A 144,179-nucleotide genomic window follows, 5' to 3' on the forward strand; every position below is an offset into this window, starting at 1 on the left:
GACTTATGAGGGCTGCTTTCAATAAAGATACAGAAAACCAATACAAATATTCATCTCCCCCACGCACCGTTTAAACATGCTCCACTGGGCTTGGAAGTCGCCCTAAGCCTGTGTCAGAAGAAGGGAGAGAGACACAGACGAGAATAAGGAAAGAGAGAGAGAGAGAGAGTTGAGAGGGGTCTGGACTGGTCTGGCGTTGTTTGACGTGCTTTTAAAAAAAAGTCTGTGTCCGAACTTGCAGAGTGAGTTCAGGTCGTGGAAATTGGCCAGATCAGTCAGATTGTGCAATAAGTCTCAATGCAAACGGAAAAAATCTCCAATTAACACCCAGCTAATCCAACGATATGCTGGAGAGAAAAGACAAGAGGAGTCAGGAAGCGGGGTCTGACGTTTGAGCTGTTGCAACAAGTTTCCTCCTGCCATGTTGGATAAGACGGAAAGTACAAGCAGAGGTGTGCGAGCCAAGAACAAGGGTAAGTCAGAGGACGAGGAAATGGAGTGGGTTCGGGGTGACATTTATTCTTGTTATGGATGTATGAGCAGCCCGTACAGACAGTGAAAGCCTCTTTGCAAAAAGGTCTATCTCTGGCACAAAGCGGGTAATTCAATCCTTAAAGTTTTGGCTGGACTGAGTAAACTTCCTGACACATCCTGAGTGGATTTATGAGGATGAATATGGCACAAGAGGCGTATGCTGTTGTATCAGCAAATCGGCCAGTCAACTTATTCGGTCCAACAGGTTTTAAAGCACACCATGGTACAGAAGTGGGGGGGGGGGTTTAATATACCAATAAACTGAACCTGCTACTCAGAGGAGCGCTGAGGTATACTGTCAGCACACGTGCAAACACCAGTCAAGCTTAAAGCGCTCTGGTTATAATATTTTACTTACCTTTAACTGCTCCAGGAAGTAAAAAAATAATTTCTCCCCTAATAAGGAACTATCGCTCTGAGAGAAACAATGTAATAAAACCGAGAACGGTCGTAAAACCCTGTTCATAAAATCGTAAAAGAGGGCAATCGAACCACTTGAGCCCCACAATCAAGGGAGGCCTGGGTGCCTGACTCCACCATGTTCCACGCTGACCCTGCAGTCAGTCCATCACTTCCATTTCAGAGCTCCATCTTTCAAATCTGGAGGGTGCTAAATGTGTGCCAGCCAAAGTGTTTCACCGAGCCTTTGTTACAGCCATATTAGCTGGTGTGGAGCCGGGCAACAAGGCCCTTCAGTCTCCACTCCACTGCCCCCGCTTCATTAAAACCATAAATCTAGATGTCCAAGGAGTGATAGCCTGAGAGTGTCTTCTGTCACCTGTATTAAAAGGAGCCAGTTGGCTCACCAGCTACTGTCGTTATATACGAGCTGAGCCTTTATTGTAACATCTATAATGGCGGCCAGCTCCTCTTTAGCTTTAGCTCCTCCAGAGTCAGACATGGCAGAAACACAACAACACAGTTCTTTGAATATTAGCTGTCAGAGAAACTTGTTAGCCTAAAATTTCAATTTCCTAAATTGCTTACGTGTAGTTCTAGCCAACAAAAATGAGCACCCAGCTCAAAATCAATATTATGCCAATATTTTTTTCATAAATTAAAGATACAACATTTAAACCTGAAAGTAATATTCCATTAGCATGCACTTAAACTCATGTTTCAGGCAGATTTGTGAATGCAAGTCCAAAATGTACTTTCATCCAAGTCTGATATTTGCCCTGTTTTGTTCTCCACCAACTCTTAGGGGAAATAGTTGCTAAATGCTGCTCTAGTTGCTAACTTTTCGCTCAGTTGTGCAGAGTTCCAATAAACTTGAGATACAGTATTTAAACCTACATTAACTGACATACAAGCTTATGAATTTGAGGTGTTAGCGAACAGCTAGCCAACAGCTGCTTCTCTATAGTCATGGCAGACACGTTGCAACATTAGCATACATCTCACGTCATTTTTTCAAACAAATTCAAAGAAAATGTTGTTCTGCAAGACCTCTATCTCTTTAGCTGCCAAATGCTAGTTGCTAACTTTGTCCTTCTGCTGTTTGGTGTTGACCAGGTAGCTCACAGTCACAGCTCATCAGGGCTTTTTAGCTATATTGTAAACAACGCTGCTTAAAATGGTGAAAACATTAAAGTTGTTTGCTGTCAAACCAAAACAAAGAGCTGAAAGAAGCTAAAAAGTTTAATTAGTTTTTAATATAAACTATTGATTGGAGCAGCTTTCTAAATAGTTAAGCTTCATTTTAAACTATTGCAACAATGTGGACAAATACACAAAAGCCAAATGTGGTTATTTTTTTTTATCTAAAGTGCCTTCTGTACCATCAAGCGGAGCCCTGGACGCCTTAGTGCAGCGCCAAGCCAACAATAGCATCGCTCTCCTGTCTCTGTCCTCCTGTTCCCTCGCCAGGCTATATTTACAGGCCTCAGGACAACCTGGCCGGCTGGCTGGCAGCTAATAGAAAATATGGTATGGGAAAATGACTGAAGCTCAACTAATCACACCACCAATATCCATCACTGGGCAGGAGGGAGTCGTGAGAGATAAAGGGGCACGGAGGAGGAGGAGGAGGAGGAGTGCAGGCAAAAAAATGAAAAGGAGAGCGGGATGTAACAAGGGAGGTAATGAAGAGTGAGGAGAGGAGAGGAGAGGAGAGGAGAGGAGGAATGAAAGAGAGTCCTAGCTGCAGACCCAGGGGATTCTGAACCGGGTGCAGCATCACGCCTGCGCTGATAGCTTTGTGATTGGGTGGTGTTGCTGATGAGAGTGATTCTCTGCCACAGTGGGTTACCCTCCGCCGTGATGCTGATGGCATTGTGATTGTGTGGTGTTGCAGCCAACTGTGTGGCCCTGCCACAGGCTGTGACCATTCATCCCTGAATCTCTGGGGAACTAGAAGGTGCTTCCTAATCCTCGCAGAGTTCCTCCCCGCCACATTTCTGTTGGATCCCAATTACAGGACTGGGTTTTACCCGCCTGGACACACTGGGTAGAACCTCGACCGACACCAGTACAGGATGAGTCCTGCAGGCTTTAAAAATGGAGCCCTGAGGGAAATAATCGGTCCCAGGAGTCGTATCTCTGTCACATGTTGTGTATCCACAAATGCAAAATACGAGAAAAATGTGACTGACAAAGTGGTCTCCGTGGCCAATGGCTATTAGTAAAAAAGGTCATTCATCTGAAGGGGTGTTTGGGGAATTGGGCCTCCAGGACGGCGAGAGTCTGGAAATAAGCAGGTGAGAGAACGGCGGACGTGTTATTTCGGGCAGCAGCTCTACTGGCCCTGCAGGTCCTCCAGCACCAACCCTTCAATTAACCAGACTGGAACACCTGGATCAGCAGGTGAGCCTATCTCGGGCTTGCTAATGGCCCCAATCAACCCATTACACACACTCACAAACACACACACACCTTCCCATTACCTCACTGTACATTCGCCTGTGCACAGAAGCCCTTTAGCTTTTAATATACACCTGTGTCCTCAGAGTGCTATCTAGGACACTACTCAGAACAAACACTTGTGAAGAAACCCTTACTTCTATGTTCTGTAAGCAGCATAATTACTGGAGTTGACAGGTGAAAGCCAGGGCTACAGTTTAGTCATGGTGGTAAAGATAGCTGCAGCAGAAGAAGAAGGAGGTGAGATCAGGCCACCGAAATGAGCTCAGGATTTCTCATTGGACCTGTCTGGTAGCTTTTTGGGGTTTGGTCAGATTTGAGGTGATCATACCTGCTCTTCAATTAAACACACGCAGGATGTGATCTGCCGCATAGCTGGGATTCTTTAAAACAACTAAAGTGTGAGTCATTTAGTAGGTATTAGTGTGGCCCGTTGTGTAAGTGCGGCAGTGCAAGTTGAGACCAGCCTCGTTTTTAAATTTTTACCATGAAGCCCCTCAGCGGCCCGCCCGCAGAGCGGCAGCCTCATTTAGGAGCATCCCCGCAGTGTTTCCTCACCTTGTGTTTGTCGAATTCCAGTACACGACGTGTCTTTTGGCCACGGCGGCTGAGATTATGTTAAAGAGGAAGATCGTGGCTTTCCAAGCCGGGAGAGCTCCCGGCGTCCGTACCGGGGAGCCCATCCTGTCCGCCGCGGGGCCCGGCCGCTGGAGAGGCTCTGGGAGTAGCGCGCGAGTCAGGTGAAGGGTGGAGACCTGGCGGAGGTCGGTGAACAGCTTTCCTCCAGCAGCTTCACCAGTTCATGAAGAAAACTCAAATGTTCACCTCAAGTGCTGCTGCAGCCTCGCGTGATGCATGAAGTGGTTTTAAAGTCGCTTAAAAAAATAAATAAATAAAAAAGCCAGGTGTTAAATCACAGGTTGCAGAGCTGAAGGTGAGTGAGGAGGTCTGTCCGCGGTCCGCATCGTGTTTTTTTTGGGGCGGAGATCTCCTCGATGAAAAGCTGCAGACTGAAGGTTTAAAGGTCAGAGTCTCCAGTGTACAGTAATAAGTGAGGATATCAGTAGAAACTGCCAGCTGGTTTGGCAGCAACAGGCTGCTGAGAGCACATGAAGGGCGGAGCCGCCGGGCTGAGGGGCGGTGCCGGGAGAAACTTTGGGCCAATCGGGCGACAAGGGTGTGGTGATGTGTGTGAGGCTGATGCGAAGAGTTAAACCCTTGTGAGGTGCGCCGACTGGTGTGGAGAGACAGTCCGTCACTGTCCCACTTCATCAGGACCCCTCTGTCCTCTGTAAGACTGATCTGGAGGTGATAGTCAGAGACAGACCCTGAGCAGCTTTCCTCTGCAGCAGCTGGGTGTGTTGCTCACTGGTGCACAGTATTCACTAAGATAGAAGTAGGCCTACAGATACCTGTGTAAAAAACGACCCCGGTAAAAGTAGTAAAGTACAGGCTCTGAAAGGTACACACAATATTAAAATATCCCTCTGAAGGTCATGCCTGTGCAAAACTAACTCATCACGTACTATTAAAGGAGCACTATTTTGTTTTGGGGAAGACATTTTAATCAGAAGAGAAAGATATTTATTGACTGTTCTGTTATGCCCGAACCAACTGAATAAACAAACGGACAACACAGTTTCATACTGTTTTACTTTGTTTATATGTGGTGGACCCTGCCACCTTTCTAGCTTCAAAAACTGTTGTGGGGCCTTAGTTTCTTCTGAGAACAGTTTATTTATTCAGTTATGGAAAATATGAACATTTATGAGTTTGTTTTATGACCTCTTTAATATTGTAAATATTGAAATTCTGAGTTTCTTCTCCAAAACTACATTTTGCCCCTTAACGTCTCTAAGGCTTTATAAAGGGTGCAGCTGTTTGTTTCCCTCCCCAGTACACACAGAGGTGGGAAAAGTACACAGAATCTTTACTCGCGTAAAAAATACTGTCTCAAAAAGACCCTGGTAAGAGCAGAAATACTGATCCAGCTTCCTTACTCATGTAAAAGTAAGAAAATACATTCTCTGAAATGTAGTATATAAGTGTATAAAGTATAAAGAAAGAGAAAGATCTTCATTGACTGTTTTTTTTAAATGCCTAAATAAACAAAATAAACAAACTCTATTTGTTTTTTGTGACTGAATAAACAAACCAACCTTAAAGGACAACACAAGTTAACACTGTTTGTTTATATTTGGCGGACCCTGCCACTTTTCTAGCTTCAGACAGTTTTCTGGGGACCTTTTTTTCCCCCTCAGAACAAATATTGAGTTAGAATAGTCCCCCTTTAACATGATTTAAACTTTAACGTGACTATTAAACTTAAAGCTAGAATCAGTAGGATTTGTCCGAGCATCATTATTTGACGAGTTAGGAATGAGACTCAAAAATCAACTCTTCTTACAAATAGCCCCTTTAAGACTAAAGTAACGAGCCCCTTTTGAAAATGCAAAGAGTAGATAGCACAAAGATTTGTGTTAAAATTTAGGAGGGAATGATAAAAAGTTTTCCAGAAAATAAATACTCCAGTGAAGTGGACTGAAGATACCTGAAATATCTACTGAAGCACAGTAACAAAGAGCTTGTACTTTGTTTCTTCCTGACTCTTGGTACACAACACGAGCAGTAATGTGGTGCTTCCATCTCTCCTGTACTTCCCTCCAGCCCCTGAACCTATCGTCACTGTAAAGCTCCAAGTAGGGCGACATTATGGTAAAACGAGACGTTCAGGTACCCAACACACAAGATAATCAAACTGTGGAGAGCAACGGCGTCCATAAGATTTAGTTCAGCTACACATTGCTACATGAGGTGTGTGTGTGTGTGTGTGTGTGTGTGTGTTGATAACTATTAATTCTCTGGTTGTTGTCAGCCGCCCCAGGGGAGGGTGTAGTGACAGTAATCACTACGCCTCCGCGGGCGAAAGCCACTGGTGGTCCTCTCTAATTATCTGATTCTCTAAGTGTGCGTCTGTTTGTGTGTGTGTGTGTGTGTGTGTGTGTGTGTATGTGTTGAGATTACTAACCCAGCACTATCAGTCATCCACACAAAGTTCCATTGATAGCTTTGTGTTATTAGCTGCTGCGACTGCACGCTTTTCTTTTTCTGCGGGACTCGCCCCCCCTCGCCCGCCTTCTCTCTATCTTTTTATCCAGCATGTGTGTGTTTGGTGTTGTACGAGCGCGTGTGGCACTAGGACTCATTAGCTCACTTCCTGGAGGTCCTGATCATTAATTTCCCATGATGCCTCAGTGCTCCTGTGTGGCTAATTTGTCCCTAGCGAGCAAGCGCTCCCTCAGCAAACGTGGAGCAGACCACGGAGGAGTAGCTCACTCTGCAGGGTCTCTCTCTCTCTCTCGTTCTGATTGATCTACAGGCCCAGACAGTCCCTAACAAATTTTGTAAGAGTGCCAGAGGTTAATAATACTTTGTGAAAATTCATTTTATTCTCCCTCTCTCACCCTGAAAAAACCTTTCCAACTTTCAATTTGGAATTGTCTGCAGAACATAACAGTTTAAGTATTCCGGGGCCCTGCAGCTAACTCTTTCTGTCTCAGACTATAAATTGACCAGTTTCCCCACTTGACTCGGATTAGATTGGAGAGAAAAGTGGTCTCATTTACCCCATGGGAGCGCCAATTGAAATCCACGGTTATGATGCACTAAATTAAGAGCCATGTTGATTGCAGGGCTGATGGATTTCCGCACGTACTAATGGCCGTTTTATCCGAATGGGCAGAAAAATAAAACTTCTCCTCACCCTCAAGCCCTCTCTCGCTCCGTCTTCCTCCCCTCTACTTTAATATTTGTTTCAGCTCCTGTGTGTCTGCTATTCATCATTATCAGCACTCTTTCCAGAATCTTCTCCCCTCTTTTCTCTTCAATCTCTATCCGTCATCCGTCCTAATCTTCCCTCTCATTGATCTTCTCATTACTGGTCAAATATGTTTTTCCCCCCCACACATCTCCTGGCACAGTTTATCTCAGCAAATATTTTCTGTTCTCCTATAGAGTCCAGACCAAAAACAATGTTTAGGTGTTATTTATGGCTTTAACACTCAAAAAACTCTAACGTGCTTTACCAGGAAGGACTGTGTGGTTGTTGACCGATCAGATTTGATTTGATCAGTAACATCAGAAAACGGCCCCAGATTTGATTAAAATATTCTTAAATGATGATTGGTGAGAAGTGTGTGACATCACATTTTTCTGTCTGAGCTCCTCCTACTTCAGATGGAAGAGTGCAGACAAAAACACAAATAACCCAAAACAGTGATGGAATGCATTTTCAAATTAAAGTATTTAATCGTCAATTGACAACTGATTCAGGCAATTTGAAAAATGCAGAGTATCAGAAAATCAACCAACCTGGACAAACCGGATGACTATAGATGTGTTTTATTTCACTTTTACTTGTACCTTTGATACTTAAAGCAACATTATGTGGAAATTGGCATGTTGTGCAATTGTGCAACACCAATGTCATAAAACACAAATCCCAGATCTGTAACAATTTGTCAGACATATATAGGTGCTGACTACCACCAAAACTCATTACGTCATAACAATGTTATGCTTGAAACTTGTATGTTGAAGTAAGCATGTATGTAACGCTGTGATCCTGCCCTCTCATTGAAGCTACTTAGTGCAAAAATAAGACAACAGAGACACAATTCACTCGATTACAAGACAATGAAACATCAACGTGATTTTGACACTGTTACTTTAAGGTTAAAATAAAGTTACATAACGTTGCTTTAACACAACATCTTTACTTTAACTCGAGTATGATGACTTTTCGGGTTCAACATTTCTTGTAAAATAAACCAAATCAGCTCCAGACTCTGGTCTTGAAAACCAACTCGTATCAAATTGAAGATAACTCATGAGTGTGTCGAATCCATGCCTGTGTTGAATATCTCCTCCTCCTCTGTGTAGCTGACAGCTTGAAATTATATCTGTCATTGCTCCAGGTGTGAAGTAGTTTTTTAGTGTCATTATTGAAAATTAAAGGGGCTCTGTGTAACGGTTTGTAGCAATTTACATGTATTAATCACTTTTTTAGTGGCCATATGTGAGCGGATGATGTGAAAAATGAGGCCTTCCCTGTCTCTCTCGGCCGCCTGTGGATGATTTGTTTAAGTTGTTTATAAGTGTGAGTATAAGCGTATATTTTCAGGGCTTATGAAATACAGGGTAATACATTTTAGAAGTGGTTGGCTGTTTCTTTTCCCAAGTGCATGCACAGATGCAAAAGGTGACGACGCTGAAGAAAAGGACAAATAAACAGCCTCAGAAAAACATCTCCCATAGATGTTCTCCTGCGTCGAGGTCTGGGGGATCGTGAAGGTCATATTTCATTAAACCATTCAGTGATCCTGACGCCCTGTAGCACGGCAGCATGTGGTTCACGTTTTGTCATCCATCTGTATAAGTTATTTTTCACTTTCCGGACATTTTGTAGACTCACACAGCCAGACCGCTGTGTCAGTGCTGGAGAGAGGTCTGTCTGCGCCTCTACTCATTCTGGTATACAGGGAGAACTCTCCTGCTTCTCTTCTTTAAACCGATCACAATCGTCTTGGGCGGCTCAAAGATACAATCACCACCGGTGCCCCTTGCAAAATAGCGTTGGGGAGAACTTGTTGTTGTTGGGGGGAACTGCCTGCTCGTTCAGGTTCGTGCTGTTAGCAATTACGTTAATGTTAGGGTGACTTGCTATTTTCAGCGTGCAGGCTGCGAGCTCGTAGGTTGTTGTTGTGTCCTATAGGAGAGGACGGAGAATGGCGCCCGATGACGCCTTCTACCTACGGTGAGTCAGACTGGACATTTTGCGTCAAATTATCACTAAAAATGTAATAACTTTTTTTCAGAACTGTAGGGGAAATATCCCTTTAAGTCGTCTTCAGTTTCATTTTCCTGCTCTTCCTCCTCTTTCGCACTCCTCCTCGCCATCCCTCCTCCTTCTTCTTATTCTTCTTCTTCTTCTCTCTCTATTGCTTTTGTACAGTAGTGTCAGTAGCCTCTTAATCCTGTTATCTCCACATATACAGGCTGACACCAAGCCACTCGCCAGAGCTGTAATCAACTACCCTACACACACACACACACACACACACGCACGCACACACACACACACACACACACACACACACACACACTCAGCATGAACACACTCCTCTCCTTATATCACTGTGTCTCTCTTGCTGTCACACACACACACACACACACACACACACACACACACAGAGTTGGACTGGCCCCATTCTCCGTCTTCTCTGTAATCCCGCTATTTTTGGTCTCTTACTATTTGGATCGGCCATATGCCTGCTCCTCTCACACACATCTCGGTCCGTCTATCACTCATCATTTGAGAACCGCTGCCTCCCCATAACATATCTGCTCTGCACCTGTCACTCCTCCCGCTCCTCCACTTTTTAAGCTGCCTCACGTCTTCTTCTTCTACTCTGTGCACACTCCCGCTCCTCCTTCAAGTCCCTCCTGTGACATCAACACACTCAATCAGCCTTTTTTTTAATGATCAGCCAGGATTATTTTTTCTTCTTTTTTTTTCTTCCTCTGAGGGTTTCTTGAACAAATGAACCCCCCCCCCCCCCCCCCCGCATGCTCTCAAGAGAAGCCTCTTCACAACTTTTCTCTGTTCCCTCATCTTTGTCATTTTGTACTTTGTGGAGCCGCTTTTCTTCCGCACGCCTACTGCACTTATTTGCAACAGTGCCAATTTTATGGGGTCATCACTTCACTCGTGTGTTTTTTCCATTCTCACCTTTTTCTTTTTCGTGCGAGTGCATTGTGTGCGGCTCTCGCCCCTTGTGTACCTCTGCTCTCTTCCTCCCCCTCTCTCGCTGCGTCTCAGTTCCGTAATTACAGCTCTGGACTCAAGCAGTGATGGTAAATGCTTTTCTATTCCCCTCTCTCCAGCATTCCCCCCCCGCCGAATCTCCATCTTTCTCCTGTTCTCACCAAGCAAATTATGTCTTGGTTACTATAGAGACATGTTTATTGAATGCTTTTCTGCTGCACCTTCTTACTTCCTCCCTTCGCCGTCCCTCCCCCTCTTTTTCCTCAGCCCAACCTGTGTTTACTCTTTTCTCACACCCCTGTGAACTGATGGTCACCTGCATCTTTTCCCCCCCAATTTAATTTCACTCTTTTGTTGTCTGAGGAGCCACTTCTTCTTTGGTGACTAATGGTCGCCATTTGTGAAGAAAAGATGAGAACTGAGTATGTCGGATAGATTTTCAATGCAGTAGTCGGGGCTCTTGTTGTTCCCATGTACTACATGTACGCAGATGAAGAAAAAGATGTCTCTTTTACGCCATGCGCTATCCATTACTATTGACCGTGTAAGTGGCCCCCACAGAATACAGCACTCTGAGATGCAAGCAATCTGATTGTGTCTCCTCACGATCACAGATACAGTGTCCAATCTGCTCGCCTTTCTCTCTCGATTGGCTCTTTTTTTTTTCTGTTTGTTCATCGCTCTTGCAAAAGCTGCTGAGCCTGATCTCCTTATGTTCCCTCTCTCTGTCTTTGATAAGTGTGGGAATCAAACTTAAATACTTTTTTTTGGTGCTGATGGAAATACATCCATTGCGTTAAGAATAGAAAACTGGAATGCAACCGAAGCTGGGATCGCATGCCTGCAAAATCTCTCTTCTTAGATTAATATTGATTGGGCAACTTATCCCCACTAAAAGTGAAACTACGTAGGTTTTGCTGGAGCGAGTGACAAGAACATCGATGATGACAAGTTAAGGGTAAAAGCTGAAAAGTAGTGGAACAGTAGCACCAGTATAGAAGAGGTGTTAAAGGAGAACTTCGGTCGATTTAAACATGCAGCTTCATTGCTCAAGCTACCCTTGACTTGCCAGTACCGAAGACGCGAACAAATTTGGTCCAGCCATTACAGAGCTCCGTGAACGGAGACGTAGCATTGAACGCTAACAGCATGGGGTCAGAACTTTAGACTGTGTTTTAAGCGTCTTAACATGCTCCACATCTCACACCAAAAGTTATGCAACATCAGCAGACACCTTAGCACACAGCACTGTAGCGTGTATGACTCAAACTGAATAAAAAAGTAGTTAAAACAATGTGTTTGTGCAAGGAGCTACTTACCTGTTTGTTGACATCGGCGTCTTCCGGTAGCTAGACTAAACTAGCTGATCCGTCGAGCATGCACTTACTCCCTCGCTGGCGGAGACGGAAACGTAATCCAGCATTTTCGTGTTTATGTTCATAATGTACATGTCCATGTTACAGCCTGTCATGAGCCATGAGCCTTACAATAGCCTGTTAAGCCTGTTAAGTGCACACTCGATGGATACGCTAGTTTGGTCTAGCTACCGGAACACACCTGTCAACAAACAGGTAAGTAGCTCCTTGCACAAACACACTGTTTTAACTACTTTTTTATTCATTTTGAGTCATACACGCTACAGTGCTGTGTGCTAAGGTGTCTGCTGATGTTGCATAACTTTTGGTGTGAGATGTGGAGCATGTTAAGACGCTTAAAACACAGTCTAAAGTTCTGACCCCATGCTGTTAGCGTTCAATGCTACGTCTCCGTTCACGGAGCTCTGTAATGGCTGGACCAAATTTGTTCGCGTCTTCGGTACTGGCAAGTCAAGGGTAGCTTGAGCAATGAAGCTGCATGTTTAAATCGACCGAAGTTCTCCTTTAAGTTGGTGAAGTGACTCAGGGCCTGTCCACATGTACACAGTATCCTTAAAACAAAGATTTACATTTTTTTACAATTTTATTTTATTTATTTTTTTACACAAATGCTGATTAAATCACTGAAAGCTAAACTTTTGGAAAAACTCATACCAGGTTGAAGATATTCAGGAACTCAGGTGTGTTGTACGGACAGAGATTATTCCTGAAACAGTGCCAAAACACTCCTTTTTAAAAGCCTGTTTCCAAATAAATACACCCGGTATGTGTCGACTAGGCCTCAGTGATCCATCTACAAACTCAAGACCACGAGATGTGGTGGAAAAGTCCAGATAGATCATTTCTGTCAAACCACAGTGTTACGAACATACAGTATGTATACACAAGTGAAATGGGCTACTGAAAATCTAAAAACTGTATAATTTACGTTGGGTTATCTGAAAAAATGTGTTGTCAGGAGGCTGATAAAAGCACTGGTTTCACAGGACGGTGATGAAACAGTTTCAGAGTGTTACACAGGGCTGCAGTCTTGTTTGTTTCGCGTTGTACAAGTTACACGGGAGGGCACGGCAGCACAAAGAGTGCTAGTGTGAACACTGCACGCATCGACTAACTGTGACTTAATACGGAAGGGACTTATAGATACAGTATGTACAGTATAGACATATATATATTTATATTTTTTTAACTAGAATGTGTAGTGGAAGATCATTATGCCCACTGTATTACGGTCTAAGTTTTAGTCGGGGTGGTGCTAACAATTCTTAGATCGTGATTCCGTCTCAAAAGAACTCTGTCTCCATGCAGAAAAGTCAATAATCATCTGGGAGGACTGGCCTGTACGTTCCTTTTGGCTGAACCAATCGGATAATACCGGACCTCCAGTCTACACTGGTCACATTTACAGTAAATTACTGGCTGCCAACTAACTTTTTCAATCATTTTTCTGGAAAAATTACTAGGAAATGAGAGCTGCAGTCTGTTACCTCACTGTAGGAATGCCATTATTCACCTGTAACTTTGCAGGTAATGACCGTAAGATTAGTGTAATTGAGCGGCATGCTCCTGTGGAGTAATGCCACTTGATTACTTCTTGAGATGTGGTGAGGTCGGATGAGTTTGATCAAAGGTAACAGAAGTACATTCATTTGGGTTTTAAAAGTACACTGTGAACTTTTAAAAGTTGGCTTTACTTTAAAAAAGAGACCGGAAACCGATTACAGCCAGACCGCCAAGTAAGGAAGACTGTTAAATTCAAGTTGTTCGAGCAAAAACATTTGAACAACTTAAAATGATGGGTGTACTGTACTTAATCGTTTTGAGGTAATGAGTTTCCCCGTTTTCCTCGATAATGGTTTTATAATTTCATTGTTGTCCCCTGAATCGAATTCAAAGTGGATTGTGAGGTTCCTAAGAGATTCCCGCACAGAAATGCTGTTATTGGCACTGTGACCCACGTATCATCTCAGCACTAGCATCACAAAGTTCCACAAATAATTCCCAGTCCTTGTCCTGTGCACTTCCCGCCCTCATCCTGACTCCGTTTTCCATATTGTTCTCCTCTCCTTCCTGTCCTCTCTCCCCCTCCCCCTCTCGCACCATTTGTGGATGATTAGTAGAGTCAGATGGAAGCAAGACGAGGACACGCGGCCCGCTCTGCATATTCATCTGTCCTTCTGTTACTTCTATTCACCGATCTGCTCGCCGCAGTCACTCTCTGCTCTCAGTCCGCCTTCCTCTGCGTCCTCTCTGTGTGCCAGCGCTCATCCTCTCCCCCCCGAACACCTCCACAATTTATCCTCCCCTCTCCCGCTCTGTCCCCTACTGTACTGCAACCCCCCCCCCCCTTCCATCCCAGATGGACTGAGTGAACCCTCTGTAGTAAAATTAACTTTGAGATGAACGATGCTATGGCTGTTTGCGCATGCAGTATGATATTCTGCCAAAAAATGCAGTGAAGGTTATGTCTTGATCTATTTACTGCCAAGACGGACACTTTTCGTGACTTACAGCGTCTCGATTTATGCTCCGGTGTCGGAAAGGGAAACGGTTCCTCCGTGTGCCTGAAAAGAGATTTCCATTTAAATGCAGCCAACGAGGAGGCAGCAGGGCAGACGAGCGGTTGAAACGACTGTCCCATTACAACACATCGAGGTTTGAACCCCTTCAAAGTGCCTTTGAGGAGGACACAAATCCCTCACCTGCTCAGTCATGTGGCTCTGACTGAGATAAAAGAATAAATGAATATCCCACTTTCTTTAGCAGCTGTGTGCTCTGACAAGAGAGGCCAACACATCCTAGTGCCTAACTGTCACTCCGGGTGTTTTTTTTTTTTTTTTGTATAAATGCTGGCTTTTGATATCAATATAGAAAAGCCCAAAAACGGTGGCAGTGACATCTTGATGTAAAATCATATCATTTAAGTGGATCAACGCTTGTAGGAGGATCAAAGCTGGCAGATACTGTACGAGAGTGTCATACAAACAACACTCCGGTTAGTTTTTTGCTCCTCGTTTCACCTCTATATGTTTTTCTTGCAGAGCTCGCCCAGCTTCCTTCGTTAGCATCCGTGTGTTTTCCAGTTTGTGGCTTTGCGTCTGTAATCTCTGACTGTCGCTATGTGTTTTTGTGGGCAGCGATCTGATGAGGATTTGGCAGTCATGCTTATGTGGTAGGAACTAAAAGCAAGTTAATTGTTCCCTTAGGAAACATTCAAGCAGGCCGGACCACTTAGAATTATGGGCTGAGAGTAAAAAATGCAGATTTTATTTTTTATTTTTTTACCCTGTCAATGACTTTTTCCCCATCAACGATTTTTTTCCTGTGAGTTATTACTGCGGAATCAGACACTGGCACTAGTGTGTGTGTCTGTGTGTGTGTGTGTCTGTGTGTGTGTGCGTGTCATTAAAACGCCTCTCTTCTTCTGTTCTTACATCACAATGTCTGAGAGGTTTACAATGAATACCTGCAAACATTTAATTAAAGGGGAAACACGCGCATGTTTTCCAATAATCCCACTTCACGCTCTGTAATTAACTCTACATACACATTTACTTAATTACACTTAGAGGAGACACGCTGCAAGAGAACAAACAAATATGCTCAGCCTACCTATAGCTGAGAGTACATAATTACCCTGATCAGATTTACCTCAAATGCACGAAAAAACTAAATGAACGAGAGCGTAAAGGTTGTGTTAACAGGTTTCCGTGACTCCCACATGGCTGCAGGTTTGTGACTTGAATTATTTATCGCTACTTGTTGTCTTATTGCTGGAGGATGCGGATTCGCAGACTGTATCTGTCTGCTGTCCCCTTCTTCCCCTGCTCAGAAGATGGTGAAAGTGATATCTCCTAATGATTGGCCTTTCATTCTCCCCTTGCCCCCACCTCTCCCCTCGCTGTCTTTCAGTAAATGAGGGAAAGTGATACGGTTCTCTCTAATGACCAGTGTGAATAATCACCATCTAAATAAAGGCTCTGTTTGGTGCTAGAAATCTCCGGGTCTGTCTCTCACTATCTTCTTCACCCTCTCTTTAACCCTCCGCTGGCCAATTAGCCACCGAGCATGTTTAGCAGGCTCGTCTCTCTGTTGACTTCACGCCTCTGAGGTTTTCGTATTATCACCACCAGGGCTGTGTGTCCTTACTTAACCTTTAACGCATCAAACAAAATATTCCAGCGCCGAGTATTATTGAAGCTTCTCTAGTCAAACCTGCTTTTGATCTTCTTTCTGCCCCAAATCTACCCAAACTGTGCAGTTCTGTGGTTTGATTTACAACCCAAACAGTCTGTGGTGTGGTGAAGTTGAGCGCGGCGTATTTTCCGGTGTTGGCAGGTCAGCGTGCCGCGATGCCACCGAAACAATTTAGAAGCATTATTGTACAACACTTGTTGTATGTACTTGTTGTGTTTTATAAAGATAAATACGTAAAAATGTGAAGGCATGGGTTCAAGAACTGGGGAATACGACCACATGATGAAGCACCTCATTAAGCATGGAGAGTACTTCAGGGTGGACAGCTGCTCCATGACCGAAAGGCCAATGTCTTCATCCGGATCAGCATCTTCTCCTCAGGAGGACACACGGCAACAGCCGACTTCAGGTAAGATAAATGGTAAGTGGGCTAAATGAACCACCTTTAGTTTGTTCACACTCGGATTTTATTTGACTGGAAAATCGCTTTGGGTAATGTGCTATAGGCTAGGCACGTTTTTTTCCACAGCTGTCCCGGAAATGCCCTATAAAGTATTTTATAGGGACTATGTGGAACTTGTGTGTTTTGCTGGAAGCTGGTTATTAATTGATTTTTCACGGTATCGGACACCATTTCCACCGTGTGTACACTAACATCCTGTGGACTGGACTTCGTCGCAAAGAAATCCACAACCCAGCATCATTAAATAATTTTAAGAGATCATCCAGCGACCAAGAGAGACAGGAATGGTTTTATATTTCGAGGTACGTTACAGTCCGCTCACATGTAGCCAATAAAGTGATTGTGATGTAAATTGTTACCAATTATTCCTTATTTCCTCAGCCCCTCAAACTGTCCTGGGGTAAATGTAAGCCATCCCAAAATCAAAAGGTTGTTGATTTACTTTGTTTTTCATCCATTGTTGCAATTATTACATAGAATGTGTACTCAATTCACTCACTTCAGAACATTTAATTACTGTAAACTTGTTGTGTTCTTACATTAAACTGTGTTTTCACTGTTAAATGCTGCTCCTTGTGCTGACAACACAGATTTGCTGACCACAACATATTAAGGAAAAATAGGGTGTGTCCTCCGTCAAAGGTGAGTTTACAGCGTCCGTCCAGACTGATGTTGTGTTTTCCGCAGTTCTCCCACTGAGTAGCGAGCCAATGACCACTGATAGTTCATTACATATCTATCTGTCCGTCCAAAACGCTTTCCTCTTCTGACGACAGGCCCTGGTCTAGCAACCGTACTGTATCAAATCAGGTTATCGGTGTCACTATAAGGGTGCTGGTATCGGGGCTAATATCGTAATTTTTAAATAGATACCCAGCCCTAATCACCGCCATGTATCATGGCCAGAGTGCGGTCTCTCTTTCATCATCGGCCTTCTTTATGGTCGAAGGCTTTTTTCTTTTTGGTCCCATGCTTTCCTCTATCTCAAAACCAGATGGTCCATTTTTTATGTGCTTGTCAGTTTTCACATCCCCAGTCCATTACAGCGGTTGGGTGTGTGCGTGTATGTGTACTTTCTCTCTCCGCAGATCAGAGAGGAGCTCAAATTGACATCCATTTCGGCTGCACGTTTAGCTTTTATATCCTCAGCCCAGAGTGAACGGTGAGAGGAACCGGAAGACATGAAAGAGTGGGAGAGTGCCGGGGAGATAAAAGAAAAGCACTAGAAAAACCCCGCTGTCTGTCCGCGCGTTTATTTTGTGCTTACTAAAGTTCTTCTTCTCGCACATTCTCTCTCCCTCTCTCTCTCTCCCTTCGTTGGGGTGAGGAGGAGCTGAGTTATTAAAACGCCAACCTTTCCAACAAGAGGCAATAAATCAAACTAAATATCCAGGGGAGAGAGAGGGAGGGAGAGAGACAGAGAAGGAGAGAGAGGGAACATGGAAATGAAAAATAGGGAATGGATAAAGTCTAGGAGGGGGATTTGATGAGCAGAAGGCTTGGGAAAGAGGGAGAGGAGACGCAATGAGAGAGCGGTATTATAAATTGATGTTGGGGATGAGAGGAGAAGAAAGTAGTGAAGGAAAATAATGAGAGTCTCATCCGGCCGGTCTGACGCCAGCCCCTTGCCTCATCCACTTTGATTATGGGCAGACAGGCCAGCCAATCAGGGTTAATTCACCATCCCTGCAAATCAGTCAGTCAGTGAGCGACTTGATTTCCAAGGCAACTGTAAATGTTTTCTTCGGTTTGTGGCAAATATGACTCGAAGAACTCTGAGACGGAACCCAAACAACTGATGACTGGATGGACGGATGCTACAATTTGAGTTGTGGAGTGTCAAGCCTTTTGCAGTGTGATGATGAAGAACAGATGATCACTGAGGAGACGGATGTGAGTGAAGGCTCTGCTCAGCCTGAAAAACTTTAAGTGGCAGATTATGTGTGAGAAGAAAGAGAAGAAACCACAATATGGACGTTGAGACTGCCACCCAGAGAAAATGTCAGACTGATGGTATGCAGTCTATGATATATAATAATCTTCATAGTAAGCTGGTTTACAGTTTTCGCAGTTTGGAGTGTAACTTTTTTTTTTTTCACAAGATCTTTTCTAAAGCTGTCTCATCACTCGCTGTGATTTTCAGTTGCGACTTCTTCCTTTAGCTCCTTTATATCCTTTAATCCAATGTAGGACAATGATGTCAATCAACAGCACAACTCAAAAATCAGGCATTGTTCAGCGTGCATGCTCACTTAGTTTGAGTGAACTTAAAGCAACTATGAGGAACTTTCAGTCAAATATGGCGCCCCCTGTGGACAAAAACTGTACAAGCGACCTTCTGGCTAACACGTGCATTTGTTATGGAAACAAGTGAAGGAAACATGCAACTTCTCATGTCTGCCAGGGAGGTTATGTTTTCACCAGTGAGCATTCAGTAGGATGGTTGGTTTGTCAGCGGGATTGCACAAAAACTACTGAATGGACTTTCAGGAAACTTAGACGAAAGATGGTTCTCTTCCCAGAATAGACCCACTTAACTTTTGTTGTGGTCCTAGGTAAAGGGACAGATCCCTGATTTTTTTTTCTAACTGTGTTTAACATTGCATTTACATTACATTTTTAAAATGTGCACTGCAGACAGAGTGTAGATCTACGCAAACATCTAAGCAAACAGAAACAATGCAGACAATAACATTAGTGTTAAATAAAATAAATGTTTGAGTTTAGCAATTTTGTGTCATGTTGTATGTTATCAGATGCAAAAAAAACAACAACATCATATTAGCATCAACATCGGCCACTGAAAAACCCATCAAAATCACTACCCTTTAAAGGAGTCATCACTCGGAAATCGCAATTTCTCTCGTTAAATCATGCTATTGGTGTTGGACCTCTGTTGAAACTTGCCTGAAAAGCTGGAGTTTGAAAGTGGCTTATTTTTTTCGCTTTGGCTCTTTTTCTGAACAGGGATAGTGCACAATAGTGCGTGTTCCTAAAGCACGAGATTTTGCTCCTGTGGTGACGTTACCACAGGAGGCTACTTGCATAAGCATCGGCTCACAGCCGTCCTCAGCCAGACTTTCTGAGTGAGCACGCCGAATCTGCTTATTTCTTTGTCATTTTCATGCCATACATCGTGACCGCCAGCATTAAAACTCAGGTCTTACATGTAAAACACGAGTGTGAAAAGAAGGAAAAAAAAAGAATTTACCATTCAGAGACATCCTGCTGTAAACATGTCTCTTCCACCGTCTCTGCCTCTTCACTCTCCCGTTCGGTTTCCGACTCTGGCTCGTACATAAATGCCTGAATTCCGTAAGGTTCGTCATTTAGTGTGTGCGCCATGACAGGGGGCTGTTTATGTTTTGGAGTCTGTGTGTGCATGCAGGCTCGCCCCCATTCCGGCTCTGTCCTTCCTGCGGCCAATCAACGCGCGCCTCATTACATATTAATACAATGCACATCCGGACCGGTCAAAACCTCGCGCATAATCTCGCGTGAGAAAGTTGCGGTATGAAAAAGTGTCAGAACAAGCTCTATATTTGATTTTTTTTAAAAAAAATTCTAATAAGTTTTAAGAATTGATCCAAAGGGATCCAAGAGGGACTGGATATGTAAAAAAACAGGTGATGACTCCTTTAAGATGACCACCAATTAACTATACTGTCACTTCATCTATAAGAAACAAGGAGATATACAGAGGAATAAAAGCACTGTATGCTGTCGACTACTGGACACACACACACACACACAAGTGCACCGCTGTCTCTGCTGATTGATACTGCTGCTGTGCCTTGGTTGCTCAATAAAGAAAAGTGCTAGCAAGCGAACGTTATCTACCTAGCTTGCGAACAAAGACACTCATTAGGGAAATATGCAACGAACAAAGACAAACAATAAGCGTTTAATCTAGCTGTAACGTTAGCTAGTGAATTAGCTAGATTTCATGGTAAAACTATTAAACACTGACCGACATTGAGAACATCCCTAGCTAACTTAAGTTACACTAGATTTGGCACAGCAATAAATATAATTCAATTCGCACACCAACAATCCCCTGCTGTTACAATAATATCTGATAACTTGTATGTGACTTTCACGTACCAGGTGTAACGTTAGCATCAGGCTCCTCTTCTGTAACGTGAAGTGATTCTACATTATGTTAGCTAATTTTAAACTTGCAACGCTGAGAGCTGCTGTCTAGCCGTGAAAATGACCATCAAGCTACTGTGTTCGTTGGTTGGTGACGTCAGGTATAGGTCACGGCCAAAATTGTATGAATGGAATTATTGGAGTTATTTACCCGGTATTTGCAAAACAAAATCACTTACGTTAAAGTTCGATCACAAAACTATATTGTTACGGATCTTTGCACATTTTTAAGTGATATACAGATATCCTGGAGCTTTCTAAGTGGGTATATGGCGTGTACCTGTGTATCACGTAGACTACCACTGGTATATGGCGTTCTAAGTGTAAGTTGATTAATGGATTTAGACTGACGGTTCATACAGCGGCTGGCAAAACAATCTCACAACAAGGTTCATTTAGTAGCTTTTCCGGAGCTCTCGATCCTATCACTGAAGCTTACTCAGTCGTCAAGGCAGCACATAAAGGACTTATTAAATATTAACTGATTAGTCGTTCTGCAAAAAAGAGTGTGACGATTTTCTGTTCTCCTGTGTTTTATATCAGTGTAAGTTGTGCATCTTTGGGGTTTGTCAGACTCTTGGTTACACAAAAGGAGCAATCTAAAGAGGTCGCTTCTGACCCTGAGGATTTTAGATCTGCATTTTCCACAATTTTCTGGCATTTTGTATACTAAAAAAATTTCTAAAAAGACAGATTTCTGCATAAAACAAATAATGGTTGACCACAGTATAGACGTGCCAGTTTATGATCCCGGAGGAGACACAGGACAGAGGGTGCAGTTTGAGCGTGACATTGAGGAGGCCTTCGAGGTTAAGTGGTTAAGGCCCTCTTAAGTGGCTGTTTTTTCCCCTCCGTCATCCCGCGCTCCCTCTCTCTGGCCTGTTCGTCTTTAAATGCCTAATTTGAGAAGAGAGACATCAATCATAAGTCAGACCCACAAGTACACACTGCGAATCACACACACACGCACAGTCATTATTCCTACCCACACGCTGTATATTACGTAGACGGACACTGTGTGTGTGTGTGTGTGTGTGTGTGAGTGTGCGAGCGTTTTTTAGGGATTCAGGAGACTTCCAGGGTAATCGAGAGATTCAGGGAGCGTGAAAGAGAGATGGAGCAATAAAGAGTAACACTCTTGTTCTCTCTCCTCCATCTCTTCCCCCACTGGACCATGAGATGGGCTGCATTTCACTACATGCATTCTAAAAAGAAAGCAATTATTATTTGGCAAGTCTGAGAGTAATTATGTAATTTTTTAACAAGCTTCCTCTAAGGGTTGTGTTTTGTATTTCCAAAGTGTTGGAGTTCTTTTCAGGGGGAAGAAGATCTGACTTTATAATGTGTGAAAATAGAACGGAGGAATTTCCCTGCTGGAAGCTAATTTAAGGCGCCGCTATAAAAGAAGAAACTGGTCGATCAAGAGCATGATAGACCCGGAAACTTCTGTCACGGGTCTCGTCTGAGGACGGTCAGAAGTTGCAAAGATGGACAGCTTTCAACCTCACAACTCGTTTTTCTGCCGACAATTTGAGCCTGGTGTATGAATATTGTGATTATTTGATCCTCTGAGATTCTGTCTTAAATTGGATTTTAGTCAAAAGGTACAAAGGTATCAATTTACAGTGAAAAAAAAGTCATTATGAAATGTTGTCTTTGTAACACTAGTGTTTGAAGTACAGAGCAATTAAAAATCAGAAGAACTTTCACTACCTTTTACACACCTTGGTTGGTTTACGAGCGCACTCTTTCACTCTCCCGCCTCGTGTTTGTTTCTGGGTCTGAGGCAATATTTGACCTGCGGAAATGGACTTGAAAGACAGTGGCATCATCCCGCTGCTGCGAGCGTGGAAAACAACTGTGAGCGCATAAAAAACAAGATGATGAATAATGGAAAAGCAAACAGAGATCATTTGGAGAAAACATTAGCCCGAGACTGCAGCTATTGTTTGCCGTGCTGCCAATTTCGGAGGCTGTGTTTTGTGCGTTTTTAAGATGCGAAAAAAATCACATGTTTTGATTCGGTTATTTCTGCCGCCGAAATCACAGCTTTTCATTTCACATTTCTCCTTGTGCGTCTCTCTTCAGCGCATCAATTTTTGGGCCCCTTCATGCTCGAGGATGTGAAGAGATTCGGCAAAGCACCGTATATTAATAAATGTTTTTTACATTAATGAATGGACTTAGCTCAGCGCTGTGCTCGGAGTGCTTCCACACACACACACACAGTCACACACCGCCGTGTCGCACACAGAAGGTAGCCGGCACTATACGCCGCTGCTAATTGAATCACGTATTACATTTCCTGGAGGATTAGTTTAGCCTGAGAGACCGCTGACTGCATTGGGGCTGTAAGACAGTTGGTGTTTGTGCGTCTGTGTGTTCATTGGGATGGAGAACCTATGTATCAATTATTCATCCTGTGTGCTGCTCAATCAGATACTCAGGAATCCATCTCTCCCTCTTTCTCACCTGCAGGGATTACAGGCGGTGCGGTGATAGGACACACTACGCTGGTTTCACGCCGAATTAGCATGCTGCTGTTGTTCTGGCCAGGAGGAATCTCAGGGTGCCACAATATGGTTATAGATGGAAGGGGTTGGTGCTGCTCGTGGCACAGGTTCTACCGGGGCGATCCGCTGTTGCAATACAAGGAATTTCTCAACCCCTATGACCCATGAGAGAGCGAGCATATGAATAATAAAAAACGAACTCCTGCACGGCGTTGCAAACTGCCGAGGACGTGCTGAACAATGGGCGAGCTTTGTTTTAGGGATCCACCCTTAACAATGTGGTTTCAGTTTTCGAGCAGGGTCTTGTTAAGTCAAGCCTGCAGATGGAAACGCTTTCTGAAATTCCTCCTTCGAGTGTCACTCAAACACATCTACCACACACTGAACCGAAAATACGTTATACCCGAATCTTTATAGGGACCAGACGAAGAGTCTCCAGCCAGGCTGGATCTGCAAGAGTGGAGCTACTTAAAGGCATCAATATGTAACATTTCCACATTAAAATGGCTCAAAACGGCCGGACCTTTATCATGCAGTTTGTTGAGCTGTGTAGGCTGCTTACATTATCTGAAAGGTCTCAGGCAACGTTCAAAACCCAGAGAAATCTGCCATTTTATTCAAGGTAATGTTGCTTCACTCAGTGGTATCATATCCCCTATAGTTGCTGTCACGTCTGGGGAAACACAAGATGTTATGCCAGAGAGTGGAGGAAGAAGTCTGTATCTATACGTCCACTGCCTTAGTTTATTCTGTTAGCATGCAAACATTAGATAAATTGAGGAACCTTGACCTACTGGTGGATCTAAGAAATGGGCAAAACAAATTGATTGGATTTTATCCTGTAGGGACCTTGAATATTTATAGCTGGTTATAGATGTCCTGGTGCTCCATCCAACAGTTATCAAGCTATTTCTTCTCTGAACCACCGCTGTCAGCTTCATGACGGCACTGGAGGAAAAGTCACATAATCACCAAAGTCATCTTCCGGGGATGACGAGCGGCTGTGCACAATCCCAACTTGATATATTTCAGTCTGGACCGAAGTGGCGGACCGACCGGCAGACTGACCGAGTCACAGCGCACACATATCTGAAAATTAAAGCCAGGAAAAATACCTCAAATGTTTGTGAAATTCCTCACCGTTTTCGTCTATTTGGCCGCCTCTGGTTGTGAATTAAATTCTGGTCGGTGCATTACCATGCTGCAGGTGTTCTGGGGTCACCTAGACATGACGGACAGGTAGGCACCAGCTTGTTAGTCGGCTCCAACTGTGAGCGCACCGCAAACAGACGGGAGTCGTCTCTGACCCTGCAGCAGGAAGCCCACACATCGCGCCTGCGTGGGTCAAAGGTCGGGGAGCGAGAGGTAAATGATAAATATTTACGCAAGGAGCCCTGACGAGTAGATGTGAGATCGCTGAACAACACTTTACAATATTAATGTTTGTATGGGCTTTGTAGACTGCTATTAGCCCAACGCTGCTGTTGGTTATGAAGGCAGCAGCTCACTCACGTCAGAAAAATACACTTCTGTGTCTCCCACGGCAATTCTTCCTCCAGAGACGATTTTCTGTAGTGTTGGAAACTTATAAGTCCCTCCTCCAGTCAAAAATGTGCTTTGCTAACAGCAACTTCACCTGAATGTTTCACGTTGAATGCTTCGCTGTTTAGAATGACGTATGTTCAGTTGAATGCTGTATGTTTTTCAGGTTTGTCTACTAAAGGGGGAAAGTTTCTCCGTGCTCACCTTCAATCTCAGCTCAAGCTGTTCACAATCAAAATTGATTTTGTGACTCCACGACTGATTTTGAAGAAACACGTGCGTGATGTGGAAACCCTGAAAGCCTCCAGTGCACAGACACCTAGAACTCAACCATTCATTGAAGCAGGAGACCGCTTGTGTTCAGCTAATGAATTTCAAAGAACTGAAATATTTGCATATTTATAGAAAATGGAATTTTAAACGAGGAGGAAGGAAAGAGATGTACCTTCAAGAACTTTTTAGAAAATCAAGCTTTTTTTTTGCAGAAATCATGTCGGACACACAATTGATTTGTCTTTAAAAAGTCTGGAGTGGATCTTAAAATATTTAAAAGTTTAATTGAAATGTTCCTGAGCATGAAAAAAGAATCCATACTCAGCATGTTGAAAACTGGGCATGAAACACAAAGGTTGAAAATACTAACTTGCCACGTTCTCAGTTGTTAAGATGTCGAGCTCTGTTGATGAAGATCTTTTTAGAGCAGTGTTTCTATGTTGACAACTGTTTGCAATGTGTGCTAACGCCTGATTAAGCCAAGAAGGTTGTGATAAGCTCCGCTGGCTTCTAGACTCTGGTGGCTTTGACCTTTGCCAGTGGGCAAGCAACACTCCAAGTGTTAGCAGTCACTTGATCGAAGAAGCCGAGTCATATCGCTCCCCTCCCCCCATTTTCTGTCATCTCTCTACTGTCGACTCTCTAATAAAGGCATGATATCCCCCCCAAATAAAAAACAAAAAACACAAGATTAGGCAATAAAAACATTACATTAATTGAAGAAAAACAGTTGTGTCAGTCAATTCTAATCCTATATCCATTTCAAAATTGTAAAGGACTTACACACACCAACAAGCAGTGTTGAAGCCGCCAGTTACCTCACACTGAAGTAGTGAGTGTATGTTCCTCTGTGTGCTCTTAGATTTGTCTTCTTTGCAGTAGAGAGTATTTCAGACTTCAAGGTATTACACGGACTTGCACCACCCATACTTATCATCTCTAATTACCCCTTGTATACCTGCCAAGGGCTCTAAGATCTCCATATGCTGGTGTCCTAACTATCTTAAAAACAAATAAAACATCAGTAGGTGGGAGGACCTTCTCTCACAAAGCCCCTCTTCTTTGGAAATCGTCTTCCCACCCATATTTGAAAGGCTTTTCACATCAGCCTTCAACCTCAGTTAGCTTGCTCTAAATACTACTATGTGGGCACACAAACGTATCTTTCTTCTTTATACAGAATATGTGTTTTCGTATATGTACTGTGCAACAAATGTTCTGTGTTTAATGCCTTTTTGTGTGTTCAGCAAACATTTTGCCACATGTGTGCTTATTTGTCGTTCTTATTACATGTACAGTCCTTTGACTTCAGTATCTGCTCTTGGCTCGGAGCTTCGGTGTCGTGTATTTGCTTAAGTGTGGCCATGTATTCTTCCTCAACCTGAGATTAGGGAGGTTTATCCATCACCATGGTCTCGCTGTGTGAGCACTGAGCTCTTTTGCACATGCACCACATAAAGATCAAGTCTGTGGTGGTGGTGGCTGCCTGATGAATGTGTTGCCTGAGCCTGCCTTCATAGTGGTCAGGATGAAAGAAAAGAGTGGGGGCTGGTCAAAAGCGGGATCAGTTGCAGTGGAGAGACAAGAGTAAAATAAAAAATGAGGAATCATTCCGTTCCTGTTATGGTTCAAATTAGTTTTTACTTTATGTAGTAAAAGGTGCAATATATAAGATTTGGCTACCTGTCAAATTGATACTCAAAACAAACAGCCTAGGAGGCAGCATCTCACCAAAATACCTAGCTGCTACCTGCAGCTAGTTAGCTCAGTTCACCTTGCGGCTATTGGTTCGGACTGGGAACTCAAGACCAGGTGAGTATTAGTGTCCACATGGCTAGCACAGGAGCTCTGGACATGGATGGGACTACACAATGCATCATATTGTCAAAACTGGGGTTTGTTCACACTGTTGATATTTCTTTGTTTATTTCTGATTTTTGAAGTAAAATTCTTGCATGAGGGTGGCTGTAGCTCGGGAGGTAGAGCTGGTCACCCAGTAATCGGAGTGTCGCTTGCTTGAATCCGCGGCTCCCCCGGTAACCTTGAGCAAAGTACCGAACCCCAAATCGCTCCTGGTGAGCAGCCTTTGCCATCAGTGTATGAATGTGTGTGCGAACCGGTGAATCTGACAAGTGTTGTAAAGGTTAGCAAACTGGAAAAAGCATTGTAGAAATGTAAGTCCACTTACACATTTACCACACAAACTACTTCACCTCTCCAAGCTGTGAAGTGAAAACTGAAACCCGCAGCTTCCTGGAACGTAGTAAATCTACATAAACATACTATATGAGCAGATAACAGGCTGAACTTGTTAAGTCATTTGAGATACCATTGTATCATCATTTGCATTGTGACTACACAGTGCGTATGGTATTACTTTGCTCCATGCTGCGTGCACGTATGCGAATGCCAAAAACAAGAACTGGCATGGGCCACCCTCAGCTCCATCCAAAAGTGTCCCTCATTATTCCCTCCATCCCTGTGGTCTCATGAGGGGAGAGCAGTGCATACGCCAACAGTGACAGGCTGATCTGCTCCCTCAGTTAGAGCAGGGGAATGAGGGACGAGCCAGAGGAGGACAGGAAGACGATAAAGAGGACAACAGTAGTGCTCGGAGCCTGTGTGTGTTTTGAAAAAAAAAAAAAAAAAAGCGACAGAAGAAGAAGAAGGGAGAAAGCAGGATAAGGAGAGGTAAGTAGTTTACAGTGCTGTGTGTACTGTATGTAGGAGGAGCGGCGAAGACTAGAGGAGGCATTGACCGGATTGGAGAGACAATAAAAATAGTGCTGACATGGTACAGTTAATGTGTGTGTGTGTTTGTCAGCACGTAACAGGGAAGTGGGGGTGGAGAAGAAACCCTTTCCCGGAGCACTGAAAAAAAAGAGAAGGAATGATGTGACAACAAAGAATAGAAATCAAAGTTGGAGGCAGGAGCAGAGACAGAGAGAGAGAGAGAGAGAGAGAGAGAGAGCGGGTCGCTTTGATTCCAGATGTTAAATTGCGCCTATTTAGTTAACTGCTGATGGGATCGATTGGGGAAAATTGAGAAGGCAAAAGGGGGGAAAGATGGAAATGGAGATGGAGATGGAGATGGAGGAAGGTGTGGGATGAGAAAGTGGCAGAGGAGGGATGGCGACGGCGGGGGCAGGCGGGGAAGAGGAAATATGGTTGCCATGCGAAAGCGAGAGCAGAGGAGAGAACGGAGGTAAGGAAGGTGGCAGAGAAAAAGAGGGATGGAGGGCTGCGATGATGGATGCGCTGCTCTCGTTTCGTGCCCCCTAACGAAGACTCTAATTAGTGTTTGTGTAATTCCACACTGTCTCCTCCGCCTGCTCATCTTAATTAACTACATTCATCTTCCCCTCCCTCCATCCATCCCTTTCTCTCGCCCTCCCTCCCTCTGCCCTCCTAAAATAACATACTGACTGTCTGAACCCCACCTGGACCAGACCTGCTTTTACTTACTCACTATCTCTCCCTCTCCCATCCCGACTCACACTCCCTTTTATCCCCCCCTTTTTCTCCCCATCCTTTATGCATTCTTCTGCCATCTGATGTCTCTCTCCCTCTGTTATCTTCCTGCCTCACCTTGAAAAAAAAAAAACATTTTTTCTCTCCCCCTGCTCTGTCTCTTTCGCAGCTGACTGTGTTAGCGCTTGGCCGGCGTAAAAGCCTTGCCCACCCCTGCGAGTCTCCAGAGCCTTGTATTGTGACGGCCCATTTAGTCATTCCGGCCATTAATTTCATCAATAGGCTCAAGAAGTAGCAGCCACACCACCAGAAAATGCGCGGCTACTCCAGGTTAATCGTACATTAAAAGCCGAGTGACACCCCGCGACCACCCCCAAAACAACGAGGCCAATAAATTCGACAGCAGCTCTAAACAAATTGAGGGCGACACGAGGCAGGAAAAAAAAAGGAGCCGCGCAAATGATTTTCGCTAAATCTGGCTGTACTTCCACTACATGAGGGCCAATTGGGTTTAGGGGACAGTTACACAAGTGTTTGAATGGCAGCCGGAGGAGGAGGTGGAGAGACGGAGGGAGCTGTGTGAAGTGCATTTTCAGATGGAGATGACAGGGCGGCCGATGACTGGTCGGTATTGTGTTATTGTAGCGAGCCGCGGATGGATCGGAGTACCTGCCATCATTTAGCCCCGCAGTCTGAAATGGCTTTCCTGCTTTCAGCCTTTTCAGCAGTCAGTCAGTGTGACAAAAGACTGCTGGGAGACGGAGCCTCTGTTTCACAGCACCCCATCTTCGCTCACGAACGCACGCACACACACATGGTGGTAAATATCCTGCACACATTGGTACCCTTGCACACAAACCCAATCAGAAGAACCGCAGTAGGAGGCCTTTAGCGTTTGCCGTTGCACAAATTGGGTGCCATTCAAAAAAAGAAATCAACAACAAAAGTTTGGATTTACGTCTTGTGTTCTATTTGTGTGTGTGTGTGTGTGTGTGTTAACATGTTTGTGTATATGGATGCTCCGGACACAGCAGTAAGCTACAGTTTGCTGAGAGCAGCAGAAATGGTTTCTCATCCTCTTTTGGTATGGACACCAAAGACCCACTTACACCCGTAAGGCACCATCACAACCCAGAATGCATTTCACCCTTTAAATTTACTGGCCCAGATAGCCATCATGCTGCCCGAATGGAGCAAAGATGCACACACACACACACACACACAAATGCACGACCTCCACCCACACACACACACAGGGCGACAGTGATAGCAATTACAACCCAATCGGTCCCACCTCCCGCTGGGGGTCAGAGGTTAATCTACCGGGGTGTCACCTGACAGCACTACCTCACAGCGGCCTGAGCGGAGGGAAGAGAGGGAGGCCCAGAGCAAGCGGCAAATAGAGATAGAGCAAGGAAGGAGGAAGCCGGGAGCATTAGGGTGACAGAGATAGCAGTGGAGACAGAAATAAGGGGATTGAGATAGAATGACAAAGAGGGAGCTACAGGCGAGAGAGAAAGAAAGCAAGAAGAGAGACGGCGAGCGGCAGAAATGCAGGAGCAGAGGACACCGACTGGCTACCAATGATGGTCCAAATGGGCAAAAATATCCCCCCGCTGTCCTTTCAACTTCCTGCACAGATATGATGTCACCACCAGGAGCTCTGAGGAGCCGCCCTAGAGGGAGGAAGGTGCCTTCAGGCATTGATCTCAGATCAGCTTAGCCACTGGAATACCTAACCTTTAACAATAAAAGGAAAATGCAAATCTGACCTTAGATGACAGTGTAAGTTAAACCTCTTCCCACTCTCCTAATCTCGGTGCCCACTGGGCTCGGCGTCACCTGTGCTGCTGCCGCCGCTGCTGTGGCTGATGAAATGTAGATGTTACAAAGAAACGGGTGGCAGCTGGCTTTTTCAACCTGCACCTGTTCCTTTTCCATGTGTGTCTGTCGGTGCATCCGTAGGGGGGGAGGGGACGTTCTCGTGTGTGTGCGTGCGTGCGTGTGTTAGTCTGTCCATGTGTGTGCGCATACCTGCTGTCTTCAGTGTTTCTGTGCTGTCTGCAGGAGCACACTCACAGGGGATAATATAGTACGGAGACTTGTGATATACGAGGCGTCAGGAACATTTGTCTAAATAGCCCCAAAGCCCTGTGACTCTTACACACATGCTTGCAGCGGTGCACATACGGACACTACACACACACATAAATGCACACATTGCTATGACTATCTACTTAATTGACCTAAACTTTTTTTTTTTTTTTTTTACATTCTTGTCAGCTCTGTAATTTGTACAAAATAAAATAAGAACCTGAATAAATGAGTAGAAGCACACCAAAGATTCTTCAAATACAGGTGCACTGCATAATTACGCAATTAACATCCTATTATGCCCTGTGGCAGGTACAGGATACGGAGCAGGCCCAGCTGACTTTGACTCAATAAAGAAGAAGCAAAAGATCTAATTGACTTCCTTCTGTGATTAAACATGTCTATCCTGGCGGGAGGGGCTAATATCCACATGACAGGTGGAGTCATTGATGGGTTTCACGGGTGTTGAGATGACGTGAACGAAATGTTCCGGACGGCACGGTCGACAAACGTCAACCCAGGGGAACACTTATCAAACCGCAGATAGCAACAATCTCATGTCCGCTACAGTTTCATGGTAAGAAACACATTTAATGTTTTATGTTACTACTACACACTCTTTTTACCTTATAGTTGGACACTTACGTTTGCAAATACTTAATTTAACCCTGTTGTCGTTGTTTTTCATAGATAATATTAAAGCTATAGCACGTAACATTTCCACATTAAAACATCTCAAGCCTTGACAAGAGATTGGACCGATGGTAACGTGATGACAAGTAACAGTGCTTTTCACTTGGTCGCTTATCGATGGCGTCATATCCACTAACTACTTAGACTCCCAGCCGTTGCAACTTCGCAGGAAACACAGAAAACACCATAGGTCAGATCATGAGGAAGGAAGCTGGCAAACTAGCGAGCTGCTCAACTGTTGGTTGATTGTTTATTTGTTTGTTTGTGTGTGCTCACATGTGATGGAGGACGATTATTCATCGCAGTGTGTGCCGCACATTCAGTCTCCAAAGCTGTGCTTTCAAAGCAGAAACGTTAACAAACTTTGTTTTATATGGCACATTTCTAGACAGTGTTACAAAGTGCTTTACATGAAAAGAAAAGCAAGAGACAGCAGGCATAGAACAGCAGATACATATTAAACAGCACAAGGATTATAACACATTGTAGGACGGTCAGGTTAAATATGCTACATGGCGAGAGGAAACTGATAAAACCCAGTCATTTAATCAAGAACACATAAGTGCTTCCTATTAAAAAAATGGTTTTAAGAGAAAATGTAAACGATGCTGACGATGTAGCCTACCTGATTTCAGCAGTACTTCAACAGTCTTGGGGTCTCTGACTGCAAAATGCCCGGTCACCTCTAGCCATAAGCCAGGGTTTTGGAACAACCGGCAAGAGCTGCGTCCGCCAATCTTAGAGAACGCCCCAGACACACAGGGGGTCAATAAATCTTTTATGTAATTTTGGGCGAGGCCATTTAAAGCTTTGAAAGGTGAACCAAATGACCCAAGAAGATTATGGGACACGAAGAGAGGTAAAATGAAGGTGGCATTTCCGAGATGGAGAGAGCTTCAAGAGCAGAGGGACTCAGAACCAGCGTGTTTTCTCCCGGACAGGTAACTGTCCTCTCTTCTCCGGTCCTGTGTAGTTCCTGGTGTCTCTGCGTTTGCTCCTCGTGTTCTCTGCCCTTGTCTGTGTTCCGTACGTTTTATCCTGGTTTGTCCTGTATTTAGTTTTTGTGTTCCTCTTTAGTCTTGTAGATTCTCCGCAACCTGTTTTGTCAGTGTTTTTGCCTTGATTTTGAGTTTTGTACGATGGCTCACATTATTAAAGCTCACTTTTTGTTTCTTTCTTGTCTCATCATCTTTTTTGCAAGACATATCCCTTTTCTTTATTGCTCTGACTGAGAGAGCCCTCGCGGCAGAAGTTACATGCTGAGCTTTCAAGTCATTAACAAACTGTCCAACCTAACTTATATACTTTATGTTGGAGTTTTTTTTTCACACTCATTTGTGTGTTTGTTGGCATCTATCACATTTTGTTTACATGGCGGAGTGGACTCTTTAGTTCTATTAAACAAATGTTATTAATGGCATTGTAGTGGCAAATTAAAAGTATGAACTATGAAATGATGTCAGTTATTTTTAGTGGGTGAGTAATTACCTCTGTGGGCAAATTAACTGCATGTACTGCTCATTAATTTAGTCATTTATTTCTTTTAGAAATTGCCGCCGTCTTTCATCTGTCCATTATTTTGTATTTAAGCACTTAAAATAAAGACTTGTGTTGTTTTCAAAAGGAAGTGTAAACTCAATTTTGCCAGTCAGAGTTTAAGTCGAGTGTGTTGAGTATGTTTATAGCCCAGCACGCCCACAGTTATTACTGCGGCCCTGCTTCTTCCTCATTTTCTTTCCCCTTCAGTCACTGTAAACTCATCTCCCCCTTCACTGATGCGCTCTGTCTGATTTATGTCAAGATCTTTCGTTAAAAGTAAGAGCAGAGTAAGCGAATGCAGGTCTTTGTCTGTAGTGGGATAGCGAGGAGGTTGGCAACTGTGCGTCATTCTTGGCGTGTGATGCTCGTCAGATATATCAGTGCTATTGTTTAAATGATCCACCTGTCAGGCTTATGATGATGATTCCCCTGCAGGGCTGCACAGCTGAATTAATTACGAAATATTTTCATTTATCCCCCCCAAAAATCTTGACGCTTTAACAGGAGGAAGTGGGAGTGTTGACTCATCACCCTGAGCGTGGATTTGTGTGCGCGAATGTCACAAAGTGTCTTCTTGCGCTGTCTAAACTTTTCCAAACAAACCGCTAATGTCATTTCCTCAGAAATCTATCGGCAGAGGTTCACTGCATTAAAAATAACGTCAGAAAATTTTGGGAACTCAGCAGAATCCCGGGTTTTTTTTTTGGACCAGCGCCGGTCTCCCCCTTCGTTGGGAATTTGGGATCATCCTCTCGCAGCTGCACTGACACTGACTTCTGATGTGGAAGTTAAATAAATAAAATCATTTCTCCATGGTAATTTTCGTCAAACCTGCCAAATGCAGCCTAAATATTTGACACGGAAGGAGAGAAGATCAGTGAGAAGTGAGATCAAAGGAGGGGGTGATGGTGGTGGTGCTGCATGCGTGTGAGAGTGTGTGTGCGTGTGTGTGCGTGTGAGCGCGAGTGTGTGCTGGGACGGGTGCAAGTAGTGACGAAACGTATTCTGCAGTGTGATATTTTCAACACCACCAAATTCCGCTCTATCTCCTCCACACATGGCGGTAATCTAAACTCAAAGCAACGAGAGTTTGTGTCAGAGTGTGTGTGTGTGTGTGTGTGTGTGCGCGTGTATGTGCGAGTCTCCAGCCACTAGCAACTATTCTTCATATTCCTGTCACCTACTCTTCTTCTCTCTCATCTCCTTCCTCTGTCTCCAGAAACAAACACAAACACACACACACCCACACACACACACACGCTCGCACACAAAACGATTGTATTTGTCTTTATCAGTCCCTCCATTTTCCTCGCCCCTCCTTGTGTTCGGTCTCCTTCGTTCAATATTTCATGCTGTTGAGAGCGTATCTATTCTGAGCTCTCTCTCTCTCTCTCTCTCCATGCACGCCCTCTCCTCCCTCTCTTCCTCCATCCCTGCCATATCCTTAAAAAAAACCCCTCTCTCTCTCTCTCCACACATCACTCTTGCTGTCCTCTCCCTCTTTCTGCACCTCCATAAATCTCTCCCTCTCCCCTAACTCTCTATATCTCATTGCACTCCTAATGTTCTGTGCCCCATCTAACTCTTTCTCCCAACTCCGACTTACATTCTCTTCCACCCTTTCATTTCCTTTTCCTCCTCCCTCCCTCCACCCTCCTCTCTCCTCTGTCTATCTCTCTCTCTCTCCTGCGTCCCCCCTCCGCTGGCTCACTTTGCGTGACTGCTCAAAAGTATCAGCTCCTCTTCTCCTTCCCTTAACCCCTCACTCCTTCTTTCTCCTCATTCCCCCTTGGATTCCCCCCCCCCCCCCCCCCCCCCCCCAACCAAAACACAGAGAAAGGCCTGTTCTCTCTTTTTGCACCTCTTTTTTGCATCCCCCCCCCACCCGCCTCCCTTGCCGCCTCGCCTCCACCCCCTCTTCGCCGTTTCTCCTGCTCCCATCCGTTCTTAGTGCCACCTCTCCTCCTCATCCTCCTTCATCCTCGCTCCGTCGTACTCGGCTCCATCTCCGTCTCCACCCCCCTCCACCCCTTCCCTTCCCTTCCCGCCACCACCACCACCACCAGTCCCCTCCTTGCTCTTAGCCCATACCAGTGTTGTTTTAGGCACAGCAGTGAAAGGTAAACAGAGAGATTGAAAATTCGTGTCAGTCAGTCGGGTGAGAGAGGGACAGGGAGGGAGGGAGAGCAGCAGAGGTGGTGAGGGAGCGCGAGGAGGCGGAGGGAGTGTCAGTACAATTTACTAACACAACAGTGAACAGCGAAGCAGGCCAAGACACAGCGAGCGGGGAGGCGGAGTGAGAAAAGAGACTCCCGGTTCAAGAATGCCATTGAAATGCAGCACACATACGAAGTGTACAAAATATATGAATTGTTTACTGTATATTCACATGATGCTCATGTACATACAACGGTCCTACCAGATTCATATGTGTGTTGTTTACTTCCCGGGGGCCCCTGAGAGGGATGTGAGTCCAACTGGGGCCTAATATCCAATTATCAGTGCAATGAGAAAGCTCCGATTAGATTTCGAGGTTGCAGAAAGGAGCACTTGACAGATGTGTTGCTGGCCAGCTCTGTGTTGGAAATGTCATAAGAGCCTCGGTGTCACCGCATGCAGTCAGCCCCGAGGTCGTTTCTCATAATAACCCCAATACAAAAGTAATCCAATAGCGCCGCAGCCCACGCCCGGAAAATCAAACCTGGGTGATTAGAATTGACAGGGGCGTTTGCCGAAAACAGAAAATGTCAGCGTCTGTTTCAAAGAAAATGCAAGAAAGTGAGAAATGTTTTATCTGAGAAAAAAAAAAGAAAAAAAAAAAGTGCAGAATTCCTGCTTCCGTCGGTGCTCGATTTCCAACTTTGTCTTCTCGCACCTGATTTACAGTTTCCTTTCAAATGTGGACGTGTGGTATATTTATAACCAACCTCCTGTGGCCTTCGTACAGTCAATCATCCATGCTCTATGGGCTGGGATTGAAAGGTTCACCTAAAGGGCATTTCCTCACTTAATTCTGGGGGAATGTGGCCGGGCAGAGAGTTGTGGTCTCATCTGAGGAGGCTTTGAGACGACTGTCAAAAACAATAAAAGATAAAGACATTTTTAAAAAACAACAGAAACAGCATGGTTGTTGTTCTGGATCATCCACAGAGCGCGCTGTACACAGTTTGTTATAGGTGTCATAACATATTACGACTCTCTAGCTTAATCTGGACCCTTGACCAGATTCTGTGACCTTCTTCGGAAAATGGAACTTACATCTTCGTGTCTTCACATAAATAATCTATGCAGAGCTGCAGAGTAACTTTTCACACTGGTTGCACTGGTGCATCTGACTTGATCATCAAAGTGCAATAACACATTTTTGTTTAATTTCTCAACACATTTTCCAAATGATTGTAAACGGGAATAAAGGTGCAAATACAGGTTTTTCTTCAATTGAGTTATGGAAGACAAGGAACTGGGACAATCTGAATTGCTTAAGAAATAATCTGCTACATCTCAGCTGCAGCGGTGCGACCAATGGAAATGTTTAGTTGCACTTTGAGGTCTCCAAGCTCGCAAGAGGCTTTAAAAAAGGGACAACAGGATATGGTTGAAAGCCCTTGAAAAAGCAGTTAAGTGAACTTTGATTTGACTTTTTTTATTTTTGTATCAGAGACATGTGTTCCCAAGGTCAGGAAGTAACCTTCTTGCTCATTTCTTATAAAGTTTCTCTGTTGATTCTGAAAAGTGAGGTTTCTTTTAAAGGAATCGTCAAATGGTGAAAGAATTCTGTATAAGCAGCATGTTGCAGTTTTATGAAGGTTATGTGTTGGCCTAATTTCTTTTAAATCGATGCATGATGTCCTGGACTTGTCGCCCAATCGCCAGAATAAACGTTGTTCAGTCTTTATGTAGCTACTTTACAGTCATTCAGATTTGATTCTCTACTTCCCTCTTGTCACAAAAAAAAAAAAGCCCCTTTGTTAGGGTTCGGAAAACATCGTGGTTTGGCTTTAAAGTAGCAACAAAACGACTGGTCTCCTTAAAAAAAGAAAAAAAAAAGAAAAAAAAAACATGGTCCGCTGTCCCGTGCAAAATAGCTTTGGTTGCCACAAAGGAGGATGGAAATCTCTTCACAGAGTTGAACTGCGGTCGCCCGCTTGGCAGCCTTGAGACTTGTGATCGTCTCATCTAACGCTCTTTTAATGTTGTGACCACCAAAAGTGAAATTCCAGTTTGGGGATTTTATTGGGATGACAGCAGACGTTTTAAGAGACACTAATCTAAGTCTCCGTGGACGCCACTAGTGCTTCATCATAAAATATGTATTTTTGTAGTTTTGGTGACCCATCCCTTAATGGCAGAAAAGAGGGAGCGTGAATGTTTTTGTAGGTAAGAGTATGCATGTACGCATATTGGCATGTATTTTTAACGATACCAGGTGTTCGACGGCGCTGCTGTGATACTACATGATGCGGCGTGGTGATAAACAGAGATACAACGAGGAGAGACTGAGGAGAGATGATGGACAGAGGAGCACAGAGACGAGGCAAAGGAGGAGTGCTCATTAAAAAGCTGCATGCCTGCTATAACGGAGAGCGAGATGGAGGGAGAGGCAGAGGCAGTGGAGACAGGTAGACCACGAGAGACAAAGCTAACAAAAGACGGAGGCAAAATAGCAGAGGCAGGAGCGCGGAGTGGAGAAAAGTTTGCATTTGAAATGGGGAGAGAAGGAGGTGAGGAGACGAGGAAGAAGAAAAAGAGGGAGAGAGGGAGGGATTGAATGGACAGCTCGTGAGAGGGCTTGAAGGACTGGAGAAGACAGAGGGATTCCCCGATGGCATCTCATCTCTCTCTCTTTCTTGCTCTCCTTCTCCCTATTTCCCTCCTTTTTTTGCCCCAATAAATCATCCTGACTTCTCCTTAACCAACTCATTCCCAGCAGGCGGCGAGAAAACTGTAACAATCTTTCTCTTATCTGGTATCTCTCTCTTTCTCTCGCTCCCTCCTCCTGTCTCTTCGCCTGTCTGGCCTGTTCCTCTGTCTCGCACAGACACACCTCAGACGCACAGCTTGTGGCGGCGGAGGCGAAGGAGGGGGGCAAATTACTGAACGTTTTACCTCGTCTCCGCAGGACAGAGCTACAGGAATATACATCACACCTGCACGACAAGGGCTGTATTATGACTTAATTGCTTTGGATCTGAAATGTAATTTATGCGGTTCACAATGAAAACTTAACACTTCAATCGGCAGAGTACATATCAGTGAAGTACATCAAGTTTTTTGTCACATTGCTGTGCTTCACTCAAGTTAGGTTTAGGCACAAAAAACACTTGGTTAGGCTGAGAAAAAAAAATCACTGTTTGGCTGTAGGGTTAGGGTTAGCAGTTTTGTCACCACAACCACACCACAGACACAGCTGGAAATGTCCCGACTTCATGTCAACAATATCCACTTCTGTCGCCACAAGCATGACTGGAAAGTCTTTGTACACAACAACAAAAAGCCTGTGAGATTTTTTTAATGGATTTTGGTTTATTGCCTGAAATAAGCTTGCATAAATGATACTTACCCATCTTGTTCAGCAAGATAATTTTCGCAGATGAACAGCACTGATTTTCAAACTGTAAATTAATAAAAGTGAATGAAAAGCTAATGTTAATAGACTACAGAGCTACTACTAGGACCACAAACTACCTTTCTACGTTAATTGTTTGTTATAGTTGACCGAACTTGATATATCATGTTTGTATTTGTGTTGCTTTCCATTCCCAGTTAAACGTTAACTTCTAACATTTGCTCCTGGCTGCTGAAGGTGTGCGAACGTGCTGCATCTATAAGAGGATTGTCGGCTTCATGGTGATACCTCTGTACTACACTGACTTACAGTGTCTGGGGATCCTCAGCCAGCATGTGTATGTGTGCGTGTGTGTGTGTGTAAGAATGTATTTTTAGGGGTTTTGTAATAAAAATGTAAAAGTGTGTGTGTGTGGCTAGGTATGACTGGGGGGGGGGGGGGGGGGGGGGGGGGGGGGGGCCTGAAATATAGACTGCAGATGGTGACTGCAGACGGATTCAGAGCTCTCTACTCCTACACCGGCAGTGGAGGTCGAATAGTTGACAAGAGGAAAGAGAGACAGAGAGAGAGAGGAGGAAGAGAGAGAGAGAGAGAGAGAGAGAGAGAGAGAGAGAGAGAGAGAGAGAGAAAAACTTGAGTCGCAGTGATGCCTGATGTGCTGCGACTCGGCCACAATATTGGAGGAATGCGCTTTTGTCGCTCGCAGGGGGGCGGAGCCAAAGAGTGCACGAGCGCTGCCTACCAAACAGAGAGAGGAGGGGGGAGAGAGAGAGGAGGAGGAGAGAGAGAGGGAGAGAGAGCGAGAGGAGGAGAGACGGGTGGGCAGGCTGCTCACCGTAAACGATGGTTGTCGGATAGAGTCCTGAAGACCTCATGAAACTGGCTGGTTGAATTGTTCGCAGCGATTACAGAGCTCCGCGTGCTTTGGAAGAAGAGGAAGAAGAAGAAGAGGAAGAAGAAGAGGAGGAGGAAACTGCAGCAGCACGCAGATAGTTTATAAAAGAAGAAGGGGACTTGGTTAATATTTTTTTTTTTTCCACGCCACAACTCTCGGACTGGACCATTTCATGCCCGGGGGAGGACCGACCTCCCGCTTGGACCCGACACCGGCCTCCCACACTCCTCTGGTGGGCTCAGAAGCAGCAGTTCCCGGTGAGAAGAGAGGACCGGGCGCAGCTGCTTAAGGACCCCCTCCTTGTTTTGAAGGATTTGCTGGGGAGGGGGAAAGGAAAAGGGGGTTGGCTGGTTATTGGTGGGTGGTGGGTTTACGAGTTTTATAACAGTTATTAACCAGAGTGTGTGAAAACCTTTTGTATGCATGCATGAAGCCTTTTTTTGTCTCCCCCCCCCCCCCCCCCCCCCCCCCCCCCCCTTCTCGTCTGTTAGGCATTTGCTGGGATGTATGAGTCGCGTTGTTTGGTGGGGTGAAGGGACCGAGAGAGTGGCCGGAGAGACCGAAGGGGGGAACCGGAGGCCGAGAGAGAGGAGCCGGGAGCATGGCTCTGGTAGCGCTGTCTCTCTGGGTGCTAACGAGTCTCACCTGGGCGGACGTGGTCCAGGTGTCAGCCAACAGGCATTCCGTTTACTGGAACAGCTCCAACATACAGTAAGACCCCCACTACTGCACTGTTCATCCGTGTGTATGTGTGTGTGTGTGTCTGTGTGTGATCTACCTGGTTAAAAGAAGAAAAAGGAAAAAAGGAAGGAAGGGAAATGTCCTGATTTGCTCTCCTCTTTGGCTTCACACCATCACTCTTTGCACCCATCACTGGTTTTATTGCTGTTCAGAGCTTTGCTTGATTGTGCCTCTGACGCTTCATCAGGGTTGTAGCAGCCACCCTTGCCTTATCCCGTTTTCTCTTCAAAGTGGGAAAGAAAGAAATCCCACACAAACTACCCAAACAGGCCAACATTTTTTTTTTGTCTCAAGCTATTTCTTTTTGTCATGCCTCTCAGACTGCTCTGTCAGACCCCCGCTGCGAAGTCAAGGTGGCTTCAAATCATCCTTTTTTCAACACCTCGGCCGGACATATTTAGTGCCCGTGTCTTTTTTTCCTCCACCTTTGGCCGTGCAGGGTCGAGGAGTGGAAATGGAGAAAAAGGAAGAGGCTCACGTGTGATTCTCTCCTCCTCTCCCCGTCATGTGGCTCTCCTCTCCTCTCAGTCTTTCTCTGTCTTCTCCTCTATCTGGTTCAATTAGGAGCACTTCTTCATCCTGACCCCATTGTGTTGCAGCAGTGTCACTATTCAATCTCTCCTTCCCACTCCCTCTCCAACTTGCTCTCTCCTTCTATCCCTCCCTAACCCCCTTTCTTGTTTACACTCAGTCCGTTGGCCTTTTTGTTATCCTCCTAATCCCTCGCTCCTCGCCCCTATCTCGATTCAAGAAGTGAAAAAAGGCTTCTTTTTCCCCCTGTCTTTCTCTCTCGCTCTTTTTCTTTTTTGAGAGCTGCCTTTCTGATACTGTCCTCGAGAGTCCATGGCTCTGCTGCTGGATCCTCAAGAATGTAGCGTCAGTCTGCAGCAGCACACTGTAGGCTCATCTCTACTCAAACAATTCACAGTAAAACCTTGCAAGTTGATGCTTTGCTAGCTGTGTTTCAGCAGGATCCTGATCTGAACATCCAAACCTCATCTGTTAAAATTCACAGTCGCTTCCCGTCCTGTCCAAATTATGCAGAGAAAGGTTCATAATGTGCAACCGAAAAACCAGATTTGAATGATTTGTCATCGAATAAGGGCAGATTTTGTTAAGTTGTTGTGTGATCGCACGCATTCGAATGTTCGTGCGAAATAATGCAATGATCGAGCCAAATTTTTAGGTGCACAACGGCGCATGTCACACACTAACACACACCTTCCCTTCCGCTCTCCATCTTGCAGTGAGTCCTGTCTGCGTGTAAGCTATATATCAGCAACCAGGCGTCGTCTCAAGACATCTCAGTTTGTGGTATTTACCTCCTCAGCAGAATTTACTGGGCTCCTAAGATGAGCGCCAGATACACAGCGACTCACATTTTATGACCGCGCTTATTAAAGACGTAAAACAATATGAAATCCCGGAAAAATACTCTGTTGTTTTTGCAGGCGGACGATCAATGATTCTGTCCGATGACGGTAACTCCAGGCCGATGATTTTAGTTTACAGCGAGGAATAAAACTGTGAGAGGCGAGTGGATTTATGCCTCAGTCACAACAGAATTACAATACATGAAGTACTGCGTAACGTAATAGGAGCAGAAGACATAAGGTTATTGTTCCTGGTAGACGGTATTAGTTTTCCTGAATGTGAGAAAATTGTTTACACGCTAATATTGCATGCACATTTGCTGCCATTGCAATTGGGACGATATTTTTCTGCAACACTCGGCGTGGCGAGGCCTCATTTTCAATTTCTGTACTTTTTTTTTCTTTCTCGCTGTGTCATAATTTGATAATAAATGCTAATGAAATTCCACCTTCGGTTATCATATCAGAGACAGAAGTTGATTTAGGTAAAAATGTGGATAAAGCGCTTAAAGGCATAAAGGGAAAAGAGAGTAGACGTGAACCCGGGACCTCGATGTAATCACCTGATGTCACAGGAGTAGTTTGTAGAGTAAGCTTGATGAAATGTATACTTAATTAGGTGATTTCGTAGACGCTTTTCTGCTTTTTTTTATTTAGACTGTTTGCTGTGAAGAAAAAAAAAAAAAAGAGGCTGCAGTGGATTTTTCTCACAAAGCAGTGGGAGGACTGAGGCAGTCTGGAGCAGCCTAACCTTTAACCCGACCGTCCAGGCCCTTAGTACTGCAGAGCCCTGCAGTCTCTCCTCTGCCTCGCCACACGTTCACTGCCAATACGGTTTTTATCCCAGCGGTGGAATATTCTTAGCCCCTGCAGTGTTAGTGTGTGTGTGTCTTTTATAAAAGACGGTGGTTAATTAAAGAACACTGCATCTCGATGGACCTGCCTCATCCCTGATCTTCCAATCTTCCTGCCCTCTCTTTCCCAGTGCACACATGAACAGTGACGAAGTGTGAGCAGTGAGTGGGGATAACTTTTTCAATTCAGCCTACTTATTGAATTAGGAGACAAAGGGGACACGGACAGTGGCACACAAAAGACAGATACACTGCGGGATAACCCCTCTAATCTACTCTTTCATACACTTCTGAGCCATTTTTCCAACCGCTCAGATCCCATTTCCTGCATTTATTTTAATCTCTGCACTCAACAACACAACATCCAGCATTTGTAGGGGTTGGCTGGCGTTTTCTCTAGCCGTTGGCAAATCGGCCTCTCTGGAGTTTCTCTAACTCGCACTGCTGTGTGGAGGTTTAGAAGGCCAATAATAAGCTGTAGTATAGCTGTCAGTTTGAGTGGTAAACACATTGTAAAGCCTCAGGACCCTGCAGTTTCTCAACCAGCTTCTGACCCCGAGCCACTCATCAACCACAGGAGACAGGCTGAGACTGTTACCAAGGATTAACTCCTTCTCACACATACACACACAGAGACACATGCACACACACACACACACACACACCCATGTGCTTACAACTGCACATGCTCACATCGATCTACGAAGATGTGCGTACACACAAACACACACTGACGTCCCTGCTGTGTACTTTTTTTAACTTTGGAAAAGATGGATCATTTCCTGCGTGTGCGTCTTGCACAAAGGCTGTCGCCACTGCCTCTCAGTCACTTGTCACTGATATCCCTCGGCATGGATGTGTGTATGACGGTGTGCGTTCTTGTGTGTGTGTGTGCGCGTGTTTGCCCCGTTACAGATGTCTCTGTTCATTGATGGGTGACGGAAACAAAAACAAATCCATCAGTCCGTTAAATCACACATTATCTTCCACCACCTGGCAATTAACCACCGCTGCGAGTGTGTGCGTGCGTGCATATACATGTGTATGTGTGTAATCTAATAAGGCGGCAGATAACTGGTTTGCATAATAGATATCTAGTGATATCTCTAAATTTATCTGTTGTATATTTCGGAAGCGATTAGGTTGGGAATAAATAAACATAAGCATTTCTACACAGCAGCTTTGCGTGTGTGTGTAGCAATGACACGGTCACCTCAACGCATGCCACTGGAACGTAGCCAGCTATCGCAAGCAGAATTTGCCTCTCATACAAATGCACATGCGTACGCGGGGTAATCGATGCCAAGTTGGAACTTGCTTTATATTCATCCAGCTCGTCAGAGTGTGCAGAGACACGTCACGCAGGGCGGGAGAGAAATAATGCAAGAATATGAGAAGAGAGGGAGGTAGAGAGAGAGAGAGAAATACTATGGGACTGGTTAGAGGAGAGAGGGCATCAGGAAGAATACCGATGGATTTTGTGCTGAATTATAATAGAGCAGGGGGAAGAGGGTCATCATAATAATGATAATAATGCTTGGCCAGTGCCCTGATCCACACGCTGAGTTCTCACAGTAGACGCCATAACACAGGCCCAGTGTGTGTGTGTGTGTGTGTGTGTGTGTGTGTGTGTGTGGATGAGAGAGGGAAACGCAGACACAGACGAGAGGATTAAGCAGGCCAATCAACCATCCCCTTGACAGCAACACAAACCTATCTGTCTCCCAGCCCCACTTAGGACAACAACATTTACATTTATGAATATGTGCACAAAGGAGAGTATTACTCACTCACTATCACAAGGCGCACGGCCCGCCTGTGTGTGTTTATGTGTGTGTGTGTGCCTACAACCCATCCATCATAGATGTTTGCGCCGCCGCTACATATTGTCAGCCACCACTGCGATGCGTGTTTGCGCACATGTAAAATCGAGCCTCACACACACACACACACACACACACACACACACACACACAGGCTCAGTGATCATCATAACAGTTATACAGACACACTGTTCATAAGTAACAAATAACAAGGCCACATGGTGTCCAGGTGAATGGATATCTGGTTTGTGTCGCGATGTGCGGGTGTGAAAGTGTGTGTGTGGCGTGCAGACGCTCGCACAGGCGTCATTAATTAAAAGCAATAGGGAACACCTGTGTGATGGATGACTACTGTTTGCATAATAACATCCAATGGTCTCTCTCTCTCTCTTTCTCTCTCTCTTGCTCAGTCTATTTGCGTGCGTAGGAGTAAATAAATTTTTCTGATTGGACGTGTACTGTCTGGTAAGTGAGCCGAGTAATAAGGGACATGAACAAGAAAGGAGGTAAAGAAGTGAATTATTTTCATGTCCTCTATCTGTGTTTTTTTTTCTCCCTCTTTGGGGATGAGCTAGATTTCAGGAGTGTGCTCACACCTCTCTGTTCCTCTCTTATCCTCCAATTGCCTGATGGGGAAGCACTCTTGGGGAGGTGGTATTTTGGGAGCTGTGAGTTTTAATGTGACTGTTGTGCGACTCTTTCTCTGTTGAATGAACTTGGACTAAATCTTTCCAGTGCTTTTCTTTGAGGTCTGGTTTTCCCTCACCGTCACCTCACCTCACCTCACCTCACATGCTTTTCTTTTCTTTTCTTTCTTTTCTTTCCTTCTCTTTTCTTTCCCTCTCGCCACTCTTCCCCTCTCCCCTTATACACTTTAAGATTTTTCACCAAAGACACCTCAAACACACATCCGTGTAGATCCTAGAAATGTACAAATGCACAAACATAAAACACGCACATTGATCTTAAGAAAAAGGACAAGCCTGAAGTATCGAGCCCACCCTGTTTTTCTACATCTCTTGATTGGCTCTTTTCATTTCCTCAAACGCTGTCTCGCTTACATGATCGACTAATCAGAGGCATTGCTGTGAAAATGGAGTATTGATGTGCAACGTTCGGGCTTGCTCAGCCTCAAATCAAACGCTAACCGGTCACTGTAATGGTTCGGATTCAAAGGAAGCGCGGTCTTCGGAACTTTAGAGATGCAATTCTGCTAAGAACAAACTTATAGAGGAGTCAGAGCTGGTTGAGCAGTTCTGATCAAGCCTGACACAAAGTGAGGGTCTTAGAGGTATAAATGCCCGTCCAGGATTGGTATTGATTTAAGTGACTGCTTATTCCGTGCTGGTTGCTCAGTGGTTTGCAGAGACGCTTAGCAGGTTGTCTCTCAGAGTCTGTGCTAGAAATTCCTCTGAATGGTTGGCGAGAATAGAGATGCACTGATCGACTTTATCTCAGTTTCGATAGCTGAGTTTGGATATTTACTGATACAGACAAAGATACCAGAGCTGTTCTAGCTCGAATAATATTTATTATTATTACTATTATTAAGAATATAATTGTTGTATCATATGTTCATGTATCAGATTTCATGAGGCTGTAGTAAATGAGCCGTTAACAAAAATTGATTACATTTAAATCTATACCAGAGCAATTTATTTGAATTTAAGGGCTGTACAAGTATGTGTTTTGTTGCGTATTTTAGATAGTAGTCGATCTTGAAGGTCCATATCTTATTGACTATCACTCTTTGTTAACATACCAATGGTGTAATGTAGCCAACTAGATGGATGTGTAGATTGGATTTCAAGTTTCTCCTGCATGGGTGATATTTTGCCAACAATGCGATGAGAGTTACAGCTTGCGACATGACTGATGACGAGCTTGTACCATAACAGAACTATCTTTACTTTAATGTTGTGTTTTGATGGTGAATATAGAGAAAAATCATAGGCTATTTCTTTTTTGAAAATATTTTTTTGGCCTTTTTTTTAAATTGATAGAACAGCTGAAGACGTGACAAGAAACAAGTTGAGAGAGAGGGGAGTGACACGCAGCAAAGGGCCCCAGGTCGGGATTCCAACCCCGGGCCGCTACAGCGAGGACAAAGCCTCTGTACATGGGACGCCCGCTCTACCCACTGAGCTAAACGGCACCCCAATCACAGGGTATTTCAAGTCTGGCTACAGTCTACAGGACATTTCAAGATCGAGAAAAAAAGATCAGTCGTCTGTGGAACAGTGACATTACTTCAACACCACATGCCAATATTGGATCGGCCAGTTCCCAACTCTGCTCTGGTCTAAAAACACTCTTACCTCAGATTACAATTTGAGGTGTTTTTGCAAATGAAATTTCCAGCAAAAAACATAAACAAGGAAAAGATGTTTTGTTTTTGTTTTACTTGTTTCAATGTGGATTTCACACAGCCAACAGCCAGATGTGCAGATGGAAAAACTCTCTAGTATCACTGCCAGTCTTTTCCATAGGTTAAGAATTTATTTTTGGTTGTCAGACTCAAGGGAGGTGGAGGCGTTGCGTGGCGAGCTGTGGTGAAATCACAAGCCAAGAAGTGCACATGAATGCTGTGCTCTTGCAGGTTTTTCAGTCAGTACTCAAATATGAGAAATAATAAATACAGAAAAATCTGAAATGATACATTTGAGTGGGAGTTAATCTATTTGGATGGAGCACCCAAATATAATTTAGATATGAGTAAATTGTGTTTTTCTTGGACCGATAAATGTTGAATAGAAATAATTTCATTTAACTCTGCATGTTGTGCAAAAGAGCTCATTTTGAATGAGAATGAGTGTTGGTTTAAATTACGTCTGTGATTTATTTATTTTTTTACTCTGCTTTCAGCCTGTTTTCGTGATCAGTGCTCGTCTGTTTGTCATTTGGCTGAAACATCAAGGATAATGCATGCAGTACCGACGTGTGTTGATAATGTGATATGGATTTACTTGGAATGTGTCCTTATCAATGCTTGGACTGGTGATTTATATGATTAATGACAGCGACAAATCACAGCAAGCCGTAAATGTTTTTTTTTTTCCTTTATCATGTCCAGCGCTGGGAAGATATGTGGTGTTGGAGCTTTGAGGTTCAAACAGTGCATGTGTAGTTGTTATGTCCCATGTGATTTCTGTATTTGTTTTACATGAAGCATGAATGGCATGTTTGGATCGAGGTCTGTATATCACTGCATGGCCTAAAAATAATGTTGTGATATTTTTAGGCTTTATCAAGACACACAACATCTCGATTTTTTGAAATGTCTTCAACAGCACTTCATATGCTAGTACTGCAAATCAAATACCTCGATACTAAATACTAAATACTAATACTAAAGTGTAGCGTGCTCTGGAAGTTCAAACAAAACATTATAAATGTGCCTTTTAGTAGGAAACACAGCAGCAAGCGAAGAAGGATGTTTGTACCGCTATGCGTGGGTTACTACACAGCTCATTTTTAGCATGCATTGTCAATGTTTTTAAGGATTTCAGTATAAAATCTCCATTATGATAAAGGCTTCTTAAGCTTCTTGACAGCAGAGTACCTTGGATTTTATTCTTTTTTTATATCCTCTATATCGAAGCATTGAAGGGATGATGGGATAGTGGTACGTAATTTAGAAAATGACATCACTTTACTATAATGTAGTGTTTTTTGAATTTCTAACTTCGATACAGTACCTTGTCAAATTTTTACAGTTTTTCAATACCAGGGGGAAGAATTGTTGCGAGACTGATGGCATACGATCTGATATTTTTATTAAAAGATAAATATAATTAGGCTCTAACCTGACATGGAGACATGACTTATTCCTTTCTTGGGTTGAAGAAGAACAGCACAATGACTGTAGTAAACATCAAGTATCACATTAGGCCTTTAAAACTAATGTGTTAAAAGAGAGTGAGAAAGCACAGCTGGTACCAGTGTATCGATGCAGTAGTTAATTGAGTACTGAAACAGTTGCATATATTTAGAATCAATTTGTGCTGATATGTAATTATAGGTGATAATATTACTGTAATGCATGCAGCCTTTAAAACCGGGAAAAGACAGTAAAAACTGTGATGCCATATTGCAATATGAAGATATCCACAGTCTAAGATCATGTGTAGCTTCATATCACTATCACAATATAATACGATGAATTACCAAGCCCTATTTGGCTCCTACACAGAATTAGTTGCAGCACATTTTAATCCAGTCAGTATCTTTGAATATCTCTCAGTGCATGTTGTTTTAAATCAGATGTTCTGTATTTAATACCGACATCTGCCGAAGTGTGCATGCATGCTTATCATATCGTTTGCCACCTGCTGGGGCCCCTAACAGCTCTGAGCAGCTGCAGCTCAACTAAATCCCGGAGCAGACCGGATGACTTTTCTCTGTTAAAAAAGCTGATGATAAAGTGCTTTTATCTCTCTGCCTAACAGGATGAACAAATATCTCTATCTCAGTATATATGTCTGAGACTTTTGGAACAATTAGGACTAGTTTCCTGATCAATGCTTGATATATATGTCTCCAGGTGTAGTTCTTATGTGGAGTTCTCTTTGCGTCTACACCTGCTATCACCAGAATGCCGTGAGTTTGATCGGTCAGTCTTAATCAGGTGGGACGGAGAATGTGAGCGATTGCTCCTCTCGCTGTTCTTTGTTTTAAGGCGGCTGTACGCTCTCTAAAAAGTGCTGCTTGGACGTTCTCAAAATGATGAAAAGCTCCTCTCAGGTGTTTGGACAAGACAGGCCCGAGTTGGCCAATTATTGTAACTTTTCCGAAAGCGACAGGCTGACAGCCACACCTGTGTTCAGGCCAGGTGTGCACAGGTGTGAAAATGGGGTGAGCTCCAAATGTCGTGCGGTTTATTTTCCATTCCCAAAACTGTCCATGCTCACTCTTTAACTGTGCCAGTCACTTTCATGTTGGCAGTAGCAGAAGTTACTTGATGAATTTGAGTCGGAGTGACTTTACTTTGGTCCTCAACAAAAGGATGGAAATATTGCTACTTGTGTGCTGCCTGTAAATACAATATGTTATGTTCTGAAGCCTTTATATTCATCTGCTCCTCCCTCTCTGTGTCACATAGTTTTTTCCCAACCTTTCTGTACTCTTGAAATGTCAAACTTGACTTTTTTGATGTGATTTATGAGGCTTCTCCTCTTTTGAGAGAGTACATTTGATAAACAAACTACCTGTCCTCTGTTGTTTTTTGTCGTTGACTCAGAATATAAATGAGAAGCTCCAAATGATTTTACACAGACAGACGCACGTCCCATACCTCTCTGGGACCGTATCAATCGCTGTCCTTACATGGAGGTTAATTCTCCAATTAGAATCAAAATAAAAGCCAGAATTGAATAAAAATTAACATATCAATTGGTTACAAATTGGAGGTTCAAATCTTTTCATTAACCAAAAGAAAAATTGTACAATCTTGATGTAAATGCTTGGTAACAAGTTAGGGTTTGGGCAGGGGCATTAAAGGATGCTCACCTGATCGGCCTCCTTGTGCTCGTTATCTCCCCTCATAGTATAAATCTCAACATAAACACCTCAGTCTGAAAAAACAGGCTCAAAGCAATTAAGATGTCAACTGGTTGCAGAGGGGAACCTTTCACCTTTTCTTTAACCCGAAGAAAAATTGCACCATCATATCTAAATGCCTGTTAATGGTTATGTATCATAAAGTACCATCACCAAAATGGCCTTCTTGGTTTAGCCTTCTCCCCTTCAGTGCTTCCAGCGGGAGTAAGCATATGTTCTTATCAAGCCGCTTGAGCAACACAACACAATAACGGCAACTACTGCACTAAACAGATGATAGATATCCATCTTCAGGCAGAAACAGCCGATCAAAGAGATATTGCTGAATAGGTTGGTGCTGAAAGGACGGATGTATGATATATTAATGTCACACAGCTGTTCCAGTTAAATGCATCGGCACACGTAAACACCAGACTGTTTTTGATCTCATCACATGCAAGCAGTTAAATGGATCCATTTTATCCTGCAGTTAAAGGACTTTTGTTTGCAGACACACTGAAGCTCTCACAGAGTCAAACACATCAACACTGGCTTCTCCATTGGTGGTTAGTATCATTCCTTTAAACACCTGACTCCAGAACTGTTCTGCTTTCTGACAGTTTATGGCTATTTAACATTTGTATGATTGCACTCGTGGATATCGACAAGTTGCAGTCCGCATATATGAGTTAAATCTCACTTTTTTCTTCATTGTTTCACTTCATGTGTAAAACCCTGTGAAACTGACACCACAGTGCGGTGATTTATTACATGTGTCCTGCTCTTTTGTCTTTTTAGGGGGATTTTTTCCTCTTTTGTGACACAGACATCATGATGTTTCGTAGAAGATTGTCTTGCAATGTATTAATAATCGCAGAATCGCTGTATCGTGATGATGGTGTTATTTTGTGCGATATATTGGGGTTATATCGTATTATGAGATAGTCTGATTCAAACCCCTAATCTGGAGGTAATCTGGGGTCACTTTCTGTATGGATAAATGCATAGAGAGAAGATGTAGATTTTACAAATTAGATTAAACAGCGACAGTAATGTATCCGAAAAATATATTTTCAGGGCATCTTGGATCTCAGAAATCACTTTGCATTAACAAGAGGAGCTGTGTTAGAGTTTGTGCTGGTGTAAGTGAAAACATCAGCGTCTGAGGCGGATGAATAACCTTTTTCCCGAACAGCCAAATTATTGAATGACCGTCTTCCCTCGTTATCTGTAGATTTTGAGCAAAGTGTGGGGCGAAACAAGAATGGATCTTTCCCGCCCATGTGTTAAATTTGAACAAATTGTCCACAGAGAACGAATCCCACATCGATGGGCCGGAGGCGATACACAACAACACTCACACACACTCGATGCTGTTGTTGATATTAACATTATTCTCTGAGCCGTTGCCTAAGCTCCAGCAGTGTAATCAGGTGCTAATAACAAGGCTGTGATGTTTACAAGCTGTTTGAGAGCGCTTTATGTATCTGTGTGTATGTGCATGTGTGTGTGCAAGTATTCTCCATGTGATGTCTACTCTACTCCTCGCCGGCGCTCTTGGGGCTTTGGGGGGGTACTAATAATGCAGACTGTCAGCTCTTGCACACAAACACACACGCACACACCAGATGCTCATATGGTGTGTTAGTGATGTGGCTAATGGTAGCGGCGTAGTGGCAGTCTGAGGCCATATGCTGAGCCTGATCACAACAGAGCAAAGTGGTGGAGCGTTAATAAACTCTACAGACACGACAATTAGGAATCGCCCATGTAAAGACAATATAGTCGCACGTGAAAATGCAGCTGTTTTTAATCGAACCCACACACGCACACACACGTGCGCGCGCACACACACACACACACACACACACCGGGAATCAACCGTCACCAGCCAGGAACATCGGGGAGGAGAGCCGGCGTTCTGACAGGAAAAGTATCTATTGTCACTGCTCGTTGGGCAGAAATGACGCTTATTGTTGGGCTTTGATTATTAATATTGTTATTGCTTCATGAAGGTGCAAACAACTGCAGATCTGAACTGTGAGCACCCAGGAAGTTTTTGTTCAGTTTCATCCTGAATGTAGCTTCACTGTGACAGGTTTTCATGAGAAGCAATTATTGGCAGATATGAGAAAGTCTTGATTATGAAGGTTTGATTTGGAAGGGGATGGAAAAAAAAGAGGCAAGGCGAGACCCTCACTTCAACAAACTGCAGAGGACACAGAATTATGCTTATTCCATCCACAGAGAGAGCGCAGCAGAGAGGGAGAGAGTCTTTAATTGAGGTTTTATCCATTTAAGCTGTCACTAAGAGGCCAACTCTGAAACCTTTTAACCACTCTCCTCTCAGTAATGACACAAATCAGAGAGGAAATGTGTTTGTGTCGGAGCGTTGGTGCGAATGTGTGTGCGTGGCAGGTGTGTCCGCGCGCGTTACTGTTAGTGAAGCAGGAGGGTAATTATGCGGAAATTGGGAAATGGCTAAGTGAATTATGACCTTGTTTCAGCAGAAGGCTTTAATCAGTCCCAGCCAGGCCGGGGAGGGAGGCAGAATTGTTTGCTGCACAAGCACTCTGCTCCTGATGGCAACAGCAACCAGTCAACCAGCGTGATGTGTCAGTGGAAACCAGTCAGTCAGGCGGTCGGGAATTCACACAGTTACAGGTTCATTAAAAAGACAAGAAAGTTCACAAATCTAATATAGTTGTAGAGTCTGGGTAGGCTTTCTGGCTAAATACCTAAAAATATCATCTATTTTGTTGCGATCACAATCCACAATCTATATTGCGATCTTTATTTTTCGAATGCTATAGCTTTGTCTTCATTTGAACAATTAAAACACAACATTTAGCACAAGCTCCTTAACACGTCATCCAAGACAGAGCAACGTGAAGCAAGTCAGCCAATCAACATAGCCATCTTTGGTGACATCACTCTATTGATCACGTCGCACAGATTTGCTTGTCAACAAGGTTATGGGAAGTTTTGAAACAGAAGAAAGCGAACGTTCCCTGAAAATTAGGTCAGATCGCCCTAAACCCTATTTTATAGTTGCATTCTCTTGTTATTGTTTTGGTCCTCAGTTGTGAGTCTGTCTCTGATTATTTACACCATCAATTAATCTATCAATTAAAGATGCAGGATGTGGATTATTTTCAGCCGATACGATGACTGATAATTATCTGCATCTAATGGCAGAAACCAATTAGATAACTAAAAATTTCCCATTTTTGTATTTAAGAAAAAAAACAAAACTTAACATGTATTCTAAATTACAAATGTGTTGTCTTCCTCGTCTCTGTGTATTGATGAATGGCAAAACGAGCTTCAGAGGAGCTTGCTGTCAACTCCTATGCCGGCGTTTGTAAACCTTGTTTTTGTTAAATCAGTTTAAACTTTATATTTTTTGCGACCATTGATCGGCTATAATTTCACTGCTGCCGATGTTATATAAATTGTCCAATATCGGGCTGTAATTTATCAGTACTATAGATCATTTTTTTTATTACTTAATCATTAAAAATCATGAAAAAAATTGTCCGTCACAACATTTTGTAGTGCATCAAATTGCTTATTTTGTCCGACCAGCTCAGACATACTCAGTTCACTCTGATGTAAAACAGAAAAGTTATTATTTTTTTAATTTGCTGCTATTAATATTATATCAAAAGTATTTCAGAATTGCTCTCAAGATCATGTAAATTGATATAAGTTTTTGTTTTATCTGATTTAATGCAATGTAGTACCGAGCTCCTTCTGATTGTGATGTACATCACATCAAGGACCATGAGACATGTCAACATGTCGAGTGATGATTGAAAACCATCTATCGTTTCATATTAAACTCCTTTGTTTTTTTGCTGTTGCAGGTAATAACACTCTCTCCATCAATGTCCATCTTTGTACAGTACAGACAGGAAATTGACATGAAAGCAACACAAAACAAACATGGACGACAGTGAATGTGACATGGAACAGGAGGACTTTGACCAGCCAAAACAAAATTATGTGTTTATTTTGTGTGTGTCATTATCTGGGTATGAAATAGATATACACATATATCGGGATAAGGTTTGGGTTTATTGCAGAGGCCTAACTGGGTCAGTTTCAAATTTTCAATACCCTAATTCTGATTTCACTTATATCGCCCAGTGGTGTATGTGTGTGCATGATTGCGACTACCACTGGAAACAAGATAAATTATAGATTCTGCAGACTGATGCATGTTTACTCACATGTGTCTATTTGCTGCAGGAAGCTCTATGCCTGATGGAGAGAGGGCCTGCAAATCATCAGCTTAGTAAAAAAAGATGAGAAAAGTTACTTTTAGCCTCCAAAGCTAAACTGTGCTCAGTACAATTTCCCCAAACTATGAAGAAAACAGAAGCATGGATGGAACGATGTTGGAAATATGAGACTGATGTGAAAGCTGAAAAAACAGTGAACATTCTGAGAAAAAAATGCTGATTTTAATTTTGTCCTAGCACCTTTTTCCAGCCTTCATGTCCATGTGTTTCTGAGTTTGTGTTTACATGACTGCCTGTGTGTGAATGAAGAGTGTTCATGTATGAATCGCTCCTGCCGTTCCGATGTGAGTATGGTCAGCAGCACAGCTGTGTGTCAGTGTGTCTCTTAGTGCCTCTGTTGGTTCTTGCGGTCTATTTCTGTCAGTGTTGGATCGATGGCGTCCTACAGACACTACTCTTCTCTCCTGGAAGTATCAGCCTGTTCCTCCTCCCTCTCTCCCGCTGCTCCTCTGCCTTCCTCCTCCTTCTTCCCCTGCCTTTCCTGTTGGCTCGGCCTTTGGCATCGCTACTTCTTCTCCTCCTCATTGTCCTCCTCTGCATCACCAAACTACTCTCAAGTCTCTCTTCAGATCAGACAATGAGCTCTCAGTGTGTGTAGGTGTGTACATTATTCTTTGTGAGGGATTCCTGCTTTTGGCTTCACTTCTTGGTCAGCTTATGTGATGTGCTGAATACCGATATGATGCTGCATCTCTTCAAGGCTTTTTCTCAAGGCATTGTGTGCATTGATTGTCTTTGCAAAGCCTGTGTGTGAGCAAGGACTACAAAAATTTAGTTGTTTGGGTGTTCTCTTGGCAAGCGATACAGGAGTGTCTGCTGCCATCCCGCCAGACCACGGAGCAGCTTCTTTTCTCGGATTGTGATACTCCTGAATTTGCCTGAAATTACTTTTGAAAAAGTTTTAATGGTTTATTAATTATTTAGTCATCCATTTCTAGGTAGCATAAAGGGACTTCAATAATCTTTTTGTTTTACAATCCTGGTTGCATAATGAAAATTAAATTTATCTTGAGTAAATCTTGATAAATGTGTACCTTAACACAGATAACTAATCGGGAATGATTTTGATAGTCAAAGACTATTTTTGAGCAAAACGCAACATTTTGATTGATTCAAGTGTTTATAGTGTGAGAACTTGCTGCTTCTCTTTTAAGGCGTTTTAAGACGTCACCCTGGGCTGTGTTAGATTGGGAAGTACGGCCCAACTGTTACTGGTCGATATTGGCCTATTACAGATATATTAGTATGGGCTTAATTTTGACTGATCTGTGGTGATATGAAAGCTTTTTTTTTTAAATAATGCAGAAAAAGATGCTTGTGGTTATTAAAAATTCTTAAGTTTCTGGTGAGGTTTTTTATTTTGGTGAACTGATGTCATTCTCGATGATAAAGCTTATGTTTAACTGTGAAATGTCCTGCATTTATTACATACGTATCTTTCTAACAAGTAATTGATTAACACATTTGAATGATTTTTTCCAAATATGTGTGTTTATGTATGTTTATTTTGTGAATATAAGAACATTGGAATTTCAATATCAGAATTTCTTTACTCCCTATTATCTGTGTCAGTTTTCACTAAACAAAGAATTGATGGTTTGAAAAAGCTAAAATGCCAAAAAGAAGCTTCTCAAATGTCAGAATTTGCTTGTATCAATTTTTTTATCATTCAAGCTGAATATCTTCAGGTTTTGGATGAACAGACAGAAAAACATTTGAGATATCGCCCTGGGCTCTGGAAATTGTGAAGTCTTGAAATGTATTTTTAAAGTGCAATATTGATAAAAATATCATCACACGATACATTTGTACATTTGGAAAAAACATATTAATGAACCAAAAATTGTGCTCACTGTGTATCACTTGCACTCACTTTTTTGTCGGTTTATGTCTTATTTAAGACATTTCAGTCGTCAGACCTTCAGTTACACTTGTGCAGTCATGATACTGAAATTTCTTACTTTAATGCAATACCTTGAGAAATGTTGATATTCGATACCATGTCCCGACCGTAGGGATAATTTTAGTAAAATGTTGAGGGCGTATATTACATTTTTTTTTTAAGTTAAACATAGCAAGGCTTCTGTACTATGCGAAAACCACATTTTTAAGATAATCTGGGTGTAAGAAGGCACCTGTATGGACACTGCAGCGGTACTTGTGAAGAGAGAGTGAGAAATGCAGCCGTTATCAGTATCGATACTGTGGAAAATGAGTATTGAAACAGTTTCAGATATTCAGTATTGATATTAATCGCTGTTTATAACAGCATTGTTTAAACATTGTCAAATGTGCACTGCAATGTGTGCCGCTTCCCTGGGTTCAACAAGGATACTTTGTCTATACAATTTCCAGTGTTTACAACTTTGTTATAATTATTACCTACTGAAAATTCTATGGGGAAATCATTTTTTGATGAAATAACCAAATGAGAAAGTCTGTTTTTGTCGTATCTGCTGATTAAATACCTGACAATATCAGGTACTTTATCACGACTGTTCAGAAATCCATTACTTCCATAAAGCAGTCTTATTCATTGATTTGCAGCATTGCCTGAAATGGCAATTGACAAAATTTCTATTGACCTGCTGTTTGCATATTATCTATTCATCCAACAGTATATGTGAGGTGCAGACTGTGTGTGTGTATGTGTGTGTGTGTGTGTGATCTCCTCAGTCCATATATACATCCATGTTTATGACCTCAGGTGTGAAATTCAATGTTTTTATGCATTTACATGATGAGCAGCAGCTGCGTCTGTTCATGTGTTTGTGTGAGTCAATGGTCATCAATGGAGAGTGAGAGAATGAAGAGGATGGCTGAGAGCTAGCGGTGCTGGCCGGCCTCAGCGCTAACACCCACGCCGTCTGTATGCTCTACGCTTTGAGGCGCAGGAATGTGCTCGCACCGCTGTAGTAAGGCCGCATATGAATGAGTGTTTGCTACTACAGTATATCTCTCAGCCAACTTCCCCTCTCCTGCTCGACCATCATGTTTTTTAATGAAAGTCCGGGGCGGCTGCTGGAGCTGGATACGTACACCGTCTCTATTTCACTTGTATCACACGGAGGGAGAAGGAGGATAGGCGTGGGGGGGAGGAGGATTTGAGGGTGTAGGGGGAGTGCATGGAGGATGTGGGGGTTGCAGGGTTGTTGTAATGAATGTACTGCAGTTAAAAAGAATTCTGTGTCACTTCCCGGGAGAGAGAGAAATAAAGGTGGAGGAGGAGTGGGGGAGGGAGATGTGGGAGGAGATGTTGCGAAATAGGATGCGTTGTGTTGATGGAGCGGAGTTCTTCACAGCTAGCCAAAACTCTCCTCCCATCCTAGTATGTGCATATATGTGTGTGTATGAGTGTGTTTGTGTGTGTATGTGTGTGTGTGTGTGTGTGGTGCAGAAAGAAAGCGAGAGAGGAGGTATGTGAATGCCCCACAGCCTACAAGCATACCACCCACACACATTACCCACATGTATTAGACCCATACATATGCATACTCCTCATTCTCCACCTCCTCTACCTCTCTCTCCATTTTTTCCCACTTATATACATGTGCGTGCACACACACACACAAACACACACGCACACACACGTGCACACACACAATATTTCCATAACACACACACACATACAGGGAAAACTGGTTTCACAGGGCCAGTCTCTGTCATTACCTCCCACAGATTCCTCAAGGGAGTACATTGTTATTTTCTTCCATCCCTGATCAAATAAAGTGTAGCAAAGAGAGAACACACACACACACACACGTTCCCCCGCACACAAACATATAGGAAAAACACACACCATACACTTGCATGTTTGCTAAAACCGTGATTGAATAAAGCAGAATGATGACACCCATCCGCCCACTCCCTGTGTGTGTTGTAAATTGTCGCTCACACACCAAACACGCTGAGTGCTTTTCCCCCTTGAGGTGCACAGTAAACCCCAGCATATGTATTGCATCATGAGTTGCAATTTTCTACAGTATCAGACCAGATAATCAAAGGCTGCATGACACTGTCCTCTTAGAGTTGATGGGGCTGCAGAGATGGGCCGTGGATAGGGAGAGTTTAACTCTGCATCGGCCGTATCTGTTGTTGCCGGAGAGAGAAAAGAGACAGAGAGAGCTCACACCAAGAAAGACCAGACAGAGAAAAAAAAAATCATTGATGGAGGGTGAAGGGGAAGGAGGGGTGGGAGCACCGAAGAATAGAGAAAGGAGGGCCCTGCAGAACAGTACTGCCAAAACCGAGGTCAATTGTGATGAAAATGGCCGTTCACATGACCACAATAGCGGCTGAGTGACAGCACTAAAGCAGCATGGATGGGCTTATCCTGATCACTCAGGGCCTTGACTGGGGAAATCACAATGCCCTGGAGATCTGTCCTTTTTGGGCTTGGAGGATCACAGAGCGCCCACGGTCCCAAGCTTTGGCCCTGAAACGGCCCTGACATTACCATATCAATGCCGCCCCGGCTATTCCACCACGGAGCAGGGCGGCTAGCGATAGTGCCTCCCGGTTAGCATCGCCCTGCGCCTTCACAAGGCTATTCAGCGGGGAGTCAATGCTAACTCAATGCTAAGGGTGAATGGGAAGAAGTGTAAGCTCACTCCTGTAGCGTGAACCCATGTCTGGCTGTGCATTCAGGCCGGTGTTTGTGTCTGTACATATGAGTCCCTCTGTCTCTCTCTGCTTTATCTCCCTGCCACACTTTGTTTGCCACATTTTAAAGTTGTTCTCATGTTTATCTGTTCATAGAGCTGGATAGTGAAACTCCTTCTGTTGCCAATCAAAATGTGTCTTCAGCAGAGAGTATCGAAAAATTTTCAAGTTCAAAAACCTGGCGTTCAATGCTTTTTCTTTCCTTATTCTTTGATCGCAGTTTCTGTTTCGAAGAACTATTTTTTTGCCAGTTTTTTGACTGTTTAATGGAAGCCAAGAACTTTTACTGCTGCTTGACAACATTTGAGTTTGCTTGAGAAATTTGGCTTTGTATAGCAGATGAAAAAGTTTTTATTTTTTAAACAGAAGAACAAGATCCTTCAATTAATTTTGTGAGAAAGGGAAAAATGGCAATTTTGAACAATTGAACAAACATTTACTGGTAAAAATCATGTGATTTGCCTGAAAAATCTCATGATATTCTCCTACACTGACCTTAAGTGAGATTATTTTCTCAGCTGCTCCTTCCAAGCTCGTTCCAAGGTCCAGAACTCAAACTCAACATGAAAAGAAAAACGAAAGATCAAACGTCCACAACCCACATGAAAAAAAGTGTTAACTCCTGCTGGACTGGGTCGTACAAGCTCTTTCGTTAATCCATTATTAAGTGTGTGTATTAAGCCTTTCATAAGTTCTCATTAAGTACCAGCCAGTTTCAAACTTTCTAACAGCTAAATGTAAGCAAACACAATGTCGGCTCAGTAAGTCCATCTGTAGTTTTGTCCAGTCTAAAGCAGTAACACATGGTAACATAACTTACAAAAGAACAGTTTCACGACTCCAGATAAAGATGTTAAAGGACAAGTTCCCCTCAAAAATCAACCTGTTTCAAAGACAGGTGAAGTTTATAGTCCACAAACAATGTTGCAGGATTATCCGAAACAAATTAAGTAGATTTCTTTTCAAACATGAACAACGGAGAACATAAAATGGCTCCATACAGCTCATCCAGCTCAAGTCTTAAATTATTTTTCTGGAATTGTATTATTGGTTTTCATCGAAGTTTAACTGCATTCAGATCAAGTGTCAAGTATGTTTTCTTCAGTCTAAACTCTTCATAGTAGCAGGCTAATGTTATCTTGGTCAGCGGGTTCAGTTAGCTACATAACAGCTACACATTGCCACTGGAATATGTGCATTTTCAATATCAATTCATCTCTATGTAATCTTTTTTTTCATTCTTGTTAATAAACTTTCTGGTCAAGATGATATGATATTTTGGATAGCCACAGAAATCGCCAGCTTCCACTACTCAGCTACCATATGGACCTTTTGTTGATTTCATCCTCAGATATCATCACTCCTCTAATGTCTGCCCTCCATAACCCTGTGCAGCTTCTCTAAAATAGATGTTGAGGCCGTGTAAGAGAAGAGAGCGTGGTGTGAGAACAGGTTGCGTTGTAAAGGTATTATATCTCATGACACTTGCAGTAGCTGGCCTTTGATATTGTTACAATGCAATTAGAGATATTAGCCAGTAAGAGTACAAGCCACAATGCAGTGTTAACCTCATTATCACGCAGCGGGGAGGAAATGGATGATCTGGAGAAGAACGGCTGGTTTTTAAATGATGCAAAAGGGAGGGAGGACGAGATGGAGCGAGAGGAAGGAAGGAAGCGAGGAAGGAGAAAAATCGATGGCTAAAAGTAAAGGATGGGGAAGCTAAAAGGGCAATGAAGAGGGGAAGATGGGGAAGACAGGTGAGATATCGGCCGTAGACTTCTTGCTTTGTCATTGGAAATCAGAGCCGCGGGGCAGGACACTGTTTGATTTTGTTGTTCCTGTTTTAATCTGTCAGTCAGAGCGCTCACACACATACACAAGCACGCACACTTGAATAGCCTCCAGTCTGTCAGTCTGACTATCGGCAGAGAGCTGAGAGGTTATCATGCGTCGTCAGGTGCCAGACCGACTCTTGGTAGCAGGTTTGTCATTTGTAATTAGAGAGTAAAGGAGAGCCGGCTTGTTTTTTTCTCACCTCCCTCTCCTATTCTCTGGCTGGAGGCTGTCTCTGGGTATCGACAGACAAGTGACGGAGCAAACACACCCACACACACACACAAATACATGCACTGACACACGTTTGATGGGCCAAGTTTGATTCCATTAAGTGGAGTTTGTCAGTTAGTCAGTGAAGTGTTGGGGTGAATGCTGATGGCCAGACAGTGAATCCCACAGAGCTAAACAGGATCTGAAGCCGCCTGTTCAAACACCGAGGGTGACTGAGCAGTGGCAGGCCTAACTATGATTATTGTATGTCAGTCACATACACGCACACACACACACAGACACACACACCCTATCTGGTGTTGTATGGCTATGTGGTCACGGTCCATGCAGCTCTGAGTTCTTGTCACGGTTAAAAAGGCTTCCTTCTGGAGAGGAGGGGGGAGCGGAGTCTTAAGACGGAGAAGGAGATGGGGAGGAGGTGGTGGTGGTGGTGGTGGTGGGGGGCGAAGGGGGTAAGAGGAGTGGGAGATAATAGGAGAGGGCTAACAGTGGGGGTGGAGGGCTGGGATGGACCAAAGAGGGAGTGAAAAGGGGAAGATAGAGGCTGAAGGTGGGTTTTCCGAGTATGAAAGCCTGCGTGCCTCCATTCCTGTGCCATTGATGTATTCTAATGCTAAGTGTGTAAGGCCGGGCCTCGACTGGTCTCTGGGAGCGACGAGCCTTTGATAGGCACAACCAAGCTCTGGGACAGATCCCTCGCATGCCATTCATATGCATATCTCTCTCTGTGTATATCTGTGTGTGTGCATATACACACTTTTTCTGCCATTTAAGTAACTGTTTTTTTTAGCCATTTGTGCCAGTGGTTAGATTGGTCTCATTTCCATATCAATGTGAGCATGTTTTTTGGCTGTTTCTAGCTTCGCACACCCTAATCCTGAATTTACCCCCTAGGACCATGCCGGTGGATGTTTTTTTGATGTGGCAACGTATGATTCTGTATGTGAGTGTGTTTTCATGGAAGGGGGCATTTGAGTGTGCGTTGTCTCGTGTGTGGCCGCGATGAAACGGACTACATCTGATCATGTAATTGGCCATCTGCAGAAGAGGGCAAAGTGCAGAGTCTCAGAGAGCACTAGCTTCGCTCAGGAGCTCTGTGTGTGTGAGTGTGTGTGTGTGTGTGTGTGTGTGTGTGTGTGTGTGTGTTGCATGATGCATGTTGCAGCCCTGTAAGCTATGTGCGCGCCTCGTTGTTGTGCGGATTGCTTTGTTTGCTGTGTGTTCCGGTTCCCCAACCGATTATAGCATGAAATTCCACACACATTGTGTAGCAATGGGGAGTCTCACATGTGGACAGACACACACAGACGAGGGCGCGCACATAATGACGCACCAAAGCGAGAAGTCAGAGAGGCCTGTTAATGACTGTCGGGGACAGAAAGGGGAGCAGGACTGTGGTGGTGTCAAGGCTTTGTGACGGATGCTGGTTGTAAAATGCCTCGCTCACAGGTTTATTGTCATGAAAAAAAAAAAGTAACGATCAGATCCAGCAAGATTGATGCCATTCCTTCTTTCTTTTGCTCTTTTCACACACACACTGGGCCCTAATCCCCCCCCGGAGCCCTGGAGAGTCTCTCCCATCAGTGACCCTTCTTCCACTCGAGCACTTTGGCGTGTTTCTCTACCTCCCCATCCCGCTCGGATTTGTTCTTCTACTTCAACCTGCTCTCCTGCTTGTTCATCTTACTTCACCTCCTCTCACCCACATACTTCACGGACGGCTGTGTGTTTATCTGTGTGCACTCGTATGTGTTTTTGCAGAAGATAGGGAGGGTGGGGAGTGTGTCAAAGAGCGCTCGCCTTTATACTTTCATCGCCTCCCTTTTCTGCTCAAGAATATGATGGATGTTTTAAAACAGAGCGAAGCTGGAATATCAGTGCCAGCCACTGATGTTGCTTTCACCTCTGAGTGTGTGTGTGTGTGTAGGTGTGTGTGTATGTGCTTGGAGGCACAGGAGGTTATTTGATCTCACTGTGTTGTTGGAGAGGAGGCTGCTCCCTTGCTTTATGACCGGCGCTGTAGGGAGATATTCAGCCTCATCTGCCTCTCCTCAACAATCCATCATCCCTCTCTCAGCAGACAGACGCACTCCACTCATCTTATTACTTCCTCTTGCTCTCTCACAAACATTTAAGACTTTTCTCTCACCGTAATGTATGCACAACCCTCTTAGACTCTCTCCGCACTTTGTCTCATCATAAGCCGAGAGAAACGAGCGAAACTGTCTGCGCGTTTTCGTTTCAATAAATGAGTGACAAAGCGAGCGAGCGAGCGCGTGCGTTGTAATTCTGATAGTGTTTCTGCAAGTGATTAGACGGCGGCTCCTTCGTTAAGATGTTAAGTGTGTGGTAAACTGAACAGGGACGAGGACTCGGCTAATGACTGTTTCTGCACACTTCATCAGATTGCTTGGCGGCAATATTGCCTCATATCACTCTCTGGCACCATTGGCGCTTAATAGTGTGTGTATGTTTGATAGTGTTTGTGTGCGTGGGTGTGTGCGACTGATCACGACGCATATTGCTTTGTAGAGCTATTACAGTTTAATAGGCATAGTGAAATGCACAGCGCTTTAATGCTCCGGCAACATGAAGTAATGACACAATAAAACAATTAAATATGGTGGAGGAGAATTACTTTTGGAACAAGCCGCACCTAGAAGCAATTTGGACTGAGACGGAATAAACAGAAAGTACAGATCAGGGTTATTAAGAGAAGAGCGGGAGCTCCATACCCCATATCTCTCTGTCAGTCCCGTCAGTGTATCTGCTGATCGACGAATCTACGAGGAATTCTCCTTGAAATTAGAGAGAGGGGATTTCTTAGTGATTATGTGCATGCTGACGCGAGTGTGTTGTAAAAGGAGGTAATGTGTCGCCTTTAAACACAAACAGTTTTCAGATTCAGGGTGATTTTCCATCATCGATCAGTCTGTCGATTTTCTTTTAGATTAATTGTTTAGTCTATAAGGTGTCAGGAAAATTGTGAGAAATGGGCGTCATGATTTCTCACCGGTCAAGGTGACGTCTCCTAAATTGATTTTCTTTTAATGAAAAGTCCACAACACAAAGATATTCAATTTATAGTGATACGAAGTAGGAAACGCAACTCTTCACATTTGAGCAGCTGGAAGCTGCAAATGTCTGGGATTTTTACCTAATAAATTAAATGATAAATAGACATCTGAATTTTTGGGGTTAAAAAATTCATGCTAATAATTTTCCAAATAAAACCACTTAATAATTTATGACCAATTTCCAAATGCTTTTTTTTGTCTTGGGTGCTCTGGTTTCCTCCAGCAGTCCAAAATCACGTGTGTTGGGTAAACTGGAAACTCATAATTGTGGCTATAGTTCTGAATATGGATCAGAGTTTACACTGTCTCTTTTCCAGTTTACAACAGGATAGACTCCAGCTCTGCCAACTCTTTGGTTAAATGTATGAAAAATGGACTAATGATCTGTCATTTTAAAAAAAATTTTTTTTATTGTTTAAGCTCGTCCAGATCACTGTAGTTTCATAGACTGCAGAGGCCTTTGAACAGATTTTACTCTATACAACGACATCAATAAGGATACAACACTGTTGTCACTGTTGTGATCTTTTCTCGAATTTCTCAGAACACGACACCCAAGGAGCTTTTCAGAGAGCAATGTTCTCAAACTGAAGATCCATATATAGGGAGCGAGAGAGAGAGACGTCTAAATTTAGAGGTGTTGAACCAAACGGATGCACGATACATACCGTTATTTGTTGTGGGTGGCAATATTGCTCCCTTATGCACGTTCAGGGTTTCCGCTGTCCGGTAATTATCAGGTGTTTGCGGGAAAAGATTCTGTTGATGTCGGACATCGCTGAGGTCATAATGTCCAGTAAAAATAATTCCTTCCAAGCACAATTTGAAATGTATTCAAATAGGCTGGCATTTAATTTCTACATTTCCTTCTATTTAAAAGAAGAATCTCACTGTTTAGCCTGTGAGGAGGTCGTGTCTTCATCCTTGCCAGCTGCAGCTGTAGAAGTTTGTTGGTTGGTTGGTTTGTCAGCAGGATTGCACAAAAGCTTGGATGGGTCTTGGTGCAGAATAAACCCCATTAACTTTTGGACCATCTGGATGATGGGAAAGAGTCAGGAATCTTTTCTTAATTCATTTAACATTATGAGAAAGAGTGTTTGTTGACATTTTCGTTGATTTCCCAGGGCCTAATGCATAGACAGTAGGTCTGCTCATCTTAACATATGGTAAAGCAGTTTTAGGTGATTTAAGATTTGGTGATATCAGACTATCATTAAAGAGGACGGTTGGGCCTTGGTGGAGGTTTGCGCTCTACTGATAATACACAAATAATATCTGACAAGAATTTCTTGCATCGGTTCAGGACGTTCAAACATTTTCCATGTGAGTTTGCTTAAAGGAGTAACTTTGTAATATAACTAGTTATGAATCTGGGTAAGAGACATAAGTCTTTATTCGGTGAGGCAGGTTTGGACTCCGGGGTGTGACTTAACATTTTCATTTGTCGCACCGGTGCACCTGAAATGTAATTATTTATTACATTTATTCAAATGATTGAGGTTATTGCAATTTCTTGTTGAACATGCTGTTATTTAAATGAGGAAAAACATGCATTTGAACTTTGAGTCCTGTTCACAATCATTTACATAATGTGCTAAGAAATGTAATATATAGATGCACACTTTATGTGCTGGTGCACCTCAATAAGAAGTGAGGCGCACACTCAACCACTTTGAAAAGTTGTTCTGGAGCTCTGCAGGTATCAATGAGGCAGCAGTTAGCAGTACTCCTCTCTCACTGTAACAAACAGTTCCCTTACGTATGTTTATGTAAATGCTCCAACACACTAATGAGTTGCATCGTTTCCAAGGTTAATTTAAATCATATCAGTGGTGTCTGGAGTCGATTTTACAAAAGGCCGCAAACAACCATTTAAATCTTTTCCCAAAGTGTCGTTAAAAATCTGGTTATCACTGGGCGACTGAACAGAGGACGACCAATTGAGGTCAGACCACCAACCATATTCAGTGTGGGCGACAGCCATATGTGTATATCTGTGTTTAAATGTTGATTTGTTTATGTGTTGGTAAGTGTAGGAGTCGGTGTGACTGTGAAGTCTCTGACTCACCAAGCAGACTGAGAAACCACCGGGAAATTCTGAGGTGATTCGTCAATTTTTGCGTAGGTGTTCGTCTGAGAGTCTCCTTCTCTCTCGTCTTCCTATTCCTCTCCATCTTTTCTCTCTCTTTGTCTTTGCTTCTTCTCTCTCACATGTGTGTCTTTATGTAATCGTTTGCGGGGATCTGTTGAGAATTAGAGATCGAAAACCCATTTACAGAGGTTACCTACGTAAAGTCAGCCTATTTGTCTGCTGTGAAATCGAAACCTTACCCTCTGCCGCTCTCTCCCTCCTTTTTTTCTCTCTTTTTCCTCTTTCTCAAACTGTCTCTTTCTCAACCTCTCTCTCTTGGGGGGTCACAACTTCACAATGGAGGTGCGATAAGAAGAGAGATAGGATGATTGGGAAGAAATGAGGGAATTTGTTAAAGATGGAGGCATGGACAGAGAGGTCATTAGTGAGGAATAAAGAGGAGACAGAGTGTTGGGGTGAAGTCACATCTGATGAAGGATGAGGGTGGGCATTTAATTTTGTTGTTGTTGCAAACAACGCAGACAATTTCCATCCTAAAAACAAAAGCTTTTTGAAATTGCCCTCTAAAGTGGATACATTTAAAAGTAAAATTTTGTCTTGAGTGCCACCTTTCAGAGACAAAGTCAAGGACTGGTCCATAATTCAATAAAGCTGTTTATTTATTTATTTTTTTACATACATTGCCCAAAATTCTCATATTGAAATATTAAAGTTAACAGTTCTGATATGAGCATGGTAATATTTTAATAATTTTGGCAGTGTGAGATATTTTTTGATACGTTTAACATTATAGAACTGTGTATCACTCCCTATTTATTAGATAGTGCAGTATATTTACTGTTTTTATGTGAACTGGATTTTATTTTGAGTGAGTGTGAAATATACGCCAAATTGCTCCCCTATGCTTGTTCAGGGTCTTTTGCAATCCAATAATTAAGGGGGGGTTTTATGGGGAAAAGCCACCGGTTTGTTAGCAGAATCATAGTTATTAACGATGCACAACGACTTGTAGAATATGACAAACCCAAATGCTCCAAATGGTTCAAAATAAGGTGCTCAAACTGGAACAGAATAGCTTTCGTGAAGGTGTAAAAATGAAATAGAACATAGGACAATACTTTATTTTCTTTTTTTATACACAAGCTAAAAAAATGAAATGTCAGTGATAATGCAGTAATGTCCAAAACCTAATTTTACTACTTTACTACTAAGTGACTATTATATAGTGTGTTTAAAATACTCTGGCTGCCGTGTCTTGTCATCCCTGAAGTCGTAGTGTTGGTCAGAGCTGCTGTAAATCACCTCTCTACTGTTTCCCCTCTCTCAAAACTGAGCTTCATCGGTCTCAGAGACTGATCTGTCCAGTTGTGTTCGCTGGGTGAATGAGCCTGGTTGAGTTGAGCCCTGATGACGGTTGGTGACTCGTCTCGTCATCCGAGGTTGCAGTGCTGGCCGACTCCAGTCAGTTAATAGAGCCAAGTAGCTCCACGGCTTCCTGAACTACTTGCTAACAGCAGCTGGTCGCTACAGCCAACGATAGCTGCAGCAAAGGCTACAGTGTGCAGCAGTTAGCAGTTATGCTGCCCCCTGTAGTTTGTCCTTTGGACTCTCAGCACACATGAGTTCATAGGGTTGTATTCATTGCAGTATAAATGTTATCCTTATCATCCACACATACATCAACCAGGCAGCAACATCAAGCAGGCCACTGTCTGTTTCTCTGTACATTTTTATTGTTTAGCATCCATAGCCGAGGATGCAAAACACAGTCTTTATGTTCAAGTTACCTGATGACTGAAATTGTGATTTGAGTAAGGGCCTCAGTGCACAGATATCATCCAACCCTAACTAACGCCTGATCAAATCACTGCTCAGTGTTAATTGATAACGCATAAGTTTTTCAAAAAAGGGTCTCAACGCTTTACTAGATGATGGAGGGAAAGTACACATTTGTTTTTGCCAAGTAAAAGACAAGGAGGAGGAGGAGAAATTTAGCTTCTCTTTAAAACAATGTTTTTGCTTGGATGGCAAAGTGTGCATTGAAACCTGTTTGACACAAAAGGGGTGCTTTTAAATATATCTGAATTAGTGCAGTCATGGCTAAAGTGAATGAGAGAGAGCGAGATAGGAAAAGATGGGTCAGAAGGGGGTGAGAGTGTGTTATTAAATGATGCGTGGCCACCAAAGGGTGGGGAGGAGGGGGGGCGGTTGAGGATTTATGGTGAGAAACAGCATGATGTGAGTGTGAGAAAAGAGAGGAGAGTGCGGAATGATGGAAAACAGGATTAGATAGACAACACCGCGGGGAAGTGGTTTGGGCCTGTAGCAAGGAGAGAAAAGTGACAGAGAGGGCCAGTGTACCAACGTGAGAGAGAGAGAGAGTGTGAGGGACATACAGAGGGAGGAGAGAAGTGGCATAAATGAGTCAAGGTAGGGAGTCAGCGTGGATACGCTGGAGCGAACCAGGAAGAAGGAGATGGTACTGGGGAAGAGGGACACAGAAAGTCAGTGTAACTGTAACAGAGTCTGACACAAAGCTCCGACCTAAGCTAATAGCCTGTCTATTAATATCTCCTGCTAATGACCGCCACTCCCTGTCATAGAATGGCAGAGAACCAAATCCTTATTCATCAGTTTTTAACTTTCACTTCCTGAATAATGATCCTAATAAAGTCTTTAAATATGGAGGAGAACAGAGCGACCCTCTGTGTGATAATCATTTTAAAATGACATATGAGCTGCAGCGGCCAGCGTCGGTGACAAGACTGGGTTTGGTCTGACTGGCAGAAAACCAGCATTAGATTAAAAACAGCAGCAGTTTCTGGGATCATTTGACATTTTGTGAAACGATTGATTGACCACTCATATATCTGTCCACTAAATATGAAGCTACAGCCAACAGACTGTTGATTCAGAATGCTGTTTTTATGCCCTCTGAGTTTTTTTTTTACTCATACTTAACATTTTTCTTCCCTTCACTTGTGATTCTGTTTTATTACGCATGGTTAAAGACATTTTTAAGTACTTCTTGCCATACCTCTAAGGCTCATTAATTCCCATTCAATTACAAACAGCAAAGAAAACTCCGGAGACATCTAATTCAGTCAGTGAAGGTAATCAGTCAGTGTGAACGAGAAGCCAATAATTGTTTTTTAAAGTGTTGCATCAGCACACTGGCATCAGTCTGTACAAAGCTTCGCAAACAGCAAGTTCAGTTTTCCTCCTCATAGAAACGTACACTTAGATTTCAGAGTGGAACACAAAACTGGCAAAACACTGAGAGATAGATCTAAAGTTTGTTTTATTATTTGTCTTCTTCCTGCTCTCCTCTCTTAAAAAGATATTGGACCTCATTGATTGATTTCCGAGTCACAGGCGAGAGGAAAAGAAAAAAAGGAAAGGGTACATAAATTGTGAATTAAGAAAAAACAACCTGCTCTTTGTCTTTATAGATGTTTCAGAGTTTGTCTTCTGACCCCAACAGACACGCAACACAAATATGTGAAGGAACTGAAGCAAGAAGCATCCGGCAGTTAATTCGATCTAGATTTTGCAGCTTAAAACATATAACGTCTTTAATGTAATATTTTTACAGTGTTTATTTCAGATTATTAAAGCAATTCCAATGGAAGAAAGAGAGAATATGTTTGTATGTGTTTGGCAGTTGCTTTTCTCTTTTGTCTTATGACAAGAATGATTTAAAAAATGCTGAAATAAAACAAATTGAAAATTACAGTACAGAGGTATGGAGACTTGTTGTACAAGAACGTTGTCGAGTACACAAATATTTTTAATAGACTTTTTTTAATCTGCCTATGGAGAAATTAATGGGATGTTGTTATGAAATGCTGTTGTGACAGTTAAATAAAGTAATGACAGATGTAGGCTTTATTTTTCAACAAAGGATAAAAAAAGAAAAAAACACAACCTTCAGGGCCATTTGAGTAGAGTTTACGGGGTGCACTTGAATGCATCATGAAGTCCCTTTTGGCTCCCGCGCACTTTGTCGTACAAAACGTTGTAGATTTCAGCGTTTATTAGGTGCACCAGAATGTAACATAAAGTCCCTGTCCCTGTGTGTGTGTGTGTGTGTGTGTGTGTGTGTGTGTGTGTGCGCAGCAGGGCAGATGACAGAGGCGTTGTGCCCCTAAATGACACCAAAATGCAGCATAGTTGTTTATGACATATTTTGGCACGACCATCTTTCCCCGCCAGTGTGTCGTATAGCCTACCGAGATTTACTTTTTAATTTCGGACCCTGCTGGTGCATTTAATCAAAGTTGGAGCTATGATGCATTAAGCTTGATCGCTGTCTTCCCTGTGCTGGAGTGGAAGACAGCCCCGGCCCAATTTAACCCCTGGTTACCATCAACTGAGCTGCAACCACTTAGGTTATTGCAAAAACATTGTGAAAATGCAAAAGTATTGCTAGTATACTTTAGTTAGAAGTGCGGAAATTTGCAAACAAGGTTTTTTTTAAACATGTGTTGATCCCACAGAGCCGCTTGGTTACCAGCAGCAGACATGGCAGTACAATTCAGTACTTTAGTAGAACATTCTGGGGTCTGTCTGTCTGCCATAGACCAACAAAATATAGTAAGATGTGCCTACATAGGCAGGTTCACAACATGTGCTCACTCTGGTTTTATGATTATAGAGGCTGCTTTGAGTTAATCCGGAGGACAGCTGCTTCACATCAAACTATTGTACTATTGTATTGTGGACTGTGTGTGTGACCTGTTGGCGTTTAGAAGAGCACAGAACATTAATTAACATGAAATACTAACAGCAAGTCAGGAGTTTTAAGAAATCAATGAAGCTCATTCACTGTTCCTCGCTCACAAATGCGCATGTTGAAGGGAAGGCACAGATTTGTTTCGTTTCTGCTGCTGGAGGATCGCTGCAGGTAACGTCCTCGATATTTTCCTAATTAAAGACGTATTTCACCCACCTGCATCCCGCCCGCTATTAATCAGAATTTATGAGCCGTCACACCTGATCCGCAAACTGAGGTGTGTGCATCACTATTACACACAGAGGGGGGGACAGCAGAGCTCCTCCTCCTCCTGAGTTAAATATCAGTGTATTTTGTCTTATGCAGATGGAACAGATGATTGTGAAACAGCGGGGGGCATTGCCTCCAACAAACCTAAGGACAAATGTCACTGCTTGATATCATGGCATCAGGTCCTGGTGCACCTGGTTCGTAACGTGACACTTGGATAGGTTTAATTTATGTTACGCCCAGAAAACACCCATGACTAATGAAGAGTCTAAACAAAACACCTTTGCGCCACGTGCCTCACGTTGGGCCCCATACTATCCGCATTGGACATGCCCTAAACACACTCGAGCCACGCGTTTAGACCATGCGCCATGAACTGAATTAAAATAAGGCCCTTTGTCTTTATGAATTTATTTGTCCCTCACCATAACTAAGGAGGCATGTTTAGGCATAACTCACTGGAAAGTCAAGGAATCCTAAAAATGATAACTTAATTAAATTCTCCACAGTAGATTAACCAGCGCAACAAATTGAAGCTTTAATTCTGAACATTAGTACTCAGAAAATTTTGATTGCAAAATGTGAAATTACACATGACAGCGCTAATAAACAGTAACCAATTACACAGTACGCACAAACTTCCTTCCCCGCATGTATCCACCGGCTCATCATTACCCAAACTCCTGCTGGTTCTCTCTCTAATTCTTCTCCCACTGTATGCCTCCTCATGTCCTTCCCTTTCTTCTTCCTCCTACTTACAAAGCCAATAAGAGATGTAAGGCTCGAAAGCGAGGCCAGACGAGTTAGTGCAACACATATTTCTTAAGTGGGATGTCTTTGCTCAGCCAAGCGACACACATTCCAATTAAAAGACCTCCACGTACGATGCAGTTGTGGATCTACTCATCAGGCTGCCTTGGGAAGCTTCACCCTCTGAGAACTGGTTTGATGTGTCCTTGAAAAATGGAGGGTCCTGATCGATTTTTCACCACACAGACTGGATGTTAGAGTGTGGCGGTGATGGAAAACCAAATCTCTCCTTCCTCTATCTTCTCCCGCTGTCCAGACTGTCTGCCTGTCTGCCTTCATTTCTTCAGCGTCTCTCTCCCTGAAACATCTCCCTGTCGATCTGACCCTTAACACACACACAAACGAAAGAGGATATGCAAAAGCCAAAAAACACACACACTCTAATGTTTCTCTGTCTCTCTGGCTGCCCCACTTTAGCTCCTCTCACAGTGGTTATGTAAAGACAGGACTAGTGTGTTCTTGCACATGCAAAACACCACACATACAGTAACACTGTCACGTCATTGTTTAACGGCGCATTTTAGCGATGGCAAGGGTAGGGGGAGAGCGAGATGTATAAATGACATCACATAGGCGCCGTTGCACCGGGTAAGACATGATGAAATGACATCGCTGCTCCCTCTGTGCCATAACGACTGCACAGAGAGGAGGAGGAGGAGGAGGAGGAGAGAGTGAGGTAGGGAATAAGTGAAGAGGAAAGTAAACAAGTTGAGAACGAGAGAGAAGCGAGGGGGTAATAAAAGGGAAGGCAGAGGCATGAAGGCTGACACTGCACATTCGTGCTCAGTTGGAGGTCCAGAGCGTTGTGCTTCTTATACCTCTGAAGTTTCTTTGTCTCATTTAGTCTTTCATAACACAACTCTAATATGTGTGTATAAGTGTGTGTGTGTGTGTGTGTGTGTGTTGCTTGAGTGTCTAGACTGTCTGCTGCTGCATTCACTGGCATGTAGACAACCTTTAGAGTCACCAGGGTGGTATAAGGCGCGCGCACACACACACACTCATGCTAGCTGCGTAGAAATGAACCGCAATCTGTTCCTTGTTAAAGCTTGCATGAATCACACACACACATACACACACACACGGACACACAGAGAAACACAGTCACACAAATAAAGCATTAGCCAAGCTTGAAGGTTTCTGCCGCTGGAAACATCAGCACAGTCAGCCTCACCCTCCCCTTCACTTTTCTCCCTGACCTCTCTGGCCTCCTCCTCCCTCCCCGACCACCCTCACTTCCTCCATCCATCTCTCGCTCCTTTGTTTTTGTCATGTCACTCACTCGTCCTCATTTTCTTCGCCAATTCAACCACCAGCGTTTTCTTTTTGTTGCTTCTCTCCCCCTGCAACATGCAACAAAAAGTCAGCTTAGGTTCTGTTTTTGCAATCAGCACACAAACAGATATAACAACGGCGACGCAGCGGCATGGGCACACATAAACACAAACAAGGATTTTAATTTGTGTGTTTATGCAAAGCCAGCATTTGCTATTCAAACCAGCCGACCACAACCAATTACAACCAATCCAATTACCTTCTACATGCAACACTTGATATCAAGAAAAGGTCTGCTTAGACATCAGTGAACAATGCTGCGATCCAAGCAAGCTCACACGGCTGATTGTCTGAGTGTGTGTGTGTGTGTGTGTGTGTCCGCGCTAGCTGACCTGCAGGTTATTCCCTGGTTGGCTCATCGTCCTGTCTGATTGGCTGCCTGCCGGTTTCATCACATTGCACCAGAGACAGAAACAGACCTTGGTGGCCTCTCACCCACAGGTCTCTCTCTCTCTCTCTCTCTCTCTCTCTCTCTCTCTCTCTCTCTCCCTTTCTCTCCCTTTTTCTCCCTTTCTCTCCCTCTCTGTTTGTTTCCCAGTCCGACTGAGCTGAGCCCAGAGCTCAGTGTTGGCTGACTTTGGTTTTGTCTGGCAGGCCGAGCTGTGGGGAAGCACTTTGATTGAAGAGACAGAACAAAAGCTCACACTGCCATCTTTGAAGCAGCTGTCCTGCACATGACAGTCTTACACACACACACACACACAGACAGACAGACAGACACACACACACACACACACACACACACACACACACACACAAACTAGATGCGGGTATACTATCTGACACACACATGCACAGACACACACACCCATGTAAGCAAGCACATATGAAGACAAGTCTGCCGGCAGGAGCAGCTGTGACACCTGCAAAAGTGTGCATGTAACCTGTCTGCTGCTCACACATATTAGCAAACAAACACCCCCTTTCTGTCACCTACCCAACGCACACACATACAGACACATGCACTGTCTTGTTATCATTTCTTTGCGAACAGCTATTGTCGTCAGTGTTAAAGCTTTGCAATAGCTTTCGCGCCAGTCTGCCTGATTTTGCAATGACTGTGGGTGATAAGGATCAAAATAAGAGCCGCAGGTACTGCTTATTTACAGTATTGATTATGCTGCCAATAATTTCCATCATGAGCCCATGGTAATCAAATGCCTTGTTTTGTCCAAAACCTCAAAATAGGAATGGACCGATATTTTCAGGGTCAGTACTCAATCTGACTACTCATAATCAAGGTGACCTACCAATGCAGTTAAATTTGAAATAAACAGTGAGGAAATGTACAATTTACTCATCAGCATTTGATTTGAAAACTTCTGTTCGTAATTCCTTTGCAGATTAGTAGTCGGAGAATGTGATAATCAGCCAGGCTGATAATCGGTCTATCCCTACCTCAAAATACTTAATTTAAAGTCATGGGAGATCAAGAAAAGCTTTGCTCACTCACGTCTGAGAGCTTAAAAATGCTTAACAAATGACTTGTAAGGCAAATTATCTGATTATCAAGATAGATGCCGAAACTATTCATTGCAGCCTTTGATAAAATAATGGAATGTGTAGTATAGTTTTACATCAGAATAGATTCAGTATACATTTTTGATTTGATGGGAATTGGATTGGAACAGGCAGCAGCGATAACTATGATACATATTTTTAAATGAGTACCACAATATCTATATAGTAGTATACCTCAGAATATTCATTTCAACTACTTAAAGACCAGGAGAAGGTTAATGAATCTTATATCGCAATATTGATATGAAATTGATTTGTGGCCCGGCTCTAATTGTGCACACATGCAAGCCTATCCGCCTGATGTTGACCTTCATCATTTCCTCCTCTGTTGTCACTGTGTCTGGTTTGCTTTTCTGTTCCTCTGCCTCTGAAAAAGAAAAAGAAAATGATGGGCTGAGCAGAAAAGGTGAGAAAGACAGTATGACAGGGACAAATAGAAGAGAATAGATGGAGGTGGCAGAGGGAGAAGCACAGTGAGGGAAGCTAAATGCAGTTGTGTAGAAGCATTTAAAGTGAGTCAATTCTGCCTCAGAGAGACAAACTAAGTTCAGAGTTCAGACAGACGAGCGAGCGCTGTCTGGCTGGCGGCCGCTGCTTCAGCTCAGTGGTAATGATAAACATTACAGCAACCTAATGGATGGACGAGTCGCCGACCACGGCCTGTGATGTCGCTTTATCTTCTCTCTGAAGCCCCAACACCAGAGTGATCACAGCCTCGACGACCTCGGCCGGGAATGTGTGCTAAGCAAATCACCTACCGCACCGACCAACAATAAAGCTCGGGTTTGAATTTCAATTGGCCCGTGACCAGGAGGAGGGATGGAAAGATGGAGGCAGGCAGGCAGAAGGAGAGCACTGATGAGAGGAGGAGAGATAGAAGGATGGAGGGAATGAGGGGAGAGATGAAGGGGTCAGCCCAGTGAGATAAGCGAGGGCAGGGAATGAGAAATGGAGTATGAAAGTGAAAGCAGATGGAGATATTTTACATAGAGGTAGATAGATGGATGACAGGGGGTGCGACGAGGGGACAGGGCGGAGAGATAATTACCAAGATAGAGAGGGAAGTAAACGACAGGAGAGAAAGAGGGAAAGGGATTACAACTTTACAGCACGGTGGATAGATTGGCAGCGGCAGACGGAGAGAGGGGGGACGGAGAGGTGCCGGAGACGAGAGGAACAGGTGATGTCAAACAGAGGCAGAACAGATCGAAAAAGAAAGTGTGTTTGAAGGCGAGTAAGGACAGTAGGGGAGGGAGAAAGTCCTTGCCAGAGGGGACGAAAACGTCAAAAAGCAAGCGCAGTTGATTCATTTCTCTCATGTGTTTTTTTTTTCTGTAATGTCAGCTTTGCCCGTTTGTGTTCTCTCTACTCTCGCACGCACCTGCGAAGGCACACACGCACGCGCCCACCTACTCACACGGCACCAATACCATAGCCAGCTGCGCGCATACACACTGCCATTCATAAAGGCAACACAATAGCCTCCCAAGACATAACAGCATCTTTTCATATTCTCAAAATTGGCTGAATCAAAGTGCTGTTAACAAGGCAGGGAGCCGGTCTGTCAAAAGAACTCGACAGCAGCTGAGGTGAGCAGGTGGCACATCTGGTTTCAAAAGAGATATTTTTAAATCTCATCCAGAAAGCAACAATATACCAGCGACAGTCCCTGAGTATTCCTGCATTCAGATTTCGGCCGTATCCGCTACACTGGAGATATACTGAAGCAAACTGGAGGTGTATTACACCTCCGAGGAAGAAGCTGAGAAATAGAGTTGTGTAGTGGGAGGAGGTATTCTGAGCACTCAGGTTTACTGGAAGTGTACTTCCTGTTCGTTTTGTGCATAGAAAATGTTAGATGACTAGAAGTTGAGGCATATGTTTGGGTGGGCTTGAAACTCTCTTGGTTGACTCATCAAGATGAGGAAGTTAAGAAGTGCTGATTGATTTAACTCATGCTTTGTGTAAGAGGCAAGAAAATGTCCCACTGTAAAAAATGCCAGTAATCTGTGTGATTTCTTTTTCTTCACCAGATTATAGCAAGCTGACATTAAATAGTAACAATAAAAAGGTAGCAAAAACATCCTTTCATTTTTTGGAACAGCTAAAAGGATAAACTTATCCACTTATGTGGCTTAGAAACAAGTGCGTAGATGGCACCTGCACACAGTCACACACATCTTAGGTGCACTCCAGTACAAATAGCACTATACCCCTAGGCTAGTCTGCATACAAAGTGTAAAGATGTGATTTGACTCAAATTTGGCCGGGCAGCCCAAACTGATGCACAGATGCTTCCCTGAAATATGTCGGGATGTGTCAACATAAGCGAAAAATTCATATGAATGCCAGAGTGTTATGAAACTGTTTACCTAACTTAAAATGATGAGAAGAAAGGGGGAGAGACTGAAGGGAACATCATTTCTGATGAGTTCTGACATGAGTCAGAGGCTCTGATAAACGCAAACGCAGAGGAACATTCACACAAAGTTGGTACTTTGGCTGTTTGGGACGAATTTCACTAACAGTCCTGTGGTCAAAGACAGGAAAAAGCAGAAATGGGCTTCTCTTTCTGATTAAACACACCTTTACACTCACATTCATCAATTTACTTTTAAAATCTGGATCAATTTTGGTGGAATAACAAAGTGTTCTTCGACCTGTCTCTCCTCCATAGCAACAGCAGTTGAGGCTCATGGGTGATGTAGTATTTAGAGCCACTGGCAAAACCAAACTGATGGAAAGAATACATTACATTTTGGAAATGATTGTTGTTGTTGGCCACGATAACATCAACCTATGCTGTTGTTAAATTATCCAGGAATTGACCATGGAGGCATAATACCTCCACAACCTCCAATTCTGCACCTTCAGACGTGAAGAAGTGAATTATTACACCTGCAGGTAGAGCCTGTCAGCAAAGATTGAATTTCCCAAAATCCTGCCCTCTGCTGTGGAGGTGAAACAAGGTGAATGTGAGGAAAATCCGGCTCACAAACATTTTGTCCGTCTCTTATTCTCGGCCCTTTCCTGTCGCTTTTCACCGACCGAAAAATGCTTTTTAGGCCACAGCGTGAACTAACAAGAGAGCTCAGGGCCCATTAGTGGATGGATGCTTGCTTCACCTGTGCTGACAAGTTTTATAAAAAGTGTGATGGAGGGATGAAGGGCTGAAGGAGTAAAGAGATTAGATAAAGATGAAGCCCGTCTTGTAGCTGTCCTGTTTGCGTGTGCTCCCGTCTCTGTCTGCATGGATGATAGAATATGACGCTGACTTAGTGTCAGACTCCTTGCTGACACATAGTGTAGTTAGAAAGAGATTAGAGAGATGTGAGAGAAATGAGGGGAGAGGAGGAGGAGGAGGAGGTGAAGGAAGAGAGATGGATAGATTTAGAGACAGCGGTAGTGCTTTAAATGGTCATTTCAGTAAATGAGTGAATGAGAATCTACTCTCTCATACCTCTTGTCCATCCCTTCATCCCTTTGTCCTTTGTGTCCCTGCTCTGTTAACAGTTTCCTTGACTTTGCTCTTTATCTGCGCGTTTGCTGTCGCCTTCTCTGAAAACCAACCGGCCATGAGTTGGATTTCTGTCTGATTTACTGTCACTGTGACTTTGTCGCCCTCTCTCTCTCTCAATGTATGTCTATCAGTCTTTCTCTCCCTCTTTCTCTCTCCCTCTCCTTGTGAATCTCATATTAAATTTTAATTCCCTGCAGTGGAGTGCCAAAGCGCGCGACAGTGACAGAGCCTGACAGAGGCATGGTAAAGAAATTATAGACAGGGTGACGGCTGAGAGGGATGGCACGTGTGTGTGTAAGTGTGTGTGTGTGTGATAGAGAGAAAAAAGGACATTTCTTCAGGTTTCTCTGTGTGTCCGCTGTTATTTTGTGACAGCTGTTTTTTCAATATATTTAAATTAGGAAAAAGTAAGCAAACGCACACAAATGTTTAACCTCTTCAGTTTCCTAAATGTGTGTGTGCGGGTGTGTGTGCGGGTGTGTCTCAGCGCACACACGCCTTTGCCTTTTTTTACTGCGTGTGCACTGTCAGCTGAAAGTTGGCACTGAAACTGATAAACCATTATGCACAACATGGGAGTGCATGTTTATGTGCCATTTTGTGTGTTGGCGTGTGTGTGCGGCAGCCTGTGTGTATTAGGTTTAATGATCTTTTTTGATGGTCTGGTGTAGCGGATATTGAGATAGATGGTCCATATGCTCTTTATGGTCCATGCATATTTCATATTCCTGCAGCAAAGCAGAGCAGAGCAGGCATTGCTTATATGGCCAGGATGTTGCACTGGGACGTGGGCTGACTTTATGAGCGCTCATATACACATCCCACTGCTTTTGTCCCCTTTGAATAAATGCCCGAGCGCGAATAAATACAACACATTTCATAATCCTTCCACAAAGACACCTACATACCCATAAACCTTAATGTCGCACGTGGAATATCAGATCTTAAATGGACCCATGTGGCCACCTGTTGTGTGAGTCAGCGGTGCGTGTTTGCGCCTCGCTCAGGACAGCAGATTATTTGAAGTAATAACCTGCAGTGTCTTCATATGAATAAATGCTAACTTTGCTACTTTCCACCCCCGTTTATGAAACACAACAGTGATTCAGCCGATACCTTTTTCATTTCCTGTTCTTTTCTTGAGAAATACCCCCAGGCACACCAAAAGTGATGCCTTTTGTGCTTCTGGCAGCAGCAGCAGTGGTTTGTTTTGGTATAAACAGATGAAGAGCTCAATAGTGGGATTGAAAGAAAATAACGAGAACTAAAGGAAACTCGAACCTCATCAAAAGAAAATACAATGAAAAAGGCATCGTAGTGTTTCATATTTTGCTCCAGTATTTCAGCGAGGATTTATTCATTTTATTTGTCATAGTGCCAAGACACGAGGAAAAAGCACCTACAATAAGCAGTGATTAGTTAGTGTGGAACGTGTTGCGAAAATAATGAAAAATAAAGAAGGTCTATGTGGATTACCACTTAAATTAAAGTAGTAAGTCACATTGAAGCTGCAGCGCGAGAACAGGCACATGCGGCACGCCCACACACAAACAAATGTTTGTTTGGCACGGTGGAATTGCTTTGTCAAGTCCATGTTAAGCTGTTAGAGTTGGTTTGTTACCCTCCGCTTACTGATTTCCCAAAACTGCTCGGGATGTGGACATATTTTCATAGTCATGTTATTTTTCTAAGTGCGCAACTTGTAAAAACCAAACTAAAATAAGGGATCTTATTTTTTTAAATTCTGAGCATCTTGAAGAGAGAAGTTTCCTCTCAAACAACTCTTGTGTCTCAGATTCGGACGGAAAAAGCCCACACTCAAGCACGCGTAGGTCCACATGAATGCACATGTTGCTGACTGTCGTATGATGACTGACAGGTTGCCACCACGTGGAGAAGCATATTGATTTCATGAGAGAGAGAGGCAGAGGGCGGGGACGACAGATTGACAGCCCAGCAGAGGAAGACAGAAAAGGAGGGAGAGGTGTCGGGAGGAGGTGGAGTTAGAGGACGTCAAAAAGATTGAACCTGAAATGAAAAATTGAACGAGAGACGGATGGAAGGACGCTGATAAGGGTGGAGAGACAGAGGAGGAGAGCTGGACAGAGTGGGTGATAGTGAGGGGGAGGGAAATGGGAGAGGGATGTTCCACTGATAGACTGTCGAGTCTGACAGAGTCTGCTCATGTTCAGTGGAGAGAGTCAGCCCCATCATGAAAAACTGACACCCCCCAAACACACACACACACACACACACACACACACACACACACACAAGCTTGTAAAATCAACAGGATTTAAAGCATAATGTTAGTAATCATATACTAACAGCTCTTAAACTACATCTCATTGTACTTGCATTTGAGGAACCTGCATGTGTTCTGTTGTCGCTCAATATGTTTCTGCTCAAATTATTCCATTTTCATCATCGTCTTTTTCCATTTTCATGTTGTTTTTATTGTTAATGTCGACTCTCACGGGCATTGACAAGTTTCTGACAGGTAATTTACAAGATACAATGCAGGCCAGTAACATGTCTGTGGACAAGTTGTGAGTTCTCACTTTACATAGTTAGATCTTGTAAAAGACACTGCACGAACGTTTCTGTTTCCACTCACCACTAGTCACTCGTGAGCCTATTGTGTGCAGAGTTAAAATGTGTCATTGGTAGAGTTTTTGGCTCATTCATCACCCAAACAAAATCTTTTAGTTTCTCTTATCACTTTGGCCTGCACACTGTGCAAGGTCTCAGCGCAAAAACATCTGTGCCGTGCTTGTCTTAATGTTCCGCTTTGATAAAGAATAAAAATAGAAAACTCTCAAGATGAAGTGAGCCCGAACATTAGTCTTTCTCCCTTTTTCTTTTTTTGGAGTGCAGTTGGAGTGTTTTTTTTTCTCCCTCCTTTCATTGTGTTATTCCACTGATTCAAGGCAGCAGAATCATTTTTCTAAATGGGTAATTGAGCACTTATCGCTTCGATTAGCATTGTGTCTCAATCTGCATACCTTAATTTTAGGCCTTTGAGCATGTATATGTGAATTCATTTAATTAATTCTCCCGTTACAGTGCATTAATAGAACATCCATAACGCTTGAAATTAGGGATGGGGCCGATCCGATCCAGTATCGGTATCGGGTCCGATACCAATGTAATTCACAGATCGGAAATTTCCGATCCAATCTGTGGGGATTTCCGATCCATGAGCCATGTGTGTGCTTTAACGTTGTCTGCTGAAATTAGTCCACAAGTGATTCCTTCCGGCTAGTCTGCAAGCTGGGTGCAAACTGTGGAATAGATTCTCCGAACAGAGGCTTGGCTCAGTGAGAGACAGAGCTATGAGACATCGCCCCTGTTCGGGAAATCCTAGCCAGCTAGCAGGTTAGCATTGAGCAGCACTGTGACTAGCCAACATGTCCGCTGTATGGAAATATTTTACACTGGAAACACCACAAAGCAAGACAGCAAAATGCAATGTTCGAAAATTCAGAGGCGGAGGCTCCCTCGCGACATACAACTCCACTAACACAATTAAATATTTTATAAAAGCACCCTGCAGCCACGGTATAGTTTATCATCCAGGAGATACTTATTAGAGACTGCGCTACCTGAACTATACAACTGAGTGTCAACCAAGTTAGCTGAGAAGTTAAAAGGAGTTCCAGCCCTGAGCTTAACTGCAGATATTTGGACTTCAGATGTCTGCCCAATGTCACACTTGCCTGTAGAGAGGAGTTTATTTCAGCCTCATATAAAATAAACAATAATGATAATAATAATATAAAAGCAAACAGAGCTCTGGTATTGGAATAGTATTAGTATCAGCAGATATCCAAATTCAGGTTTCGGGATCGGATCGAAAGTGAAAAATTGTGTATCGGTGCATCCCTGCTTGATATGTTAGAGCTCAATGTCATCTTCTGTCTGACAAGAATGCCCAGACGCATTTAAGCACTTAAGGACTTTGTGCTGCTGCCTATTTGTCCTACCAAGTCTACTATATGTTTCACCACCCGTTTGTGTGTGGGTGTGTGATTGTCCATCTGTTGTACCCTGAGAGTAACAGATCTTCTTTTTGCCCCTTATACCAATGTCAGGGTTTCCGCGGGGTCTTAAAAAGTCTCAAATTTGACAATCTCAATTTTAGGCCTTAAAAAGTCTTAAATACGTCCGTATTTTGCACATAGGTCTTAAATTACATCTAGTTAGGTCTTAAATATGTACATTAATTTACCGCTTCCGTCGTCGCCTTTTTTGTTTTTGTTTCAGGGAAATGTGTTGGTGAGATTCACAGTCAGCTCCGTGTGTTGTACTTCTATCTGAAATATCAGGAACATAAGTGGCATTTTGCCAACAGCCCGGTCGGAATTTATCGCCGTACACTTCACCAGTTCCGGAAAGACTTCGACTGCGGAATCTGCTACAACTATGTGATATTATATTTAACAAGTGTTGGCTTGAACATCCAAAATTCAGTTGGTTAAAAGCCGTACTTAATAATGAATCTGAAGCGCAGTGCACGCTCTGCAAGAGGACCCTCAACTTGGGCACACTCGGTGTGAAAGCTCTGGTGTCACACACAAAATCGGAAATACACCAGTTAGCTTCTGAAATTCTCCAGTGAAGTCATGCTATCACACACTTCTGTACGCCTTTGTCACCAGTTCCCGGTCTAAGTTCGTCCACTTCTGCTCGACCCGAACTCTAACGTCTCGTAGTCAAGCGACATTCAAACCTTCTTCATCTCAACTCTGACGTTGAAATCGGAGGTGCTTTGGATTTTGAACACCGTGTGTGCGCGCGCGCACGTATAATAATCCTGGTGTTTGTGTTCAAAATGAATAATGAATAAATATATAAAGAAAAAACCAGGGTTGTTATAGTTAATAAATTAAATTCCCAGATAAAAACTAAACTAAAGCTACTTAATCACTTGTTAAACTTATTCAAACTAAACAGAAATAAAAAGCAAACTGAAAAAACAAAATAAAAACTAATGAAATTGGAAAACTATAATAACTGACACACTCACTCCATTCTTAATTGCTTGAGTTGCTCTGTGAATGGCAATAGATTTAGTTATTTTTTAAAGTAATTCGGGGACTTTATTTTTCCTTGCTTTTTCGTACTTCGTGTAGGTCTAAAATTTCATTGAAAGTGGTCTTAAAAATGTCTTTTTGACTTGTTCAAGCCTGCAGAAACCCTGCAATGTGCTTGTTCTGTTTCTGGCCTTGCTGCATTGTGTTTCGTCTGTTTCTGAGCAGCCCAAAATGTTTGAGAGATGAATGTGAAGTAGTTAAAACTTGTTATTTGGTTGGTTGATGGCAAAATTGAAAATGGTGCTTGTCTTTTTTGTAAGTGATGTAGTAGCATTAAATTAATCTTTAAGAAAATAATTCACCTTGGTTCCTTGTCTCACCTTTGGATGTTGTCTCAGACCAGAGTGAATTAAAACTCCAAAGGGAACTCATTATGCTGTTTTCAGTTCCTTCAGTGTGTTATAACGGGTTTTGTGCGTGTAAAAGTTTTTGAAGGTTAAAAAGCCCAAAGTCCATGCCAACGGGAGCTCCTTTCTCCCACATTAAACACTGCTCCTGATGTGCCTGAAACAGCCTGTCAGTAATCCCACCTTTTAACCCTGTGGGCTCAGGCATGTGTGAGCTGACCAATCAGAGCAGACTGGACATTCCTTAAAGTGACAGGAGCTAAAACTGAGCGTCTCAGCGACAGAGGGTGAATACAGGGTTGCTGCACTGGAGAGTGAGAAAACTGATTTAAGCACTGAAGCATGTAAACAATTAGAAAAACTATTAGCAACCCAAGGTTAATATTATGAACCTTTAATTAGGGATAGACCGATTATCGGCCTGGCTGTTATTTTGCGTTTTTCTGATTATTGATATCAGTGATTTTTCTACTAGATTGCTGATAAAATAAAATCATTATAAACTCTGCTGCTTTGGCTCCAAAGCAGCATCCTCTCACACAATGTCCGGCCCGCAACAGAATCCGATGGGCAACACGTCACAATTAAGTAGCACACAAACACTAAAAAAAATCTGAATCTGCAAAGTAACTAGTCACTGATTTTATCAAATAAATGTAGTCGAGAGGAAATGTAAAGTGGCAGAAAGTGGAAATACTCGAGCAAAGTACTTAAAAAATGTACTTGAGAACAAGTAGGTGGGTTGGGGACTGAATGTTGACGCAAAGATTTACATTTTTACTGCAAATGAGAATTGGTCCCAAATTTCTGTTTGAGTCTCCCTTATTTTGAATAATTGGCATTGATATTCACCCTGAAAAAGCCAGTCTGGTTTGGCTACAGTTAATGTCCCTAAGGGGCAGTCTGCTTCAGAGACAGTATACAGAAACACAGCGCATGATCCATATCTCCTACACTGTTACCATGAATCATTAAAAAATAAGACACAATGACATACAGGGTTGTAATTTGTTTAAAAAAACAATACCAGATTGAACAAAGAGCAATCTATATGTATTAATGCTACCTTTCTTGGAGTCTTAACCAGAAGCATCTGGAAGTCAACATGTAAAGGCTAAGGATCCTAAATGATAATCCGCGCCTTTCACACCCATGAAGTCCCACAGCCCTGTGTATCTAGCTGCTCGTACAGTTCACCACCAAACCAAATTTTGCCTGTAGCCCTTAGTAACACACCCCTGTTCCCCCCCTCTGCTTTTAGCCTTAATTCTTTGTTCATTTTGCAGCCAAACTGACATGTAACCATACAAAAAAAAAGGAACCTGAAAATGGTGCAAAACTGAATTTGCCACAGTAATAGCCGGTGATTTGTGATAATGTGGAATAGTAATAAGTGGTACTTAATTAGCCATTAGAAAGACGGAGGAGAGATGGTGGATAAAGAGGGGATAGATGGGTTTCTGCACAAAGCAATGAACCCCTGTAGCCTCCTATTTTTTTGTTACAATAGCTCCATAGCTAAGGCTTCTTCTGTTGTCATGGAGACTAATGTTGAAAGCCAGCTGTGGTTTTGTCTTGGAAGCCCATTAGGCTGGAGCTCAGTTGGCACTCCTCTCTGTCTTGCTTTTCTTTCTGGCTGCGCCTCCTTGGTCCTACAATGGCGAAAATATCCTCTCCGTGTTTAACTTGTCTGTGATATCGGACATGGGTCAAATAACGGTTGCAAATCATTCCGAGCACTTTGTTTCAGCCCGTTTGAAGTGCTTGATAGGGGATTTTTTCCCTACATTAGCCAACTCAGACATAGTTGGCCACAGAACAGACAAGAAGCAAAGTGAGTTTTAAATAGTAGAAGCTGATATCTTTTATATGGCAAACCCCACCAACCTTGCGGTTCAGGTAGGTTACAACGAGTGCAAGCAGATAAAGAAATATTTGTAACTCCTGTGAGACCCGGGTCTTCTTGATGAATGGCACTACTTCTCATTCCACATTGTCCTTCTGCCTCGCGAGCACTGTTTCTGGCCCCAGATCTCATATTAAATTTGGCTCAGGAGAGGGATCTGAGTAATGTTGTTGTTGTTGTACAGAGCGGCTTATCCCAGTGCTGGAGCTCTGATATTCAACCCTCCAGACCCTGACCCAAACACATCAGTCAGCGGGACGTAGGTGCCATGTGACTCGGCCAGGAAGTGGGCTGGGGCGGGCAGGGAGAATGATTGTTATGCAGCAGATTGATCAGGTTTCACAGGACACCGCCAAACTATCAATCTGCAGGACTGTACGCACAGAGATCCTGTGTGTGAGTGTTTTTGTGTGGTTTTTGCGCGGGCAGGGTCAGGACTTGTGTGTTTGGGGCGGCGATTGCAAGAATCAATAGCTAGGTCAGAGGGTAATGTCTCACTGAGTGCTGAGTCTATACACAGCCATCAGACAGGATCACTATCAATCATGGTAGAGCTTAGGGAACATACACTCTCTTTCTCGTCTGTGTGTGTGTCTCTTCGTCTCTGCTGGCCCGGTGTCTGATGGGATCACTATTGCTCATGTAAGGGCTTTGGGAACAGAGACAGCGGGAGGCGTAGGGAAACAGAAGGATAGAGCGGCCTGGGAAGGATTGATGCGAGCAAAGTGATGGAATAAGAGGGAAAGATTGGCTGGTATTGGCAGATACTTGGTGAATGACACGTGGGGGTTTGAGGGATAGAGGAAGCCTCAAGGTGAGAGGAAACCCTGTGGAGCATAAAATAGGTTGGGTGGGACGGTTGTGAAGCGGACGATAAATTAAAGCTAAAAACAAAATCGATAAACAGGCAAATTAAGGTAAAGACCACAAGTACCGGTCTTACTCACGGTTTAAACAACATTTTTCTTAATCGAAGAGTTCTGTCTCTCCTCCTTCCCGTTCTTGTCTTTCATCCGCCCACGTCTTTGATCTCCCCTGCTCTCGCCTTTTTTTCTTTGTCTTCTTATTCCACGCGTGTTTCGGCCTCGGCTTCTGCCATCTGTTGTTTCATGCAGTTGTTCATTTTAATATCCTCACATCCATCCATCTGAGTCATGCGTGTACGAAAAAACACTGAATAAAAACATGTATGATTGATTGCAAAAAAAAAAACAAACAAACAAAAACATGCGTGTCCGTCATGTTCATAATGGGTTAGGAGTGTGTCTGTCGAATGTGTGTGAGAGCGAGGCAGCCCAGTTCAAAGGGCTAATAATGCCTGCCATTAGGTTTCGTGCGGCTGCAACACTCTCTCTCACACCACATAGTCAATATCCAGAGAGAGGAAGAGAGAGGAGGACGAGGATGATGGATGGAGAACGGAGGAAAGAGAGGAAAGAGAAAGAGTGCTTAAGAGCCTGAAGAGAAGTGAGACAAGAGTGGAAAAAGCGAAGCAAACGAGGGGGGGGGAGATGTAAGAAAGGGGCGGAAATAGAGAGAGAGTCCAAGAAATGCTGCTCGTGTTATGGGATCATGTCAGCACTGCGTGTGAGGCCGCTTGGCAAGAAACCCTGTTCGCTGTAATACTTTGATCAATTACCAATGATGAACCATCGCTCTGCGGGGCAGGACCCGTGTGTGTGTGTGTGTGTATGTGTGTGTACGAGGGTGTGTGTGTGTGGCAGCCTTGAAAGAAGGCAGCATATTCCAGTCTGTTGGACACACTCTCGACAGGTATTGATTTCAATGGGGAGAATTTAGAACCTACTCAACCACTACACCCTGTAAGACACACACACACACACACACACACACACACACACACACACACACACACACACGCCCCTAAAGGCATTGGCACAAACACACACACACACACACACACACACACACACACACACACATGCATGTTCCTCCAGTGGTTCAGGGAGACGGGATGGATGGAGAGGAAAATAATGAAAAGAGACAGCTGATGAGAAAAGAGAAAGATGGCATTCTTATTCACCAGCGGTCACACATGTCAATATCTTCAATGTCGACCAATATTGAATTAGATGGCATCACTAAGGGGCATGAATCTGCTTTTTAACACCCGTATCTGCATGCTCTCTCTCTGGCACAAGCCAAACTTAGAAACAGAGACGGAGGGAACACATGGAGGGAAGTAGACAAAAGGAGGCAGAGCAGAGGGAGTAGAATGAGGAGGATACAGTACGAAGGACTCCTGTCTGTGTTTGATGAGGGCCTCATTGATGCTACAGATCTCCAGGAGTCTCCATTCAGCAGGGGAGCCATTCAATTATACCTACCGCTCCGCTGGCTGATTGGAGTCCTCCCGCAACAATGTTAGCATCTCTGTAGCGAGCTGAGGTGGGATTAAGAAATCTGGCCTCAGGAGGCCAAGTGGCTTTTAAGTCCTGATTGGCAATCATTTGTAACACTGCTGGACAAGTTTTAATCCAGGCCAACCTTGTGCCCATCAGCAGCGTCTCCTTTGATTTCTTTAACCTTGATTTATCTGGGCATGCATGCATGTTTTGTTTTTTTTGTTTTTTTTTCGGTAGCTTCACACAGTTACACTCACTTATACCACTTCAACCAAATCAGCCACCCGTAGTTTTATCCTTTTGATCGTTGAGGACGTGTTGGTTACAAAGAATAAACAAACTTAAAATACCAAGATTATCCTGAGTGTGCTGAGTTAATCAATGCTAACATATTCAAAGTAACCAGATCGACATCTCTTATGAGAAAGTAATCTGGAGGCTCAAGCATCTCTGAAGAGAATGCATGTTTATGTTTAAACACCTACACATCACCAAGCATATATATGGAACTGTTGTGATGCTTGTTTATATTGGCTACAGAGTGAAGGTCGTTTAGAGTGAAATGCCAGACTAAATACATTTACCAGCAGTAAGTGAGACAAGTGTTTAATTTCTATTCAAATGTAGCTGCTCACCAGCTGATGCACCAGTCACACATTAGGGTGGATGGGTTTTTCAATTATTTGACAGAATTTTAATTCGAAAAGCTTGAAATCCTTTAATTAGAAAAAAAAAATGTAATCATTTCTCATTTGGAATTGCTCTAAAATACAATTCTACAAAGTTTATTTAAAATAGACAATCAAGTAGAACGTGTTTTTCAAGACATTTTGACTTGTCGCAGGAGGAAAAGCACAGTTTTTCACCACTAACATTAAAGTATGCTCTGTTTTATTCTGTTTTATTCAGCCATCAATCATTTTTATTAATTTCACCTGTGCTTTTCATACTGTTAAAAGGGCCTGTTGTAAAAATATGTGAATCACCAGATTATGCAAAAAAAAAAAAAAAAACAACACTTATTTCGGGAGATGATAGTCAAGTCTCTCCTTGGCAGATTGTCTGGTTTAGAAAATGAATCACAAATTGACCACCACCATGTCAGTAACAGAGTGAGTAGTTTGTGGCCAAATGTCGATTGCTCAAGAAAGAGCAAAGGAAATCATATAATGACCATACTGTACATGATTTTGGTAAAAGTTTCTTACTATCAACCCAATGTTTGCTTTTGTCGCAACATTGTTGCTCCGAATTCATGTGAATTTTCCCAATCGGAAAAATGTTTTCTTATAATTCTGACAGCACATGAATGCACAGCATGTACTTGAGAAAGGGAAGGCCCTTGAATCTGTTACTGTATTATCCATGATTTCACTTTTTTTCAATCCAGTTTCTCTTTATTATTTGCTTCTGGCTCTTCATCAGTGCCATTTGCAACTTTTTATCAGACACAATATTGATTAGAAGTGGCTACATTAGTGAGAGTGGTGTGAAAATGCTCGGCAAACGCTGCTTTAGTCCTGAGTCTTCCGGTTCCCTTTTTGCATGACGAATACAAACTACTGCCGCCTGGCTGTATGTAGTTGTAAGTTAGCTGCAGAACGTCCGCCTTCGTTGCTGCTTTTTTTTTTTTTATGTCGGTTTGGTGCGTCTGGGCTCTACAGGGAACACATGGATGATTTTGGTGTCCTCATTGCTTATGCCGTATATTGACTAGCTGCCATTGTTATAAAAAACATGGTATATATTCAGTGTCACACCATGCTATGACTTTGTCATGGTTGAAGGAGGAAAACTACCCTCGCTGGCTTAAATCTTTGAGCTTCCAGTGCGCCTAGGCTGCCCTTCTTCTTTCAATACAATGTCAACCATCTTACCAACAGAGAACAGCAGAGTAAGCCGCTCCTCCAAGCTCTTGTTACAAAAAGGAATGATTGCTCTTACTGTCAAAGTGTTTTATTGATGTACAGTGCTCCAACAGGCCTGGCAGATAATAGGAAGGCAGGGGGTAACTCTGTGGCATTATGTTGCCTACGACTGATTTATATAGGCAACAAACACTCTCTCGCTCTCTCTCACACTCTCTGATGTGATTTTACAGTAGTGACATTGATCCAGGCCCACTTTGATCTTGCTCTTAGCTGTTGCTCCTTCTCGCTCCCTCCCGCTATCACCCTCTGCTCCCTGGTGGCCAGACTCTGCAGCTTTTAACCCCGACTACCCCTCGTCTCATCTCATAAATCTTCCCATCTTTCTCTCCATCCTTCTATCACTCCATCCCTCTGGTGTTGCTTCGCTTCTCGAAAACCTCCGCTCTGCTCCTCGGAGTTGTGTTGCGCTGATGCAACATTGCCCCCGCTCCATTTTCCTCAGCATCGCCCTGCCAGGTATCACTTATGAGATGGGAAATTAGCGTTGATCCGACACAAGAGGAACGGGGAGGCGTCAAGGTGGAGCAGAGGAAGGCAACACATCATGACATTTCATAAGCTACTCCACCTCTTAGTTTCTGTATCTCTATATCTCTCCATCGCTCTTTATTTGGAATTGTCTGGGAGTATTACTATCCAATAAACTCCAATATCATAAAGCGGAATAAAAAGCCCTCAAAATGAGGCTGCACAATTTGGGATAAAATGAGAATCTGGATTTATCTCAGCTTGAGTGAATTTTTCCGCTCACGATTCTTGGAGAAACCAGTTTTCTTTTTTTCAAATTAAAATATTTATTGCGTACTCTTTTGTCTTGAAGCCGCCTAAAGAGAATATTACGATGTCGACTGGTATGGGGCTGTCCCATCGACTTAGCACAAAGGAAAGGGCACACTCCCCACAGACAGTTGAATCCAACTGCTTCACTTGAACAATTAACGTAAGGATTTAAGCCACACTACAGTCAGTTTAGGGATCTTTCATTCTGTTGTGTAAATGAACTTCAGAAATGTTTTTTATCTGTATCCTGATCAAAGAGCGTACTTTATGAGCAGAGTGGATCCATTAAATTCTCTGTGTATGCATCTCCACACATACCATCGTGGTTGAGAGCATGAGGAGCAAAACACCAGGCATGTACACTGTGTGACCAGTAAAAACAGCTCTACATTGAAATGCCTGTGAATTAGGTATTATATGTTTTTGCTGGGACTTGGTTGTTTGTTTGCCGACTGCATCGTCTGGTACATTTTGTGACTACACTCTGTGGTGTTGTTGAATTGCATTGCATCTTTTTCTAATGTTTTTTTCTCAACTTAATATGCAGGGGCATATCCAGAGCTTTAGAAACACCCCACCTCATACCTTGCCATACAGTCGAACAAAACAACACTACAAACAGCAGCCTCAAAAGATACAGCAGAATTGAGTCAACATCGAAATCCTAAATTCACAGTGTAGAGAGGGATCATTGTCATTTTTTATTCTTTTTGCTGGATACTGGCCAGTACCAAATCCTAATCAAATGTTAAATGTCCACTATGTAGTTTTTGGGAAGAAATTTTAGTGAGAAAAAAAAGCTGATCTTAAAGGACAACACAGTACTGTCATACTGTTTTATTTTGTTTATACTTGGCGGACCCTGCCACCTTTCTAGCTTTCAACAGTGTTCTGGGGACCTTATTTCCCTCTGAGGATTGAGCCTTATTTATTCAGTTATGGAAAAAATGAATTTTTCTGAGTTTGGTCATTACTGTAGTAATATTATTGCTAAGATATATGATATCTGAGTTTCTGAATGTCTTTTCCAAAACTACAAGGTGCACCTTTAACATGTGAATTCTGTTGTTCTCTAAAGTTCCAAAAGCTGCAAAAAAAAATGAGTGCGGATTGTTCTCAACCCGCTGATCTACTAAAAGGTCAGAATCAGCGCCGGTTACAGATCCAGTATTCCAGAAGTGTGCATCCCTGATTATACTGTAAGTTTCACAAAGTCAGTCCAAGACTGTTGGATTAAGTTGTACACAGGGCCAAAGTACACGTAATGTTTTGTAGACAAATGAGACAGCAGAGGCATGATTAAAAATGATTTCAATGCCGTTAATCCTTCACTCTAAGCCCGGAACATGCTCTCTTCAACACAAACTCACTCCTGATTGGCCACGTACATTTCCTGATTACGCATGGCCTGAAACTATAAAGCATAATGTGGTGTTAGACAGATTATTGCAACATTCAAGGACTCTGATGCCACATTCACATATTGGATTTGCTGTTAAGACACACTTAATTTTGTTGTGTGTATGTCAGAGAACCCCCCCCCCCCCCCCCCAAAAAAAAAAAAGACGTCACTAAATCAAATATAATGTTCGGCAGATTAAGGTGAGGCGCTTTGATGTCACACACAAAAAAAAAGTTTGTTACACACACACACGCACACAAACCAAAGCGGGCTCACACACACACACACACACACACAGACAGACAAACACACACACAATTACACACATACAAACACATACGCAGTAGGAATCCTAAAGCCAGCTTTTATCCCGGAGAAGTGATTTACTCTCAGATTACTCAAGATGCTCCAAGTTGCCCTCCCCCTCATTTTTCTCTCTTTTTCCTGCCATCATCCCTTCATCTTGGTGAACTTTCTTTTCTTTGGTAGCGTAAAACCTCTCCAACTGCCTCTTTTTTCCCTTTTTCTATCCACTCCGTTCTGGCTCTCTCTTGCTCTTTTTACTCAATTTGCATTTACGCCTCCCCGGTGGAACCAAACTCATCCCTCACTTGTGTTCTTTCTCTCTCGCCCTCCCTCTCTTTTTTGCATCCACTATAAATATAGTTCCCTTGAAGCATTTTCCGCTTTTTTTTTCTACCACTAATACCACGAGAAGTAAATCTCTTCTGCAGGCTAGTAAATGATGTAATGAGGGAAAGTGAGGAGAGCAGAGGAGAAGAGGAGGAGTATGAGAGCAACGGATGATGTTCAACAATTAATCTTCTGTTCATGTTACTATAAAAAAAGGGGGGAGAGAAATGGAAAGCAAGGGGAGAAAGACACATTTTGGAAGGTTTCGGAGAGAGTGGGTAAGAAGTGATGGAGAGAGGGAGACATTGGGAACAGTGTTTCGATCTTCATTTAATAATTGAATAATAATCTCCCTAGAGACATGACCTAGAACTGGCAAAGAGGGAGCGAGGCGGCACCAGGCTGAGGACGACACACTGCTGCCCCCTTGTGATTTAATCATGTCACCACTAGTGAGTGAGAGTGTGTGTGTGTGTGTGTGTGTGTGTGTGTGCGTGGAAGTGTGTGTGTGAGTGTGTGTATGCGTGCACATGCTCATCGGCGTGTGTATGATTTACAACTGCAACCTGTCTCTGTCACACAGATATGGGCTCGCGTCTGTGATGGGGAGAAAAAGAGGGCTTTTGGATGTCAGGAAAGAATCTATTTCACTTTGTCACACAAACTACACACACATAAACCCCCAGACACAGAATCAGACCTTATCTTCCTGTCAGGCCGAGTCTTTTTTAGGGCTGACGCTGATATATGAGCTTTGGGGGGGGGGGGGGGCAGAAACGTGGCCGGGACGTTGACGGCTGACGTGAGCGCAACGTTGCGCTCAGGTTGATGTACGAGCACTGGGGTTAAGGGACAACGCTGCGCTGACACCGGGAGAAGGAGCTGTGGCCCTGGGGCCTTCAGTCCATACTGAAGAGCCAGCTCCGCATTCTCTGCATGCAGCAGCCCCACAACCACAAATACACACACACACATGCGCGCGCACACACACACACACACACACACACACACACACACATGCACACACACACACACACACACACACCTGCTTTGTGGTATTAATAACTCAATAACTTTGAAATAAAAGATTTGTTTGACCCCGGGTGAGCATCCGAAACACAGCAACGCCGACAATGACATGTGATGTAGTGTTGTCTTTGTGGTGCCGTATGTGACGTTTGTATGAGTGCGGTGTAAATGTGTGTAAACATGCATAATTAAGAATTAGAGCCAGTTATCGGCATTCATGGCTCTAATTGAATGTAGTGAATGTAGTGTGATTTATCCTGTGTGTTGTACACAATAATCCATGTGTTTTATATGTGTGTGTGCTGCATGAATTGCACAATAAAAATAACATATTACATCAGCATAATTTAGGAAGCACAAGGTTAATTAAGTTGTTTTGGTTTCCGTGCGCTGTTGAAATTGCCTGTAAAACATGACAGACTCATGAAAACGCAATTAGTTTAAATATGTAAATCACAAAAGTTTGATTAATATGTGCAGCAAATGTAAATGATATGGTGTGTGATGATCTGTACTCATCCCACTTTCTCTCTTTGTGTGTCCAGTCTGCGTAGGGAGGGCTACACGATGCAGGTGAACGTCAACGACTACCTGGACATCTACTGCCCTCATTATAACGACAGCCAGCGCATGGTGGGCACCGGCGAGCAGTATGTCCTCTACATGGTCAGTTACCGCGGTTACAGGAACTGCGACCCCCAGCTGGGCTTTAAGAGGTGGGAGTGCAACCGGCCCCACGCCCCGCACGCGCCCATCAAGTTCTCTGAGAAGTTCCAGCGCTACAGTGCCTTCTCACTAGGCTACGAGTTCCACGTTGGACAGGAGTACTACTACATATGTGAGTGGAAAACAAAAAAACAATGTCCTATCAATACAATGTACCTAAATTATATATATATATATATATAACATACAGCTATTAATCACAGTGAAGGATTGCTGTTCTTGCTCGAGGACGGTGAGATTAGAGCATTGTGTGACAGACACTATCTGTAAGATTAAACATGTTATTTTTTTATTGTTAAATGGATTTGATGATTCATCAGTTCAATCCATCCTCAGGTAATTCCAGGATAACAAATTGCTGCCTCAAATCTAATCGTATCACCCTGCAGTCAAGCACACTCATCCATTTTGTTGATAGGTAATCAAATTAACTCACAACACCTTGCACCGATATGACACTGTATAAATAATGAACCTTTAGCTTGTCATAAAACCATTTAAAAACAAATATTTCAGGCCAAGGATAAATGTCTCATGCATTAAATGGCGATTTAATGAGTGCAGCGCAAATTTAAGCTGTGTTAGCTAATAGGAGACGTCTTCAGGAAGTTGTTAGAATGTTGCTCTGTGATTCAACACAAAAGTTTTTTTTGAAAATGCTATTGACTTTTATTTAAATGAAATGCATTTGAACTTTTGACAGTCTCAGTGTATCCTCATGGAAAGCTAATTACATTAATAATCTTTTCTATTCAAGTGTACGAGTAAGCCATGACACTGAGCCAACATGAACAGTACCAGCACTCTCAGAATCATTCATTTTATTATAAACACTTCTGAGTCTGGCTTCTGTGAACTAAATTAAACGTGATGTAGCCTTTATAAATGAATAAAGGTCACTGACATATTTCACACGTGATACCAAATGTTGCCTCGCAGCTACAGAACAAGGTCATGTGCTTGTTGTTTAAACAGGTCTTGTAAATTACAGAACCTCAGCACATGACTGTGACATGATTGATGTTTACTAAGTCAGTAAAATATGCTCGTCTCTCCTAATGTTGAGTGTTAAACATGCTGAAATCCAGCCATGACTTTGTCCTAAACAAGAGTGACCAAAGTATTTTATATCCAAAGTCACTACTTATATGGAGCTACTTTGAATTTTAGGTTTTATTTGACTGAACTGTAGTTTGTTCTCAACAATCCCTCCAGACAACAACTTGATGGCCACTAGACAAATGAACCTTCATTAGTGTATTTATGTTTTTAAAGAGGAGTCTGATGAGGCCTGAAGGAGGTGATGTGTCAACCAGACATTTTCCAAACCGCTGCTCTCACAGTGTTGCAGTCCAGATTATGTGCTTTTAACTCTGGACATCATGTAACCTAAAATAAAGATACTTACTATTAACTTAGCCTACCACAGTCACTGTTTTAGAAAGGAGACTTCCAGCAGAACGGACTGCTTTGGCTGTTTACAAACTGAGGTCACTCTGCAGTAACAAGCTCTGACTGACTTTTGTTAGAAGGTACAGGTATAAATCACAGTGGTTGTTTATGCTAGTCTTTGTCATTGGGTTGTGTGAATAGTTGTCTTGTTCAGAGCTTAACTGATACCGGATGGCCAAAACTCTTTTTTAGAGATTGTCATGCAGGAATAGAGGCTTGAGGTTATGCTTGAATTCCCAGTGAGGTTTTGTTTCGGCACATTGAAATTTTATAGCTCAACTATTAAACATTCAGCCTTTGTTACATATTTTTGCATTCAATTGTATTTGAGGAATCAAATGCGTGAATGTAGGTCATTATATTGATATCTGAAATTTTACTTCCTAATACTGCTATCAGAATCAGCCAAAAAAAATCAGTCGGGCTCTAATCTTGTTTGAGAAGGTTTAAAATAGTGTGTTGAAAATTGATGTTGTGTGTAAAATGTTAAATCAGATGTGTTTAATGTGACAGACAGTCATGTCTGGCTGATATCCAATCTGTTTAACAAGGTCAGTATCAGACACTGATGCAGTTGTTTTGGTTTGGTGCATTGCTTCTGATGTGTCGCTCGGGATTATAAAAGCTATAAAAAATTTAAGAACGCAAGAAAACCCAACATTGGTAAGTTTCTGTTCGAGTGGAAACAACACCCCCACCCTGTCCCCTGGTGTTTCCAAGTGGTATTAGTGTTGGCGTCACAACAAGATCGCTACTAGAGTAGCAACTACTGACAGCGCAGGACGAAACATGTATGTATTTATTCAAAACGTGAGTTTATTTATTTATATAGTCTATAATGAAGGTGTGAAAGCAGATAGAAATGGTGCCAGGCTGCCAGTCGCCTGTCAGGAGGTTCCTGTGGCAGACAAAATAGCAGAGTGAAAGAGAGGTTTAAAGGAAACCAATCTAAACAAGGATGGTGTCATTATTCTATTTCCATGACATGTGCAATCAACGCTTACTTCATAATAATAAGTTACATTAAAAAAAAACACGTGCCTGTTGCCAGTTTCAGAAAGACCACATCGTTGAAAGCAATAAACACGTGAATATGTGATGAGATGGTGTTGACCTGTATTTTATGTTTTCACAGCCACACCCACCCATCACCACGGCCGCAGCTGTCTGAGACTACGGGTGTACGTCTGCTGCTCCACGGGTGAGTCTTTCACTGTGTGTGTGTGTGTGTGTGTGTGTGTGTCTGTTGTGACCTGTAATGCAATGCTTGGACCTGTTTGCACAGGGTACCTGCACCCATCTGGCTACCCTACCCATCTGGCAGGCACCGGGCTCCCCACGATTACATGCACACACACACACACTGGCTGCATACAGATGCATACACAATCTAAATACAGTCTGAAACAGACAGAGCTATTAATACCCCTGCTGAGTTTCCCCTGCAGCATTTTCACTCACAGCACAGAAATCCCCCTTTGCTCCTCTTTTTCTGTCCTTCTCTCTCTCTCTCTCTTTCTTCTACTGTCTCTCTCTCTTCTTTACCTTCCTGCTCTCGCTCTACAGCAGCAGAAAAAGGAGCAGCTCCAGCTTTGAAGGCCCTCACCCCCGCCTCCCTCCTCTCTCCTCTCTCTTTCCTCCCCTTTCACCCCTCCTCCCTCGCTCGCTGTCAGAATCCATTTATTGCCGTGTGCGGTCAGTGGGTGGCTATGTATATGTAGTGTTAACCTCTCTCACTCGCTCTCCTGCCTTCCTTCAATCTCTCAACCCTCTCTCGAATATCTCTCCCCACACACACACACACACACTGACACACTCATATACACACAGACTTTGATCCCTGGCCTGTCCGGTCCTTTTAACTTCCACCGCCCTGTGGTATTAACCTCTCCTCCCTTTCACCCCCTGACTCCATCGCTCTCCTTTCCTTTTCACACACTGACTCTCTTCAGTTTGATCTGCCTCCCTTCACCTTCGCTGTCCTCTCCCTCTCTCACTCTTTCTCTTCCAGTCTTTCTTCCCTTTTTCTCTCAGGGCTGCTGGCAATGTTTTGACTTGTCAGTCTGCCTGCTGCTGGGTGCTGGGGATTTTTTTTTTGTAACCCCGACACCCTCGCCTTGCTGCTCTCTCACATGTCTCTCTCTAGATGTCAAGTTGGATGTAATTAAAATCCTTTGGGTTGGAGCAATGGTTTAACCCCTCCAACCTCGCTCTCTCGCTCCCTCGTTTTTTGTCTCACTCAATTTCTTCTCTCTCGCTGTCTTTCAGCCTCTGACGTGGATGATGAGCCAGAGCCTACAGAACCAGACTACACCCTTAGACCAGGTCTAAAACTTGACGATATTGGTGAGTCACACACACATGCTCTCTCTAACCTATACACACGTGACATCACATGGCTGACTAAGTGTGGAACACACCTGTGGGGCCCGTCTGGATTCATCAGAACAGACACTGAGTCATGTTTATTATTCGGGTCACATTATTGTCAAACCGTTGAAATCATATTAATCATAGGTATTGAGGTTAAATGACAGTTACTCAGTTTTTCCTCTACAAATCCCACACATTTACTGAAAGTGTGGCTCCAGCTAATGATTATTTTCATTATTGATTAATATGATGATTTTTTTATCATTGATTAATAAATCATTTAGTATTAAGAATACCAAATATTGCTTCAAATGCTCATCACCATCCCACAAAGCCCACAGTAATATCTTTAAATATCATCTTTGAGATATATTTATTTAAATATCTAAGACTCTTCATTTACAATCATCAGTGACAAAGAAAATCAGAAAATCCTTTTGTTTAAGGGCTGCAACCAACAAATGCTCGACCTTTTTGCTTAAAACATGATCAAAACAATTAATCGATTATCGCAACAGCTTACAATCTATTTTCTTCTCATCCACTAATCAATTTACTGTCAAATTTTGACTTCATTTTTTAAAAACGGGCTCAGCTATTCCCTCAAACAGCTGGGCGGCATTGTAGTTCTTCACAAACATCACTCAAACAGGAGTTAATGGTGCATTTGTTGTGAACTATTTTCAGTGGAGGAATGACACACATTTGGTGTTCTGGTGACTAATTACACAGGATGGAGTATGTGGGACATGTGTTCATTGCAGCGAAGGTCCTGAGTGTGTACATGTGGCTCATTTATGTACTATTTTAACCTCTGTTAGTATGACCTCAACAGCTAGGCAAGTCTTACATATTGCACCTTGCACTTTATTTAAAGAGAAGAAAAAGCTTCTTCTTGCTGATGGCCTGTTTGCTTATGTAGGTCATATCAAGGGATTAGTATGAATTGAGACTGTTTCATAACCAGTTTAAAATTCCTTGTAGTACTTTTAGATATTTTTCTCCAAACCCTTGAATCCTCCCTCTTCCATTTAGATAGTCAGGACAGCCTGTGCCTACCTTGCCTTAAATCCAGGGTAGCAAAATGTTCCCAAAGCACTCAGGGCTGCTCTGTGAGCATACTGATATGGTGAGCTAAATGAACAAATCAACATTTTTATTGACTCAAAGCTCCTATCATTTCAATGATGACAGCTGGACAAAGAGGGGACACTGACTGCAGAGACTGTAGTGACTCAGTCTTACTGTGAAGTCCCGACTTGTCTTTTCACAGGATTTGTGGACAATAACAAAAACAAGAGACTTTAAAATATAGATATTGACAGCAGATTGATAATTGATGGTAGAGCAACCAGGTAACTGACCATTCAGCATCAAAATGCGCCAGCTGAAGTGAAATATTTTCAATAGAGACCGTCAGCACAGTAGACTTTACAGCACCAGCTGGCTTGGCAAGCTGCTGATCCTGCTGAACAACTACATGCATATTCATTTCACACTGGCCGTTTTTCACCCGGATAAGCAAGAACACTGAGTTTCATGGTTAGTTACCCAAAAATAAAACTTCAGAATTCAGAAAAGGGAAAGGCTTGTTCATATTCCCTGTAGTTGACTGCTGAATCTTGGCAAATGCTCCCAGGTTGCCCCTTATGTCGCTCTCGCCCAACATTACACAACCGGTGAAATCATGGGAATCACGTGAATCATGCTAAATCTTTTTAGCGCTGGAATTGAATGAAATTTGGGCGGGATAAAGGGAGGAACTGAGCTGTAAATCAATAAGTGACAGTCTGTGGTATAATATCAGTGTTATGGCAACAACAGCGCAGCAGCACAGTAACAACATGTACAGCTAGCTTGTCCTATCTAGCTGCCGCCCTTTACACAACCAGACATGCAGGTATCAATCATCAACCCTGTCAAAGTCTTCTCCGAGGTATCCTGTTGAATATGGCGCCGTGTTGTTGTTAATCTGTATATGTGTGTGCGATTGCATAATAAATCAGCCTGTTCATATAACTGTCATACGAAAAGTCATCACTGGCGAATGGCTGCAGGTCATATGAGTCTGTTGCGGTACCTCTCCCCTACTTCTTTTTCCTCCCTCCATCATTCTTTCATGTCGTTTCTCTCTCACTCCATCTCCTTTCTCCATGCCCTCCTCATCCTCCCGCCGTTTAATTCCCATCCTCCGTTTTTTTAGTAGGAATGCAGTGGAGGGGAGAGCCACAGAAACTCAGTTTATTCACCTTTTGATGTGTGAAATTGAGTTTTTTCTCTCTTTTAACTATTTTTTTAAAAATTCTAAACAATATTAATCTTGTGGTTATAGTATGCATTAAGTGATTTTATACATATTAAAACAGAAAAATGTGTTTATTTCAAAAAATTGTTGTGTGTTCCTTTTACCTTAAAGGAGCAATACAACATTTTTTTAGACATGTGTTATAAAAAATCACACATGTGCTGTTTTTGTTCGCACCCCACCATGCCTCAAAATACCTGCCCTTTTCCTCAACTTTTTACACATACAAATGTTAAAATATAGGTTTAATGTACATATTAAACTCATGTTAGCTCTTGCAAACAGCGTTCTTGAATAAAGAGCTCTAACTCTTATAGCCCTGTAAACTAGTTTCATAGTGCACCTTTAAAGTAGGCACAGACTGGAGTTAGTGCACCCTTACTTTGCCTCTGTACACTGAGCAATACATTCTCATCATTTATCCTCAATAGTTGTTTGTCTTCCTTTCTTTCCTGCAAATATTTGCAACCACATAGTAGGCTAAATGCAAGAGATGCTCGTTCCAATAACAGAAAACTATTATTCCGATCACACAGTGCGTCTATAATTACAAGTTGCACACGAATATTGAGAAAAACAATGTTTATTTTCCACTGAAGAGCAGTTGTATCGGATGTATTTGGACAGATAAAAAATCTGCACTACGTAAAAACACTTTTAATATTTAGCAAACGGCTGGCACAATAGCTGAGCACAAATTACTCCAGCTCCTGTGGGTCATTTTCACCTGTAGTGCTGTGTTGCCAATTAAATTAATAGGATAACCCAAGTGGTGAAAGAGGAAGTGAGGAAATCAGCGGGGAGCCGTGAAAAAGAACCGAAAAACAAAGACGCTGTACGGTTTCCTATTCCCCTCCCTCGTTCTCACTCCTCCTGACTGCCGATTAGACTCATCACATCATAGTTTTAATTACCGTTATTCAGAGTTCGCATCAGCACATTCACGCAAACACACAAACAGCGAAGTTCAAACCCGCCTGATTACCGTGTCTGAAAATGTTTAACTAAGCTGAATGTCTCAGGCTCATATTGCCCTCTCTCTCTCTCTACCCTTCACTGCTTACAGTTTATTTCCTGGGCGCTGCCCCTTTCAATCAGTGTCTACGGCTCAACAGTGGTTCCCTCCTGAATACGGTCTCTAGTATTAGATTTCATTTAGATCTCATTTACAACACAGATGGAATGGTGCTAGCAGCTCCCCATGCAGCTATGTGATTACTGACAGCTTTCAGTGGGAGGATACTCATTTACCCACCCTGTTGGCTCAGGTTACTGTATCTGACGATCAGCTCCGGCCATTAGCGGGGAAATCAGAAGCTTCTTCTTTAATGGGGTTTGTTGCAGCAATTACCACTCCTTTAAGCGACAGCGTGTTCGGGTTACTTTGTCAGCGACGTCAGAACGAGTCTCAGTTGGCCAAACACAGAAAACTGAACGTCACTGCGTTTCTATTTGTAGAAACAGTTCTGTCGTATGTGTTAATTCAAAATAACTGGGCATGAACTTCTATATAAAGGTCTGGGGATCTATCTATATATATTGTAAAATCTATAAACATACTTTTTCATCAGATATTTTATCATGCAGCCTTACACCACTACAGGTAAAGATATCAGGTTAAAATATCATGCAGTGAAAGTAACAGTCACCCATATGAATAGTAAAACTCTTTAAGTATCTTATATTACAAGTACTTGAGTATTAAAAGAACAAGTAAACATGAAAGACACATATTTTTAGAGAGAGGAAGCTTAAAGTCACAGATGTATATATATAATATATGCTTGTACATGCAGATTTAATACCACATTCCCTTAAGCTACCAGGTAGACCACCAATATCTAAAAAATTATAGTAGTTAATTAAGAAAACATTTCCCTGGAGCAGTTTCCTGTTTTGCCATGAAGTGGGGCCAAGAAATAGCTAATTAATACCAGGTGTGCCTGTTGATTGCTCGTATCAATTAGTGTGATGATGTCACGTTGCTGAAACGCTCCTTCAACATGTAATCAGCTTCAGCTTGTTAACAGCTTCTAAACTGTGTTTAAAGAGAGTTTGGATATGCTGTTTGGCGAGTGTGTCTTCTTTAGTTTTTCAAGCTGTCTCTGTGGGGCTAATTAGGGATGTAACGGGAATGGAACAAACAATATTTCACTGAGCATCATGAGGCTAATAAATGGACTGCAATGTCACTTTAATTTTAAAAGTTATGCCTCCCAACTGGATATATAAATATACATATATGACCCAAAGGCAGGACACAGACATCGGATGGATCTGGTGATAAAGGAGCAAGTTTTATTGTAACCAGAGGAGGATCATGAGTGGAATATTGATGGGGGAATCAGGTCATAGGATGATGCAGGATGATGGCGGAGGCTGGTGAGGCGTGAGTGTGGAAAGACGAGGGGGAATTGTGGCTGGCAAAGATAATGTCATGGCTGGGAGGTTAAAGGCAGGTTGGCAGGTGAGTGATGATCCTGAAGCACAAAGGAGAAATTACGTAAACAACCAACAGGTTAGGCCTTGACTGTGGAGATAGCTCCGGCTATGCGTGACAAGGCCTTGACATTTGTGTACGGCGCAAGGTGAAACAACAGGCTTGGCTAGGAGTGGTTGGAAGGTAGATGTTCTGCAGACTGCTGAACTAATGAGAGGTTGGCATTCAGAGCGGAAGGAGCGATGAGGTGATTGCAGACAGGTGTGTTCAATAATCAGAGCTGGGAGCCATGAGAGCCAGGAAGGAGGACCACACCCACCAACACAGATAAGACATGACCAAGAGAGAGAGACAGACAGAGGAAACACCGATCTGGTGCTTCACATCTCAAAGTCTGGAAACAGTTGTGCATTGCCCTCTGTGGCTCTGTGGGAGTTGTATTAAGTTAAGAGTTGAAAGACATGTGTTTTAAACAGTCAGGTAGAGTCTAATTAAAGATGCTATCATATCAATTTCCCTTTCCCTATTTAACCTATGTCTCAAAAGTCCCCTAATTGCTTCGAGGTGCAATACAACATCACTGGAATGACCCTCTAACGAGGACAGTATGATATGGCAACACCACAAATTATCACGTCTGAGAAGTATACTGCATAATTAAATCAACACCTCTCTGACAGCAGCAATTAAAGATAATTATTTTCATCAAGTCATTGTCACCGACTCTTTAATTGTGTAACAGTGTACAGAGGAGCACGGTGTCACGATGAATTGCCACATTCAATAATATGTTATCAAATTAAAACCCAGTGTCAGAAAATTACAGCATACACATTGTGTTATATATTCTGTATCTTCTTATATTTTAGTTCAGACAGAAACCATTGCAGTTGATGGCTACTGACAAATGTAAACACACACACACACACACACACACACACACACGTGTCACAGACAGACAGATAATCTCCACACTCTCGGAGCCTAAGATATCCCCTTGTTCTCGTCAACGTGATGTTTAATTTCATAGACGCCTCTAGGTGTCTGAGCGTCTTAATTATTAGGCGGATGCCGGCTGCTTTCCTGCCCCAAATAAGGCACGCACACACATACACAAAAACAAACATGCACACACATAGATTCACACAGCTTCCTTGTGCGAGCTAATGTTTGGCTCGGGAAGGTGTCAAAAGGTCACGATGAACGTCACATGCCCCCTGCACAAACATGGTGCGAACGCTGCGCGCCAGTAATTATGTGTTTGTGACAGTCAGCGAGAGACAGTTGCTTGTGTGTGTGTGTGTGTGTGTGTGTGTGTGTGTGTGTGTGTGTGTGTGTGTGTGTAATGAGGCGATTAGTTGAGCCACACTCCAGAACCAGTTTTGCGAAATGTTTCTCAGTCTGCTGTTTGTGTCTTCAAAACCACATTCCTCTGCCAGTCAGCGCCACAGTAACAGTTTCCTGACCCCTCGGCTGCACGCTCGGTTACTGAGCGGTCAAAGCGTTTAACCTGAGCTCGGCTGCTGCATAGACCTCATTAGATTGGCCAGCAGAGCATACCAGAGGAGGCCATCTCTAAAACCAGGTGTCAGCCAGTCATTACTCTGCTGTCTGACCCACAGAGCAGCTGGAAATATTCCGTAGCTAGATATGGAAACTCTGAGAATAACCACACTTCGCTCCTGGTGCCGTCGGACCGTGAACACAATAGCTCCTAATAAGCATCATCCGTCCTGCGTATAGGCAGAAAACTGTGCTTCTGTCTGGCCTCCAGTCTCATTAATCAGGTGACTACAGAGGGTGTGTCTGGCTGCACGTGTCTCATAAGTGAAGGCATGCAGCAAACTGTCTGGTGGCTCATGTTTTCGTACAGTTTGTACGACTAGACATCAGCGCTCGGCGTGAAACAAAAGAAGACCGCAGACCTATTTTTAGAATGCAGCCAGGTGTACTTGGGGGGGTTTACTGTATATACAGTACGTCTGTGTGTATGAAAGTATGCATGAGTGTGACTGGAAATGTGTCACTTTATTAGAACAATGAGAGCTCTTTGCCAACAGCTGCAGCAGTAAGCCATGGCCCTGCTGTCGTGTTGACTTTGTCTTTGTAGCAGACTTAGCATGTTTTAGTTGGAGTGTGACTCTGTCTCAGTCAGTCCGCCTCATTAAAACCGTGGTCATGTTTGATAAAAGCCGTGCTGTGTAAGCAGATTACAGTGCAATTAGAAGCGCAGATAAACTTATCTTTTTTCCCTGACTTTGCCTTGAAGTTTTTCACCGCTTTGACTGTGATGAATTGATATAAAGACATCACTGTCGCTCATTTCGTCCCATTTCTTTCTCTCCGTTTCAGATGAATACAACCCATTCGTTCCCAAGCTGGAGAAGAGCGTCAGTGGCAGCAGCCCGTCCAGGGATCGCCTTCTCCTTACCGTGACGATGCTCCTGCTGGCCGCTCTCTTCATCTCCTAGCAACGGCCATCCCATCAGCGTCACCATGCCAACTAGCCTTGGGAAGGTGTACAGTATCAGCGGGTGGGAGAGTGGGGCAGGGGGGCAAGGAGGAGGGAGGAGTCAGGAGGAGAAGCGAGGACAAAGAGGAGAGTTATACCACAAATAGAGCAAAAGTCAAAAGAAGCAAGATATTAGAGTTTTCAAGCATCACAGTGTGTGTGTGTGTGTGTGTGTGTGCGTGTGTGCATGCGTGTGTGTGTGTTTGTGTGTGTGCAGCTGCTAGGTGAGCGAGTGTGTGGTTTTGGCAGAGTTGGAAGGCCTTCAGGTGACACAGACGGAACTGTATGTTGTATTAAAGACAGCCTGTGCTTACAGATGCAGGTGTGCGTGTGTGTGTCTGTGTTTGTGTGTGTGTCTGAACAGGCCACAGGTTTAGCCTGTTGAATCATGCACCCCACACAAAGCATTTATACAACTGGAGGAGGAGAATGCGGGGCTGAAATCCCAATAAAAAGAAGAAAAAGACATCAAATCCACCCGACCAATTGAAAACCATTTGAGGAGTTTCCCCTGGATCTGATTGGCTGAAACACTTCCTTAGGGCTAGTTGCCATAGTTTCTTGCAACAAGACTTCAAACTGAACTCAAATGAACTGAATCAAATAGATTTCAGCAGAACTGAACTGAAATTGCCTTTTTTTTTTGTCGTTGTTGTCGTTGTTGTTGTTGTTGATCTTGATGCTGGGATCTCGTCCCAGTCCACGGAGGATAGAGGAAAAAGGAACCAGCTGACAGCCTGCGCAGGTCCTGTGTAGCAGACTAGTCAAAGTAGTTGATAGTTCATAAACACACCCTGGGACTCCAGACGCCAGTGTTTTTAGTTGTCATCTCCACTCCGCTGTGTCAACCTGTGTTCACCATCAGTGTCCAGCACATCTCTTAACGAAGCCAACAGGGCAGGATGGGGTCAAGGGGAAAAAATACAGAGCATTCAAATGATGAATCATTCACTTAAACATCCACTGGGGGGAGGGGAACGAACTAGATGTGCCATTGATGCAGAAACCGCAAGGGTTTTATTGATGTTATAAGTTGCTGTGTAACTTTTCTGTCCCGTCTTTGAAGTACTCGGTTGGTCCTCTGTCATCTCCGAGGTTAATGAAGCACACGATGGCTACGGAGCAGCCATGGATACACTGAGCAATACCGCCCTCCTCTCAGGAGAGGACCAGGGGGGAGGGACAAAGGAGGGAGGACAGCCGATCACACAAGCATCCACGAACAGATCCGACACGTCTGGGACAGTAGGAAGCCCTCCACTGATCAGCCTCATCTCCGCAAAACCCATTCGTCAGACGCCACGTGTAAAATGTTTGTTTTCTGTTACTGTACGAGTGTGACAAAACATTGTGTGTGCGCACCACGTGTTTGAGAGTCAGAGAGACTATTTTAAACGGTACTAACAGCCTGAGAATACATCCACATACTGTACATCTTATAAGTATGAAAATGCAAAATTCTAAAAAAAAAATCAAAACACAACTGAAGCGACAAGTAATACAAACCAAGTGCTTTGGTGGGGAGGTACAGCAATTCAAAACTCAAACATCTGTACCAGTCGGTTGCTGCAGAATAGCGTTTCCATAGCAACTAGCACCTTATTCACCATGGTTACCCCACCCTGCCAACGATGGACTCCAGTAGGGCATGGCTTACCGTAGTAGCTGATAACAATGATGAAGGTGATGACGATTATAACAATGATGAAGAAGGACTGCGAGCTGACCGCTGGCTTTCGCCGCGGGCTCACCCAGCAGCACGTGAGACGTTCAAGTACTCGTGAAAAAAACAAAACAAAAAAAACGGACAAAGAATGGAAACTCAAATGTCTTGAAATTTGCCAAGGCGGAATGTGATGTAAGCATTTTTACAAACTTGAAGCTCAGTTTCCTTGTGGTTGTTTTTTTTTCATGTTTTAATTCTTATTTTGTTGAGTTTGCTGTGGTGTATTTTTGGTTTTCTTGAGGGGGAAGACAGGGGTTTAAAAAGTTGGAAAATTGGGTGGGTTGAGCCATATGTAAACTTGGGCTGCACTCTGTGATTATTCACCTTTAAATTAAAGTTATCTTGCGGAGTATGATTTCAAGAAAGATCAATATTAAATAGTTCCCTGGTTCCCAACACTTTTGGCTTGTGACCCCTTTAAAGAACACAAATTCTACCCAATGAGTTTCCAGTATTATTCAGCTATGGAAACAAACAATATATTGTCCCCAGGGTTACTTTGGATTGGAAGAGAGCCTTTGAAATCTTTAACAGAAAACTGTGGATTCAGGGATGGACTAACAGAAGAGCTTATGTCTTAGATCCAGCGCCAATCGGCATTTGTCGGCCTCTGCTTTACCAATTCAGACAATCTTTCAACCAGAGATTACATTTCTCGATCAAGCAAAATTCTCCCATAATTCTCAATTTAAGCAGAAAAGATTAGTCTGAGAAAGTAGAAAGTCTGAAATAATAAAGCAAGTTCCTAACTATCTCATGAGCGGTCATTTTTATGTTAAAACCTTTTGGCAGCTTGTCCGTTGACTATTTTTCTGTATGTAATTGAATCATTCCGACGTTTAAGTGATGACGTGATGTAATGTTGTATAAACTCTTTCAAATGTAACCAAAGCTTTTATAACTATAATGCAGTCGCAGATATTGAATGCAGTAAAACATCTGATTTATTTGTCATATAGGCCTAGTGACATCCTAAGTACATTTATTTAATACATTAAAAAATCAGTTAATTTGAAAATCTAGAATTTCAGTGAAAGAAGATTTACGGGCCTTTTTTTCCAGATTAGTATTTTTAAATGTGCAATATCTAAGTATTGTAGTTAAAACACATTAAAAAAGACTTGAACAGAATATTAAGAAATGGCAACTTTGAAGTTAAGTGAAAGACTTACTCATTGTGTCGCTAAGATGTGTACGCTAGCTCCAGGCCTGGAAACCCCTTTCTTCAAGCGGTCCGAAGCTACTGTGCAAGCAGTGTAAACATCAACACTCCCTTGGTAGTATCATTAGCTGCATAGATAATTGAGCTAACAAAATAACAGAAGCTACGGTCATGGATGTATAACTACAGTACATCTTTAATGCACCTTTAATATTTGATTAATAGCCGGCCCATGGCTCCCTTTCATTTTATTAAAGTGGCCCCGGACAGAGCAAGTTGAGTTTCCCTGCCTTGGGGGATCCAGTCCACCAGTTTTGGAACCACTGATATTAAGGATTTTGTTCTAAAGTAGTAATAATTTTTTACATCATTATGTGCTTGTAGTCTGGGAGTAACGTGGTGTACATCAGTTAGTGATGTATTATCTCTTTCCACCAGTCAAGAGGTTATATCTATGGAAACAAACAGCGGTCATGTAGTTCTAGAGCATCACTGAGTGCATTATGATCTAGTTTGTGAAGCAGCCCGGGTGTATATATGGCTCCTGGGGCGGGGAGCGAGGTAGGACAGGTTTTTTGGTCCTGGTGTGGAGCGGGAGGGTTGAAGAACTGTGCGAGAGGGGAAATCACTCTTCAAGAAATTGCACTTATGAACTTAGACACGAGAGCAAGAAAGTGTGTGTGTCTCTCTGTGTGTGTGTGTGTGTGTGTGTGTGTGTGTGTGTGTCAGGGAGAGTCAGAATCAGAGCTCGTTTCTGTTCAAGTCACTTCATGTCTGCGTGCAGGAGCTTTCGCATGAGATGCTGTCTGTGTTTGTGTGGTGTCAGTGTGAACAAGTGTGTGTGTGTTTGTGTGTGTGAGAGAGAGAGAGTGAATGAATGTGTGAGCGAGTTCGCAACAGTCTCTTTGTTTCTGCTCTTTCCGTGTGTGTGTGTGAGCGAGCGAGTGCGACCGATTGTTGTCTGGCAAAACAAAAAAAGCATTTAATAGTGTTGGAAACAACAATTACAATCATGTTTACCTTCGACTGGAATGACTTTAAATGAACTTGAAAATAAACTGTAAACTGAACAAACCGTAACAGAGGTTATAACAATGATCATGATAACAAAAATAATAAGCTTACAAATCTTACTTTTAACAACATGTGTGTTCGGCTCTTTATTTGCCTCCCTTCTCTAATCCTCTCTTTTTCCCTCCATCTCTCTGTCTTTGAGGATCTGAAAAAAAAGGGAATGTGCACAGAGCTAATCCAAGACAACAGATGGAGGGGTTACAGGAAAGGTTTTACCTGGTATATTCAGCCCTCTGTAGATAATGTTGTTTGGGAGCTCACAGATGTGATTTTCCATATCAAAGTTGGTGTGGCGACGCGCTCCCTCAGCAGTAATACCTTTACACGCTCCGATTAGGAGAGATAAGCGCTTCAACCACCAGGCCAACATTTGAATGACAATGGGACAGGCGAGCAGTGTGTACCTGTATGTCTGGACCGGCTGATGGACAGATAAAGCCGCCCGCTGCTGAGTGCAGACAGGCTGACTGTCTGTGATCTTATGCAACAGGTCGTTATCATACAGCAGGGTGTCTCGGCTGACTGACGGGACAGCACGAGGAAGACGATGGACAGATAGAGAGGTCAGCTCATGGGCAGGTTCTGTAGCAAGGAGATGTGGGCTTCAGTTTGAAAGACAAGATGATGTTGAAAGATGAATTCGGGCAGCAAAGTCACGTAAGTTGATGTCTGAGGTATGGAATAAAAGTATTGAACTAAATTTTGGTGTGAAGTGATCTACACAAAATACACTTTTTGGATATTTAGCCTCACACTCAATCCTTTAAAGTGCACTACTTGGCTCTGATGCAGAATAAAAATTACCTCAACAATTGTACAGAAAAGTACAGAACTTTAGTAAGTATACTTGGATACACCACATCACTTTCTACATCTGAAACCATGAATCAATGAATTCTTTGTCATTTGTTCTATTAATTACTTGGTCTTTTAAAAGCAAACTCATCTTAATTGTGAGGATTTGTTCCTCTTCTCTGTCCCGTGTGTTTTTGTGATCCCAACATTTCTTGGTTTATATCATTTTATTATCAAGTCGACCAAAACAAGCAAAGTTTAGGACGTTGTGACTGTGAAAAAATGTGACTTTCAACTATTTTCTTATATTTTAAAAAACAGAATGATAATCAGATACGTTCAAAAGAAAGATCAGCAGATTACGCAGTAATCAAAAAATGCTGAGAGCAAAACGTTTTCTGCTCCAAAAGACAGAGTAGAAAGTTTCATTTGAAACATTTTAAATTACGTTTAGAAAAAGCACACCATTTATCTTCATCCAGTACATCAACTATGTGGTCAAGTTGGTTTTATTGACACTTAAATGGGATAATGGACGATAACCACGTCTCCTCATTTTCCTGCTGATTTAATGTTTCAAAGAAACACCATCATCATTTTTATTTGGAAAAAAGACGCATCATCATCCCCGAGGAAGATGATCCAGGCAGTGAATCATCTGTCACATTAATATCATCTGAAAGGTGAACTGAGAGATTAAAGTTATGACTGTCTGGCAAAACTCAACAAACCATATTCTGGAAACCATAAGTCGGCTTTTCCAAGAATCACTGACTCACTTCAGGCTGACATCAAGCTCCAGACGTTTTTGTCAAATTTTTTAAAAAAGTCAAAACACCCCCTCTAATTATTATTAACCTGAGGCCATTATTCTTCACTCTTCTGACTGCTGTCATTGTTAAAATCCAAACCACAAGTAAAAAGATTAGTATGTCTGAAAAACTGATATAAGGTTTAGATAAAGGCCTCTCTGTTCGTGTATCTTCACCTTGAGGCTGATGAAGCAACGGCACAGTTTTACTCAAAGATGTGAAAAGCCCAATTTTGAAATACAAATTGAGTAAAAGAGCCAAAGTACTCAGCGTTCAGTAAAAAGGAATTCATACAAAACTTTTCTGCGTACACTGCAGTATCCAAGGTGACCACATGGTGCCGCTGTTCAGTCAGAGCTCTGCTGAGTGGAGGTGCTGCTCCCTAATGCCCCTGCCTTGTAATCCTTTATCTGAATACATAAATCCATTAAAGCCACAATGGCCATTGTGTAACTGGAGTCATCGGGATTAAACATGCTGATTTAATTCACCGGGTTATGATATAACTGTTTATTTGCAGCGTGTCCAATCAGAATCAGTATTCCTTTATTGTTCCATAAATGGGGAAATCTGTTTGCCACAGCTGCCAAAGGACAGTATTCTTTAAAAAACAATAACAATAGTAAAAAATAAACTATATAATTAAAAGGTAAGAAATAGAATTGAATAGAATAACTCCTACATACATATGAACATAATATTGTACAAAATTAACATGTAAACAGGTGAATTCATAGAGAGCACTTGCAGTGTGGCTCCCCAAAGGTGGGAATGTAGCTGTTGAGAATGAGGACGTGCTCTCTCACATACCAGCACTGAGAAATTATGCAATAACCATCCATCCGAGACTTAAACTAATGACTGTTCAAACTCAGGGTCTTCCACTCACAATCTTCAGGGCTGCAGCATTCATTTATCACAATGCGTCGGGCTGAGGCGAAGAATTTCCACCTTCTCTGATTGTGTTTGTTTAACTGAGAAAACAGTGTTACGCTCAAGCAGGCTTGTAAATACGAAGCCATTTATAAAAGGCTTGTTCAGCTGATATCTAACTTTTTTTTTACTGACATAAGAATGAACTGTCTCCCCTGCACGGCTAACCTTATCAAAAGGGTGCTGTGAATTTTAACACCAGTGCAAAAATTCAGACCCTCGCGTCAGATTACCTTTAGTCACAGTTTTTGGTGCCCCAAAAAGTTGTCATCCTAATTGTAATTCAAGTGTTGTGGTGCAAAAACCATCCCCGCAAAGCTTCCATTATAGCTGTATATTAAAGGTGCAATATGTACAAATAGGCCACCTGTCGAATTTAGAGTAACCGCTAAATTCTGCTGCTGCCAGTAGCTATTTAGCTCAGTCAGCCATGCAGTTAGCAGTCCGCATCATGAGTTCAGAGCGTCATCTTGTATCTCAGGCCACATGTCCTAACGGTTATGGTGACTCTTTACCCACCATAGTATTTTCTGGAACACAAAACATTGCAACACACCTGAAACCAGGTCAAACGCGGCAACAAGTATAACATTTTCAGACAATCAAATGAGTTGTAAACAGACAAACAGCGCTAACAGATTTACTCCTCCTCAAACCGCAGCGAGCACACCCATAATGATGCTAATAATGACCCTGGGAAATGTGGGTAAGCACATCGAGTATGAGATCGTTAGGTCGAAGCTGAACCGGGAAGACGGCTGGCGGACGCTGTAGTCTGTGTTCTTTTTAGAACCGCGTTCGTTTAGCCTGAAGGTTTGTTTACAATCTGTTTACACTCTTGCTTGTTGCGCCCTAAGGTATATTTGGGTGTGTTACCACAGTCTGACGACTCAGCGATTACTTGGTGGGTTATGTGTTTTCAGAACCAGTGGGACTCATCTCCCGAGCAACAAAAATAAGCCGAGTAAATACAGACAGGGCTGGGATGGTTACTCTAAATGTGTTCCATGATACAGTTGCTAATTACCTGTTAATTAAATGTAGTCTGTAACGTAATCCAGGTATCACAATATTAAAGGCACCGTGTGTAGTTTTGGAGAGGAAACTTAACTCAGAATTTTGATATCTGCATTATTTATGTGGTAATGATACAAACTCAGAAATGTATATTTTTTTTCCAGAACTGAGTAAACTAGCTGTTCTCATAGGAAAATAAGGTCCAGAACACAGTTTGAAGCTAGAGAGGTGGCAGGGTCCGCCACATATAAACAAAGTAAAACAGTATAAAACTATGTTGTACTTTAAGGTCAGTTTGTTTATTCGGTTTATTCAGTCACGAAAACAAAGAGAGATTGTTTATTAAGTTTTTTAAGGTCGAAAAATCTGTCCTTTAAAGTAATGTAACTTGTTGAATTTCTCTTACTTTTTGGATTGCTTCATTGCAAAACATATGCAAATACAGACAAGAGAAATTTGAATATGAACAAGTTTATTTTTGAATATAATCTTAACCAGAGTGTCATCCTTAAGGGCGCACTTATGAACGGTAACAGACTACCTATTGTTGGTTTAATATTGTAATCCTATAAATAATCTCATGCATCTGTAATCTAATCACACCTTTTTTCTGTAACTTTACAAGAACAGGTTACCTTTTTTCTGTGTCCTGATTCCACAATTCCACAACATGCATTCTGTCACTCCCAAACCGTTGTTACCTTTAACATTTCGTCTTGACATTTTCAAAAACACACACTTCCATCTGCATCACATGAGACACAGAAACAGACAGACCACAACTCATATGAAACAGATGCTCCCCTGGTGTCGACCCACGCCCTGCGCCCCTGCTCCCTTAGTCACGTCCGCGTGGCGATGAGCCCCGCGGCTTGCGCAGCGACGAGGCAAGGGGAAGCCCTCCTCCTTGGCTTATGGCTCCTGCTGAAAAAAAACCTGATCCTCCCCACGGGAAGCCATCTTTCTCTCTGCATGTTGATTCCGTCAATAAGCCTCAAATAGCGTGTGCTATTTAGCCCGAGGCATTGCACTGACTCAACAGTCAATATGTACAGTATACACATGTGTATGTGGTGGGCATGTAACACTGAAGGGGCCATAGAGGGTAAAGCTTGCTGAGTCACTGACGAGATAGATTTCCTCCCTGCGGACCAGCAAACACATCACCCTGACTTATCCAAAGTGGACACTTTGAACCGTATCCGACGCTTTAATGAGATGTTGTGACAGTGTTGAATCTTACACATTTCTCTCTTTACATCTTCCGTCTTCGTCTCCATTTGTACACTTTTCCCTCGCCCCCCATTCCTCAGCCCTCACATGGATGCAACGTGCCTGGCCCCATCACAACTTTGCGCCGCCTGCTCTGCCATCTCTCCGTGTTTCTCATCCTCCCTCCGAGCGGCTGCTCTGATGCTGTCAGTCGCCCTCAGATTTATGCTTTTGGTGTTAGTCACTGACTGGCTTTCCTCTCGTCCTCTCATCACATGTCCCCCTCCTCTCTAAGTTTAGCTCTAATCCTCTATTTCTGAGACAGCATCTGCACAGCCCCAACAGATGGGAGGGTTATATTTACCCAGTCTCTCTGTTTCGCACAAGCATCCATACAATAGTCTAACACTGCAGCAACATTTTGATACACTCTGGACATGAGAGTCATTAATAAAACTCTCGGGACTATGGAGGAAATATGTAAATTGAAAGGGTAATTTGATCCTTCACTCATCCTTGTAAGACATTAGGTGAACATACGCTTTATGATGCACCACCACCACAACCCAGGGGTGGTATATCATTGCTCCATGATTAGAGCTGTGTGTGATTGTGTGTACCTTGAGTGGTATTGTGGGCATTAATGTGTTTGCACTCCCATATCTTGGAGCCAGACTTGAGGTCAGAGGACGTATCGGAGAGACTTAATGGCTTTGGATCTAATTGATTAATCAAAGCGGAGGAGCTGGATGGTGTAACTGCACCTCTTACCACCCATGGCCTCTTTTCTTATCCCCTAATCACCAGATTATCTGTCGGATATCCGCGGTGAAGACCTCTGGTCTTGGTCATGGAGTTTTTGTATTTCTGACGACGACGAGAACAAATTGTTCCGTCTGTTTAGGTAACACCTGTCAGGTGGAGCCCACAATACACTGCCCTGTCTGTGACGTAAGACCCCTGTGTCTCCTCTTGTCAGTTTGTCATGTGACTGACAGCCGATGCCGTTACCAAACAATAGAAATGTCCCTCATGTCTTTAAAAAGTGCAGTCTGGAATCCCAATTTGTAAACAAAAGAGTCAGTCTACGACCAAAATTCTCCTGCATCCAAACCAATTGAAAGGTCTTTCATTACAAACGCTAACATCAGATAAAATCTAAAACTAAACCAAAGTTATTATTTTTGACCATAATAATAATTTAAAAAATCCCAACTTGAGGTCAACTGTTTGTTTTTTTCAACCATATTACATAAGCTCTATCAAAGTTAGCAGGTGAACCTTGAGCCAAAGTACAATTTTCATGGTCAAGAGTGAACTTTCATGCTGAAGTTATTGTTATCTGCTGCTTTTAAAGGCTATGTTTTCAAACTAACGTCGCTGTTGCACTTTTGTAAGAGAGGCACTGAGACGATGGATTCAAGTCCTTTGGAGTCCCTCGCGGAGAAAGCCACGGCGCAGCAGCATGGAACAACTTAAACAAATCAACTTCAGACTTGTAAAGGCACCTGAGGGAGACGGGGAACTTACAGTCATCATGTTACAGTCCACCCACATATGGTCAATAAAAAAGTAGTTAATACACGTAGATTGCATTTTAAGCCCTCTTGTTAATCTGCCATCTCTCCCCCCCCCCCCCCCACACAGATTACTAATAAACAGGCTGCTGTCTGGGTCTGGGACTGAGGCACCATTTTATCCAGATGAGGAACTATGACTGACAGACTTCATGAGAATTATCAGATAGTGACAAAAGGTCAAGAACATCGTAATTTCTACCTCTTTGAGTTGTTTTTTATCTTCTCAGAAACAAGTTCTGTTGAAAATTGTGTACCTGACATGGCTTTTGCACAAAAAGTACAATTAATACATTAAAGTCTTTAAGATGGCACCTATTCACCGCCATAAAACAATCCAGAATATGTTAATATGATGTGTATTTTTTATTTCACAAGTTTAAAGCAACATTATGTGAAAAGACTTTCTGAGAGTAACATCGCTGTCGTAAGACAGATCCCAGGTTCTAAGACGTAACGTAGGTGCTAACTGCAAACAAAAGTCATTACGTCATGACAGTGTTGTGTGTTGGAGTAAACATGTATGTAACGCTGTGATCCTACCCTCTCACTGAAGCAACATAGTGCAGAAAGTGATGGGGGACAGTGTACCATCAAAATGATTTTGAAGCTGTTACTTTAAGATAGAAATGTTACATAATGTTGCTTTAAGTCAAACGCTTCGATTGCATATGCAAAATCAAGTGTCAACGACAAGTGAGAGCTCTAAATGATAAATACTGAAAAATACTGTGCATGGTTGGCAAAGGAGATGGCAAAGTTCCTGATTGCTGAGCTGCACTGTCAACTTCTCAAAGTTCATCTGATTTGTCTAAGGACATGTAAAAACCCCACACATGACACTGGCACCGCTTACTGACATGTGTGGTGACACGTATGTGACGAGCTTGTCTGAATCACATCAGTCGTCAGAAAGCGTGACACACTTGCCTGCACGTCCACACATGTCAGCATATTAACAAACAAACATTGATGCAGACACATACACACACACGGGGCAGGGGGCTGCCATCAGGTTGGACATATGTGTTATTTGTTCACGTGTCACAGATGTCTTCGCACACGCAGGCCACGTGAACACATACTGTACAACCACCTGCAGCACCCAAGTGGGACCGCTGCTCCACGATTCATGCATACATTAATTCACTCATGCCGCATGTTTACTTCACAGCTTAAAGGTCAGGTCAGGATGGGAGACACGATCGTCTGATAAATAACTAGGAGCAGATGCTCGTCAGCATGATGACAACTTGACAGATATGCGCTCGTTCGGTTAAATGTGGCAATTTCCATGCAGATTTTTCTGGCGTGTTAAATTACAACGTTGCTCAGATTTACATTCTGCACTCCCCTGCAGTTTCACAGATGGATAGTTAGAATGATTCTAAACCCCCGAAACCATATTTTAGGTGTCAAATTCTGCACTGCTATTGACCTGAAAGATGTTTTTAATACATTTTTAATTTCAGAATACAGCAGCTGTAGGTCGTGTAGCGGAGTGGAGTCATTCGGTCCAATGCGACAAGTGATCATGATGGAAAAGAGTACCCAGAGTGTTCAAAGAAACTTTTTGACCACTGCTGCAGCAAAATGTATTTTCCCTTTTAGGAATTGAAACCATCACCTGTCAGAAAAGTGGATTTGAAAAGTTATGACCCTTTCTGATCCTTTGATAACGTTGATGAAAACATGTCACAGCTTGAACCCATTGTAATCCAACCTGATTACAGCTGATCTTCACCACTAAATGAGGCAAACTAATGTTAAAGGACTGGTTGGACGTTTTGGGACACGTGTTTATTAACTTTCTTGCGAAAAAATTGCCAAAAAATACAATTGTCGTGTCTGTGCATTAACAATAGAGCTAATCGATTACTTAAGCATCAGCACTGGCAGTGTTAACAGGTAACTTATTATATTATATGTCAATTTAATCACATAGAGTTTCTCCTCATGATTTTATTATGTTTTATTATTTTACCGTTTATTCCACAACTTGTCATTTCTACGCTTCGTACGACGTGTGAATCAAACACACAAGATAAAACTTGTTCATTAGTCAGCTGTAGAGGTGAAAGTAGGTGTATCTTTTAACTTTGGAGAGAGGTAGACCAGCTTATTTGCCCTTCCTTCTGCTCTTTATGCTAGACTAAATAAATCCAGCCCGGCTTTGGTGAATCCTATTTCCCAAAATGTTGAACACCTCCTCTAAAGCATCCACCTTTTAACCCTCGAGGTCAGTGTTTAAGACTAAAAGTCACGTTTTGGGTGGTGGATGACTCAAAGCCAGTGTAAGTTTTTCTCTCAATGAATTGCCGTGAATGCACGTGCACTTTTGAAAGAATTAAACTGTCCATGTCACATCGATTCATTCGAAAATGAGGAGCATAATATAAAAGGCTTACTGTAATGCTCTACTTTTTGTTCTGCTAAGTTGAGCTCTGAATCGGCGGGGTGCAGACGAGTAGAAGATAGACTTTAGTCGTGGGTGGTGGGCCATGGGGCATATGGTGCATCATCTAGCCGTTTTGTCCCTAGATTTCCTCTTAATCTCTCGTGTGTCTCATTTCCACTCTGTCTACTTTTCTGTCCTGCGTAATGCAGCCGTCCTTTTTCTGTGTGTTGTTTTTTTTACTCTTCCATTTCAACTTTTTATCCACACAAGTCCCTCAAATGCCCCACGACTTTGAAACAAACAGCTGAGCCGTCTGGCCAACACACACACACACACACACACACACACACAAGCTGATGAGCACGACTGAAGCTGTGAGCACGTTGCAACTTGCTGGGTGCTGCTTTGGCCAAATAGAGGAATTAATGAGGAAAAAAAATAACAGGCTGTCCTAGCGGGACACAGTGACAATGTGAATGTGTGTTACAGAATCAGATCTCAGACTGCAGAGACACACTGACTAATGTGGGTTGTGTAATATAGTACATCTCTAAAAGTAGTTCAAACTGCATTGAAGATCAAATCTTTTTAATTACTGTGGGTTTTAATTTGCAGCAACTCCATGCTGAGGTTCTTAAAGGTGCAGTAGCAACACATTCCCTATGGGGGTGAAACGAACCATTGATCCGGATAGGCATAGGGATTCAATGATAAACGGTCAAATGTGATCGGTACGCAGTGAAAGCATCTATCCATCCGATCATTTTTAAGAATTGCATTCATTTTGAAATTGCCCCTACCATGTCCGTATCACCTTTTCCACCCAGGCCCTTCCCCTTCATGAAAATTCAAACAGTGTTAATGCAAGCAGCTGAGAAAAAGACATGGAGGATATTTTACTCCCATCTCGGAAATACATCAGCAGCGTCAACAGACTCACTCAGTGTCTCACTCAGTGGTCGGCTAAGCTGTTGCTCTCACTGCAGCGATATAAACTGCTCTGTTTCAACAATAATCTGAGGCTGAAAAATGATACACTCATTCAACCTTGATGTTCGGTTTGAAGATGCAGTGACTTAAACCAGCAATGAGTAAAGAAACGTTTAAATAATACTGAATAAGCTAAAACTAGAGGAAATGTCCACTAGACAGTAGACTAGAATTTATCCATTGTAAAATGTTCTAGGCTTGAGCTTAAAATAGTGTCTTGTAAAAAAAATTGTTGTTTTGTGTCATGACAGTTGATTATTAGCCATATTTTACAGACCAAATCACAATGTTTGTTTCCAACCACTTTGTAGTAGAAAACCCTTGCATCACGCATTAGCTTGTGTCACTGTCCTTCTAATGATATTTCAGTGAATACATTAAATTCATCATCATTCGTCTTGTGATGATGATGAAAATGATAATAATAATAATGATACATTTATTTTATATAGCGCTTTTCAGGTACTCAAAGACGCTTCACAGGTTAAAACAGAGGTATAAAAACAACACACGTAAAATAGAAAGAAAAGAAACAGATTATACATTAAAAGCCATTGGTGATGATGTCACAGATTGATTTGACGTATCTCCAAAATGCCAATCAACAGCCAACTGGAAGGAACTGTTGTGGTTTCAAAGATGTCATAGTTACTTGGTCTGTACGTTTAAGAAATGTTCTTGTTGTTAAGCCATATTGTATTTGTGTGAGTAAAGTCAGTTTAAAGTAAGTTTTACTGCACATGACCGCTTCTAATAATGTACAGATGGCATCGATCGTCAGCCCCAGAATTGCATCTGATCAAAATTGTATCCAGGTAGGCTTTGTGAGGTAGCTGAATATGAACACCAACAGCCGATTAAAGCATCTGAATGTGACGACCTTGGAAAGTGAAAATAATCAACCAACATAATCAACTATATAACTTCAGAATCGCACACTGCACCTTTAAAGCCTTCCCCACAGTGTTCTACATTGATCTCAATCTTAAGTGATTAGGTCACCTGAAACCTTGACCTTTGGATTCATCGTCTGGTTGGAATTATTCTTATCTGACCAGCAATGACTTCACTCTGTATGTCACATTGGAAAATACCTGTATCAACGCGTGTCTCTGAGTATGAGAGTGAACTGAGAATCAATCACTGAACACTTGTGTTTTGTGTTAATTGCATGCTGTCAAATTGCCACTGTAATGTGATTTTAAATGAACCCCAGGTCCTGGGAGTTAATTAAAAAACGTTATCAGTTTCTGCAGCAAGGAGCGATTTCATTTTTTTTTTCTTCTATCACTCTCCTGCATTCACTCTTAATTCAATCCTGCGAGTTTAAGATTCACAGAGAGGCTTGTTTGTCATTTTGCCAGCCGTTTGTCATTTTCTCCCTCAGCTCTCCTCTTCGTCTGTCTGCTATCCTTTATTTGTCACTTAGCGTCTCTTGAAATCTATATTTTATTGCATCATTTCGTGTTTTTCCGAATGCCTTGGGTAGCAGCAGTGATGGAAAAATCAGCCTTCTGGTTGAGCCTCACTGTTTCACACACTAACACACACTCAGACACTGATTACTAAACAACTCTGGGGCTGTCACCTGCATCCTGTTGTCGTAGGTTACAAGGCATAATAGGTTACAGACAGGAACCGACAACCAAGATGTGTCACTTCATGGGTACACGTGTGCTTACGTGTGTTTGTTTGCTTAATTGCACGTGTATTTTGTAAGCACATGGTGTCGGAGGGGGATGGAGGGACACATCCTCCCTTGGCCCCGATGCTCTGAACAGACACAGCAGTGGCCTAAGCCTTTTAAAATGAGTGTATCATCCCGTGCCCCCTGGAACACAAATAACCTCTCTCATTTAGTCAAGACATGCGCTAAACCTCGCCCTCATCTTCTTATCTCGTGCAATTACGAATCAACATCGGCCAAATGTTGCAGGAGCGGGATGTGGAGTCTCTCAAAGCTGTTCTTTCTTCGTGTCCCGGACGGCCCCTTTACCAAGTAACCCCGAGTCAACTCTCAAGTTTTTACATTTCAAAATCTTCTTAGGATTTTGCGGTTTTATCTTGAGCTGCATCGCACATAATCTGTGCCCATTGTGCCTTCTGAAATAAGGTTGTGTTAGCCGGGTCAAGAAAAGGCAAGCGAGGATAAATGCCAGATGTTAGAAAACCCCAAATTTCCAGAATGTTTTTTCGAGGGATTGAGTTATTTTGTTCAACTTACAGAGATTTTAAACGCGTTTTCCTTTAATGATCTGCATTAATCCGCTGACATGTCTACGCAAGTCGCCTCTTCGTGATGGCCCGTCGTTGAAGCTTATGGTTCATTATATTCCAGTAGTTTCATAATCCCGCCTGTGGGCTTTTTCGCTGCTCTACTCTGATCTGCCCCGGTCCCTGACCTGTATATCAATCACATACCAGAAAAAAAAAAACCCCAATGATTTAATAATGACAATGAGAAGTGGAGCATTGTGAACATTGTATAACAAATGTGCTGTTATTATTGTGATAAATCTCTGTACATGTGACCTCTATAGCCACAGTCTGCTTTCAGGTCACAGCATTCCATAATATGGCTTGAGCTGAACCCTATCTAGTTGGTCTCATTAAAACAATGCTGTAGTATTGTAGTGCCACTAACCCCGAGGTCGAATGTAATACAGACGTTATTTCTGCAGAAACGTGTCCTAATGAACTGCACATCATACCCATTATCTAATGCATGGATGTGTTTCCCTAATGTTCTTCCGCCTGCATGATCTGTCAAGCATAACCCCCGGTTTTGATCTTGTGTTTCTGGGCAAGGCCTCGTGTCCCTCGGCGCACAACCCGCTTCGCATCTTATCCTAACCTTCGCTCATTAAATCTGTGTGAAAGGTTCACCGCATTCATTGTTGTAACTGTGCGTTTTGACAGCGACATCAGCTGCGAGTCTTCTTTTTTCCAAGCGCTCCATTCGCGATGTTTTGGTCTCCCCTACGAGCCGATCACGCTCGTAACTCAAAACGCTCGCTAAGCGCCACATCAATTTTCTGTCTGTGATTTTCATCGTCATATTTTCTCTCCTATTGTGTCGTTTGCTGTGGATCAAAAGATGAACTTCTGCTGATGCCTTTGTTTCTGTTCCGGGGCTTTAGGGAGCTGCTTTGATGCCAGTCACAAATGAAATACAACAGTCTTTGTGCTCGAGTGAAAAGCATTTGTCTGCCATGTTACCACTGGTGTAAGGATTGTACAACCGCTGCAATCTCACAATTAAACATAAATGATGCTCGCGTCTCCTCCATGAGTAATGACACATATGTACAGCCGCTTTACAAATCGCAGAAACCATCACAGAAGTACTTTCACCAGCAGACGTATGTTCCATGCTAGTATCTGAGGCAATTCTTAGTAATATTTCTCATCTTCAACTGCTGAGATCGACTTTCATAGCCTCCAAAAGGCAGCAGCTGAAGGACAGGTCTTCACTGCCTTCCTGCAACCTCTGAGTTCTTTGCACAGTTATGTTCACCCTGCCTTGTGTCAGCCTTCTAGCACCAGGCTCTTTCAAAAAAGAAACTTACACACTGACCCTAAAACACCTGCCACTCCACCCATTACACATAGACCCAGGACTGCTATGAACAACATGTTGATGGTGCTGAACTTCCTCTGTTCTCTCCACAAAATATGCTTCAGTTATGCAAACTGGATAATTACGTTGGATTGACGGCTTATGCAATCGTTTAAAGTGGTTAATCAGCTTATTACATCAGTTCTGTCAGTTGTGCACATTAATTTAAACAAAGCCATTAGAAAAAAATGCATCCCTTTTTAATTAGGAACATTACATAAGTCACAGACAGTGTGCAAAATGATGGAATCTGATTTCACTGGTTACAGTGTCAGCCATGGTCTCCAACTAAAACCCTGATGATGTGCATCATTATACTCTGGAAAAACATGGCGATAAATATTTCAGTGTTTCAAGAAATGTGATTTCACCTTTCAGATGTTATGATCTGCCCTCAGGGGTGTACAGTGTGAGGATGTATATTTATGTTTTGGGCTCCATATTTTCACATTATTAAATAAAGTCTTGCTCGTTGAGCTGCCAGTTTATAAAATACACAACCACAGTCGAATATAGACGAACGAAACAACCCTGCAAAAAGATCATAATCTTTGTGAGGCATAATGCTTTTGTTGATAATGTGTCGGTGACGTTGATTCATTGTATTTTTATTTTTAGCCGCTCACGCAGCTTGACTCTGTAGATGGAAATGTTGGTCTGTCATTAGGACTGCTTTTGTGCAGACTGAAAAATCGCCACAACTGTCAGACAGATCGCATTAAATTTAGTGCAGACATCCATGGCTCCCAGAATATGCCCCCACTGTTGATGATCTCTTCCCCAGAACCACCATGAGGTTGGCATATCCGGGTTTTAGTGAGTTATCTTGACAGCTATTGACTCGGTTGCCATGAATTTTTTAACATTAGTCTCCCCTCAGGATGAGATGTAGCAGACTTAACTCGTCATCTAACCCCATTATCAGGTCAACATGTCAAGTAGTCCAAAAATGTAGTTAAAGGAGACATATTACGCTCAGGTTCATAATTTTATTTTGGGTTAGTACTAGAATATGTTTACACGCTGCTGTCCAGTGCTGCAGCTTTGTACTCCCCCTCTTTCTGAAACGCTCTGTTTAAGCTCCTGTCTCTTCCCAGTCTCGTCTGATTGGTCAGCTCACACACGCCTGATGCAGCACCCATTACAGCAACAGAGCAGCTGTCCTAAATCAATTCTTGAGTGCCAAATTAGCATAAATTACACAAATGTGTTTCAGATAAAATGTTCCTTTTGTTGCAACTTTAAGTTTGTTAAGGTTTAGTTTCGTATTTCTCCATTAACACAACGTTGTGCTCTGGTTAGGTTAACACACAGTCATGGTTTGGCTTAAAACACTTGATTTTGGTGGAATGATCACAGATGTGAATTGTGAATTGTAATTCCTGTGAATAACATCCAGTTTTGGTGGTCTCTTTAAAAAAAACACCCCATTTTATTGCCACAGAAACAGCGGAACATTTCCCTGAGTGCCATAAAAATATCCAGTGGTGTGACCTGAGCAAATAAGCACATAATGTCAACATGATATGCGATACTTGGTACAAATGCAGCCATATTAGACTCCCTCATACTGTAATGACAGAAGGGAAAAGGTTGCAGTATAATGCTACACATTGCAACAGTGCTAGAAAGCTGACCTGAACCAGCACTTCTCCGACAGTGTTAACATAAACTTTATAAGCTACACAAGCGTTTGTTGTCAGGCTGTTTCACTGGGTGCATTAGAGCTCAGATGTGTATCTTATAAACCGTAAAGTCAGTTACTCACGTCTGGTCCCAACTTTAATGAATGTGGAAAGCAGTCAGGCTGCTACAGTACAGACGGGTACTGCTCTTAAAAAAAGAGCTGATTTAATTTGACATGATTGATGCCGGCTCCCAACACATCTGTCGGTAATGATTTCCTCCCTAAACAACCTTTTCACAAGTAAAGCAGAGCCACAGTTCTGGTCGTTAAATTACAAAACTAGTATGGCACTCAGTCGACTAGACACATACCTCCGCCAAGGCCCAACATTCCTCTTTCAAGCCTAATCCAATATCAAACTGGCTAACTTGCCAAATATCACTCTGAATATTAAACCACCCGTGACTGCTTAAACATAATTTAAGGTCACCAGATCAAATTGTACTGGCTCTTTGATACCAGCCACCTAAATACTCCTGACAGTGTTTATTCTATTCCTGAGAAGTTTATAAAACTGTAAAAAAAAAAAAAAAAATGTGTTACAGCGTTCAAGAAAGTTAAAGAAAAAAATGCCTTCATCTGGATCTGCACCAAAAGTTATCGGGTCTATTCTGGGCAGAGACCCATCCTCCATCCAAGTTCTGTTGAAATCCGGTCTGTGGCTTTTTGTGTAATCCTGCTGACACACCAACCAAACAACAAATGGACCTCCTTGGCAGAGGTTAACAAAAAAAAAAAAACTAACTCACCCAGGACCGCTGTGCTTTCTTCTCGTGTTACGTGCCATTGGTTCATGGAATTAGGTCCCTAAACTTCTTAGTTTTATCTGGCACACGCGATAATCATTTGAAAACATCTATTTTAGGTTGTGCATGAAGAACGGGTCAATTATACAGAACTTCTTGATGTGATTTAGCGCACTGGGGAAGATTTGATCCCATGTTTCTCCCTCAGGTCTTCACTAAGGACGAACATATTAGTTTGTGTAACATCCTCCCATAGACAGACCCAGATAAAACAATACAGAGCCAACACACACACACATACACACACAGACACTGGCACACATAGTACAGTACATTACAATGAATCCAAACACCTCATTAGCACACATCCTGCAGGCTGTCCTTGATTCATTTTGGCACAACAGCATATTAACACACATGTCTATCCGGGGGGTTATATCATTCTAGTTTACAAGCTATAAATACATCCTCCGCAGAAGAGTTATATATGACAAGTCCAAGAATACCACTTGTTTCTGAGAAAAGATTAGATTGTAAGAGTGATGGACAGGCAAATACATAATGAAGAAATGGCCGTGGGAGGGAGAGAGAGAAGAGATAAAAGGTGGGGATTACACGTATCAACAGCAGTAAGTCAGTGGAGCAGGACAGAAGGGCGACGGATGATGGATGGTAGCGAAATGAAGGGATAGAGAGAGAAAAGTAATAATCTGGGAACATCTGGACGAGCCGGCACAGAGGTGGTGTCTCACGCTGACAAACGCGTACTCGTGCAGTACTCACACACCAACACAAAATGCCTTTATCTATATTCAGACAGAAAATAAATTATTTTTATGACCCAAAGAAAAATCTGGTTTCAGTTGGCCTCTCTGCTCCTTGCAGCACTCCACAGGAAATTGTTCGCACTGTGTTTTGTGTGTAATGTTCCGTTTTTCTGTCTAATTCAACCTCAGTAAGTGCCTTCCTACATTTCCCAGAACCCCTTTCACCGAACATGCCTGGACTTATCCAGCCTTTGTTTATGTGTAGGTGTCGACCGCAGAGGTGACAGCAGAGGTGATAATGATAGTAAGAGCAACAGTTCCCCGGTGGGAGAAAGTGGGTGTTGTTGTGCCTGTTACTCAAAACACAACATGTGTGTTCGCCATGTTGCATCATGGTCTTCTGAGGCTACTGTTGGTGAGGAGTCACACTGAGATATTTTTGCTTCTCCACACAGGATTTCTTTCCTGTTTGGCAGCATTGAAAGAGAGCAGAAAATGGTAAGTGGCCTTGATTTTTAATAGTTCTAACAGAGGAGACACAAACAACTGATGTTGCTGTTTTTCAGTGGTGGAATAAATACTCAGAACCTTTACTGTAGTCAAAAAAAAAAAAATGTGTAGAAAGAAAGAGCAGCAGTGTTACAGATAACATTAAAGGTGCCATAACATTTTAGCTGCATTCACAATGCCCTTCTAAAGAGAGGTCAGATTAGTGCTGCGTCCTGTTTGTACAGCGTTGATATCTAGTTTAAACTGTGCTGTGGAAGTACAGCAGTAATGAATGAATTCTGATTAAAATAGATGATACTGTTCTCATACTGGGAGTTGAACCCAGGCTGCCTGGCTGAAAACCAAACTGGGATCATGTCTCGGTATGGGAAGCTTAATCTCTTTAAGGCCACTTTCATTAGACATCATCCTCTTGTAATTCTATTGTGTGGTCATCAAGACATTAACCCTGTACATACAGTACACTGTACTTATTTGACCTTTTGGAATTGTCCTGTAATTGGGGTTAAAAAGTTGCATACTGCACCTTTAACAACTTCAATGCTCTCTGGGTTCAGGGTGTGAGCGCAGCAGAAGGTTAAAACATAGAGTGTTATAACAGCTTGATTATGGACATTTTCAGTATTTAGAAAAAAGCAACTCTTTTACTTAAAGAGTTAGCTGCACATGAAAAAAAAAGAACTCTATACTTTGTTTCCTCGAAATATACCAGACAAGAAAAGAAAGGAAAAGAAAACAGAAAACTCCTATCAGTCAAACAGGATCCTGTGAAGAAACTCAGTTTTTATCTGAAAAAACTGGGTAATGATGTGATGAAATCTTCATTCAAAACCACCGCTCTTCACATGAACACTGGAGCCTGAAAAAGTCCAAACAATTAATTTAACAACCAAAACACAAAATGACAATATGAGCTGTCTACCCCAAAACAGGTGTTTCTTCTTCTGTGTAATATCCACCTCTTTCCATTAGCCACGGGCCAATTCTGAACTCTGAGCTAACTGGGTGGGTTCCTTCTTGAGCAAATGAATATTTTCCGTCCATTACTTTTGTGATTTGTCCAGTTGTAACCACAAAATGAGGACATGACAGAGATAAGCTATTTAATTTGCCTGTTTTGAGGGCTTTTTCGGTTTGTATGTTTCAAACTTAATTTAAGAACGAAGTATGATTAATCAGGTATAGACTTTATCACGACGAGTTAATTTCATTACACTGTCGCAATCTCATTAGCTTGGTAGTGTTAGCTAACCTAGCTAGCATACTGCTTGCCCATCAGCCACTTTTCACTCATGAATTTCACCAACGAGTCATTGGATGAGAAATAGATGAAAGCGTTGTTATTTCACTAATTAAACCTAATGATCTACCAGCCATTTTTCATGAGTTTACACTGATTGATGCGACAGCAGCGTTTAAATGTTCTATGGCGGTAACAGACAGCCATCGTACATCACGTTAAAAAGGTGCTGGAGGTCAAGGCTTCTTCAGCTGATCTTAAGCTTAATTTACCATCTATATTGCGGAGAACAAAGTTACATTAGTTTAAAAGCTGCAGACATTGGGAGCACGACGAGGCACTGGTGGCAGTCAGATGTCACAGCTCATTTGACGATAACATGGTGTGAGAGGACCAGAGGAGCTGATTTGTACAATCAGTTCCATCGTGTGTAACATCATATGCATATCATTTGTAATGATACGCAATATTCTGGCGTGCGTGTGTTCAAGTCTGTGTGTGCTGGACTGCGATTGATGACTCAGCAAACCAGGATGTTCAGACTGACCGGAGTGATCAGCAAAGGTTCAGTAATCATTAAGCCCCAACAAACTGTCTCTCTCGTTTTCTGTTTTGAATCCCTTTTCTTTTCCTCCTCCTCACACATCACTCTGCTCTCCCTTTTTTTTCTTTATATCCTGTTTGGTCCTGTCTCAGCTCTAACAAATGGTTGCTTAACGAGTTTGTTCAGCGATGGCCTTGAACACTCGCTCCTCTCACATTGGTACACGCATCCACGGAGCCAAGCACACACACACCAACACACACACGCACACACACACGCATACACTGAAGTAATTGTTTCCCTTTGGACACAAACAGAATTCTGCTCAGATCCATCACTGAGCAGAGACAAACAGAGTTTTGACAGACACAGAGAGCGCTGTTGTACGAGGAAATGGAAGTGAAGCCAAACAGAGACTGGGTGATTGATGGAAGCCTGAAATGAGAGGTGGAGAGACGAGTCGAGGCTCTGATCTCTTCTGACCTAGAAGCAAGAGCTGGGCTACACTGGTTCCTGTAGTGTCAGACTTACAGTACATAGATGGAGTACATCTCTTTATTCCTACCCCAAAACAGTCTATGTGTAATTTGAGCTGTGTTTTCCAATCTTATTTGTCATATATATTTTTTTTTAAAGTTTGGAAAATGCTTTAATTCACTTCAAGAAACAGGATTAATTCATAAGTCATTATACAACACATGGTTGTACAACAAAATGTTAGTTGTGGTCCCTTCATGCCCCTCACAAAATGAAATTATATAAAGGAATTAATAAATAATAAGTCATAAAAATATTTTTTCGTGGTGGAATGTTATTTTATAATTTATCAAGAGCCAGAGGAGAAGATTGCTGTTGTGTTTGTATGCTAAACATGAAGCTACTGCCAGCTGATGGATAGCCTAGCTAATGACAGAGAAACAGCCTGGCTGTTTAAAGGTGCAATATGTCTAAAATATATATCTATATAATATTTCTAAAACTATCTATAAGATGTTGCAATTTTAACATTATGATGTCTATTTATTGTGTTGCAGGGAGATCTACTCAACTTCGCATGCTAACCAGCTAGCCCCAGCCCATGCCGGTTAAAAGCTCTTTTGCCAGCGGTGTAAACATCAACACTCCCCCGGTGGTCCAAGTTCACAGGCCGGACCACTAGCTGCACTGCTAACTAAGCTAACTAGTTAATGGCAGCTAGAGTTAGCAGCTGTTAGCAATCATTCTGGTGATATGCCCCCTGTATTTTTGAATAGGAATTTGACAGGTGGCCAGTTCTTACATATTGCACCTTTAATAAAGGAGCTTTAGAGATGCTGGTGAGCAGATGGTACTTTTATTTGGTACTTTATGACAGAGCTAAATTAGCTGTTTGCCCCTGTCTCCAGTCTTTATGCTAGGCTAAGTAATGACTGCTGGCAGTAACTTTTTGGCCACCTGTTAAATTCATACTTAACAATGGGGGGCAGCATATCACTGAAGTAACTACTTGCTGTTGCTAACCGTAGCTGCCATTAGCTAGTAAGCTCAGTTAGCTGTGCAAGTAGCAGTTAGGAGTGGGTGCTCAGGGACCAGGGAAATGTTAAAGTTTCTAGCGCAGGAGCTTGGACTGGGATGCTAAATAATGCTAATACATAGATTCATTATGTCTAAAAAGATTAATTCTTTACATTCTGTTGATAATTTTAGAACTTATTGTTGACCTTTTTCAACTAAAATTCCCACATATTGCGACATTAAATGTTTGATCAAATATGCAGTTTATTGTGCTTCAGAAATGGCAGTGCTATACATAAACATAATGATAATGATAGTTTGATGATAACAGTATTTTTGCTGCAAAGACATCAAGTTATTCATTCTGTCCTTTGGCATCATGGCAAAAAGAGACACTATAATAAGAGAAATTCTCACTCCTCAATAAGCTGGGACTGTACCGCTCCACAGATTTACTGCATCTCACTGTTTACTCAGCTCAGTCTGCTCGTCTCCTGAAACCAAATCAAACCTCCAATAACAAAGTCTAAGCCAATAAGAACCGACAAGCTACAATTTGCAGGTATACTGTTGTGGTGATGCTAAGCGGGTATCGTAATGGTGTTGCACTAGGAGGAGGTTTTGAGTTTCAGTGTGCCTGGAATAATGCTGACCGCACGGTGCCATCACAGAGGAGCGGACACTCCAACACGTTCATGGTTGAGTCAGATGAAGGAACACAGAGCAGGTGGTGAGGTAAACAGGAGTAGTGTTTCTGGATGATGTAAATAGTGTAGTATCAGTGACCCGCCTTACCAGCAGGCATGATGTCACCGTGTTTAAAGTGCGATAAGACAAAAGGCCTCTGGGATATGAGCTAGTTCATTCTGTATTTTCCCTTTTCTTTTTTTGCTGCTCTTCTATCTTTGGTAGTTCTCTTATTAACAAGGATGTTTTAAAATCTTTTGCACACCATACCAACAGTTTTTCATTGTCGAGTTGTTTTTTTCTTCCATTTCCTCTATTTTCTTCTGTGTTCCTCCTGCCTTCAACTGTGTGTCTTACATTTTCACATCAATGCATGTGTTCTTTTGAGTCCGCGGATCCCAAAGCCCATGAGCTCCCACTCCGAAGACATACTGGCATGCCATCATGCATGCATACATAAACTCACATGCTTATATACACTAACAGCTAGCCGCCACACTCTGGTGCACAAGGCAACAACTATGCACATGCATGCACACACAGAGACAATGGTGATCTGATGAAGGGACAATAGTGCCTGTGTAAGCCGGGTGAGCTTTGCTGTGCCTGTCTCTGTGGGAGTTTAGTGGATTCCACTTCTGCCAGACGCGCAGAGGGAAAGGCTTTACATCGTCTGCTCGGCCAAAACAACCTTGCAAAGTCCATTCTTGAGAAACATGGGGTGAACTTTGCACTTACACTTGTAAGATAAAAGTTTTATTGAGTCATAATAACGAGTGCAACCACACTGGCTCTGCCTCTCTTGTTTTATATCTCGCAATCTATGACCTTCTTATCTGTACTGGAACAAGGTGCACACACACACACCTGGGTAATAGCTCTCACAAATGTAGAGCTCGCCATGAACTAAGGCACGTACACCAACACATGTGACCCGGCATGACAATAGCACATGGGTGAGTGTGAGTGTGGAGCGAGTGCACGTACGTAGATGATCCCTTCCAGAAATCGACCTGCAGTGGTTTACAGATTTACCATCCGTATTACGTCATTATTTCATGAGTGTTCGTGATGCCTGCTAGTACCATGTAAGGAAAACACCAGTTCTACGTCCCATAATACCACACAGCTGCTGTTGTCAAGGTAACTTAGACTGACTGGACCTAATTACAATCTGCCGCCCTCTCCCCTTATTCCATCCCTACATCCCTCCTGCTCTCTCTGCATAAACCTCTCTGATCCTTTCATCTCTCCACATCCCCGGCTTGACAGAAACAAGAAAATGTGGCTTTCTGACCAGTACAGTGCTTGCAATCTGCTCTGCAGGCATCTGTCAATTAAAATCAGCCTGTCTGAATCCGTCTGATCCTCCTGACCTGCAGGGAGCAAGCAGTCCGATCCAGGGTCGACTGTAATAACCAGTCCTTAATTTGCAGAGCCTCTCGTGGACTGGATTGTGCATTAAGGACACAGGAATCAGAATATGGGCTAAATGTCTGGAAAAACTGCCCTAAATACGGTTTGTCCATTGACCATCTTTCTGCTTAATACTCTCAAGCAAATGGGCATGCAGCCTCATTTTCTCCGACAGCTGTATTAACACTGTACGGATGGCAGCCGACCAGTGTCTTTTAAGCTGCAGTAGGTGTCTGTAATGTTGTGCGTAAGTAGGGTTTAGCCTACTGTTATGTGTCTGAACCTATGGGCAGATGGAGGTCAGCACAGTCCATTTGAATGGACACTGCCATGTTGGACATATGTGTTTTTATCCATCCAGTGTTTCCTTCTATATCGGGTCAGACAGACAAGTGATGCTGCTTTCACACATTAGGTCACCGTCTGCAGAAAAGTCAACAGCAATCGCAGTAAAACACGGACAGTGCCAAGAAACACGCAGATGTAACTCAACATGATGTCAAACACCTCATTGCTCAACCCCAGAGCACTCCACCCAAACACTTAGACGTCCAGAACTGTGTGTTCACTGGGTGTATAAAACTGATCTCACTGGCATGACATTTTGAATTGACTTCACTCATCTTTCCATGTCAACATCATTTCTGTTTTTGTTCCCTGCCATGTTATTTTATGTTAATTTCAGCTTTCAGAACAACAGCTGGCCGTGTGCATTTTCCGTGCTTTCAGTCACTCTGGTTCATGTGACGGAGCAGTAAGTGGTGCTGTACTTGACTCCACATAACCTCTCCAAACAGCTCAGCTGGCAATCCTGCATTGATTTAGTCCCTTCTCCCCTTTCATCCCTCTTCTTTTCAGTATGAGTGTAAGACCTTGTCACTTATTTCTTGTTTCTAATCTAACATTTTCTCTTCTGGTGTATCTCCTCAACCCAATCTACATGTCTCTGCCTCATTTACTCCCTCTGACAGTATCAGACTTGGACGTCTCTCCTCTCCCCGGCTCTGTAGATCTGCTTGGTGACACCGAGCTGTTTCTGTTACCCTCCAAAATAAATTCGGCTTTATCAGGACAGAGATCAGGTTACCCCCCTTCGCCCTCACCCCACCCCTCCTCCCTGCTCTCTTTTCTCCTCCCTCTTTCTCTCCTTTTTGAAATCTCCCCATATCCTTGTATCTTTGGAAACTTTACCTCTCCTACCTATTTCCACCATTTTATTCCTTCCTTAAAATTCCCCCTCACGCTCATTTCCTGCGCTCTCTGGTTCCCTTGTGGACTGGAGTGCAGTAAAACGAATGGCATAATTAGAATCACACACTCTTAATTGGCTCTTTCCCAGCTCCATTCATAACAACTCTATTTAAAATCACACCCCTCTCATGGTAGGTACGTGTGTGTGTGTGTGTGTCACAGGAGGCAAAAGTGTGAAATTAAGCTCGCCAGAATGCAGTAAAAGCACCGTGGACTCTGGGCACGATGTGTGTGTAAGTTTGTGTGTGTTCGCCTTGATTGTGTGTGGAGTGCTCTCATTAGCCCGTGTCCTCTAATGAGAGCCACGGGTGGTTTAACACCTCAGCCCTGAAGACAGGGCCTGGCTATGCCAGCCTGATTGTAATTATGGCAGTCAGTCTGAACGGACTATAGCGCATTAAGATCCCTCTCCCTGCTTCGTCCTGTTCCTTAATTAGAAATGTCAGAGCTGACCTAAAGTGTATCTTTGGACATTTCTCTGCCCTGCTTCAACAGAGAAATACAAGAAAAAACAGCTGGAGAGGGAGTTGAACCGGCAACCCTGTTGGCAGCTATTTGTAGTCAGGGAACCATTTCCAGTGCAGCCATGATGGAGAGGAGGCCAGAAAAGAGGTGATGCAAAGCTACAGGGATTAGTCCCATGACCAATGTGTGTGCCTGTATGTGTGTAACAGAATGAGAGGGTAGTGTGAGCGCATGAGTACAGCCCTGAACCACAGTGAGCTAACCACAATGAAGGACTGCAATTAAGATTTCTCCCAGAATAGTGAGAAAAGAGCAGAGAAAACAGTCCACCTCTATGCTGACCGTAGAGCTTATACAAACACACACTTCTCTCATTTTGAGTATTGTTTTGTCAAAGGTCATAACAAAAGAAGTTGAAAAAAAAAAAAAAATAAGAGAGAAAAGAAAATGTAAAATGCAAATGACAAGAAAAGATCAGGATGAAGATTTTATCCTGTGGGTAATGGGGGCGGGACTTGATAAGCTTTGGCTTCTCCCGCTTTTCCCTTTCGGCCATGTGTATTGTATTATTTGAACAATGATGAAATGTGATGTTTATGAATTGACATGCCCGAAATAAACAACATAAATAAATTAAAACATGCCACTTCAAAAAGTCTCTGTCAGTTGCAAAGGCAGTTTACCACTGACTCACTTATCAGCAGACACACACCTCACAGAACAACCTTGAGAGAGCCTGACTCGAGAGCTTTCTTGAGCCGCCAGGGTTCACTGATTAATTTGGCATTCATATCATCCACCGAGCTGCCATCAATGAAATTTCAAGTTTGCCACATGACATTTCCACCAATTTTCCTGCTCCCAAAACACACAGTGCCTAGTGCACGCTGGCAGGACAGATCAATTTCAAAAGCTGACATTTTATTGAAATCCATATCAGTGTTTCCTGAGTGGATCACATGGAAGCTAAACTCACCTGTGGCTCACAGTGATTTGGAAATCCTCTTAAGTCAAGTAGTGGGACATTAAAACATTCACATTTTGCAGTGACGCATGATCAATTTTTTCAACACAAAGACGGGCTAGAATGGCACATTGCAAAGATAAAATTGTGAGGAGACATTTTCACACAAACTCACAAAACACATATGATAGATTATACTGTATGTACATACTTTACAGATCCCAAAATAGAAGACATGGCAACTTTAAATGTGTTTATGAGATGCACATACACAAAACGCAAACATACATGCCATCATGAGTCTCAAGACAATCCCTCTGATGTGACGTTGATAAGAGCATATGGTTGTTTTTGTTTGCCGTAATCATTCCCAAATCTGACATCTATCTTTGACTTATTTAGGCAAAAATACACATAACACATCATAATGTTTTCATACCAGAACACACTGTGGAGGGAGCCTTATGAACCCACACATGCATCCCCTATGATAGGCATAGCCACAGACGTTAACCCACTTAAGTATAATATCCAATAATGGGATTAGATCCTTGATTCCACTGATGCAGAGGGGAAGAATAAACAGAGGAGGGGTCCCACACGTACAGAGAACAGACCATAAAATCACTCCTCGGAGATGCTACAGGATTCCAATGCTCCATTTCTGCTTCTATTGGTCCTCTTAAACCAATAACAGATGTGAGATTTTTTTAGGAGTAAGGTGCTGTAGAGATTAGGTGGCAAATATTGAGAGTTCAGGGAGATGATGCATAGTGCTTTGACGCTCACAACACTTAACGGTAAGCCTGTTATAGCCAAACTCACTACTCGTTGTCTCCGTACCTTATCCCCCTGCATAGACGTGGGCACAGTAATGGGATTGGTTTTAATCTTATGAGAGTAACAATAGAGACTTCGAGGAGGCAGGTAATCCCGTCCGGTACTGTTCTTTGACTATTCTTTGTGCAATCTCCTGACCTGACCTTTAAGTGCATCCCACTTGACCTGACCTCCGGCTCGAGGGCTGTATTAAATGACAGGCCTTCACTGTACAGACAATGTGGACCAGAAGGAGGAGGAGTAGGTAGGCTTTGAGCGGAGGCTTTACAAAGGCTGGTTTGATTTTTCTAAGTATGAGGAGTGCGAGATCGAAATGTTAATGAAGGATATTAGAATCATACCAGTTGATACCTGAAGACTTAGGTCAGCGCTACACCCCAAATCTGGGACCTGATACTGTGATTCAGTCTGTGAAAAACTATGCAAAAGTTTTGACAGGTTTGGCCAGCGAGCCTATGCAGATGGCAGTGACCAAAGCCAAATATGATCACAAAGTCTTCATTTTGCCTCCATGCACTCAGCCAATTCTGAATTTGTTTTGAGTTCACTTACTGTCTTCGTTGAAATCAAGCATTATCAAGGGACGTGTATTCTGAAAAATTCATTACAATGCATCACATTCATTTTTGAGACTGCATCATGCCACAGTGACTAAGATGTCTCGGTCGTGAGCATATTCCCCTTCTGACAGTCCATAAAAGCCCACATCAGAAAAGAAAATTTTATTTGAATGAGTATGGTCCCTGATGGGAAGGCTCCTCCAAAGGAACCTCCCTTTCCTTGCAACTGAATGATCTCGAAAACATCCCTCAGATCCCCACGAGCCTCCCTCCTTGCAGGATCAATGTGTGTTTGTGTGTGTGTGTCTAACTGAATCAGGGTATTCTATTCCATTAGAACAGTCTAGTAGAGGACACCATCTGTTAGCTGTTAGGGACTTGGGAGGAGACCACTGCCTCAGCCGAACTAAAGCTCCCTGCCTGTTTTAACTCTCCCAGTAACCTCCAAAATGTGACCTGACCCTCCCTCAACCCATCACCTGCTGTCATCAGAAAACTGGACACACAACCTGTCCACACCAAGGTAACTGGGATCATTTCAGTCCCGGCAACTCCATAAATCACTCAAGCGAAGCATGCCTATCTGTGTGTGTGACCTATTGTGTCATTTAGGTATGAAGACCTGCTGCAAGGAAGAATAGTGTGCATGTGTACATCTTCCAAGGATAATAGAGTGTGGGTGTGTGTGTGTGTGTGGTCTGGTTTAAATCCTGTTAACTTGTGATGGGTTAAATGATAACTTACTGGTCTAATGAGGACCTTTTGGTTTATGAGGACATTTTGGGAAGTACTCATATTGATTTTTGAGTTTATTATCTGAGATCAGGGCTTGGGCACGTGCAGTTGTCGTTTGTTTTATGCAAACATCATACTCACCAAATTAAATCCTGCTATCTGAGGTCACAGCAACATCTCTTCAAGACTACAAGGTAGTCCAAAGGAAGATCAACCTTAAATTCACCCACCCCAAAATAAAAACGCACAGGCAAGCATTTAAATCTTCACCCATCTGTGCATTGAAAAAGGCTAAATTGGAGTTGTTCTTTAAGTTGTACGCTTACATTGTGTTCTGTGCATTAGGGGGCTATAACTATTTGGAGTGTGTTAACTTGCACCTCAAAAATATGTTGTGAAATAGCTGAACAGAATACTGAAGAGTACTGTTAATAAATACTGAGGTCATGAGTCCAAATATTCCCAGAACTAATGCTGCATTCCATTGGAAGTCCATATTTCAGAGTTATTTCAATGGCAAGTGGGTGAACTTCACCAGCAACCACAGCAGCTGATTTAACAGATGAGGGCTCTTAAAAAAGAGACAGGAGGAGTCGGCTGCCTCGTCATGCTCGCAACAATTCAACTGAGTGGAAGTGATAATGGTAACTACAAGCTTGTTGTGGCAGAACATTTCAAAACACAAACACTGCATAAAGCAAACAGGGACGGAAAGGCTCAAGGTAATTGTTCACTGCTGTGATGTCCCCTTTTGTTTTTTGTCGGTCTTGGTGGATCTTGCCCTAGTTTCCGACTTGGAATTACGACTTGGATGACCATAAGTTTATGATGTATTGCATTTTTCCGTGTCAGAGGTCGTTTTTTTCTGAGTTCAGAATACAAAGGAATGCAGCACAGACCCACTCAACATTTATTTGACTTGCTACCATTTGAACTTGATTACAAAAATAACAAAAACAAACGTTTCAAGTTTCACCCCTCCAGCTTATGCTCTAAATGTTGATTCAAAACCTTCTCTACACTGACAGATATGTAATTGTATTTTAAAGATGGATCATCTAAGAAAATCGCTCCTATAGAAAAACAACATGATGTACTTTAATGTAGTCAGTCCTCTCCGTGATATTGAATTATCCTGGAAGATTACCAAAGAAATAACCTTTTTGTCCTCAGTAACAGCTTCAGCCCGTGTCCAATCAGTAATATAAAAGTTAGTGGTGTTGCCATATTCGCATCAGATCAGATCTTCATAACTAACTTGGTGGTTAAACTAATATCATAAACAACATGACTGATGGCCAGAATTAGAAGGACAAAAGCCATGTTGTAAAAAGGAACAGACCTCAAGTGAAGCTCTCAGCGACACATAGCTCTCACTGGTATAGTATGGTGTGTGTCTGTCTCTGTGTGGCAGTGCGATGGCTGGACTAGACATCGCTGCCGCCCACTTCTGTCATTCAGGGGACCCTGATTTAGGAGATCACCATGGTGACCACTCTCTGCTAAGAGGTGCACACACAAACAAACACACATCCCCTGTTTGACTAGAGAGCACATCAATTATTGATGGCCTGTGCACACTAAATTCATTTCCAGTCTCTCATTAGATAGTCTGCTCAAGGATCACATCTGTGCTCCCAGTCGGAGTAATTCCTCTTTGTGCACTTATCACTATCAGCACAATGTGATCTTAGGGACCCTTTGCAGAGGATGTGAAACTGCTAAAACCTGAAACAATAGGCTGCATCTAAAATCCAGCACCGAGTGGAGCATAATAACTCTAGGTGTGTGGCTGAGTGGCGGAGTGTGGGTGGTTCTGGCTGCGGTGTATTGGAAGCCTCTCTCTGTAATTGCATCCACAGGTGTTTTTCTAGTGGCAAATTAGCTTTATGCCACAATCCTTCTCGACAGGAGAAAACAAAGGATGCAGGGATGATGGTTTAGACGAAGACAGAGATCGAGTTTTTTGTGCGTGTGTGTGCGTGAGCGCCCGGGCCGAGCGTGTTTGTGTGGAGAAGGGAACAGGGACAGCCCCCTGACACGACGAGCGCTAGACTGAGTGTTCTTGATAATTAAGCGACTGTGCGATTATGCAATGAGCGTGACCGTGCCAATGATAGACAAAGAAAAAGCAGAGAGACAGAACAGGAGGCAGAGAGAGAACAGCGTGACAAAGTTGGATGAATTACTGAGAGAAGAAGAAGAAACCACACTGAGAGAGAAAAAGATGCACTGCAGAGAAGGATTTAAAGATAAAGTTGAGTTGTTCGGATGGAAACTTGCTTTTATGGTGGTTTGGATTTATGCTTCTAGTGAGAATGCGGTATACTATATTTGGAGGGGGGGGGTCAGGCAATGTGTGTATGCATCCAGGGAATGCTAACGTATCCATGACACACATACATGCACTCTGCCCTTGCACCTGTAACATTGTAACCTTAGCAGACTCTGTGTGTTTATGTGTGTGTGTGTGTGTGTGTGTGTGAGTGTGCACCACGGGACCTAAACTTGGTTAGCAACAGGGTTTAACTTCTTGCCTTCTCTAACTCGTTGATCCTTTGGCCGTATCCATAGACACAATCAGCATAGCACGCATGCTTTGAGTTTGAGGGTCACTTTACATGCAAAGAATCATGCTGCTTTATTACAAATATACTGAGTTGTGTATCTCAGAAGTATGTGGACTTTGAAAAGGATTGTCGAGCCTGAATGCAGACACTTGTTTCCATTCAGCCACAGGATCGTTAGCACTGATGTCGGGCTCACAGGTGGCATTCCAGTTGATCCCAGCAGAGTTGGATGAGGTTGAGGTCGGGACCCAGTGCAGTCAAGTCAAGTTTTTACACACCGAGTCACACTATTTGCCGTATGGCCTTCACTTGGTGCACAGCTGCATCGTCATCTTGACAGCCTCCCCACAAAGCTGGAAACACACTATTGTCTAAAACATCATTACATTCTGTAGCTTTTAGATATTGCCTGATAGGAAATATTGTGCCCAAACCAATAAAGGATCAGTTCAACATTTGAGAAATGTGCTTCTTTGCTTTCTTGCAGGGAAGAGATGATATGATTCTTTTAGCAGCAGTATGGAGCGGTTTCTCTATGAGTAGCTCCCCATTGTGACAGTCTTAAGGATGCACGTGCATATGTGGGTGACACACAGTAATACCAATGGTGTGACACTATTCCACTCATTTACAGGTGGTAGTTACCATGATGTTTTACAAACAAACTCCACACCGCACCTTTATGTTTGTACTGTGAATACAAAGCTGGAGGCAGCAGCTTGTTAGCTTAGCTTAGCATAGAAACTGGAGGTTTCTAGAAGGTTACAAAATGTGCACAAAAATTCTAATTAGTTGTTTTAAGAAAGGTCTATGGGCGCAGTGACTTCTATTTTCCTAAAATGTCAAACGTTTCTGCACAGGCATCACATGTTGTGATGTAATACAACAAAATATGTAACATTTTTAGTGAACAAAAGTGTTTGGGGGACAAAATGTGGATTGTTGTCATTCGGTTTAAATCTCTGAAATCCTGCAGCAGCTTTTTTCTCCATAAGAATTTCCTCAGGTGTTCCACATAATGAGACACTGGTCCCAAAGGTGTTAAATATATTACTCTTAGCAATAAACAATATGACTCCAACCTGTAAGACAAGGCTATTGTCCTCTATCAAGATCATGGAATGATCAGTTGTTCTCAGGTTGTCAAAATGACGAAATTAACTCTTATTCGTATTAGTGGTTAACATACGGGAGGATCACAACTCCTCAGTTTCTCCTACTCACATCCTTCACAAGCTGCAGTCTGAGCAGCTCTATTGCTGGCTTTCTGAAAGAAGGAGATGTAGATCATCATAACAGAGCAGTCTGCTTCCGGGAGAGAAACAGGCGATCGCTTTCTTGCTCAAACGCTTATATGAACAAATGTGCCCACACACATGCACACATGTAGACACAGTCACGCACATATGTACACACAGTTTTTCCACACATGAGCCCAACGGCCGTGCATGCGTGTGTACACATACACATGCATACACACACGCACACACACATGCACACACACACACACACACACACACACACACACACACACACACACACAACCACCCACACACACCCTTGGAAGAAGCCACTAACACTTCGCCCCCATAGAGTACATGTCAGTCCATCTGGGATCATTAACACTATGTTAATGAATATAGGGCTGGGGCAAGTGAGGAGAGAGATGCAGAAAGAGATGGAGAGAGAGAGAGAGAGAGAGAGAGACAGAGAAAGATAAAGAGGACAGAAGGTGGGAGGATGGAGGAGGATAATGGATTCTCTTCTAACAAATGCACTGCCCGAGGTACTTGTGTGTGTGTGTGTGTGTGGGGGGGGGGGGGGGGGGGTGAAGGCAGCAGTAAGAAAACTGGACTACTTCAAGAGAAGTCGTAACTGAAAGGGAGCAATAGAGCCTAAAAGGGTGTACAGGGAAGAAGACGCTCAAGAGCTTGTCAATGTGGAAAGAAAACAAGAGAAAGTCAAGTAATCAGGGTGAGCTGTAGCCGGTGTGGAAATAGCTGAACAGATGAACGGAAGAAAGGGAAGCAAGGAAAGACAGCAGAGACAACAGATGAACCGAGAGAACAGGCAGGGGGAGACAGACAAGGAGATACAGTATAACAAATGATGGCAGAGGCAATGCAAGCTGACTAGCGTGGTTAAATATTTCACTGGGGTTGTTTGTGCTTTTGTGTGCTGGTGTGTGTGTGTGTGTGCGTGTGAGCGTGGGCATGGTAGTGAGAGTCCCAGGGAGACAGAAAGGAGGACAGAGCGGCAGGGACGAGTGAAGTGTGCCTGTTGACTGGGCAAGTTAATGATTCCTGTGGTCCGAATAGTCAGACAGCGTCCAGGAGGGAGGGAGGAGGTTCATTTACCCCCTGCTAACACACACATGAAGCATTGTTTGAGTGTGTTCGTACCGCTTCGAGACCCCGTTAGCTTGTGTTAAGCCTCCCTGGCGACTTTCCAGAAGACGCTCGGAGCAGAAACACCATCTTATCGCAAGTTTGTCATCGCTAGAATCATTATTTGCCCCCCTGCCAGGCTAAATCCACACACATGGAGCGCCATTAAGCAGAAGTGTGCCTCCCCTGCTTTTGAATTGAAGACCACCTGTATGCAGATGAATGGCTGTGATGAATGGGGAGACATGCCTTTGTGGTGCAGGAGAAGGAGCAGCTTGTCGGAGTGTGCCGCTATGAGCCAGAGGGCCAAGGGCCCGCAGGAGGCCTGGGGATAAAGGGACAGAGGGCAGCAGGGTGACAAGCTGTCCATGTGTAGATGAAACAATGCCAAGTGTTAACAAGCCTAAGCTAGCAGTAATGACAGAGGTTGGGTGCACAAAGGCCAACTATTTGAGATGCAATCTGTGATCAACTAGAGTCAATGCGGAGCGCATTACAGTGATTTAGCCTCTTTAAGCCCCTTTATACCCTTTTCATTGTGTCATAATGTTGATCTTCCTGATGACCTTTTTTTTCCGATGCCAGCTAAGGTTGTTCTCTGTGGGAGGACATCAGCAGCTGATGCTCGAGGACACAACAAGTGGTTATGTGATAGAGCCAGGCCAAAAAAAGAAGGCAGAAATGTGATCAACGGGATTACATCTCGCTTTGTCAAATAGAGATCAGAACACTCCTACACATTTTGAAACTCCAATAAAAACCTGTGCCAGCACATGCCTGTGTTTCTGTTTCTCTGCCTGTTTCTCTGCCACCCCTGTTGTTTTTTCGGTGTGGCATGACGCCCTGAGTTTCCGCGCGTCTCCTATCTGTAACACCCGACCCAGAGTCTCACAGTTTCACTCTGTGTCGTCTTGATTTATTCTCTCCTCTCTATTAAACACTCCTGCTTCTTCTGGAAACCCCTCCACCTCTCGAGACAGAGATCCCTGACCAGCTCTGATCCCAGCCCGAGGGGAAAAAAGTGAAGAGCGGGGGGGAGAAGAAGTGGAAAAAGGGAAGAAAATTTAATAGGGCGAGGGGGTCTCTATCTTTTAAATCGCTATCTCCCACATACCCTTAACCCCTCTTATCAAAACATGTATTCTATCTTGGCTTATGCTTTTCTTCTTCCTTCTGACGCCATCTGTTTTTCTTTTTATAAATCTCTCCACTCCCTGAAACTCTTCTTCATGTTCCCCTCCAGTAAAAATCGCATTTGCTACGCTTGATAGAGAAGTGAAAGAGAAAATCAGGCATTGCAGGTTACAGGTAGCTCAACAAGCTCTGTGTGTGTGTGTGTGGTTTTTTTTTAAAACTTAATTGCACGAGTTGTGTAATTGTGGGATTTCCATAGCATGTTGAACAACTTGTGGCAGATACTGTGACGCCTGGAGACAAGTCCCGGAAAAAATAAACAAGCCTATTTCCGTTCGCTGAAGGGTTTGTATGGCTGTCAGGTCTTCCCCCGACTTCCTTTAATCCACTTTTAGAGCCGTCGAGCTCTCCATCGTCTCAGACACTTTTTCTGTGAGTTTCTTTTTTGAGCCATCAAGTTTTCGGCGCTTTACTGTCATTCGCAGAAGCCCCGGTCTTCCCTCTCTGTGTGTATACGGGGCTGTGTGAGGATTAAGTCTCACTCCAAGAGTCATCTTGGTTTCTGCTAGCTGCAACAGCATCACAGGGGCCTGCAGAGAGGACTTACATGTTTGTTTGCGCTCGTGTGTTTCTATCTGTGATGGGAGATCCCGGCCCATCTGACTCTGCTTTTGGCTACAGCAGCAGAGAGGAGGTGTGTTTGTGGGTTGGAGTTTCTAAATTTGTGTTTCTCTCACGCCACGTGCTTGGTTATATGTTTCGATGGACGCAACACAAGGAGATCCCATGAGCAGCGGAAGTCGCTGGCAACAGGAGGACACTCGCTGGTGTTGTGTATGAGCGTGAACCGGAGGATCCTGTTGCTGGTAGCATGAAGCTTATGAATCACCGGCTAGTTTTACTGGAACATGATTTGCATTTCAGTCATTCCTCAGAGGAAATCAATACATTTAAAACAGTTTCTGATGTCAGCAGAGCTTAGTGTAGGACGTTGCAGGAATAGACGCTTGCATATGTGGAACTGGAAGAGGTTTTGCATCAGAAGGATTTATCATGATTGGGAATTTTTAATTGCGGTGTCAGAACTTATTAAGTCGACCTCTTTTATCACATGTCCTCGCCCTGCTTCCTCCTCCTTTTTCTCTCTTTTTCTGGGAGACATTATGGAAAAGCACCCTCAGCCATGATTAACCCCCCCACTGCCTACAGGATCTACAGCCAGTGTGTGTGTGTGTGTGTGTGTGTGTGTGTGTGTGTGTGTGTGTGTGTGTGTGTGATCCTCTCAGAGTGCCAGGACGTGTGTGTGCTTGCCCAGCCAGGCCTAGGGACAGTCAGACACTGAGCTTGTCTGCACATATGTATACACACACAACACACACACACACACACACACACACACACACACACACAGCATGCACACACAATGCCCCCTTCAGTTTCTCTGCAGCTATGGGGCTCTGTAGCAGCTAACCCAGGCTAGGCTCCATCCCTGCCCAAGGGAAGCCCTCGCTGGGGCCACAATCCTGCCGTCACCCTGCGGTCTGGACTTTATCCACTCCATCTGTGAGGTTGTTTTCTAAAGTCACCTGTCTGGGGAGGCGACTAAGCGGAGACCACTAGATCAGGCTGACTGATAAGACGGTAATAATTCTCTGCTATCAGACAGAGCGTAATCAGTACACCAGCGTGCCCGAACAACAACAGTCTGCAAGAGCATAAATCTGCAGAGGGTTCTCAAATGTTGGAAAACACAACCGGAGCCAAAAATCTCTTCTGTATGCAAAATATTGCACTAATCTGTCTCTGCAGAATAACTGCGGTATCATATCTACAGTTCTGAGTCAA

The 144,179-nt window shown here is 42.9% G+C and overlaps 2 protein-coding genes across 3 annotated transcripts in view; one reads left to right on the top strand and one right to left on the bottom strand.

Annotated features, from left to right (window-relative positions):
* Nucleotides 1-4,499, bottom strand: part of efna4 (ephrin A4) — a 37,574-nt gene extending 33,075 nt beyond the window's left edge. Inside the window, exon 1 of the mRNA XM_030392619.1 lies at nt 3,955-4,499. Within this exon, the coding sequence (XP_030248479.1) occupies nt 3,955-4,079 (125 nt within the window). The 5' untranslated portion in view covers nt 4,080-4,499. The remainder of the gene's footprint in view (nt 1-3,954) is intronic.
* Nucleotides 4,500-38,861: 34,362 nt separating this feature from the next.
* efna3b (ephrin-A3b) lies at nt 38,862-109,053 on the top strand. Of its 2 annotated transcripts, none has more exons than XM_030394544.1 (6): nt 38,862-39,253; nt 39,488-39,707; nt 93,760-94,052; nt 96,528-96,593; nt 97,661-97,738; nt 104,863-109,053. In XM_030394544.1, exons 2-6 carry the CDS (start codon nt 39,598-39,600, stop codon nt 104,979-104,981), a joined length of 666 nt encoding a protein of 221 aa, XP_030250404.1. In that variant the 5' UTR covers nt 38,862-39,253; nt 39,488-39,597; the 3' UTR covers nt 104,982-109,053. The 2 variants fall into 2 exon arrangements, with proteins under 2 accessions (XP_030250404.1, XP_030250405.1); XM_030394545.1 differs by having other exon boundaries at nt 39,240-39,353.
* Nucleotides 109,054-144,179: the final 35,126 nt, after the last annotated feature.

This window comes from Sparus aurata, chromosome 17, assembly GCF_900880675.1.
Source record: "Sparus aurata chromosome 17, fSpaAur1.1, whole genome shotgun sequence".
Lineage (NCBI taxonomy): Eukaryota > Metazoa > Chordata > Actinopteri > Spariformes > Sparidae > Sparus > Sparus aurata.

Bases quoted from the DNA above. Each gene is read 5' to 3' on its own strand.
- efna3b (XM_030394544.1), top strand. From the start codon at position 39,598: ATGGCTCTGGTAGCGCTGTCTCTCTGGGTGCTAACGAGTCTCACCTGG. The intron at 39,708-93,759 runs GTAAGACCCCCA...TTGTGTGTCCAG, and splicing joins TGGAACAGCTCCAACATACA to TCTGCGTAGGGAGGGCTACA. The intron at 97,739-104,862 runs GTGAGTCACACA...TCTCCGTTTCAG, and splicing joins TCTAAAACTTGACGATATTG to ATGAATACAACCCATTCGTT.